The sequence below is a fragment of the Miscanthus floridulus genome, chromosome 19 (assembly GCF_019320115.1).
Source record: "Miscanthus floridulus cultivar M001 chromosome 19, ASM1932011v1, whole genome shotgun sequence".
Lineage (NCBI taxonomy): Eukaryota > Viridiplantae > Streptophyta > Magnoliopsida > Poales > Poaceae > Miscanthus > Miscanthus floridulus.
The window spans coordinates 1,651,030-1,771,501 of NC_089598.1; the positions used below are offsets into that span (position 1 = coordinate 1,651,030).

Sequence of the window (120,472 nt, forward strand, 5' to 3'; positions counted from 1 at the left end):
GGAGAGATGGAGATGAATCTAATTCGCACGTGGTGCTTGTAAGTCCTTGTCCTCCCGATATGATATGAATGTAATCTTTGAATTTTGTTGTAACTAACCAACGCCATGATTTATAGAATGCAAGTGCACATTATCAAACAAATACCAAGTCTGAAAGCCGGGTATGTAGACCCTCAAGCTATAGCCCAACCAAATTTTAATTACCCTAAACAGTGGACACTGGATGCTAAAGAGCTAGCTGTTGCAAAGACTCTTCGGGAGAAAGAGCGCATCCGTACGGCGAAACTAAAGAAGAGTCCCTTAAGGTTGCGGCATACATTGCTCTGGCTTTCAAAAATCTACAACAACACTCTACTATATGGCTACCATACAACTTCGAGTAAGTTCAACTATATACTTAAAGCTTTGTTCGATATATTTTATTCGATGCAAAAGAGCTTATCTAGTTCTATGATTAAATCCATGCAGCAACCACTGGATTTGTATAGCCGTCGATGTCGGGAGGAGCATGGCATGGGTCTTTGATTCAATAGATAAGGACCCAGCAACATACAAAGACTTCATATCGATTCTCAAGATGTATACATATCGACAATCCCCATTAGCTTATATGTTTGTATACATACTTGTAACGTTCACTTATGGATACTAACAAGTTGTATTTGCTAAAATAATTCGAACAGGGCATTTAGGTTCTATGTCACTCATCATCACGGAAGGCATGATCCAGCGAGGAAGGAAAAGCTGGCTATAAAAACACTATGTGCGGTAAGTGTAACTTACTTCTTCAGTACTCCGTTACATGGCTGTCAAAAGCATTACCTAACATTTTTATATGTAAAACACAGTGCCCCAAGCAGAGGCCTGGGAGTGTACATTGTGGATACTATATATGTTCTATGATTAGTAACACCAGTGCCTACAGGAGACACCCCTTAAGGGTAAGTTTGAACATCTTCATCAGTAGTATAAAAACTTTGTACATGGTATGAAATATTAAACCGAAACTTGTTCTCTTGTAGTGGAGAGAAGAGAAAGGAATGAAAAAAGACCCATACAAGGATGACCAACTCTTAGAGCTCGTCGGCGACCTTTGCAACTTCATATTGGACCAGATTGTACACGTCAAAGGCGCCTACCATGACCGAGAGTCTGACTTAGGTACAAATCCTCAGTACCAACACCTTCGGAGACTGAAAGGCTAGCTCTAGGACGTTGATAACAATGTTTATGGAATTTGTATATTAAATGATGGATTGTATATATCCTTATGAATTGGACTTGTAATTGTAGTTTATATAATACTATTGTGCCGGTAGTCGTGTTCGGAACGTTGGTCGCGGGGCGTTCGGCAACGCGAACGCTGTTCGGAACGTTGGTCGCGGAGCGTTCGGCAACGCGAACGCCGGATGGAATACGCGGAAACAAACAGTTCTAGTCGAATTTGAATTGTAAATTTGAATTTTTTTTTGCGGGAAAACGTACTGTAGGGGTGGTTCTAGATTGAACCGCCCCTACAAACAGGTATTATAGAGGCGGCTGGCACTACAGCCGCCCCTACAAATAGATTTGTAGGGGCGGTTGGTGATTGAGCCGCCCCTACAAATAGATTTGTAGGGACGGTTCGTCATGCCAGCCGCCCCTACAAATCGATTTGTAGGGGACGGCTCAATCACCAACCGCCCTTACAAATAGATTTGTAGAGACGGTTCGGTAGGGGCGGCTGGCCAAACCGCCCCTAAAAATGCTTTGTGTAGTAGTGTCATGATGGTGGCGGGTTATTTAAAGGGCGGCAAGTCAGGCGGCTATGGCACCGCCATGCGTGTGGTGGAGGACAATCGGTTGGCCGGAGTTGGCAACGGGAGCAAAGGAGTCACCGAAGATGTAACCCGAGAGGAAAGGGTCATCAGAAAGAGTAACAGCGGAGCTTGGGTGGAGGTCGCTGGTGGCCTAGGTGGCGGGTAAAGCGGGTGGGTGGGTGAGGAGGAGGAAGAAGAAACATCGTACATGTATAAACACGTAGGCGTCGGGAAATGAGCCTCGAGGCTCACAGGCTAACCCTTCGTAAATCTAAGGGTGCGGGTGTGGGCGCACTGGAGTTGAGTTTCTTTGGAGAATATTCCTCCCTAACAATGCACAACATTAAAACAGCCATGCCGCGCTCTCTAAGAGCCTCGTCCCTGCCTGTGTTGCGCAGGCCTGCACAAATCTGAATCGTTCCACACTGATCTCTCTATTTCATCTTTTATACATATATATTGGTCTTAATAACATACACACTTGAAGTACCTATAGGCAACTGCATAAATACACAATCACACTCGCACACACACAAGCACACCCCTATAAACATATATACGCACATGCAATTTGGATAACCTGTCATATATCAATCGTCAGTAATGGCTGGCCTGGGAGTGGGAAGAAGGAACAAGACATAGAAGCCCCCGACCACCATGGAACACCCTGTCAGCCACACGGCAGCCGCGAGGCGCGGCGGCATCAGCGCGGAGACCCTCCACGAGAACATGGCCGTCAGCAGCGTGGTCGTGAGCCAGACGCCGGCTCTGGCGCGGTCCCTGCCCGCCGAGCCTGGCGGTGCCGTCTCGAACCGGCGCAGGCAGTGCAGGAGGATGACGAGGGTGGCGTACGTCGCGACGACGAAGAGTATCGTGGCGGCGTGCCCGCTTGCCCTGTGGATTGCGATGGCCGAGTTGCATGTCAGCAGGACGAATCCTAGGAATGTTGGCCACCATGACGCCATGATCCTGTTTGCGTATGTGTTTACGTTGTGTTTCTGCAAGCAGTGACATGCCGCGGTCGATGTAGCTAGGAACATATATATATATGTCAATACTGTGTAGTAGTATATTACCAATATATATAGACGTGTTTCTTACGATCGAGTCAACGCCGCGGAGTCCCTGTGTCTTCGAACAGAAGGGACCGTATCGTAGGGAGCAAGGTATCCAACGAATGAACAGTCATTCAGTACGTGTACGTTGGGCCCAGTTTATATATATATATATATATATAATCATATTTTCTACGGAGTACCTTAGAGAGCAAGCTGTACCTGGCGACTCGCCTCGAGTTGGTGTGTTAGGCCCTGTTTGGATGTATGTGTATCCATCTCAATCCACATGTGTTAGAGTGGAATGTAATGAAATTTAGTTTAATTTCGCTCAAATCCACTTCAACAAACGTTGATTGAGACGAATGCATGCATATCCAAACAAAGCCTTAGTTGGAACGACGAGGATCGTCATGGCGCACTAACTTTTTTTTGCGAAACGTTGAGGAAAATTTCATGGCAATTTTCCTATCCGACTGCGACAGCAACAGGTTGACACCATCCGCGCTGTGTATCGGTGTAACGTAAGCCTAGCAGATTGCATGTCGTGTTGGCAAGCATTTCTGAACTTTGGTGACGAGCCTGAAGACCACCTGAAGATGGAGACTGCTTACGTCAGGTTGTTGATTTCGGTGGTTATCACGCAGGATTCTATTCGGATATATAGCACCACCATCCACGTCGTCATCGGGACCGCCCAAAATTTAGGGCGCGTTTAGATGGGAAAAAAATTAGGTTTTGGTTACTGTAGTACTTTCTTTTGTATTTGGCAATTAGTGTCTAGTTATGGACCAATTAGGTTTGAAAGTTTCGTCTCGCGATTTCTCACCCAATTGTGTAATTAGTTTTTTTTCGTCTACATTTAGTACTCCATGCATGTGCCGCAAAATTCGATGTGATGGGTACTGCGCAAAAATTTTTGGGAACTAAACAAGCCCTTCATAAGAAACAAAACATTCCGTAAACATGCGCCCTATTTGCTTAGTTTATAAGCCGTACTTTTTCAGCCAACGAACAATATTTTCCTCTCACAACAAATCAGCCGACAGTATTTTCAGTCATGACTTATCAGCCAAACGAACAGGACAATGGAGGCTAGATCGTAGAGGTCCAATGCAAGGGGACAACAATTTTCTTTATATTTTTTTTTCTCAAATAGGCATCTTGCCAGTATTTCATTGAGGAGAGGTGAAACAGAGTTTTACAGATAGTCACCATATTCGCTTGGCTTATAAGCTGTACTTTTTCAGTCAAACGAACAGTATTTTTCTCTCACAATAAGTTAGCAAACAGTACTTTCAGCCAGCCAAGCGAACAGGGTTTCCGCCCTTTTTTCATAGCAGCTACTGTAGCAATTAACTTCCATACACACGCGACGCGCATGCGCTACGTACACGTCACGCACCCTTGTGTCCCAGGTGGTATACGTTACGCACACTACGTCACGTCACGCGCACTACGTACACGTCACGCGCATGACTGCCGCAAATGAAGTGAACATGCTGACGACGTACACTACGTACACGTCACGCACACTACGCACACGTCACGCGCATGCACTACGTACACGTCACGCACCCTTGTAGCAATTAACTACTTCATTTGTTGTCTGAAGCAACAAATGAAGTGAACATGCTGACGACGTACTAGTGCGCATGACTGCCGCGATGATCGTTAGCGCTGCGTGACGTGCAGTGCCTGCTTAATTCCGAGGTGGGTATACGTTTATATCAGTGCTCTGTCAGATGTTTGGAGCTACGTGTACTCCTACATGTCAGGGATTGAGGTGAATAATCATCCAGGGACAGTTGTTTCCTCTACATAACAACTGGCCTTCGAGTTCGAGATTTATGTGCCTTGTTGGACCAGGACCGCCGACAGGCCGGGTGGGGTAGTCAGGTCACGAGACGTACGACAGCGACAGTCGTCTTCCAAGTCGTTGTCGACGTATATCTCGAACCCTAATCCTGCTTGCCGTTTTAACTCAAAGAAGAGATTCCAGAAAACAGCTCTACATACACTACCTGCCGGCAGGTAGTGTATCGAGTTCGCTGTGACCTGTGGATCGCGAGTATCGAGTTCGCTGTGAGGAGAAGGAACCCTAGAGCTGTGGCCATCAGGCGCCATGTCGACGCTACTATCCTAGGTACGATGAAGGAACAAATATGTTCCCGATGGAGGAGCAGGCTGCGTACGTGCTTATTATATAGGATAATAATGGGAGATATACGTTGCGCCTTAACAGGGAGTAAGCTAAGGTATATAGAGGAGATTACTACCTAAGAAGCAGGCCGGCCGGAGAACGGGTTATTAATTTTCCCTTTTTATATCTCTAGTCTAGTATATAAAAAGTTACTTTTGTTGATTCTTTTTAGTCGTTGTATTGGAAGAATGTTCCGAGGAGGAAATGATATGATGGAGGTGCTGGAGGTAGACAGGGCCACACGCCGCTCCTGGTAGGCAGGGCCGACAGCCGAGCGCCGCGGCTCGGAGGCAGCGGCGCGCCATGCCTGGCAAGTAGTGCCGGCAGTCCGGTGGCTGAGCGCCACTCCTCGGAGGCGACAGGCGAGCTGATAGGAGCACCGAGCTGATAAGAGCGACGAGCGGATAGATATGAGCGATGAGCGTATTATTTTATTAGAAATAGACGAGAGAATTTGAGAGAGTCGTTGGGCTGGTCCACTACTGGGAGACACGTCCGGATGGACGGGATCGTACGGACGTTCTGGCCCCGGCATTACCCAAAGCCAAACGGAAGAGAATGGCCTAGTAGCAATGTGACCTGCATCGGTGCATGGCAGCACGTGCCGGAAAATTTAACTTTCAGCAGTAAAAGTAATGACTCCTGATATATCCAATTATCCATGCATGTAGGAATAAGTTGCAGTCGTGCAAAAAGAAGGTGCCCACTCTGTTCTAAATTTCGGGTTCGGGCCCATAGCTGTCGAACACGTAGGCTGAATTAAAGCCCGGATAGAAATAAGCCCACTAAAATAAGTCCATTTACCTGTTAGAGGGGATTAATAATGTTGGCTTCCGGTGAATAATTTTATATAGAGTCTGTCTCTGTGACAGGTGACTCAAGGTTTATTTAACCATCAGTCACCAGACGTGCATGATATTATCAGCAAATTAACCAGCCGCGCCAGCGCGTCCCCGTCCCTGTCTCGGCGCTTAGGATGCCCAACCCCTAGGCCATCAGCTCCAGCAACCCTGCTCTCTTGCACGCACACCATCTGGGCGGCGACAGTGCCTGCAGCAAAGCCGCATGGAGCCCCGCCTCGCCTGCTCAGCGACCTCGGCAGTCGGCACCCTGCGCGGCGGCGGCAACAGTGTCCTGGCTGGTGGCGGTGCCTTCGGCACAGCCGCATGGAGCCCCGCTCGGCTGGCCGTGATCGGCCGTTGAGCTCCCATACCACTGCTTTTGGAAAGAGGCAGAGGCATGCTCAACGGGCGGACTTGGACGTCGCCGCGGCTCGTCTCGCTTGGATCTCGTGGTGCTCCATTCCTCACCTCATAGAAGAAAGGTGGGACAGAGGAATTGACGAATTCACGGACAGGACAACACAGAGACAGAGGAGTACGTATACATGAATCACCCAGAGGGGAAAGAGATGGACAGGACAACACACAGACAGAGAGGAGTATACATGAATCATCCAGATCCCTTCATCTCACATCTAACGCACCACAGAAGTTGACTGACAAAAAGGCAAACTCTCAGGCGACTGCGAACTATTAAATCTCTTTTAGATATCACTACAAGATTCAGAAAGATAATAAGAAAAGTTAACCATACATCCGCTGTGTCATGCCCAATGTCAACGCCTCTTTGCGCGCCGTCCACGGGGGCCTCCTCCTTCCTCTCGGTCGTCCTCCCGCCACCCGCTTTCGTCGCGCGCGCATTTCCATCACCCGCCGCGCGCCCAAACACCAGCACCACACGTCCATTTGCCCGTCCACACGACAGGGCCATTCCGACCAAGCGCGAGGCGAGAATCTACCGCGAGCAAGCGATCGACCTCCGCGAGGAGGACGACGACGGAAACGTACCATGGCGCCGAGCAAGCTGCGCCAAGCGCTGGGCGCGGTGAAGGACCAGACGTGCATCGGGCTCGCCAAGGTCGGCAGCGGCGGCGCCCTGGAGGCGGACCTGGACGTGGCCATCGTTCCCGGCCGACGAGCGCCACATCCGGGAGATCATCACGCTCACCTGCCTCTCCCGGGTGTACGTCGGCTCCTGCGTCTCCTCGCTGTCGCGCCGCCTCGGCCGGACCCGGAGCTGGGCGGTCGCGCTCAAGACGCTCGTCATCGTGCACCGCCTCCTCGCCGACGGGGACCCGGCGTTCGAGCAGGAGAGGTTCTTCGCCACGCGGCGCGGGACGCGGATGCTCAACATGTCCGACTTCTGCGACCGCTCCCGTGCCGACGCCTGGGACTTCTCCGCCTTCATCCGCACCTACGCCGCCAACCTTGACGACCGCCTCGAGTACCGGATGCAGGGCAGGCAGCAGGGCGGCGGCGGCGCAGCGCGCTGTGGCAGGCCGCTCCACGAGGAGATGTACGCCGCGTCCCCCGGGAACCGCTACACCTGCGCGTCGCCGCCCCCTGCTTCAACGGGAGACAGGAGGACGCGGTGGACGCCGAGGCTCACAGCAAGGCGGTGGCGCTCGTGCCCAGGGACCCGCCCACGAGCGAGATGACGGTGGATCAGCTGCTCGTCAAGGCCAACCAGCTGCATCATCTCCTCGACCGGTTCATCGCCTGCCGCCCTGTAGGTGAGCCCGTTCCTCATCCTCAGCGGCCATGCACGCAATTTGTCTTTTTGATGAAGTTGGATCGTTGCCATTGATTTGTTAAGAGCCAAAACCTTCGAATGACATTGTCGTCACAGGCGAACCGGGTGGTGGCGGTGTCTCTGTACCCGCTGGTTAAGGAGAGCGTGCAGCTCTACTGCGAGCTCACGGAGGTGATGGCCACGCTCATCGAGCAGTTCGCGGAGATGGAGACCGCGGACTGCGAGCGCGTGCACGCCCTCTTCTGCGGTCTCGCCAAGCAGCTGGAGGAGCTAGAGAATTTCTACGCGTGGTGCAAGGTCGTCTGTGTGTGCCGCCAGTCCGACGTCCCGGAGGTGGAGGTCGTCACGCAGAAGAAGCTGGAACTCATGGACGAGTTCATCCGCGACAGGCACGCCGCCGCGGACTCGCAGCAGAGGCTCCCGCCGCCGGAACCGGAGCCGATGGCAAGCCCAGAGCCAGCCCTCGTCGAAGAGGAAGAGGACGACGATATGAACGCAACCAAGGCACTTCCAGCGTCCGAGGAGCCGCCGGCTGCGGCGCAAGCGGACAGGGGGCCAGTCGAGCCAGAGGCCTCGCTCATCGTGGCCGACCCGGTGGAGGAGGAGGCCGACTTCCTCAACCTCAAGGAGGACGCCATGTCCGGTGAAGAGCACGGACAGCAGCCGGCGCTGGCGCTGGCGTTGTTCGACGGCGACATAGCCGGCTCAGCGCCGAAAGGCAACGTGTTCCAGGGCGCTTCGGCGGACTGGGAAACGGAGCTGGTCCAGTCCGCGAGCGCGCTTGCGAACCAGCGCGTCGAGCTCGGCGGCGGCCTCAGTATGATGGTGCTGGACGGGATGTACAACCATGCGGCGGTGGCCAACAACGCACAGACGTTCTCCGGCAGCGCCAGCAGTGTGGCGATGCGGCCACCCGGGGCGCCCATGTTCGCCCTGCCGGCGCCTCCAGGAGGCCGCAGCGCCGCAGTAGGTGCAGACCCTTTCGCGGCGTCGGCGTTGGTGCCTCCGCCGACGTATGTTCAGATGTCCGACATGCAGACGAAGCAGCAACTGCTGACGCAGGAGCAGCAGATGTGGCGACAGTACGGCAAGAACGGAATGAATCAGGGAGCCTTAGCAATGCTAGAGCAGCGGCCAAACCAGAATCGGCAGTTCCTACCTCACATGGGGCACAATTACGCAGGGTATCGGACTTCTTAAATTAAACATCTGCAAATGTGGTTTTACACGTTTCCTCCTACGAGGCTACGACCACATTTCCTACAGCGTTCGGGCAAAGAAATGATCGGAGTATCAGATAGTCAAATTCTCTCAATTTCTATTGGCAGTCCAATTTTGCTTACTGCCCGATTCCCAGAATATTCAAGCCTGTGCAAGGCCGCACTTTATTAAACAACAGAAATTCTCCGTACCGTACTCAGAAGAGCACGTAAGAGCAAAGAACGGGTTAACGATCCGAAAGCCAATGAGCCACACATAACGGGGACAACTGAAATCCGCAAAACACAGAAGAGAACGCAAGAGCCAAGAAAGCACCAACGATCCAAAAGCCAATGAACTACATAACGGTGACGGGGTAAACTAAAGTATTAATTAAGCATCCATATTACGACAACCATAATGGTTAGCATAGTCAATACTCAATACACACAAGACAAATTGCTTAAAATGATGGCAATCATGCAGGTTGCAATACACACAGGTAATAACACAATCAAAGATTTACACGCCAAGTCTTATTGATACTCAGCAGAGTGAGCTGGGATTGGCGGTCAGCTCAACCAGTTGGGAGCATGCAGTAGTCGATGCAGATTGATCCAAGCACCGTGCTTCCACGAAATACCAGCCAAGGTCGGCTTGGTTCAGAAGAGCAGCAGACGAATTCATGAGCCCTGGTCGGCTTGGTTCAGAAGAGCAGCAGACGATTTCATGAGCCCAGGCATGACATCGATGACGTCCACGACATCCAAGGTGGATAAAGAGTTGTAGTAGCAACAGAGAACTGCAAGTTGCAACACCGAAGCAGTCCAGACATGTTCAAGGACACATAAAAAGAAAGCAGGCATAACTAATAACTATCCGTACCTCCACGACAATTGGAGACCAATCATGAGAAAGGGAACTGCATGGTTGGGTCCAAGTAGTCAGCTGCCACATCTGTGGCGAGTACTCCATTATTGGAAGGAGGAAAAGCATCGAAAATGCTAGGCATTGTTGGTTCCAAAGGACCTGACAGAGTAGTGACATCATAATGTCCATCGTACTAAGCAAGAGGATAATGCATATATTGATTGTCCAGAGCAGGAAATTCACTGGGGAAGCTTGGATCAGGAGCAAGGAGATCATTTAGTTCCATGTAATCATCAGCGGACAGTTCTCTGTCAGGTGGCAGCATCGGGTAATCTGTAGTTTCCACATTGCTGGTGTTGAAGTTATTATCCACGCTTCCTAACCCAACAAGCCCTGATATTTCATTGTAGAGGCCAAAAGAGTTGACTTCAAAAGCATGAGCCTCAGCTTCAGACATCGGAGGAAGACCAGAGCACTGTGAAAGACATCAAAGCTAAATAGTGAGCATCTGAAAGGAATTTCTAATCTAGAGCAGAAACATAAAAATAATTTCTAATCTAGAGTAGAAGCATAAAATCGATGAGCTGTCAGTAAAACTAGTGAAAGAACAAGTACTGATTTATACCTCTCCAAAAGGAGTGTTACGCACAGGAGAATCGTTCAGAAATCTAGACAGCTCCTCCAATAGAAAACCATCACAGTCATGAGGACTGTACATATCATTGGCCTCATTGGATATGTTGTTCACAGAAACCACACCATCTCCTGACATCTGAGCAGGTATATCTTGGATAGCAGAGCTAGCAACAGCATAGCCAAAAGTTACGTCCTCAGCACAAGTATTTGCAGTGGCATGATCAAATGATGATTCCTCTCCAGCACAAGTAGTAGATGAATTATGTAGAGGTGGTTCCTGAAGAGCACCAGCAGGGGCAACAGGCTGGGCACGTGGTCCCTCTGTTGGTTTCACTACTTCTGAAGAGGTCATCAAAGGAAACATAGAAGATTCAGCTTCTGCATTATCCCATTCAGCTTCATTAAACGGAGCCCCATATTGCTCCCCGATCCTTGGACCAAGGCCACTTTTCTTGAAAATTTTGCAGAGTACATAAGCATCCTGGATGTTCAACAAGACAAAGGAGATTCAGCATGGTAACTTAAATGGCTCATGGAATACATATTGGCTAATCAAAAGGCACATTAACTCAGATATACTGCATATTAATTAATGCTTCTTTTCTGTGCCATTTCACTCTTCATTGCAGAATCATTCAACCCAAAAGACATTCACAAAACTTTAACACATAACAAAAAGTATATGAATTGGCACTGCTAGACTTGACCAAACATAACACTCATGAGACAGGAGCAATTACAGTGACACCATATTTCAATAAGAACCATTTGAGTAATTTTGTTAGTTATTAATCATCCATAGAACATAACATGGAATCATTTGACTGCTCGACTGTCCACACAATCCAACAATCCAGTACAACATCCAACATCTAGAACATCTAATAAACTGTTTGTAAAATATGAACTGGAAACATTAAGAGGCAGGTAGAATTACCTTTGAGAAACCAGCAGAAACTAAATCCTCATCTTCCATTTTGTACTCATACATCACCCAATCAGTTCTGTCACCCTTAGGGGCCTTGCCTTCATGAAATATCAATGTTTTCTTCATTCCAACAGTGCGAGAGTTAAGCGTAATTATTCTATCCTTTCCACTAGTCTTCCAGTAACCATTTGGCGTGGCACGGTTTGTCCTAGACCCATTAGGATACTTCTTGTCACGAGGACAAAAGAAGAACCATTCAAGATCTTTGCTTCTAAGGGAGGATTTGTCTGCACAACAAAAGAATATCAGTGTACAGGTATAAAAGCAAAAGTTCACATTAATCAGTTCAAAAACTATGTTTTAGTCTCACTGAATATTCTATTCATCTAAGCACCAGTTACACAACAAAGAAAGTTCGAAAGCTAATGTTCAAATGAATTACCAGGTAGATCCCAGGGAGGAAACTTGTACAGGTCAACCTCTGATATAGCATCGACGATAAGTTTCTTTCCCATGATCTTCCTCTTCAAGTAGTAGGAAACAAGCTCAACATCAGTTGGGTGGAAACGAAAACCAGGAGGCAGGCTAGTTTGCGCCATCACCCTAAAGCTTCTCTTGCCTTCAACACCAATAGAAAGACCTCTAGACAAAAGCTGAAATGCTTCGAGGAGATCACTAATTGCCCAGGAAGAGAGAAGCTTGAGTGTACAGACGAGAGAATCCAAGTGCACAACTCAATAAAGCAGAGCAGAAGAGAGCAGCTTTTCAAAAGTGTGAGCACAGAATGCAGCAAGGAAAGACTTCAGGAGGCTGCAGTGCCAGCAGAGAGCAGGGCAATCCAACCTCTAGACAAGCCTTTGGAGGGGAGTGAGATTGACAGGACCAAGAGAGAAGTTGGTCAAGTCACAGAAAGAGATCGTAGACCACAACTGATGATCAGAGAAAACTATGGTTGGCAAGACTCAAGGGAAGCAGGAGATCAAGCAATCAACCAACGGATGTTTTCTGAACTCAGATGAGAGAACTTGAGTCTTGCCAAATTCACCAGCTACAACTGATTCACATGGTAGGAAGTATTAGCACAAAACTCCTAGTATTCCACTTGTATCAAGTGAAATCTCGGAATTTTATGCAGTATATGAACCAGAAGTAGCACGAGAGGAAATAAAGGTGTCCTCCGGCAACTTCAGCTGACATGGGTGATGAGGATCATTATCCTGCATGAAAAGAAAACACAGGATATGTGAATACACAGAAGGAACATATATGGAATATTCAAAATACGCTGGCATGGTACTTAAAAGAACTATCTTGTATCATGACTAGATGCAATGACGTGATTAACACCTCCCGTCAAACCTATAGGGTACAAGTAAGCATATTCGAACTCAACAAAAAAGACATGCCAGTAGACAGCTGATTCTAAAGCTCAAACTACCCACATAAGTGTCACACACTCACACGAGTAAAGGCACATAAGTGTCACCATGACGCCATGATCCTGTTTGCTGTTACGTTGTGTTTCTGCAAGCAGTGACATGCCGCGGTCGATGTAGCTAGGAACATATATATGTCAATACTGTGTAGTAGTATATTACCAATATATATAGACGTGTTTCTTACGATCGAGTCAACGCCGCGGAGTCCCTGTGTCACTCCAATCTACTTCAACACACGTGGATTGAGATGAATACATGCACATCCAAACAAGGTCTTAGTTGGAACGACGAGGATCGTCATGGCGCACTAACTTTTTTTTGCGAAACGTTGAGGAAAATTTCATGACAATTTTCCTATCCGACTGCGACAGCAACAGGTTGCCACCATCCGCGCTGTGTATCGGTGTAACGTAAGCCTAGCAGATTGCATGTCGTGTTGGCAAGCATTTCTGAACTTTGGTGACGAGCCTGAAGACCACCTGAAGATGGAGACTGCTTACGTCAGGTTGTTGATTTCGGTGGTTATCAGACGCAGGATTCTATTCGGATATATAGCACCACCATCCACGTCGTCATCGGGACCGCCCAAAATTTAATAAGAAACAAAACATTCCGTAAACATGGAGGCTAGATCGTAGACGTCCAATGCAAGGGGACAACAGTTTCTTTATGTTTTTTTTTCTCAAACAGGCATCTTGCCAGTATTTCATTGAGTTTTACAGATAGTGAGCGAACTTCTCCAGCTAGCGAGACACAAGCAGGAACAGTCGCACACTAATCACGCCCAACATACTGTAAAGTACTGGATTTAAAAACTGCTATATATTTTTAAAATTGCTCCGTAAATCAGCTGACCGTCTTTAAAATTGCTATATATTTTTGGGGACAGGGACACTTTGTCGCCGACTCTGTTAATCAAGCCGCCTGTCTCGAAACTCGATTCTATAGTAGTGAATTACGTAATTGATGAATGATGATGAGGACGGCCACTGCTGTTCCGCAAGATTTGAAGTTTCGCATAAATCAAATGGAGAATATATATTTAATATCTTCAGCAAATTAAATATCATGGACTCATGGTATAAAAATAATATGTTCCTATGCATACATACAAGTACTGGATTTAAAAACGAAACTAATAATATATTTACATGTCAATTGGAAAAATACGGTCGACGAGATCAAACAATTTGTACATGACCATCTCGTATCCTTCTAGCGTGGTTACATCAATAATCTTCAGTCAAAGAAGGAATAAGGAACAGTGCGTAAAACCCGCCGGCAACGGTAGAAGCTCCCATGAAGCAGACGCCGGCCCCGACGACGGGCCACGGCACGAGCACGGCGACCCTCCACGAGAACATCGCCGTGAGCGACGTCGTCGTGAGCCAGACGCCGATCTTGGCGCGGCCCCTGGCCGCCGGCGAGCCAGGCGGAGCGGTCTCGAAGAGGCGGAGGAAGTAGAAGAGCAGGACGAGGCTGGCGTACGACGCGATGACGAAGACCATAGCGGCAGCGTCTCCCCATGACCTGTGGATCGCGAGTATCGAGTTCGCTGTGAGGAGAAGGAACCCTAGAGCTGTGGCCATCAGTGGCGCCATGTCGACGCTACTATCCTAGGTACGATGAAGGAACAAATATGTTCCCGATGGAGGAGCAGGCTGCGTACGTGCTTATTATATAGGATAATCATGGGAGATATACGTTGTGCCTTAACAGGGAGTAAGCTAAGGTATATAGACAACGCGCTCATGCAATTTCCGCCCGTTTTGCATAGCAACTACTGGAGCAATTAGCTTCCATACACACGCGACGCGCATGCACTACGTACACGGTACACGTCACGCACCCTTGTGTCCGTCTTCGATCGAGTTCAACTGTTGAAGCAACAAATGAAGTGAACATGCTGACGACGCATGACTGCCGCGATGATCGTTAGCGCTGCGTGCCGTGCCTGCTTCCGATGTGGTATACGTTTATATCAGTGCTCTGTCAGATGTTTGGAGCTACGTACTCCTACATGTCAGGGATTGAGGTGAATAATCATCCAAGGCCAGTTGTTTCCTCTACATAACAACTGGCTGGCCTTCGAGTTCGAGATTTATGTGCCTTGTTGGACCAGGACCGCCGACAGGCCGGGTGGGATAGTCAGGTCACGAGACGTACGACAGCGACAGTCGTCTTCCAAGTCGTTGTCGACGTATATCTCGAACCCTAATCCTGCTTGCCGTTTTAATTCAAAGAAGAGATTCCAGAAAACAGCTCTACATATACTACCTGCCGTCGCACCGCGTATATGTAGCTGCTGTAAGTACGTCTGGTTGACTCTCGGTGACTCGGTGTTCATATTGTTCGAAAAGCGCGTACGCAGGGTTAGGTTGCTTTGGGAATTTTCCATTCTCTTATTAGTGGAATCTGGAAGTACATCTCCTTACAACATGCATCGTCCCTGGAAATTGCGGATCCATCATACATGCATCTCGATTCTCGAATCACGTACGTGGGCGTGGGCCGGCATGCCTTCGTCACCTTGACTCGATCGATCTTATGGTCGAGACCTATGGGCGCCGAATTAATGACTCCGAGTGAATCCACTGATTAATAAGGTGATAACTTCGAAGCCAACATATTAAGTTTTTATGAAATCACATCCATTCTCTTATATTATACAGTACAGATTACTGTCATCTCCATCACTGAAACTCTCAATTACATCCCCACATAAATTATTTAATTAAGTACTCCAGCAAATTGATATCATCCTGAGTCTCCCAGGTCACCGCCACGCCACGCGCGGCGACACTAGCCGGTAGCCGCGCCTAATGTCAGGGCGTCAGAGATACGCATTTTAATTTGAAGCAATTGAACAATCAAACCAAGACCTGCCATTCTATCAAAGTACGATGTATAAGTATAGGTAGTCTATCACAGATGCATACGCCGCGCCAAGTTAAATCCATTTGGATTACGACATGGCTAGCCTCCGCATGCTAGTCCCCGTCCGCATGTTCATGCGACTGCAGCGCCTATACGCCCCGCCCCGCATGCCACAAGCAACAGCTGCGTTTGCACATCTGCCCCTACAGGCTGGTGCGCCTACGAATAGAGATGAAAACAATACGGATATTTTCCGACCGTATTCGAGACTGAATCCGTTTAAAGGGGTTCAGATCTGTCCGTATCCGAGTCCGGATATTCAACATCCAATACCATATCCGTATTCGAATACTTAAATCGCATATTTATGATGTCGACATCCAATCGTATCATATTCGGCATGGCTGACACTATCCGTATTCGAATATGAATCCGACTAGAAATATGAAAACAAATGTAATATTAGCGATATCCGTCCGTATCCGATCTGTTTTAATCCCTACCTACGAATGCAGTTATGCGCCTCATGCCTGGTGATGCCCGCCTCGTGCCGGTTGATGTGCATGCAAGTGGGGGCCACACACGCCCGCTTCGCTTTGCAGCGCACATGGGGACCGCCTCCGCATGCGCCCGCTTCCTGTGCCTACTAATGTTGCAACATGAAGCACTCCTGCAACATACGTCTGAAAATAGGTGAAACATTTGCAACATACGCCTGCAACATATATGTATAGCAACTGCAACATATGCAGCATCCAGATAAAACACTTGCAACATACGTCTGAAATAGATAAAACATTTTGAATAGTCGTTTGCAACATATGTATATAGCCACCGAAACATATGCAACATCCAAATAAAACACTTGCAATATACGTCGAAAACAGATGAAGCATACACTTGCAATATACGTGTATAGCTATTGCAACATATGCAACATCCAGATAAAACATAATCTAAACGCATGAAACATACGGAGCTCGGTGCCATAGAGTATGCAGGCCCCGCGATCCTACTCTCTCGGCTGGTCCCTCTCTCTCCCCCGAGCCCCACGCCGAACGACTGGTCGCACGAGCTCACATGCGCTGCCCCGCGCCGCATACACCCTGTGGGGGATATACCCCCGGGTACCACAAGATGGTACATGGGCCGCACCATCCGAGGTGGCCCGGCCCGTGAGATCAAGGCGTACATGGTAAGATTACAAGTTGTACTAGATATTGTAATAGTACCAAATAGGATACTTTACTTGTAACCCTCCTCCTCCAGAGTATATAAGGAGAGGCAGGGGTCCCCCTCAGGGACAGATCATACGGTATACATCTCAATACAATACACCAAAGGCACAGGACGTAGGGTATTACGTCGATCAGGCGGCCCGAACCTGTCTAAATCGCTGTCTCTGCGCCTTGTGTCACCATCCGGTTCCTGATTACACGCATCCTACCGATAATCTACCACCACGGGCACCCCCCTCGATGGACTACCGACCATATTTCGTCGACAGTGGCGCGCCAGGTAGGGGCCCCCTCTAGGGGTTGTGCGTGCTGATCCATGGCGAACCAGATGGCGTACCTCAAGATCAACATGCTTCATGACAGCTTGGCTGATCAAGTCGACATCCTTCAACGATCACGGTGCATGTCCGAACGTCACGCGTCATGCCTGGCACACTGGCGGCGGCATTCAGAGTGCATCGCGATGCTGCGCTATGCTGTCCACTACGAAACTGCATGGCGGCACTTTGTTGAGATCCCATCGGGCTCACAACGGGCACGCAAGGCTCGTAGTACAGACTCCCGGGCCACGGCGTCGGCTCCACATGACACGACACCGGATTTCCCGCGAGCACGCAACGGCGCCAGAGTCTACCGTGGAGGAGGCATGACCTACAGTGCCATGCAAGGCTGATTCACATCTTCGGGTGTATATACACATGCAGCGTGCATGGGCGGAGGATGCAAGTCCGAATGTGCCTTGATCGCAAGCTAAGTCATGTCTCATTCATTTTAATTCTACGGGATATATATGTATACATCTTCGGATATCTCCATGACTATTGCTGGCAGGCAAACTGCACCCCATGTACGCAGCTCGTCTCATTGGCTCGGGACTAAGTCGCCGACCCGCCGAGGACTCGGCGGCGTAACTACGTGGCGTTTGTACTCCGGGCCGCATCTGCACGGGAGTCCTACTCCAACTCGAATCAAACACAACGTGCAGCAGAGATCTCCATGGAAGCAAATCTAAATGCATGCGAGCAAATAAGGAAGGAGCCGAACGACAACAAGCCAAGCCAATTAATCTCCTGGAACACGTCCCACAAAAGAGTCCTACTCCGATTTGATCTGCATGATGATTAATTGCCATCATGTGCCCCAACGCACAGCAGCAAGAGCACATCGATCGAAGGACAATGCAAGATAAACGTGTGATCTACAGAGCCGTGCAAAGATAATTAAAGTAATCAAGAGCTGATCCGCATGCAAGCACGAACAATTACATGGCCAAGCAAGCAAACAAAGCAAGGCGTATCAAGCTACAACTCCATGCAAGATATGACGTCAAGTACTAGTTATGCACAACCATACAAGAGAACGAAGCCAGCATCCGTGCTGCCGGAGGGTGACCTCCCTATTCCAGACGAACAGAAGAAGCAAGCTTTTCAAGTTCGACCGAAATTCATCCACGAGAACTAAGCGCTCCGACGGCATCAACCCAAGCGAGCCGCTGAGCGAGCAGCTCCGCCGAGCTCCGACCACAACCACGACGACCACGTCCCGAGCAGCTCCGCCGAGCTCCGACCACGACCACGTCGACCACGTCCCGAGCGGCCCCGCCGAGCTCCGACCACGTCGACCACCAGACCACGACGACCACGTCCCGAGCGGCTCCGCCGAGCTCCGACCACCAGACCACGTCGCAAATGATGATCGCCACGAAGAACGGCGCTACGACAACCGCGACCACCGTGAGAACAGGCCGAAAAGCTCGAGGACCGGACGACTTCATCACCGCCGACCAGATTTCTATCAAAGATAAGTAAACTTCTAATATTTATATTTAACACAATTTTCATTACGACGTTTCTCCACAACGTCCTCATCATGATTATTCTTCAAATAACGCTTGTCCATGTACACCATCTTAAAGATAACATACATCTATACTTAATGCAAATCCTCGACCAGTCATGTTGACGCTCGATGCCTCCAGAGACGGCCCTGTCTCCGGCTCCTCCCTACACGTGCATGAGCGTCTGCCCTCTGCGTTATGGGTGGTCGGCAGCAGCTCCTTAGCGACGCTTTGTTCTTCCTACACGTGCACGGGCTCCGCGCCCCGCGTTATGGTTAACGGACTAGCTAGGGCTGGAGGCTCAGCTACATACTAACTGGTCGGACGATTTATATTAAGTATAAACACAAACTTCATATTAACACTGATGTTTACAAAGCACCAACTGCTTTATCACATCATGCTCATTTGCAAATGACTGCTGAGCGTCATACGCTATTTCTTCACTGCTGATTTTTTCTCCATAATTTATTATTTTATACATCATGTACTACTATTCTACATATTTATATTGCAGGAATTTCGAGCTATGCTCGGGGACTTCGTCGCTCGCTCCTCGACCTGTGCTCGGGGACTGCATCGACCACTCTCCGACCACGGCTCGGGGACTTCGTCGCTCGCTCCTCGACTTGTGCTCGGGGACTGCCTGCCTCGATCACTCTCCGACCACGGCTCGGGGACTTCGTCGCTCGCTCCTCGACCTATGCTCGGGGACTGCTTCGACCACTCTCCGACCACGGCTCGGGGACTTCGTCGCTCGCTCCTCGACCTGTGCTCGGGGACTGCCCCGACCACTCTCCGACCACGGCTCGGGGACTTTGCGTCTCGACTACATGTGACTAGCAACTCGCATACAGTTGGGATATTTTTTCTCACTTAGACCTTGCTACAAGGCTCGTACCTCGCCTTCCAGCAAGCTCGGGGACTACATCGGTACGATGCACCTGTCGGTGCATCTCGTATCGCCTGTACGACGATTGGGTTCTCAATTTAACTGGGAATTCTTTTTAGACCCTGGCACCACGTGCCTAAGTCACCTACTACCAGGCTCGGGGACTAAGTGGGCACACTTCACCTTGCGGTGAATGTGCTTGTTTTTCGACCACTACGCCTCTGATGATCAAAGATGCTACGCTTCAAGACGCACTTACATTTCTTTTCAGAAATACAAGTGGGCACACTTCCTGGGACGGAAATCTTTTTCTTTCTTCTTAAGAGCACCATACATTCTTCGGACAACCTACTTCTCCGGCGACAATGGTGGTCGGAGATGTCAAGAACTCAAGCCTCACTGTTTGGAGAAGGTTAAAATGGCGTGTCGCATCAGAATACATGGCGCTCGGGGACTAGCTATGGGGGATATACCCCCGGGTACCACAAGATGGTACATGGGCCGCACCATCCGAGGTGGCCCGGCCCGTGAGATCAAGGCGTACATGGCAAGATTACAAGTTGTACTAGATATTGTAATAGTACCAAATAGGATACTTTACTTGTAACCCTCCTCCTCCAGAGTATATAAGGAGAGGCAGGGGTCCCCCTCAGGGACAGATCATACGGTATACATCTCAATACAATACACCAAAGACACAGGACGTAGGGTATTACGTCGATCAGGCGGCCCGAACCTGTCTAAATCGCTGTCTCTGCGCCTTGTGTCACCATCCGGTTCCTGATTACACGCATCCTACCGATAATCTACCACCACGGGCACCCCCCTCGGTGGACTGCCGACCATATTTCGTCGACACACCCCACACCAAACGAGTGGCTGCACATGCTCCCATGCACTGTCCCGCGGAAAGGACCACTACAGGAAGACCGAGCATTAGTGATAAAATGTGGTGGCGAAATCTTAATTTGTCACTGATTCCCATGTTATTAGTGACCAAACTAATTTTCATCACTATTGCGTCGATTATTAGTGGCAAACTACTATATCGCCACAGGATGCACCTTCGGTGGCGAATTTAGTGATGAAACATTAATTTGTCACTAATAAATAGGTTAATTGTGACTAAATATTTATTTCCTCACAGTTTTGCCATCTACCGGTGACAAAATATTATATCACCACACGGTTCAAGGTCAGTGAGAAAATGTTGTGGCAAAATTGTATTTTGCCACTATTTACCATCTTAATTGTGACTAAACAATTTCCCCCCACTATTAGTACGTTAATCTGTGACAAAATTTTGCTTCGCCACATGGTAGCTGATGACTGAGAAATTTTTGTGGCAAAATATTCTTTTGTCACTTGTTACCAAGTTAATTGTGAGAAAATAAATTTTTCTTGTTATATAATATTTATATTAGTGATAAAAACATGTGTTCCGTATGATAAATAATTAGTGGTAAATATTGTATTATCATGGGTCCCACTTGTCAGTCAAACTCCACCTTATCTTTTTTTTTTGAAACAATATCTTCTCAAGTTTTCTGCAGCTCCAATTACTGGACGGAGCATCTCCCGCCGCCCCCAAGCTTAGAGCTCCGCCAAGCGCCGACGAGCTCGCCCATAGTCGTCGGCCGTCGATGCCCTTGCCCATGGCTGCACCAAAGCTCGCACGTGCAGCACTTAGCAAGCTCTCCCACGGCCGCAGCCGCCTATCTCGACGAGTGTCTCCGGCCGCCCCCAGCTCGATGCTTCTGCTCCACGCCGACGAGCTCGCCCATGGTCTCCGGCCATCCCTGCTCCCACCTGGATCCACCGAATCTCGCCTCGCACTCGACGAGCTCGCCCACGGTCGCCGCTGCCAATCTCGACGAGCTCACAAAAGGTCGGATTCGCTGCGTCCCTGGCCGCGGCCATCTGCGCCCGAGGAGGAAGACGCCGAGCCGCTTGCTCGCGCCGTACTGTGAGCCGGGTACGGTCATCTTGTGGGCGTCAACACGGGTAGGGATGCGGGCAGCCCGCTCAGGCATGTGGCGGGCGGCCGCGTTTGGCGGGCGGTCGTAGCTCGGGCGTGTCTGTAGTGGAGCACTCGAGCTTCAGGGCCGCCTGTGCAGCTAGCGGCTCGTGTGGCCAGGGGCCTAACATGGCGGCTCATCCGAGGTCATAGGATTGGATAGTAAGCACTGTTGCTCTCCAGTTTAGATTATTTGATCAATTCACCATATTTGCCTATTCGATTGTCTGGAGTTTGAATGTAGGCTAGACGCTCAATTGCCAAATGCCTTAGTGATGTTTCAGTGGCATTGATTGGGCACTTGAACCTTGGTCATTGCATACGGGAAATGCCTTAGTTATGTTTAGTTACATAATACTAGTATATTATGTTGTAATTCTGTAATTGAAGTAGAAATTAGACCTCTATTATCTTAGGTTTTAGTGACTTATGTACCAGTTAATTTGGTTGTGGAAACAAAAAGACACAAGTTTGTCTTGTAAGGATCCAGAACGGAAGTAAAATTAGTGAGAACGAACAAAAGCAAGCGCAAATCCGGATGGCCATAGTAATACGTGAATTGACAATTTGTGGATGAATAGCTTGTTTATAATGAATATATATCATATTACCAGGGCTTGGAAAACTGATAAGTATTAGGAAATAAAACATAGCTGAAAATGCCAGAGTGACCATGATATCCTAAATGCTTATTTGTTTGACACTACTGTGTAGTGTTTGTAAAGCAAGTGACCAAGGAGATGAAGCTGCATCTCATATATATATATTCCCTTTAGAAATTTCAGCTTGATTATCAGTTATTTGCTAGTCGTTATCTATTTCTTCTTCCGATTCACTGTCTTCGTCATCTGAATCCATGTACTCACCACCTTCGCTGTCATCACTTTTAGATTCTTGTTGCTCATCTTCATCCTGAACGTCACCCTCGTAATGGAGTATCGGATTACCTTCCACAGCCACAGGCATACCTTCAGCTTCCGCTTCAACTTGAGGTGTGTCCAATATACTTGTGTCATCATCTTCTATTGTATTTGGATTCGGCACAGTTATTACTTCATTTTCTTGGCAAGCTTCAGGACTGGATTTACTTGATTTAGTAGTGGCATCTTCTTCGTCAGTGGGAGGAGTGTCAAAATAATCATGAGGTTTAGTCTTTACCACGATATACCATTTTGGATCTTGAGTATCATTCACATAATATACTTGCTCTGCTTGCGAAGCCAAAACATATGGCTCATCTGTTGACAACCTGCGAGTAGTATTTATCATTATGAACCCATACTTATCTTCTTTAACTCCCTTTGTTGTATGTACATCCCACCATTCACATTTAAAAAGAACAACCTTATGAGTCCCAAATAAAAGCTCCACAATATCTATCAAGACACCAAAGTAATCTTTGTTTCTAGTTCCTTCATCGCCCTTGACAAATACTCCACTGTTTTGTGCTTGAAATAGGGCGTCTCTGTCCCTTGTGTTAAATCTCCATCCATTGACCATATAACTTGAGAAATGTGTCACTCTAGTATCGGGTCCTCTTGCTAGATCAAACAATTCATCAGAAACAGAAGGATCTCCTTTGGAATACATAGTTGATATCTACATGAAGCACAGTAGTTAATTAAGCTACCCAAAAGAAATAATGTAATAAATACATCCTTATACTTACATGATTCTTGAACCACTGAAAGAACTCTTTCTCATGCCGCTTGTCTACATTTTTGGTGCTCTGTGTCCTTAAATATTCCTTGTGAATGCTGTGACATAGGAGAATAGATGTTACAAAATTGGAGGTCCACAGTTCAATGAACATCTTAGGAGTGGCTTACCCTGTATATGGAGAAGCCTCTTCACAGTTCTTTAGAACGTAGGCTTGTGCTTTGTTCAATTCATTCATCTCCATCTCACAATATCTATTCCCAAAAAGCCGTCTTCCAATTTTGGCAAAAATCTGGAGCTGTGTGTTGCTATTGTTATCACCACTGTCATCATTACGGCTTGGCCTGTTGATTCTTGTCTCAATTCCATGCAAGTACATAGAACAAAGAGTCACACATTCCTGTAACACTACAGCCTCAGCAATTGCTCCCTCTGGATGAGCTTTGTTTTTTACAAATGACTTTAGTCTGCGCAAGAATCTCTCGATGGGATACATCCATCGATATTGCACAGGACCACCTACCATTGCTTGTTGAGCTAAATGGATTGGTAGATGCATCATTACATCAAACATGGATGGAGGAAATATCTTTTCTAATTTGCAAAGAGTAATAGCAATTGAAGAATCAAGCCTTTTAAGGATATCCACATCTAACACTTTTGAGCAAATTTCTCAAAAAAAGTTGCATAGCTCAATTATTGGAAGACAAATATCAGCCGGAAGCATGCCGCGAATAGATAGTGGAAGGTATCTATGCAGAAACACATGGTAATCATGGCACTTCATCCCCGATATTTTAACATTTATTGCGTCTACATAATTAGATACCTTTGCAGAATAACCATCTGGGACTTTGATTTTTGTCAAGAACTCGCAAAATGCTTTCCTTTTAGGTCCAAAAAAGTGTATAAGGTGCATTGTGAAATAAAAATTTTCCATCATTTGTGGGAGTCGCATGAAGTTTTGGTTGTATTCCCATGATTTCCATATCAAATCGAGAATTAATGTTATCCTTTGTCTTCCCCTCCTGTCCAAGCAAGGTACCCGCCAAACTTTCACCAACATTCTTTTCAATGTCCATGACATCTAGGTTATGTCTTAGTGTCAATTTGCTCCAATAAGGGAGTTGAAAAAATATACTCTTTTTCTTCCAAACACCATACACTGTGCTGGAACGTTTCCTTTTCTTGTCAGATTTCCCAAATATAACCTGAATGGCAGCATAATGATAGCAATGTTACACCTTTGAAATTACATCAAAATATCATAACTCATATCATATTTATTTACAAAAAGAAAGCTGCATAGACTTAAATCTTTTTGTATGTGTACCTGAGTAAACTTTTTGTATTGTGAAAGAACTTCAGCCCCTGATAATGGTTTTGGAGCACATCTCCTTTCCCTTTGGCCATTAAAAGAAGTAGTATTGTTCCTCCAACTTTGTCTTGATGGTAGGAATCTCCTGTGTCCCATGTAGCAACCTTTTCTTCCATTGGCTAGCCATTGGTAGCAAGTGTCGGTATGATAGGATGGACATGCATATTTTCCCTTTGTGGACATTCCTAATAAATTCCCTAAAGCAGGAAAATCATTAATTGTCCAGAGCAATGCAGCTTTTAGTGTGAATTTACGCTTCGTCGAAGCATCATAGGCCTCCACCCCACCCCACAACTCAATCAGCTCATCAATTAATGGCTGTAGATATACATCAATGTCGTTGCCAGGTGCTTTAGGGCCAGGAATGAGCATTGAAGTTATCATATAAGGATCTTTCATGCACATCCAAGGAGGTAGGTTATACATCACAATAACAACGGGCCATATGCTGTATGATGTGCTCATATGTCCAAAAGGATTGAATCCGTCACTAGCAAGCCCAAGCCTAACACTGCGCGCATCTGATCCAAATGATGGGAAATTTTTGTCAAAATCCTTCCATTCCTTTGAATCTGCCGGGTGTCTCAAATATCCATCATCAACTAGCTCCTCTTTGTGCCAACGCATAGTTGCAGTTTTGGAACACATATACATCCTTTTCAATCTTGGTATCAATGGGAAATAGCGCAGCACCTTCTGTGCAACCTTTCGAACTCTTCGCCTTCGTGATTTGGATGCATTGTTCTGGTCATCACTTTTCTACCTAGAAAGCTTGCACACTAGACATGACTCAGCTTTAGCATAATCACCTCTGTACAGAATGCAATCATTTGGGCATGCGTCTATACGCTTGTAATCCAATCCCAAATCTGACATGACTTTCTTAGCATCGTTGAATGACTTTGGAGCCTTATTCTTGGTAGGAAGTACCTTCCAAAACAGAGTAAATAGAGCATCCATTGCATTTCCACTCAAATCATATAGGCACTTGATGTTCATCATTTGCACAATGAACGATGGTGTAGAGTAGGTACTGCATTTTGGGTACAGCTCATTGTCTGCCTCTTCAAGAAGTCTATAAAATTTGCTAGCTTCTTCAGTAGGACCTGTAGATGCGGTCGTGTCATCCTGCAAGCAAGGTGATGAACCATCAAATGATCCCAAGTTGGCATTCACAGCATTTCCAAAATCATTCACCATCTCACGCAGACCATAGTCATCATGATCTTCCATGTTGTCGTCACTGTCTTCTGAATCTGACACACTCTCTCCATGATGATCCCATACTCTGTACTCTTTCCATATTCCATTCAGCATGAGATGCTCCATTATAGATATCTGATCAGCAAAGTAATTGTTTTTGCAGATTCTACAAGGACATCGAAGGAGCTTGTCCGCACTGCAGCCAGAAAAAGCAAACTCAATAAATTTTTTAGCTCCTTCTTCGTATCGGGGAAGCCTCCTATTGGATATGTCCATCCAACTTTTGTCCACAACCATCCTGTCATTGAGGAATGAATTGTTTACAAAACTACAGTTTGTCAAGTTATTGCATTAAGAAGAATCTTCCATTTTTTTTCTTGAATACGCGATATCATTGCATTAAGAAGAATCTTTCATTTTATAATTCCTGGATGTTAGTATCTAGATTATTTTGATATTGCATTTTCCTACCTACAGGTTTGTGAGTCTTATTACATCTCTTGTTTGATGTTTTTAATATTGTTGTTTATGAACCAGGTATCAGACAATGCACCATTATATGGTGTTTGTTTGCATGTTCAGGAAATAGTTCAAAAGGCACCTGGTATACTAGGTGCAGTTTCACCCTTAAACCCTAATTCCTATAAGCCAAGTCGTTTCTTGGTTTCTGCACCACGTTGTTACTGTCTACTTACAAAGGTACCTTTTTTGAGCTACACTATGAGATGCTAAACAGGTTCGTTTTTAGATCTAACATATATTTATATATTTTGATCCAAGATTTCATCAATTCAGTTCTAAGGATATGGTGGTGTGTCTATTCTATGAACAGAATTATTGCACATGAGAGGCTTGACAGGATAACGCAGTTTGCAAGTGAAATTGCTCTGCCTGAGCTAGTTCCTTGTCCTGTGAAAGAACAAGATGGAGTAGACGGTGATTTTGATTCCTCAAATGGGATTCCATACATTGACTGGACAGAATATGCTGTACCTGTCAACAGTATATCAGGTCTCATTTCTTCATCAAGTGTTCCATCAGAAAGGGACATGTCTTCATTTTTGTTCAGGAGCTGGGAGCCTAATTCTTCCCAGAGTATATTTGCTAGTGAGATTTCAGATTCTAGTTATGTAAGAGAAGTTGAGAAGGAGGCAAGGCATAGTTTCCAGCATTACGAAGACTGTATATCAGGGAACTTGGAACCACGTTGTGATAGCTTTGGGAGAGCAAGTTACATATATGACAATGGGAATACTTCCCCAGATCTTCTGTCCATGCATTCTCCTGCCTCTAGAAGATTAAAGCGCGCACAAAGCGTGGAGTGTTTATCTTTAGAAAGGTGAACCTTTGAATAATGATTTCCTGGTATTGTGAAGTAGTTGAATCTTTTCTTTCTCCGAAATTGTTACTGATCATGTTGGAATACATATCATTGTGAACTGTGACACATCTTGTATGACAGTTCAGTCAAAGGTGCCGCATCAGATGAAGAATATGAAGTAAATGTGAAGCATGAAGTGATTGTTGATGATGAAAAAGTTATAGGATGGGCTAAGGTTTGCCTGACATATTCATGCTTCACAAATACCATCAGACGGCTCTGATTCTTACTGATCAAAGACATGATGGTTTTTTAGGCACACAATAATGAACCTCTACAGATTGTTTGTGGTTACCATGCTCTTCCTCTGCCACCTCGTGGTGGTGAACTTGTATTCCTGCATCTGGCTGCTTCAAGAACAAACACGTGTACGGTCTTGAAAGGGGAGAGGCTTCAGATGGAAACAGGAATGATAGTGCGGACAACTTGTATTTTGATCAAAAGTATTACCTGACGGCAGAGGTGTTGGACATCAGCATCTCAGCTCTGCACCAGTGGATCGGTGATAAGAAGCAAATGGATCAACGGGCGGCGGCCATAGCAGTTTGGGGGCTGTTTAGGGTTTAAGCGGTAGCCATTGAGTATTGAGTTCAGATTCGTGGGCTACCTGATCTTGGTCCAAAAATATAGGAGGTTTTCGCTCTATTTTCTTTTTCTTTCTATTTTTGTGGTGAACATTAATGCCGATGAATATGGCAGGCAGCCTGGTTACTTGTTAAGGACTTGATTTTGTATTTTACAAAGATTTAATAATTAATAAAGCACCATAATTTGCTTTATTAGTCATCGAAATATGAGTTAGTTATTTGCAAACAAAATGTTTGCCAAAACAAGACTAATATGGTTCGAATGTTGATATTTGGCATGATATTATGAGTAGAAAACTATGATATTCTATATTATTTTTTATAAATATTTAATCTATGATCTAAATAATCATTTGTTTATGATTTTTATATATTTAATTATTAGTTTAACACTTTATTTGTTATATACTCATACTTTAATCCTAACTTGTTTAATGATATTTGTTATATACGCATACACGCACACTCGTCCAAATTAATCACCACACTGGAATAAATTCAGAAAAATAGGAGCAACTACATCGTGACTAACATGGCTGGCCAGGTTCCACCATAAGAACCTAAACAGATGAGTCTCAATTCAACTTGTTTGGTTTGGTCCCCAACTCTTATATATGCAAGCTCTAGTTAACAATTTTTGACATGTTTGGTCGCCCTGTTGGGCTCATTAGACAGGCTTCTTGAAGCCACCGACCACCTGTTAGTCAGGCCAGCCAGGAACGAGGTGGGCGGCCGTTTTCGTGAAGCTAGGCCCGAGCTAGCCCTTTTATCCGCTCGCCTCACCTCCCGCTACAAGATAAAGCAACCAACAAAAACGTATCATTTCTTATACAGACTAAGCTAGGTCATGCAACCAAACAAGTTCATCTTGTATTGTTGAAGCCAGGCTTGAGCTAACCAGACTTAATTGGCTAACCGAACGCACCCATATTGAATATCTTTGACTGACCCCCGCTATGTATAATTTCTAGCCACACATGTCTTTTTATTTGTTGAAATTTAGTTATATGGCATTCAAAGAACCTTATTTTCTTTGGAAAATACCATGGAAGGACCATTTAGAGAAAACTAATTGTCAAGTGATGCGTCTTATTCGAAGAGATTTGAAGTCGAATTTTATTCTATCTAAAAAATAACAAAAATATTTTTCCAATAAACACACAATAAAATAAATTTGGTATTAAAAATTATAATTTCTAGTAGAAATATTATGGACCTTCTTTATATTTTTTTCACATTATATCTCTAGTAGAAATATTATTGGCCTTGTTTATCGTTTTTTTTCAAATTGAGCGCACTCTTTTCCTCTTAATAATTATAATTGGTGAAAAATTGTTCCCTCCAAATATCCATTCACCTTTCCCTCCAATTAATCCGTGAATTTTTTTTTTACTCCCGCCATATTGCATTGGACATCAAGTATATATATATATACATACATGGAGTCCTTTCCATCATCTACGGATCTACCAAACAATCAAAGCCAGCTCACGGAGAGAAACAGGCGACCACAAAGGTGCACTACATACTACTACTAGTATTTCTTTTTTTTGCCAAGTCTTCCTCCATCCGGCCAGCATCGTCGTTATTAGCCCCCAATGATTACTCCTATCCTGTGTCAAAGCCAAGGCCATGTATCGCGCACGCCCAGATGCCTCCGGCCACCCCACGGATCCATGATGCCGATGCGGAAAATCCACCACCGTGATCCGTCGTTGCGGCCTCCGATCCAGTTCGTCGTGGCCGCCGCCGCCGCCGCCACCACGGCCGCCGTGGCCGCGGCCAGTGCCGCCATCGCCACGGCCACGGCAAGAAGATGCGATACCCCACGGATCCATGATGCCGATGCGGAAAATCCCCGGCCTCTGATCCAGTTCGTCATGGCCGCCGCCGCCGCCACCACGGCCGCCATGCCCGCGGCCAGTGCCGCCATCGCCACGGCCACGGCCACCGCCACGGCCGCCGCCACTGCGGCTTGCACAACTGCCATCGTCGCCGCCTCCGCCATCTCTACACCGCAATAAGATGCAATACCTCCAATTCTATACTGATATCTTGATTTCGATCTATGAATATGCATCACATCCATACCATATTTGTACTGGACACCAACCTACGACACCCATGCCTCCAGCCCGGTCCAACTTTATATTTCTCAAATTGTTTTTTGATAGATTGTTTCCATCCTTTGTATATGTCTCAAATTATTTTTTTCGTCAGATTGTTTCTTTTGGTAAAATATCCATTAATTTGATGGCTATATTTCTCCATCAATTCCATTGTTGTTTTGCAGGGAAAATGGCTCCACGGGTGCCGCCATGGGTGCCTCAACGAACAATTGCTGAAATGGATACATAATTTGATGAGCTTGCCTCTGCTTTATCCAAAGATCCAAGGGACCAATTGACCTCTGGTATAGGTTTGTTTATACATTCAGCACCACCAAATATTTCTTTGCGTAAAAATTTTGATGTATTGTAGCATGTTGCATGAAAGGAAATTAGGAAAGCTACAATTTTCTGCAGCCTCGTTTCTAATATAATGTTTCTATATTGCTTCTAGTGTATAAGAAAACTTACATGATCTTTTGTTAAGTTCATGTGATGTGTCTTCTAGTTATCAGCAACTCGACTTATTAGTACTGATAGCGATTCCATTAATAATCTCCATGAGAACATGCACGTTCTTGACTTCTTGTTTAATTGAATGCACCATTACTTGTTCATAGATCTGAACGAGAGCTACTATGAACAAACACATGGGGTTTGTGTTCATGCCGATGTCAAAAATCCTAGTTATATTACTTGCAACTGTGTTCACTTGCATTACTTCGTGTGCTAATGGTACAATAAAAGATAGCCATTTCTGTTGTATTTAGTTATGTAAAATTTACAAAATGCCTATTTTTGTTTCTACAGGTGAAATAACAACCAGGTTACGTTCACGTGGCTCTCGAACTGACAATGAACGTGATCAATTTGATTCAGATGTGGCAATGGATGAAAATAATCAAATAAATGCCGCAACACACAACACTGAAGGTGTTTCGCTAATCTGAAACCTGCTTCTTTACACCATTGTTTATTTCGCTGATTTAGCTAGGTACTGTTATATTGATCTACATTTATTTCTTTATATGACATAATAACAAGTGCTACATTTAGCATGTCACAACATGTTATACTAATCTAAAATTTGATTCTTGACACTATAGAGTACAAACATTACATTTAATTACCCTTGTTCTTTTCCATAAATTAACTAGGCCTTGCTAAGAGTGGAAGAAAACTTACAATTAACAATCAACTTCGCAAGAGAAGAGCAAAATGAAAGCATATTGATATAAAGTTCCCTAAAGAGATTGCAAAAGTGTGTGGAGAACATGCTAGTTTATTTAAAAGTGAGATAACAGTTCTTGTAAGAACTGTACCACTCCAAGTGAAGAAGTGGAGGGACATGGATAAGTTTCATCCTGGTACTACTACATCTATTTGGAGAAAACTAAAGGTGACCTACTTTTCATATGAAATGAATATATTTGGCATGCATAGGTTATCATTGCATTCAGTGGCCGGTTATTACAATATATCTTTGCTGTACAGCAAAAGTTTCCTGAGCTTTCAGAAGAAGATAAAGATTGTGCCATGAGACAAGTAGAGAGTCAATATAATAATCGGCGTTACCGTCTACTTCAAGCTTACCGAAACAACAAGCCAAGGCCACAACATGTCTCACCAGAAGGTTGGCAATGGTTGATAAGGAATTTGTGGACGGATGATGATTTTCAGGTACATATGACTCATGTCCTAAATTACAGTGCTGCATAATTGTTAATGATATATTTATGCAATTTGTAAACCAGAAAAGGAGCAACCAAAACTCTATCAACTGAGGAAAGCAAGAGATGGGGTCCAAAGTAGGAACTAGATCAATTGCTCAAATCGTTTACGATCTGGTGAGGAAAATAGTTACTAGGCAGATTTTTTTCTGTTACACATCGTTCTGAATTAGTGAATATATGCTTTTGTTATTCTAATGCAGCGAGACCCAGAAACTGGTGAATGGCCTACTACTATGCAAGTTTGGAAGGCTACATATCAAAAGGCTGGTGGGACATGGTCCATTCCAACGGGTGAAGAAATAATGGTATGACCATATTACTTCCCTTTCTGATGGCATCTTTGGGTTTCACATTTGTCAATCTGTATCCTACCTTTTGAACTAGGATTAGGTGGAAGTGGTGTGTTTTTTGTATGAAAAAGTATGGTAGTAGAATTATGTATGACTCTTTCATGGTTATTATCTCTGCAATGTAGTCTCTGTATTGTTCATTTAATGAGTTGAAAAGTCTAGGCACTACGAAAAGTTTGCAGTATCTCTAATCATGAACAATATCGTTTTATTAAGCTGTTTGTAAATTTCATATATTATTTAATTTGTCTGCAATTTTCAATTATTAGATAACATGTTTGTAGATTTTTTTGAACAGTAGCAACTCTGAGAACATTTGGATGTTACACTATCCTATAGCTAATTTGTGCTCATACCTATGATTCATTACATGAACGCTTTTGCCTGCTGTGTAGTATATGGGTTCTTAATTAGTTTGTTTTTTCATGCTTTGCAGACCAAACTACATGAAGCTGCTGGGATACATCAAGAAAAGATTTCTTCTGCGCCCGTGCCAATAGTGGAGCACTTCGCACTAGTTCTTGGTCGAAAGCCGAACCATTCACGTGGTGTTGGCATTCGTGCTGTAAACCGAGTGGCTGAGGAAAGAATCAGATTGCAGGTGCAAATTGAGGCTTCAGAACAGCGTGAAGCTGCAGCTCGAGCACGTGCAGATGCTACTGAGCAACGTGCTGAGGCTGCTGAGCAACGAGCACAAGCTTTGGAAGGCCAAGTTTCCACGGTGGTCGAAACAAATGCACAACTGCAAGAAGAGCAGCAATCCCAACGTGATGAGATGAGTTCTTTGCATCAAGCACAGAGTGAAGAAGTTGCTCGCCTAGTGAGAGAACAACTTGATCATCAAATAGCTGCATTAATTGCACGCATTGGTGCCTCACAGCCTCCAGCATCTTAGAGTTTAAACACTTTAGTTGAATAATTATTGTGAGACTTTAAAGTAGTGTCAAGAGAGTTATTTTGAGGTTTGAGTGTTCTTAGTTTTATGTAATGCTTGAATGCCAAATTTGAATTATTGAAATAAATATTATTGGTGCAGATTTGAAATAATCATATTGCTATAATGTACATTTGTTGAGCTATTTTTGTCACTACAACAAGTATAATAATGATAACTTGGTCGCCACAACATCTAATGTGTTTCACACAATTGAAACTTATTTTGTGACAAAACTTGTCCAGACTAATATTTTCCTACAAATGCTATGCTTTTTTGTGATGAAACTATTGATACATTTTGTCTTGTCAGTTCTCACAAAAAGATAATTTTTTGTGACAAAGGTTTGCCACCGTAGTTTACATGTGAGGATTAGTTTGCATCACAAATGAAAAGTATTTGTGTTAACAAGTTACCACTTTTTCCCATACATATTGTGGTAAACAATTAGACACAATTATAATTTAATAGTGAGAACAAGCATCGACACGACAAACTCAAGTAATGGCGAAACTTCTATCACTAATATGTAGTCTTTAGTGACCACAAAATTTGTCACTTTTACAATGGTAATTGTGACAATTATATTGCCATAGATTCTGTATAGTTGTGGCAACTATTATCACCACTAAAAACATGATGAGTGGCATCATTTTTTGCCACTAATGCATATGTTTTTGTGACAACAAATGAGCCACAAATGGTCCCGTTACTAGTGGCAGTACAATTTGTCACTAATGAGTATGGTCATTTGTGGGGAACAAAAATTCATCACTAGAGTATCTGTGAGGCGAGTATTTGTGGCGACTAGTGGCGATTTAAAAATTCGCCACAAAGTCTGGTTTGTGGTGAAAAAATAAGCTTTTGTGATGAAAATTTTCGCCACAAAAACCCTTTGCCTTGTGGTGGACCGGTGCGGGCTCCGCCTGACTGCACATCTCTCTTCTTTTTTTTTTCTTAGCCGTCACGCGCGGGGTCGGTTCGTACGGACGTTAGCACCAAATTCATTGCCAGGTCTACATACGCGTCAACCCAGCCAAAGCCCTGTTTAGTTCCCCTCCAAAACGCCAAATTTTTCAAGATTCCCCGTCACATCGAATCTTTGACGCATGCATGAAGCATTAAATATAAATAAAAAATAAAACTAATTACACAGTTTAGACGAAATCCACGAGACGAATCTTTTAAGCCTAATTAGACTATGATTGAACACTAATTACTAAATAACAACGAAAATGCTACAGTGGTGTTTTGCCAAATTTTTTTGCAACCAAACTGGCCCCAAGCAACATTCGCTGAACCTGCAGGAAGGTACCACGAGGCGAGCTCATCTCTATACAAAGAGCTGTCCTGCGCACTCACGTTTTTCTTATGATTTTTGGAGCCAGATGCGGCGATGCACAAAGACTAAAAGAAGGTGTGGAAGGTGAATCAGCTGCAGCCACATCGACTATCATCGACAGTTACGGGATGGGGATGACCTAGTGCCAACATATCCGTGACGTGCCTCAAATAAGGCCGGATACTGAGCTTATCCGATCCATAATCTACTAGTCCATTACGCGCGCCATCGCGCGCGTCGATAAATCACCTGGTTAAGGCGCAGATAAGAAACATGTTTAATCTTTGCATGAAAACAATATTAGGAGTTTAATGTAGATATGTTATGCACAAAAACCGAAAGACTGGAGGTTTTTTAATATGGTGCCGGACACAGATACTATTCATACTTTTGAAATCATGGCACTTTCTATGTGTGGTAATAAAGAATTCACAACGCAAAATTTAGAACGTCTTAAAACCTCAAGGCCACACAAAGCACTGTAAGCTAACACTGGTGATTAAGAACTTCCACACTACTAAAAACCTGACAGCCGTAACATACCTGAAATAATTTCAATGTTACGAAGTTGAGTTAAAACCCTCGTGGCATACTGAAACATGATGTTCAAAATGGACAATAAGAAGCAGAATGCACATGAGATACCAGTTGATCAGGTTCTCCATTTTCCTCAGCTGCATCTTCAAGTTCCTCATGCTCCATGACCTGCATCCTTTTGAAAGCTTCAACAAGAGTCATGTCTGACTTGTCAGCATGATTCAAGCACCGGTCAGCAGGAGGATAATGGCCCCTACACATAAAGATTTATGTTATTGCAAAATTTTTACTTAATCAAAAACTGTGAGGTGGTCAGGGCTCAAGACTCAGAGCAGATGCAATAATGGTGACATTACTCTTTGGAACAAATAAGCAGTTTCTGTGATTCAATGTTTTTTTTAACTTCTGATAAGCAATATGGTAGAACAGAACATAGTAGTTTGTGTGATAATGTGTACCTCTGAGAAGCAATGTTTTTTTTCTACAGTTAGAGCAACCTACCAGTCTTCAAATAAATTTGGATATTCAGAAGGATCTGGCAGAGACTCTGCAGCTTTTGGATTAATCTGCATACAATGTACAGTAAAAAGAATAAGATAATAGCATGTTTTTTCGAATGGCACGACACTTTTCAGTAAGAAGACTAAGATGGGAACATTAAGAAATTACTTTACTGAGGTCGTTTCTCCAAATTGCTACTATCTCTGGTACTTTGCTAGGAAGATATGATCGTGCCATTAATGCAGCTTCAGGTATACGGTTACTGCAGAATACACAAGATAATGTTTAGCTTTCAAAGAAAGAGCAGCAAAACAAGGATTTAATCACAGCAAACAAGATTTACCTGTCTATAAGCAACTGTATGCAATCTTCCACTTTACCAAGCATAAAAAGGCAGAGGAAAGCAACATTGTTTTTTTCCATGTTCTGTTGCCAAAGAAGCAAGCTTTTCAATTCCTTCAGCATCTCCAAGAGATGAGTACAGTAACAACAAGCCACTTAAATCCTTCGCTTGAAGAAGGCATTCCTCCGCCAACTCTAGCTGCAATGTAGAGTTGTGGCATACCCATGCCAATAAGCTATTATTCACGAGCTAATACAGATAGGATATGTTCAATTTAGGTCATGTCTCAATTGACATCATTCTGATTCGCATGAAGAGTTTTGGCAAGGAAAACATGTTCCATTGAAGTATTGAGAACATTAAAGGGCCGGACCCAAAACTATTTGATCACCAAAAAAACAAACGTCAAACTACAGAAGAGGCATTCCATTCTTGAAAACTTGTTTCTCAGCAATGTAGTTATTTAAATGTCAAATACAAACTTTCATAAGGTTTAAAAGCCAAGCTTGCCTGTGGACATGGCGAGTTCGCCTAGCTGCTTCCATTTATATTGACTTTTTTCTTCTTTGGCGATAGCCTGTACAGTAAATAGGCATGAGAGGTCTTATAATATATGTTAGTAATTTTGCAGCAATGCAGTATACAATACCTCAAATATAGTCTACGGTATTAGAAGAAAATTAGTGACAATATTATCAGTACCGTTGCAACTTCTAATTTTGCACGCTGCACAGCTAGGTCAACGCTCGGGCGATGGCACAAGGACACGCTCGTCGACGGGGGCGGCCACCGCCGGGGCCGGCGGCCGTGGCAGTGCCAGTTCTGCACCGGTGCACCACCCGCGCCGAGTTCCGAGGCCCGGCCGATCCGGGACGGCCATCGATGGAAACGCGAAACCCTAGGTCGGCGTGGCCGCTGCGGCGGGGCCGGCCGCCTAGGCCCGGTGCCGCGGGGCCGTGCGCCACCGGAGCCGAGGCCGGGTCTAGGGCCGGACCGGCGCCACCTGCGCCGTTGCGCCGCCCGAGCGGGGGCGGCGTCCGGCGATGCGTGCGGCGCCGCCAGCGCACAGGGGAGCGGCGGCTGTGTGGGGAGGGGAGGAGGAGGGCGGCCGCAGTTGCACCGCCCTGCCCGTGCGTTCCGTGCGCTTCGCCATGGCGTCATGGATCGAGAGAGGGAGAGAGCGAGAGAGAGCGGAGAGGAGGAGGGCGTCGGGGTCGGGGAGAGCCGGCGAGGGCTTCGTAGTGGGCGGGTACGCACTGCAGCGAACGGTGGAGGCAGTCTGGACCGTAGATCGCTGAATCGGACGTTCAGGATAATTTCGGGCGACGTGGCCACTCTGGCCGGCGGCCAAAGCTCACCGGCTTAATGATAGTAAATTCAGGACTTTGGGGAGCACACGTCTTCAGAAGTCAGAACCTCTCTGAACATACTCCTGTCCAGTAGTACGCCTTGCCTTGAGGACCTCTGTCGAGACGCCGACCAGCGCTTTCACACCTACTCCGTACCTCCCAGACCTCAGAAACGTCTGCAAGACACTGCCGCAGAAACGGTTGTTGAAGGAGGCCAAAATAGAATTTTCAGAGGCAAATGTCAATGTTAATCAACAACAAAATGTTCCCCTCCGAAAATCGGTAAAAGAAAAATAAAACGCGGAGCCCGCTATTGAGGGAGCCTGCCGTCGAGCACGCTGTCCTCTGCCCGCCACATCCCGCTTGCTCTAGATCTGCTAAGCCGGCTCCGCCGGGCACTGCCGTGCGCGCTATGGCACCTCGATCCGCTTTGGCCGTCGGCTTTGAGGGAGGGGCGGTGAGGGAGAGGCCGGGAGGCTGAAGAAGGGGCGGGTTCAAGCGCCATTGCCGGAGGGAGGCTGGCCACAAGCGCTCGCTCCTCGCAGTTCTGCAGCCGTGGTCCGTGGCGGCCGCCGGCGTCGAGGGTCCTCGGGCCGGGGCTTCTTCGACCCGGGGGGGAGCTGGGATGCGTCGTCACGCCTGCGTGTACATGATTTCAGGGATCTCTCTCTACCCCGTACCGAAGGAGCAATAATGGTCCGTCAATGGTGACTGACTATGCATAACTTTGTGTTCTCAGTGCGCAGTCGTGAATCGCGGTTCGTGTGGAAAGATGGAAAGATGCGCGCGTGTGATGTTCAGCAGAGAAAGCAAAGCAGAGCACGTGCTGACATGCATGACAAAGGAAAGGATCCATTCACAATTTCTTTTCGAAAAGGATGAATGATCAGTTCAGAGCTCACAATTTGGGACCCAATCAGAAATCACAGGCGCAGCTGATCGAGCAGGGCAAGTGCTGTTGTCTCCGTGCCGGCCGGATGCTGCTTCGTTCCTTCTCCGATCCCCGACGCTCGTCAGAAGCTCGGATGGCTGTCATCCTACGGCAGTGCCACCCCCACCGCAGGGCACGGCACGTCATTCTGAGTCAGATGCCCGATGGCAAGGCTCCGTGCGATGCGATCGCGAAATGGCGGCCACGTCGCGCGTGTCGGACACAACACAATTCACAGCGCGTGCGGTGCGAGCCAGGCCCAGCATGAACTGAGGGATAGGGAGGAGTTGAACAAAACTTGGCCTCGATCGTACGCACGCCGCGTCTTCAGTCGTCTGTCCAAACGACGACCCGGCCACTAGTACAAAAGGAAGAAGCCTTCGCCTTTCACCAGCAGCCGTATATCAACTCTTGTGCTCGCTTTGTCCCCCTCTCCGCGCGCGGAAGGCCGTTCGAATTCACTTGGCCGACCGACCAGCGACGATATTCCACGCTGACAAAGCTGGGCTTGGGCGCCCTGACCTTCAACTCGGCGCTCGCCGTCTACAACTCCTGGGGCGACGCCAGCTCCGTGGGATTCGTGCTGCTCGCGGACACCGCGCTCGGGCTCCTCTTCCTCTGCCTCTGCCTCCGTGACTTCGAGCAGACCGGCAGAGGCAGGGACACCAAGACCAAGGCCGCGGTGTGACTTCGACCATCCACGCCACCACCTAGCTATTCCCGTTGCCGCCCTGTCCAACTTGGCCATCCCATCCCGCCGCCTCCCTTGCTCACGTCCAGATATCCCTGCTGCCATCAGCTCACCACGGCACCACCCCTCAGCCCTCAGCCATCCCCGCAGCTTTTGGAGTCTAGGTCCACCCGTTTGGTTGGTTTTTTTTTTTACTTTTGGCAGCAGAAACACACTTTTTTAAAGCTGAACCAAAATGTAGAGACGCTCATAGGGGTAGGTACCTAATTTTTTACTATTTAACTTTTTTTTTTTAAATAAAATTTACATTTGGCCCTCTAAGTGACTTAAACTCATCTTTGGACTCTAAGGATCGGCGCCAGCGTTAGGTATCTAGCCGTGCACAGAAGCAAATCCTACGTGGCCGGTATCTCGGCGCCACAGATCTCGGCGCCGACCCACACACTGATGGCTCGGGGGATCAGTGCTACAGTGTTTCGCGTCTTTCCCTGTAGCGCGGTCAGTGCTACAGCGTTTTGCTACGGTGCTTCTCCCGGGATTGGGAATGGCAGCCTTGCTCGCCCACGCCCCTAAGCAGTAGCAGGCACAGTGACCGGACGTCTTGCTGATGATCTGACTCCTGCTACCAACAGCGGCGTGCGCGCAGACGCCAGCATTTACGTGCCAAAGCGAAACTTTGACCTTGGATAGCGCTGCTCTGCTCTGCTCCACGACCCCTGCTGCGCTGGGCGTACACGTACGAAGAAAGATTTTTTATTGTTAAGTACTATTAGGCTGTGTTTAGTTCACGAAATTTGGGAATTTGATTACTGTAGCACTTTTGTTTTTATTTGGCAATTAGTGTTCAATCATGGACTAATTAGGCTCAAAACGTTCGTCTCGCGATTTCCAACCAAACTGTGCAATTAGTTTTTTTCGTCTACATTTAATGCTCCATGCACGTATCGCAAGATTCGATGTGATGGCTACTGTAGCACTTTTTGGGAAACTTTTTAGGAACTAAACATGGCCTTATCTGTACTTACGAGAGATAAAGTGCCAGAGACTGTCCGTGCCGAGCAGCGATCGATGCTGTACAACTACAGTTCTAGTCAACCCACACATCCAACGCACACCGGCAGCCAAGCGGAAGCCGTTGTCTCGGTCGAGCTCGCCCAGCACACGACGCTGTAGCCGCGTCCGACCTTGGCCACTCGCTGCCGCCGCCTCGGCTCCTCATAGCGTGCTTCGGCCGCAACAGCCGCTAGACCTTGTGTAACACCTCGGTGTTATGCCTGCATTTAGTCACTGCAAATCATACATATCATGCATCATCAAGCATCCAAATCATACATGCCTAATCATGTAAATAACAATTGAAACACTGCTTCGAAACATTTGAAACATGTTGTGAAACCTGAATGTTGCATACCTTTGTTAGACTTGTTTTGCCCTGATTTTGCTTGCTAGGTTAGTAAAACATGGTTGGCTACTATTGTAAATCATCTAGGATTGTTTAGTTCAAATTTTTGGAGCAAGGTTGTATTCAAATTAATTCGAAATTTGGCTTCAAAAATAAATTCCCAAAAATTTAGATTTTTAGTTAAACTTGGACTTTGAATTTACAATTCAAAATCTAGAAAGAATTTGGCTTTGGTCATAAAAGCAAAGTTGTAGAGAATTAAATTCTAGCCAACTTTCATTTTTGGTATATTTTTAAAAGATGTCATTTTCTTGCTCAAAATAATATTTGAAAGATGGCATTTAAAAATTCCTTAAAAATACAAATGAAAAACGCTTTTCCCTCCTTCGCGGGCCGCCGCCTCACTTCTGGCCCACGACCGAAGTCGGCCCAGCCAGCCTCCTGCGCGCGCCTCGCCTCGCTCGGCCCAGCCCAGTGCCGCGCCGCGCCTGGCCTGCATCCGCGCGCCTGCCCGCTGTCGCGCCGCGCCGCGCGCCCGACCGCGGCAGAGCTTGCCCGCCGCGTGGCGGCCATGCGCCGTCGATGCCGCCGCGCGTCGCAGCCGGCCTGCGCCCGCGCCCACGCTCCCGCCTACACCTGCTGGTGCCGGTGCGCTCGCTGGCTCACTGCCGCGCTGCCTCGCCTCTCTGCAAGCACCGCACGCCCGCAGCTCTGCCTCTCGCCGCGCCACGCACCCGCCGACGAAATTCGCCGCGGCTCCTCCACCTCGGCCAGCAAGCACGCGCTCGCAGCTCCGCCTTGCCCTCCTTCAAGTTGTGCTCGCGTTTGCGCCGCCTGCCGAGCTCAGGTAGAGCCGTCTCAAGCCTCGCCACGCCGGCCATGGCGCCGCCGTGCTCGGCCGCCATGGAAGGCCTCTTCCTTCTCTTCTCCAGCCCCGCCTAGCTACCCTACCGCATTTGCCATCTTCTCGCACATCGCATGCGCCCGCCAGCTCGCCCTGCCATGGCCGGAGATGGCCGCCGGCCTCGTGGCCGAGCCGCGCCGCCGCGCCATCGCAAGCGCCGGCGTAGCCCCTGCCTCAGCCAGGCCAGGCCGAGCCAGGCCGTGGGCCGACGCTTGCCGGGCCGTCTTCCCTTCCTTGCGCTCGGGCCACGCAGGCCAAAAGCAGTCGTGGGCCGCCTAATCCGTTCGGGCTGGCCCAGTAGCGATTGAAGGAATTGTTTTCCATTTTTCTTTATTATTTGAAAATAGAAATGGTTTGCAAAATGTTTGGATACTCAAAGTTGCTCCAAATCTATTGAAATAAATTTGTCTAGATTCCTTATCATCAGATCTACTAGGAAAAATTATTACATGTCATTTTTGAAATACTTTTCTGTAGAACTTTATTTAATCATGAATATTGCTGATAACTTGAAAAATATGTAGAAAAATCTATAGGCTTCAGAAAAATATGATTTCCAAGTTTGCTAATCTTCTTATGTCATGTATTTCCTAGGAAAAATATGTTTCATGCATGTGTTGTGGGAAAATTTTTAGGTGTAGTTCAAGTACCTTTAATGGCTGATTTTTGTTATTTTAGCTAGAGAGCAAACTTTGTATAAAACATGCATGTGATAAATTTTGTACAGTCATTGTATGCTATGAAGAACATAGGAAAAATACTAACTCTGTTGTTTGACACTTTTCACAGTTCAAAGTATTTTTATGATCATAATCCTGCCATAGCTTGTTATTTTTGTGTAGGCTAATCCACTCATTCAAATATCATGAAAATCTGTTAGTAAACTACTTAGGGTAGTACTATGCTGTAGTAATTTTCTAAGATTTTTCTAAGCAAGAAAAATAGAGGTTGCTATTCAAACCTATTATTAATTAGGTTTTTATTAAGTGTTGCTTTTTGTGGGATTTAAGAAATTAGTAAAGCTTTGGTGTATCTTTGAAGCATTTAATAAAATGTGTTGAATTAACATATTAGTAGTAGAAGAGAATGCAGTAGATGACATGTGTTTGTAGTATATTTTCTTGGATGATGTTGACTACCTTGCATTCAAACATATCCATTGTATTCGTCTCATCCGATGCACCGATTGCATAAGCACTTACGCACATTGCATCATACAGGATCGCAAACCGAGAACCCAGTCGTCATACCCGAGGAGCCCGAGGTGCAGTTCGAGGTGCAGCCACAGGAAGTGCCAGAAGCCGACGAGGAGGACGTTGAGGAACTTCCGGAGTGCCCAGATCACTGTCCGAGCTCCTTCGAGAGAGGCAAGCCCCGGAGCATTTTTCTCCCGGTTTGCAATGATTTAATTAAATACTTTACTTTAATTGATGCATTACGTTCAGGAGTTATTTGCAACCGTTGCTGTATTATACCTTGTCTACCTTTGTTATACTATATCCTTGTTACCCGGGTATCCGCAGTCGAGTCAATGCTTAGCTGGCTTAGACCGGTAGAAGTCGGGTGATTCCCTATCACCTGCGAGCTATAGGTGGTTACCTGAATCTGCTTGGATGACTATGAAGTCATGGTATAACTAAGTGTTAAATGAAGTTGAGACCGGACAGAGACTTGCAGAGTTTTGGACTGTAGTGCTTTCCGTCTGTGTCAATTAAGGACCGACCGTTGTTGGGCCTCGAGTCATGTTGAACGCATGCCTTACATTTAGCTGGCCGGATAAAGTACCTTCCGACCGCGAAGCTGGGAGATTTTTCGGGCCAAGTAGATTACCCGCAACACACTGTGCCGGAGCAGGTGTGGTAGGACACGGGGGCGGGATGATAAGACCAAAGTGCAGTCGGTCGGCCCCCGGGTACATGTGGTTCCTGGCAAACTCGAGATACCTGGAAAGTTGACTCGGTGATCAATATCTCACTTTAGCGGATGAGTGAGGTTTGTGTAAGGAATAAATCACCAGCTGGTTAGGAATCGATTCGAATCGCCATCGCTCCTGGATAGTGAGCACTTGACTTGAGTTATTTCATCGTAGTAAATGTTTATGGAACACTTGGATAGTTATAATGAATATGACAGTTTGGAAGTTGTTTAATGATCATTGGTTATCATTATCTGCTTAATCACATGTTTACTCTAGTATAGGTGCAAATCTAGTTGACAGGTTAATAACAATTAACTCGACAATAATGCTTTTAGAAAGGTTTTTGAAATGCTAAAAATGCTTCTTTTGCAAATGAGTCAGCTACCCTACTATAAAGCCCTTCATAATCCTTGGTGTCATTTATTTTCGGTTATGTCAGGTAAGTCTAGCTGAGTACCTTCTCGTACTCAGGGTTTTATTCCTACTTGTTGTAGATGGGCAGATATATTACGGCTACTGTATCAACTGCCTGTATCCTGCGATGGGTGATGCTTAGGACCATGGGCATGGTCATTCCTTACGTCTCGTCTGATGCTTTTGTTGGAGATGATCATTCGCTGACACTATATTTGAACTCCGCGTGCGTGTGTGTGGTTTGAACAAATGACTTCCGCTACTTTTATTCGAACTGGTTTTGTAATAACTATGTTGAAACTCTGATGTATCCGTGATGCAAACTTTTATGTAATATGTGATGGTGACCACTAAACTTATTACGATCTTGGCTGGAATGGAAGTTGGTTTGAAATCCTTCGTGATTTCACGGACTACCGGGTTATACGGGCTTAAGTTTGCTAGATCGTCTGCTCTGGCGGATGATTTTCTTACTTAATTTCGTATAATTGGTCGGTTCTGTTACACCTTGCCTCCGTCTTCCACGCCGATGAGGACGAGCTCTTGCCGCCCGGGCACACCTGCGGCGTTGCTATGGCTCCCGTTGGCCGCTGTTGATGCCCTTGTCCATGTCGCCGGGTGTCCGAGCAATCGACGCCGCTGCCGCGGGTGCACGCCCACCGTGCGTGCTCGCCCACCACGTCAGTCTGTCACTGCTGCAGTCGCCCTCTGCACAAGTGGCTGCTGGAGACTCCTTGCGATGGCGGCATGGCGCATGCATGGGGATGGGATGGGAAGGGAAGGGGAAAGAGTGGCATGCACAGGTGCGTGCGGTGCTGAGGCATATGCATGAGTGGATAAGAAGCATCTCGAGAGCTTCGGGTAGATATCTCTGTTGGTTTTTTTCTTTTCTTTTGATATAGTCCAGGGATAAGTGTGTGGACGAGAGAGCATCTGTATACTGTAACCTTCCGTCGGTTTCCGACTGGTTCACACGCCTGCAAGTATACTGTGCTCTGCTGCCTGTTGCACTCCGTGAAAGTGTTCACTTATTATTTCGGGAATTTTTTTGAATCCTAAACGGCAAATATTTGTTGGACGGAGGGAGTACTATAGACAGAGTTCTGTAGTTGCACAGTTGTACTCCGAACTTGGCCGAACTGTAAAGCAGAAAGGGGTCCAGATGCTATCGTACCCAATACTTCGTTATCTGGACTAAAATGTGTGGACACGTCATTAAGCACTGACGCAAACACTGACAATGTGGTGCTACTGGCCAACTACATGTATCCTTGGGTAGAGCCTGTCTTGTTTATGTAAATACCTCTTTCATGCATAACCGGTCACGTCGTCACTGTGCCTGCTACTGCTCAGGGGCGTGGGCGAGCAAGGCTGCCATTCCCAATTCCGGGAGAAGCACTATAGCGAAACACTGCACAGGAAAAAGCAGTGAAACAATGTAGTACTGACCGCGCCAGGGCCATCAGTGTGTCCGAGGTCGGCGTCATAGATTTTGGCGTTGACCTCGGCGTCATGTATTATGGCGCCGAGCTATTGTTCATGTAGGATTTTCTTCTATGCAAGGCTAGGTATCTCGACGTCAAGATCTGTGGCGCATGTGGCGCCGAAACGTGTTACCTCGGCGCCAGAACTCATGGCGCCGACTCACAGGGTCCAAAGATGAGTTTAAGTCTCTCAGGGGTCAAATGTAAATTTTATTAAAAAAAGGTTAAATAGTAAAAAATTAGGGGTAGGTACTTATGGTGACTTCTTCGATCTCTAGATTTACTGTTCTGGCTCGGTATTTAATTTGGAGGTGCTTAAAGGATATGATATGATATTTACCGGTCCAACATAGTCTCTAGGACATTCTCATAAGGTTAGGTACATGTATGTGCTTGCTTTTGTAAGAATGAGTATGCATGCGTGTTTATAGCGTCTGTGCAGTTTCGAAAAAAGAGTCCTACGGAGTTTGGCACTTTTACCATGTTGGCCGATCACATTTTCCTCGAATTTGGATTCTATCGTTGCTGTATATGTTGACATGGAGTTTGGATTCTTGTAGATGGTGGACGGTAACGAAGTGAAATGAAATATTGGTGGTGTCTAAAGCCTTAATAGTTTTCAGGTTGGTTCATGCTTGCTTTTTTGCCTTCTTTGTTTTTTTAAAAAAGAAAAAGGAAAAACGAGCTGATGGCCTAGTCATCGTGAGCAAAGACAGAGCAAAGTCTCTCACGTGAATATGTTAAGTGAAATATATATATATATATATATATATATATATATATATATATATATATATATATATATATATATATATATATATATATATATATATATCCTGTAACTGGCTACAAAATATATAAACATATCTCCTCACAAAATGGTGAAAAATATCTGAATATGCACTTCTCTAGTGCAACACAAATTCGTGTTTTCCCTCTTTTTCTATTCTATTGAGATATGAACAGAAGCTTCGGTCAACAAGTTGTATATTCCCTCGTGTCAAAGGAACTGCAATTCTAGATGATGATAAGTCAAACTTGTTAAACTCTAACCATGTTACGTTTATATAAAAATCCACCAATATCAAATTAATTCCATTTATTCTTTTATTGAAACATGTTTTGAGAGTCCATTATTCAAACTTGTAGGTGTTACTATATGTGTCTAAAAACTTGACCAGAGTTAGATGAAAATCAATTTAGGATAAAATCAAAGTGAACTATAGCTTAGAATGAATTAGTGAGTAAATATGAATATTGATATTCACATCTATATCTGATATGGATACTAAATTAGTACTTAATTTGTTTAACAAATCTAGATTTAGATATGGATATCTCTAATGGCAACACGAGTCGTATGTTTTTGAGCAAGAAAACCGGGGGGACGACGAGTCCCCACCTGAATATATTACCACTGATTCCAGACAAGGTCTGGTGAGTGGAGTTACAAAATCGGCTTGGTGCAAGTTACAAAGTCAGGACTCGGGAGGGGATAGAGATATAGATTACATCCAAACAATTGACCTCCAGAAGCTAGAGAGGAGATGAGATTTCCTAGGGTGCGAAGTTGCGCCAGACAAAGGCAAAGGATGGAAGCTGTTGCTCCCCTCTGATTGACGCCCTGTAAATCAAGCCCGTTGTTAGCTTGTGGTCTTCTTTTTTTTCAAAAGCACAAACTCTCTCGTCTTGTGCCTCTATCAGGGTCACGTCCTGTAATAGCTGCTGCAACTGAAGTAGCTCACTTGTTGCTCTCGGGGTGAGTCGTGGTTGAAGTAGAGAACAGAATGAGCACTACTGGATTCAGGCGCTTTGCCGGGTGCCGAATGCACTCGGCAAAGGCTACTTTGCACTCGGCAAAGCCTTTGCCGGGTGCAGCACTCGGCAAAGAGCCTCCGGCAAAAAGTTAGTCGGCAAAGATTTCTTTGCCGGGTGCTTTTTATCGGGCACCCGGCAAAGACTTTGCCGAGTGCAAACCCGGCACCCGGCAAAGAAAAGTGGTCGTTACGGCGCCGGCTCCGTCATCCCTTGCTTTGCCGGGTGCCATGTCAGAGGCACCCGGCAAAGATTTTTTTAATTTTTTTTCAAATTTTCTTTGCCGGGTGCCGTGCCGGGGAGGCACCCGGCAAAGATTTTTTTATTTTATTTTTATAATTTCTTTGCCGGGTGTCGCACCGCGGGGGCACCCGGCAAAGAGTTTTTTGTTTTTTTTCGTAATTTCTTTGCCGGGTGCCAGGTCATAGGGCACCCGGCAAAGAATTTTTTTTTTTTTTTGAAAAAACTTTGCCGGGTGCCCTAGCCCTGGCACTCGGCAAAGCTGGGATGAATCTGCAGATGCGATTATGACCACTGAAGAATCCCCTGGGACAAACTGTTTAAGGAGCTATTATTCAGTTTAACAAACCAAAAATATCTTAACTCTGGTGCAGAATGATTCACATCACAACACAATGTTTAGTCAAAATAAGCACCTGAAATCCTGTTATTTTCTTCTGGCTAGATTTTCTTCTCTTGTTTTGCAGGTCGATCTGTGTTTTGTAGCAAAGCATGTCATCTAGCCAGGAGAAAGGAAAAATATAAGGTTAGGCTTCCAAGACACCGAACAGGAAATAAGGTCTTTGAATGAGAGTTGAGAACAGAACTAAAATGCAAGCCGATGTACCAGATGTATCGTACAGATGGCAACTGCCCTTGTGGGACCCAACCAGCGCGCCCTGAGACAACATCTTAAGGTATTAGGATGAACAACTAGCAGCTCCACTTGACCAAAATTAAGAAACTATGAAATAGATCAAATTCAAACCTTTCCATCTGGAGTATAGCAGGCAGCAGTAACCATTTCATGAAGATCGACCCAATCAACAATTTCACGCTTTGGAATACTCCAGATACGAACCTTTTCATCCAGGGAACCACTAATGAAGTATCTATCATCAACAGGATTGAACTGGATGCAAGTCACTGAATCAAAAAGAAATTATATTAGACGGACAATGTTGTTGCAGTGCTTAGACAGTGAGAGGGACGGGGTGGGGTGATTCTGAAGTGATGTTCGTACCATAGTCAGTGTGTGAGAAGGTTTTCAAACAATAAGTGCTTGACATGTGCCACAACCGTACTGTTTTATCCATTGATGATGAAAGCAAATACTGCAGGAACTAAAAGATGGATATAAGGGATGCTGAACTAGCAGGAAACTACAATGAATTCATAATAATTATACTTCAAATTCAACATGCTGTAGAAATGGATATGCCTTTACTAACAGCAGCAAGTATACCAAGAGACGAGCAAGACAAGTACCTAGCAAAAAAAAAACAAAAATGCTGTGCATGGTGTCTGGCTGTCTGCATATGCTTTCAGTGTATTTGAGTACAGAGTAGCTTGACTAGTTATGAGCACTGATTCCTAAATAAATACCAATGGAATAGTTAATTTGCACTTTTAAAACCAAGATTTATCCATTTAAAACAAGACAAATCTCATTTCATCTTAGAGATATAGAATACCTAATTCATGATTTTGTCAAAGTATTTGCTATCCATAAACTATTCAAAAAAGAGGTCTGACAGAGGCAAACCTACACTACATCAAAGTTAACTTATTCTATTTAACTTCTCTAACTTTGGCCAAGTTTATAGACAAATATATTAACATCTACAATGCCAAATAAAAGCATTGTCAAGACATATTTGATGTTGGATTTAATGAAACTAATATGATGCTGTAGATGTTGGATCATTTTTCTATGAACTTGGTCAAAATTAGAGAAGTTTGGTTTAGGTCAAAGCTAAAACAGTGTACATTTTGGAACAGAGGAAGTAAATTACAACTCTCTTGACAAGCTTAATACCTTCTTTGATCTGATGCAGAGAAAGAATGAATATCGATTAACAAAATCGGAATCTTACGGGTAAAAAACACAGGGGGAAAAAACTTTCAATTCCAGTTCAGTATCATGAAACTGGTTAGCTGACATTCAAATGTAGGACTCAAATATCTACATTTTGACAGCACACAAAAATATCATCCAGATCATAGACAATAGGTTCTCCAAATGCCAATAAGTTAAGAAAGAACTGTGTTGTAGGTCTCTGAACTTGTGCGGTAGCGGTAGTCACCTAGCCGGCTAGCCGGCTAGCCAGGCAAACTTGCAAATTACTTTCTCATCTCCTTCAACTGGCACAGTTGTCACACCTAGCCCCTAAACTTGCACAGTTGTCTGATTTAACCCCCTAAACTTTGCTTCTGTTCAGGGGTTTTGGTGAGACCCATGCAAGTTCAAGGGGCTCTAAAAGTTTGAGGGGTTAGTTGAGACGACCAGGCAAGTTTAGGAACCTGCAGTGTAATTCCTGCTTAGTTTTTACGTGCTGAACTTTCTAGATGCACTGAGACGGAAATTAAAACCATAGTAAAATGGCAATGTATAAGCGTGTAGAGACCATGTCTTAGTTACATGTAGAGAGCACCTGGGTCTTATGCACATGGTAAAAGCTTGGGTACACGTGGGAGCAATAAAGTCAATTTACCTATCGCAAAAACGAAAATGCATAAATGGCAGCTGGTCAAGTTTTCCTTTCCAGACAGTGCACCAGTTGCACTATGCCAGATCTGGATGCCAAGTTATGTACGCCCAAACCCAACAATAAATAAGTTGAGCTGGTGTGTGATCACGATGTTTCTAATATGACATATTGTTATTACACAGCTTTTGTGTTCTTAATGAGTTATGTTCGGATCTAATTTCCGTGACTGATATCCTACTTTCAGGTATTCCACATTCTATTGTAGCCTGAACTTTGCATTTACACTGAAAATTAATATTTACACATTAGAATTGAAGATAAATTAGAAATGTGTGTACATTACCTGAGATTTGGACCAGCTGAGATCAAGCACATCCTCTGAATGCCCTGCAAAGGTTATCACAGGCTTCTCGGACAGTGCAAACACATACTCAGGCACCATCAACCTGTCTGAGCTCACTGATCCCCCACTGTGCAGTACCTTTGATCGCAGCTTCTTCTCCCAATGGCTCCCACTTGGAGCAGCTGATGCCACCATCGTCTCTGATGACTCATTGCACACCATAGCAACAAGTGGATTGCACACCCCGTTCTCCTTCACCTCCCTCTCCTTCCCTGCCCTCTCGAACTCCAACACTTCCCAAACATGAATTATGCAATCCTCCCCGGCACTCACAAGGTAACGGCCATCAGGACTAAATTTGATGCTCCAGATGGAACCATTGTGTGCCTGTATCTGCTGCGTCATAAACAGGCCACTGAGCTCCTTATGTGACTTCCCGTACTGCCGCACCTTGACTCGGGCGGGGCCATGGCGTGGAACACTGTCCTGGCTGTCATCCGTCGCGGAGCTGGAGTGTTGGCCGCCTTTCTCTGAAGACGTGTCCTTCTCGTCTCTGCTGCGGCTGTCACGGGAGTGGGTGACCAAGGAGCCAGCTGCGCAGCGGATGCTGCGGAGCCCCGTGCCGACCTCGCGGAGACCGAATTCTTCCCTCACCACGTACTCTCTGCCGTCGTCAAGGTTCCTGATCAAGCACCTGGGGTCCTCGTCGGCAGCATCGGAGCCGTCGGACAAGGAGGACCGCAGACGGCCGCCCCCGAGTGGCGGCTTCCCGGCGGAGCCCAGGGCGGCCCCGCCTGATCTGGAACGCGAGACGGGGGAGGACGGGGGCGGGCCCGCGGCGTCTTCGGAGGCGGACCAGCCCGTCTCAAACCCGGCGAGCCCCATCAGCTGGACGGAGCGCGAGGGCAGCGGCGGCGGCGGCGGCGGCGGAGCGCAGGCGCGGGGTCGAACCGTCTGCTGGAATAGATTAGGGTTGGGACGTGGGCCGGCCTTTTTAGTCATGGGCCTTTGCCGGGTGTCAGATGACGACGGCACCCGGCAAAGAATTTTTTTTTTTTAATTTTTTTGTCGGGTGACCCATGACCTGGCACCCGGCAAAGGCTTCTTTGCCGGGTGCCCGGGGTGGCACCCGGCAAATTATTTTTGTTTTTTGTTTTTTTGACCCATTTTTTTGTAGGGACTTGCTACAGTAAATATATCCCTATTTTAAAATTTGGGACAATTATGAGCTTTTTAACTATATTTCCTTAATTTTTTTCGTTTCATTGAATTTTTCCGACTATTCCAAATTTGAATTGCAGGTACATGAAATAATGGAATTTGGTCATTCAAAAAATAGTATTCATGATATTTAGGCTATGTCGAGGCCGTATGCAGGAAGTGGCATGAAATGTCGCGCATCATGTTGTCGTAACATGACGATGTACTCGCGGGGGAAGTTTATTTAAATTATATAAAATCCAAACGATGTCCGAAAATCACGAAACTTGTCGATGTGTCTTGTTATCACATGTGGAGGCCCTGGTAAAAAATTAAGAAAGTTTCGAGCAAGTTGTGACGTCGGCTGCCTAAAACCCAGACATCTCCACTGTGACATGTGATCTACATGTGGAGATGTCTGGGTTTTAGGCAGCCGACGTCGCAACTTGCTCGAAACTTTCTCAATTTTTTACCAGGGCCTCCACATGTGATAACAAGACACATCGACAAGTTTCGTGATTTTCGGACATCGTTTGGATTTTATATAATTTAAATAAACTTCCCCCGCGAGTACATCGTCATGTTACGACAACATGATGCGCGATATTTCATGCCACTTCCTGCATACGGCCTCGACATAGCCTAAATATCATGAATACTATTTTTTTGAATGACCAAATTCCATTATTTCATGTACCTGCAGTTCAAATTTAGAATAGTCGGAAAAATTCAATGAAACGGAAAAAATTAAGGAAATATAGTTAAAAATTCATAATTGTCCCAAATTTTGAAATAGGGATATATTTACTGTAGCAAGTCCCCACAAAAAAAATGGGGTCAAAAAAACAAAAACAAAAAAATAATTTGTCGGGTGCCACCCCGGGCACCCGGCAAAGAAGCCTTTGCCGGGTGCCAGGTCACGGGGCACCCGGCAAAGAAATTTAAAAAAAATTAAAAAAATTCTTTGCCGGGTGCCTAACGGCGTGGCACCCGGCAAAGGCTGACGGCAGCTGGCCACCGTCAAGCCGGCCACTTTTGCCGGCGGCCATATTTTGCCGAGTGGCCGGCACCCGGCAAAAACCAATTTTTGCCGACGGCTGGAATTTGCCGAGTGCCCGCACCCGGCAAAGGCTGCTTTGCCGGAGGCCTTTATTTGCCGGGTGCCGCCAGGCCTGGCACCCGACAAATTTTTTTTGGCTCCCGGCAAATCAGCCGTTTCCTGTTGTGGAGGTTTCAGACCCATCTCCAACCTTGACATAGGAGATAGATACTGCGGTATGCCGGCAGCGGCAGCAGACTTCTCAAGGCCTCCAATGGTCACTGGCGATGCCCCACCTGGAGCCCCACTATTTGGACTTGCTGCCTTGCCCAAGCTGCCCATGAGGAGTCATTCGGATGGTGTAGACGGTGCGTTCTGGGTGTCCAGCCTCCCGATGGCAAGCCGACCACTAACCTTCGTTTGCGGTACCCGATGACATGGACAATAAGACTAGGTAGCGTCCGTATGAACTCTCTTTCTCTCTGACTTGTAATGCCATCCCCTTCAACCATAAAAGAGAATGTGCCCTCTTCTATCAAAAGGACACGAGCTTCGAACCCTCGAAGCCCTGAAGACTCGAGGACAACAGCACAACGGCTTTGGAGCTCGACAGCTACAGTCTATATGCTCTCAAGCTCGGATACACAGAGCATACGCTCCGATACTTAGCGCACGTTTGAGCATATGTCACTCTCTATCACTCGGCTCAGAGTCCGACCAGGCCTCTAATATCCCCTTCTCATTCCTTACTCGTTTGTAACCTTACAACAAACTTCGAACACCTGGGCTCAGGAATAAAGTCATCAACCGACCTCAACTGGACGTGAACCAGTATAAATCCTGTATTATTGAGTGTTAGGCCACCTCCGATCACAATACACGATAAAACTATAAATATTTATTTGTTGGCCATATTTCACACCGACACCACATATGGAGGACAGGAGAGCTTCCACAGTTTATGCCAGAAGACGCTTGCTTGATTTGCTTCATTGCCGCGCAGAAGCAAGCAAGCAGCCAGCCAGCCAGCCATGGCGATCACGCTTCGCGGCGAGGTTCGCAGCGACCACGGAGCGAGCACCCATGGCGAGGTCGTCGGTGACTACAGAGCATGCCCCGCGGCAAGGTCGACGGCGACCGTGGAGCAAGCCCCCACGGCGAGATTGACGGCGACCGCTGAGCGAGCCCGGCGGCGACCCGGAGCGAGCCCCCACGGCGAGATCGGCGGCGCTCCTGCTGTGATGCAAGTAGCACAGCCTTAGGAAGCTTTGCACGGAGTAGAGCTGCTCACTCCCAAGAGGCTCGCTGACCTGCACGCTATGCTCGTGAGCTCACGCTCGTCGCCGGTGGCCGTGTCACCCGCTGTGTTCGCACCGCTCGTTGGCGTGATGTGGACCCGCCACCACGCGCGACCTCGGGTGCGTGGCGTGGGAGACCGTGGTGGTGGCCATGGCGCCGAAGCCGCCCGATTGCTTCTCGGCGCTTGCGGAACTACGGAGCGTGAACTTGCTGGTTTCAATTTCTTGAATCGAAAGAATGGAGCATATTGAGCAGAGGGCAATTTCGGAGCATGCGGCGGCGGCGCCGACTGGTGACGGCAAAAAAAAAAAAGGAACAGATGGGTAAAACGGTTTGGACCGGATACAAACCAGCCGCGTACATGGCCTCTCAATACGGTTTGCTATGGGCTGGTTCCTAGCTTCGTCCGGGTTTAAACCGGACCATGTACAAGGCTCGTCTCTTAAAACAGTTCGAGTTCTGGCTTTAGTTTCTATCTCGTGGAGTAGCTTCTTAAGTGAAGCTAAAATTATTTTAGAAAATATTTGATAAAAACAGTTCCAATGATAATTTTATATAATTTATATCAAGTGTATGATAGGAGCTAAAAGAAACCGTATTGCTCTTATTCAGTGAAAAACGGTTCTAGCTTTTCGGAATTCTTAACAGTGTGGGCTGCTTTGATGTGTAGCATGGACCAATCGCCGACCGCAAACCGAACAAAAGGCTGGTTAACGTGTTATTCCAGCTTATAAATGGAGATGGGTACCCCCTCCTCGGATCGGCCGGCGTCAACAAATGCCGGGTATATAAGAAGGGCTGCCAGCCTGGCGCCTTCGATCGTCATGTGGGGACGGTTTGAACGACAACATGAGAAACTGAGAATGCAAGGTACTTTGAACGAAGAAGAAAAGTGTCGTTTGACTGTCAAATGGCCGGCGTGTACGCGTGGTGCCGACGTGTCTCCTGTCGGACTCGGGGATCAGAACCAAAGACTTCCGTTCCGTATCTCCTCCATCCGTCCCTTTCCTGAGTTACCGAATTCGCTTTCTCAACCCGACGCTCTGCTATATATACACTCCTACCGCTACGCCTGCCCTCGGCATCTTTAGCCAGCACAGCCCAGTCGGTAGTCGTGACCGGTGACCCGATGCTCGCTCGTCGGATCGTCGTCGCCGTCTCCGATCTCCGCACGCTCCCCACCACGTGTACACCAACATGGACCGGCAGTATGCCGGACTAACCAAGTTAGCCCTGGGCGTCCTCACCTTCAACTCGGTGCTCGCCATCTACAACTCCTGGGGCGACGCGAGCTCCGTCTCGTTCGTGCTCGCCGCGGACGCCATCCTCGTGCTGCTCTTCCTCTGCCTCCGTGCGTTGGAGCAGGAGCGGGGCGGCAGGGGCAGGGATATCAGGACCAGAGCAGCGGTGTGGACGCTGACGACGCTGCTCTCGGCCATGTTCGCGTCAAGGGTGGCGCCGCTGATGCCACCGGTCGTCGGCGCGATTGTCTGGGCGATGGCCGTCGCCACGGCCGCCGGCGGCTTTTGGGCGTTCTTCCTCAACTGAATCCTTGATGCATGCGTCCGTGGAGAGATGTTGTGGGTGCATGCGCAGGAGAATTTGTTCGAGTTTCTACTTTGCAGTTTGTATGTATACCATGTTGTATGCAGAAGATAGATTGTTTGAAAAGGCTGTATTAAGTGATTTATTATATATGCGCTGCTTTCCATTACGATGAAGTAATAAGGTGCCCGTCTGTCCATCCCATCCTTTAAACGGTAATTGCCGTAGTGCCTTCATTTTCCCGTCTCGTACGTACGGTACGTCTAAAGAACAGCGACACCCGCGCGTCAGCCACTGGTGCAAAGGTGCCACGATATGAAGCATCAAGGCCCAGCTGATTTTTCCAATGGAATCGTGTCTGCCTCGTGCATGTCGACGACGCTGTCGACACGCAGTTTACATCAGCGTGGTTGGCGGCGTCGGTGTTCACAGCTCTGTATCCGCACTTATAAATGTTCGTACCGACAGCCCGGCACAAAGCACGACATCTTGGCCTGGCATGGGCCCAGCCCAGCCCGGCACAACATTTAGACATAGGCCCGGTGGCAGCCCAGTCACCTCCGCACCCTGCTAAGAGCCCACCGCTCCCCAACCCTAAGTCCTAACTCATTTCCCCCTCCCTTTCCCACCCCGCCGCACTCTCCCTCTTGGCTCTCGCTCGCACTCATGAATCCCGCAAGTCTCCCTCTCAGCCCTCTCTGCTCGTGGCCCCGCACTCCCCATCCGCTCCGACTCATAGAGCGCCGCGCCGCTCTACCGCGTAACCTGCAGGCGCTCGCTACCTTCTTCTTTCCCTGCGGGCCGCGGCTGGCCGCGCCCTTCTTCCCTACCTGTATCAGCTCCGCCCTACAGCCTGATCCGTGGCGCCATGCCGTCATGCGTCACCGGCGTGCCACGCCGCCGCCCCTTCACCACCCACGCCCCACCTGGAGGTGACGCCGCCGCCTCCGTTCATCTCTCGTCGAGCTGCTGGGCAGACACGGCCTACTAAGACGCTTGGGCTTTTCAGGCCGGCCTGGCCTGAAAAATGGCTCCATAGGCCGTGCCGGTCCGGGCCGGCCCATTGGCCACATCTACTTCCGCAGTCCGCTCCACGGCTGGGACACATGGACGGTGTTGCCGTGGCGACTGGCGGAAGGCTGACCACGAAACCGCGGTGCTTCCGGCTTCCGCGACGCCGTGTCTGAAATCATGGTGCCGGGTTGTTGGCGCGACGCCTGTCTGCTGCATCGCGCGTGTAGTCGTCACGGGGAGCTTTCGTGGTCCACGTCCACGCGCTCACGAGCAGACCGAAATGGCTTTCGTGGCCCAGTGCTGTTGTAAATAATCTCGCTGGAGACTGGACCACTAACGTTCTTTACCATTTTCCCCTTTGTCCTTTTCTTTTACTAAAAAAAAGATGCCCCTTCTCTTCTTTTATTGGGAAAAAGCTACGACGTTCCTTAGCTTGCAAGTTTCAACCCCCCCCCCCCCCCCCCCCCCCCCCACCCCCCACCCCCACCCCCCACGAGAGCCCGCCGGCTCGACGACCTTGCTGCCCTAAAAGCTAAGCAAGCTCGCAGGTCGAAACCCTTTATTTTAATCAAATTACAATACACACAAATACTCACATAGTTGCATATACACTTATTATCTCTACATTTTCATACTCTACTCCTATAACCATCTCTAAAACACAAAGCCTGCAAATTTTGAGGCTGATGAAATCATCACAAACACTTCGCTGTCCACGGATAGCCACCTAAAGAATAGTGTCATCATCCTACTCCTATGAGCACATTAAAAAAAAGTCTGTATTCCCGTGTTACGTGGGGCAAGCAATAGTAGAGGCGCGATCACCGTGGCCAGATCAAGACCGTGAGTTTTAGTGGGGAGGCTTCAGTCAGGGCCACGTTTAGTTCGGTGTCCGATTCGGCGCCGCCAAATTCAGGGAGCTACAGTACTTTTCCGTTTTTATTTGGTAATAATTGTCCAAACATTGACTAATTAGGCTCAAAACGTTCGTCTCATAAAGTACAACCAAACTGTGCAATTAGTTTTTGATTTCATCAACATTTAGTACTCCATGTATGTACCACAAGTTTGATGTGACGGGGAATCTTCTTTTTGCATAGTATCAAAATTGGGAATTTGATGGAACTAAACAGGGCCCAGATCTAGCATGCAACAGAGTGCAACGAAGGCCCGGTGGTAGCTTGAAGTGCGTGCCCAAAGACACGGCACCAGCTTGTAGCAGCAGGGTCCGTGTCGCCGTCCGGCCGCACGTACTCCACTCCACTCCACCTATATATACTTCCGTGGGGGTTCCTCCAGCTAACCAGGCATATAAACTCAGTTATGAATGCGCTAGTTCATACTGGCCCTCCCTCTGCGCGCGGAAGATCGTTCGATTTCACATGGCCGATCGAGGATATTCCACCCTGACCAAGCTCGGCTTGGGCGCCCTGACCTTCAACTCGGCGCTCGCCATCTACAACTCCTGGGGTGACGCCGGCTCCGTGGCGTTCGTGCTCGGCGCGGACGCAGCGCTCGTGCTGCTCTTCCTCTGCCTCCGTGAGTTTGAGCGGGGCGGCGGCCGGGGCAGGGATGCCAAGGTGAAAGCCGCGGTGTGGGCGCTCACCACGCTGCTCACGGCCATGTTCGCCTCGAGGGTAGCACCGCTCATGCCGCCGGCCGTGGCCGCGGTGGTCTGGCTCTTGGCCGTCGCCACGGCCGTAGGAGGGTTCTGGGCGTTTTTCCTTAATTAAATAATTAATGCTTTGGAGACAGTCGATGTCAGTCTGCGTTTCGCTGCCGGGCGTGTTCATTTCCTTTTTTGCTTCCTGCACTTTCTTTGTATTGTTTCCCAGTTCGTCACTTTGAATAAAATCTGCCTTCGAGTTTGCGCTGCTGGCAGAGAGTGGCCATCTGCTTCTACCCCGTTGACCACCGCTCGTACTCGCCTCAGCGTGTGCTTGATTTGAGACATGGTAGGACGGAACGGTCTTGTCCCTGATTTTTTTGGCTGGACAAATCTGTTCTGCGTTTGGTTGAGATATTTTTTGTTTATTCGGTAGAATATGGCCATGGTTCACGCCGCCGAGCTTTAGTCACGTCAACGTTACGTCGACAGTCACATAATTTGTAGCCTCCAATCTCATGACGCCAAGACGTGTTACCTCGGTGATGTAGGGCACGACGTTGAGAAAAGGATCCAAAGCTAAATTTACATCGTCCAGTGGTGTAAACATGAATTTTGACAAAAAAAAAAAGGGCCAAATTTGCACACAAAAAAAATTGGGCCAAATAGGGGTATATTCCACTCGAAAATGGTTCCGTCCCTAATAGTCCTCAAACATCATAAAAATAGGATCAATTCATTCCATCATCCTCTATTCGTCCATCTCCAGAACCAAACACATACTAAGCGCCGTTCATAAAATGAACCAAATCATATCATATGGCCATATGATATGATCGCGGTCGGCTTGGTATTATTATCGAGGTCGGCTTGGTATTATCGCGGTCGGCTTGGTATGAATAGCTAGGCGGTTGGTGGACGGTGGCGGCGCCGCGGCGCCGCTTCGGTCAGTCGGCTGGCTGTGCCTTTGCACGCGTATGGGGCTTTGAATTTGAACACTGCTGAGTTATGATATAAACGTCTGCTAGCGCCAAGGCACACGTTGCAAGTGTGTGCGTCAACGCGAGGGAGACGTGGTGGATCGTTGTCCGTACCAGTGTCCTTTCGTCGCTTCCACACGTTCAGCATCCATATCCTGTTGAAATACGTGCCTAAAATACATTTTAGATTTTATTTAAAGAAAAAACTCATAGATAAAAAATGATGCAAGCATATAAAATATATAAATAGGTAACATACTGACTAAAACAGGATTGCGCAAGGAAATTACTCAATGATCCCGCGCAGAACGTAGTCGAACATGTTGAAGTAGATGTTGCAGATCACCAAGCGGTCGCGTGTAGACGCTGCCCAAAAACCTAATTACCGCCCCGTGCAGGAGTCTCGCGGTAATGGTTTCGGAGATCCCGTTATCTTCAAGTCCGGTGCACGCCGAACTCAAAGGTAGACGAGACGCAGCAGCGAGAAGCTCAGCACAACGAGTGGGGAGGTGAGCGTGTGATTGCGTACCCTTCAACCAGGACGTCTCCTGGTTTTATAGGCCTTCATAGTGCATCAATTCCCCTCATCAAGCAGTAGAAACTGCCCATATGAATGATAGAAAATGCTGCAATGAAATAGCAGAAACTGACACCTTATTACTGTTTAAAACAGCAGTTTCAATCACATTGAAGCGCCATTATGCTCGGCATAAAAAATAGAAACTACACAAATAATAACCTGCTATACACGTACGCGTTGCGCTCGTGGCAAGTCACGCGATTTTTCACGCGAAAAATGCGCGTGAGCTGCGCGTGCGTGTAGCAACAGTCTCCTTCTCTCTCATTTGCACCTATTTTGCATAGAGAGGAGACTCCCATATTTAAGCAAGACAACCTCTCATTGAATTAGCAATATGGGACTAAAGGTTGTGCATGCTTTGGAATTTTTCAAAATGGGCCAAACATAGGCCTAAATCCAACAATCCCCCCACTATTTCCAACGCTGTTGTACTAAACATTCTTTATATATATCGGATTTTTAGTATAAGTCCCGTACGGGTTGAACTTACACCTAGATCAACAAGGTCCATCTTTCAGCAGCTTGTGAATGGACTAAGCCTTGGATTCATAGCTTTTTGCTATCAGATTTCTCTCGAAGATCCAACTGGTACTAGCTGCAAGAACGCCAAGTCCAAATGAAGCTTTTAAAGGTCTTGCTTCTCGATCTTCTCATGAGCTATCCAAAGAGTATCTCACTCTCATGAACTGCGACCTAACAATTTAGCTCACATAGGTGTATTCATTTTAAGTATCATGTACAACGATACATTTTTCCTTAGTGGACACTAGAATACATTAAAGCATAATAGCCAGCCTTCTATACAGAAGAGAGTACATTCTATGAAACATGAGTAATTTTTTTAAAACAGTCTGTACGCCCCGTTAGAACAGTAACTTGTTTTTCTCGTGCCGTAGCTTTCGTGATAGTCAGCTACGGCGCTCTCCGGCCGCTGCTCCGCTTCCTTGGCGCCTACGAGGTGGCGCCGACGGAGGCGGCTGTCTGTAGGGAACGGCTGAGGAGCAGGGTCTGGGCGCTCTGCACGCTGCTCACTGCCATGTTCGCGTGGAAGGTTGCCGGCGTGATGACGTGGCCCGTCGCGGTGGGCGTCTGGGCCGCGGCTGCCGTGACGTCTGCTGGTGGTTTCGTTCTCCCCTTTCGTCAGCAGCGTCGACGCCTCTGAGCACTGCACCTGCACCTGAGTGATCGGCTGATGATCGCCCCTGTCTTGCTTCCATTCCATATGTATGAGCTTGCATACATGATCGGGTCTCTGTTTACTAAAGATTTGAGGTACGTACGGACTATATAATCTATATATGCAGTAATCATTTGAGCGCAAACATATAATTTTCTTGACGAAATAACATTGGATCTTTCTTTTCCCCCAAAAAAAGAAATAATATATACCAATGGGCATGGGCCTCAATCGTGTTTGAGTCGACTGATTGATGATGTTGCAGGGTATTTTTTGGGTGCGGCGCGCCATTGATGGATGTGTTCATGTGTAATGGGTGTTTGGTTTTCATGGACTAAAACATTTTGGACTAAAATCTGTATTTTAGTTGGACTAAACAGCCAAACACTTGACTAAAAGTGGACTAAAATCATTTAGTCCTTTAGTCCACAAAATTGAACTAAAATGGACTAAAAGGTGTTGGGGACACCCATACCTCTCATTTATTGTCCTCTCTCTCTCCACTTTAGTCTATTTTAGTTCAAGGAACCAAACACCCCTGTAACACCCGGTTTCAAGAACAAAACCAGATACACACCATATGTGAGCTCAGAAAGTCAAATCTCACATATAGCTACAAATAAGGGTAATATCAATAGACAATGCTTAAATACATAACGTATTAGTATAAAGAATATAACCTCAGAGTATAGACAGCGTAAAGACAACTTCGATCTTCAGGCGAAGACTCCAAATCCACAGGGACAACTGACTGGTTGATCACAAGCCTAATTCCTCCAAACTCTAGCAATCTGGTACCCATCCGGGATTTTTATCCAAATCATTAAAAACAAAGCAAGCGTAAGTACATATCGTACTCAACAAATATAACATGGGGTTCATTAGGCTCAAAAGGCTAACACTGGTTTAACTGCGATTAGCTTTTAATGAGTCATGATTTTAGCAATTGAGTAGCAACAAGTTCACCTCAAGCCCATAAACACATGATCAGGTAAACATGAATAATGAATAACATAAACAATTAACCATTAGTGAGCATCTTCATCATCCATATCATTAGTGTCCATCATCTATTCCGTAAATGTTCCAAGGCCGCTCGTGACCGTGAGCACGGTTGATATACCAGTTTTACACTCTGCAGAGGTTGTACACTTTCACTGTGAGTCGTGATTTACCCTTTCGTCCGAGGTGATCAGCCTCTTGACCCACTACCAAGGAAGGTCGGCAGGGTTCACTATGAAGCCTTTCAAAAGTTCATCTAACGAAGTTAGGGCCATTAGATTCACTCGGCAAACAGATGTAGAGCCCCCCTTCCCGATGGCACATTGATGCGCAGCCTATACACATGGGGACAGAGGCCGCGCTATACCCGATTCGGCAAGCCATTCTTATGCCAATAAAGGTAACCACTAACAAGCTAGAAAAGGTCCTCATACTGAGCTAAAGCCAGAGCCATGTAACCCTCACAGCTGTACTGTAAGTCCCGGATAAATCACTTACAGATAAGTCCTTAGGGAGAGGAATCTAGAGCACCATAAAAATAGCCCAATGCTCTAGTCCCCTTGTTCCATGTTGCTAAAAAGCATCTTTTAATGTTTATTGCATATTCCATTAGTCAAGTTATAAGATCATGGTTGTAGTTGAGCACTAGCATCATACTATCCAATGCAATAACCCAAAGGTATCAAGGTACATGGTAACAAAGCACTAGGAAATCCTTAGAGGCAGTCAAGGTAGACACATGCAGTATGAATTAAATGATTAAAGGTGTATAGGACAACAAGGAAGATCACATGCTATACTTGCCTTAAAACACCGATCCTTCGGTAAGCTTTAATCTTCAACGCTCTTCTTCTTCTTCTTCTTGATCACCACGTATATCTCACCGACTAGACGTAATCATAAAGCACCACACAAGCATCCATACAATCATACACAATGCAAACAATAGATCTATATTAGAACAATACACCAAACATAAAATCAAGAAGAAAAGTTTGTAAAACGAATCTACGTCTCGCTACGAACACACAGACGCGAAAAGCACGCTAATCGGAGCTACGGTTGAAAAGATACAACTACCGAAAGATCTACTCATAAAACTATTAGCTTCATATAAAAACATATATAAGATATTGTATAGATATTATAATTTAAGTCAAATTTAGATTTGATTTATAAAACTAAAGTGAAACAATTCATATTCTATTTATAAAATCCTGTTGTATAGTTATTATTCAAGATATGATTTAAACCATGAAATTCTAGTATTAGTGACATGATAAACACTGTTACTAACGCGTAGATCTCGTTGCAATGAATCTAGCACGACTTGAACGGGCTAAAACGGATCTAAGACGCAGAAGATATGATTTAAACAAGATTTCTTTTAATCGAATAATAGATTAAATCTAATCACAAATTTTAAAAGTTAAAAACATACTGAATAGTAGTATGAACACGTAGATTCTGAAATTACGAACCTAACGCAATTTGAATGGGTCAAATCGGAGTTAAAACGGAGAAGTTATGGCTAAAACAAAATCAGTGGCAATTCTGTAAATAGCTGAAAACATACTTTTGAAGTGAACCGACTAAAATACGCTTTTAAAATAAGAAGACGGATTCAATCTAACACGTAATGGATCGCGGGTTCAAAAACAGAAAAACTCAGGGGCTCTTTTATAAATCTAACAGCGAAGGGGTACCTTTCTATTTGGGACGTCGAATTAGATTTGGACGCCCGGGATTTAATCTGGCGGAAGAGAGAGAGTGAACCAGCCGGAACAGTGCCGACGGCAGGGTCTGTGGCGGCGGCGCCATTGCCGGCCAAAGGAAGCTTGCGGTACTCGGCCTCCAGCGCATGATTTGACGAAAGAAAAATACAGGTGGGTAGAGGAGGGAGTGGGGAACTCACCCAAACCGGAATAGGCGAGCGGGAAGCAACGACGGCGGTGTGGCGCTCGGGGGACGATGGTTGTCGCGACGGCGCTAGAGTGAGGTGCTGTTGCAGCTTGCTGGGGCGAAAAGAAAACATGCAACAGATGAGGAGGGGAGGCGGCGTGGGCGGCTATTTATGGGGTGACATCTCGGGAGGCGCGGCACAGAGGTCGTGGCGGAGCCGGACTCGGCGTTGATGCGGAGGAGGACTCCGGCTGGAATACGACGCGAGGGAGAAGACGCCTGACAGGCGGGCCAGCACTGTCAGCGGGCGGAGAGGAAGAGGGGCGCGGGTGGACGTCTGGCTGGCCAGCGGAGATGGGCCGCTGCGGCAATGTTGGGCCGCTGCGGGAAGGGAGACGCGGGGCGCGAGTGGGCCGGCACAGAGGAAAGGCCACAGGCGCAGGAGAGAATGAGCCGGTGCTGGCTTCGGCCCGAGCGGAGGAAAACCAAATGGCCAGCTGGGCCGACAGAGAAACAAGGCCACGCGAGAGAACAGAGAGGGGGAGATGGCGGCCGCTGGCTGCTAGGCTGCGCGGGACAGCGGTGGTGGGGCTTCGGCCGGGGCGGCCCAGAAGCAGGGAAGGAGGGAGAGCGGGAAGAAAAAGAGAAGGCCTTCGGGCATGGAAGGAGAGGGGGAGTTTTCCCAATTTCCATTTTTTTCTATTTTATTTTCAAAACCAATTTCGAATGTAAGCCAACTCAAGTTCAAATAGAGTTTTGAATATACTTTTCAATTCAAATAAAAAATGAGGAAATTTTAGTAAGTCTCCCCAAAAAATATTTTTACAACTTTTTAAACTCTTTTATTTTAAAATTTTCTTTTCTATTCTTTTCTTTTATGTCATAGTAAATTTTAATTTCATTTGCAAAAGCAAATTTAAACCCTTTTAAATTTTCAATCAAAGCCACTCAACCAATTACATCAAATGCAAGGGCATGTATGTACAAACATGTTGCTAAACCTTATGATGAATTTTATTTAATGAAAAATTTTATTTCCCTATGTTTTAATGAACACAAAATTCCAAATTTAATCATTTTAGCTCTATTTCCAAAAGAGGTAAATTTTAAGGTGTTACAACCACTTTAGTATACTTTTAATTCATGGACTAAAGTGGACTAAAACTTTTAGTCCATGGACTAGAGAACCAAGCAGGGCCTAACTTCTAAGCTCCAAGCGTCTCCAGTAATTACATGGGATGCTGCTATATATGCTGCCTAGTTGCTAGCTGTATGTATTCTCTCAAACTTTTTGATGGTGTGCTACTCTACAAATATTCAGTTCGATCAAGCGCCCGATCGACGAGTTTAAATTTACTTTTAATTTGGCAGGTTACCATGCACGATGTTGTGCATATATATTTGATTGAAGGTTTTCCCGTGTGACGGTGAAGAAGGAAATGCATGGATTGCTAGCTACTTCAAACAGTCCGGATACAGATGTACAAACATGTGGCGTATAGATAGTGCTTTCAATTATCTAAAAAGATATAGTGCCTTCGATGTACTGCGTTCTGATGAATTATTATGAATATGGCCTACCACAACCTGTACATATTCTACGGGTCGGGTTTGCTTATCAGAACGAAAACTGAAACACGTGACCGTCGCGCAGTGCCCGGATGACGTGACGCGGGTCGGCCCACCCTCTCCCTCTCCCACGTGCCCCACCGGAGAGGAAGAAGATAGCGACAGCGTTAGGGTTAGGGTTCCAACGAGGTTAGGGATCTATGCCCTGGCGGCTCTAGAAGGGGGTTTAGGGGGAGGCAACCGCGACAACTTCTCTTATAATCTGGCTTCTTTGGCTTCTTTTTTCAAGCGGAACAATGTTTTTCTCTCACAACAAATCAGCCGGAACAGTGTTTTGGCTTCTTTTTCCAGCGAAGCGAACGGGGCCATGGTGGTTGTGGCGAGAGAGACGGGGGCGGAGGCGTCGCTAGCCAGGGTGACGGGAGAAGGCAGTTGGGGGCATCATGGCGGAGCTCACCAGTGCCCTGCCCTGGGATTAGGGAGTGCGGTGTAACATTCCGTAATTATGTGTAATCGCAAATCCCAACTTTTTAATTTTTTTGCTTGGATGTGTGTTGCATATAAATGTTAGGCCGAACTTAGGTCAAATGTTTTCCTTTCCGCCCCAATTCAAAATCTGAGCTTTAAAACTTTTACAACGGACCACTTATCGTGAAGTTGGCCAGGCCAAGTCAACCACGTGACAAGGGGAGTTTTCAAATAAAATATTTTGGGGATAAATTAAAACTTGGGTTGAATTCGAGCCGCACTCGAATTCAACGTGCAATCCCTTCACTTGATTTATTAAATTCCTAAAGCAAAAACCCCAACTCTCTCTCATATCCTTCAAATTGAGTGTACAATAAATTGTGCATCATGTTTAGTCTAGACGCATGTGTCATTTGGATCTTCTTATTTGAGCTTGGAGGTAGCCCCTCTTCTCCAAAAATTCCTTGATCAAATAAGAAGACTTTTCATTATAATCTCCTGATCATCAGGCCAATCTGGCCCAACCGCCTCCGGCCCACTCCATCCCGTTGGCCCAATTATTTTTTTCTCTCGTAATAATTCAACTTTGATTTATTTTTTCGGTTAATTTTAGCCAAGCTAACAGGGCCGAGACACATCAGCACAATCCTATGTAGCGTTGAGAGAAAAGAGGAGAGAGAACAAAATCGGCGCTTGCAGCGTCGCCGATCGCAACACACCGTCCAAGACGCTGCCGGTCCCACATGCACTTTCTCTCTCTCCCTCTCTGTCTCGTGCTGCCATCCCTATCTCCTCTCTGTGATGGAACACGAGCGCAGCAGATCGGCGATGGAGGCCGAGCTCGCCGTCGTGTGGCGCATGGCCAAAGGGCAGACTCGCCGTCGCAGCCGCTGCCATGGCTGCTCCACCGCGCCTGCGGCCGCGCGCCCTCAGCTTCTCACAAGCGCTCGCGGCCCTAGTCCACTGCACCGGCGGCTGTACGCTCTCCACAGCTCCACTGCGCGCCTTCTCCTCGTCGTCTACAGCTCGGCTATGCACCTGTGGTCTTCGGCATGAGGCACCATAGGAGCAGTAGTTAAGTCAGAGAGAGAGGGAGGGGGGGCCTTCAAGCAACGATGGGGACAGAGGGGCGCTGGGCAGTGTGGTTTGGCTAGTGGTCACACCGGCGACATGGACGGCCATGCACTAGTGGTGCACGGCTGCTTGAGCTTGGGTGAGCAGGACGGCAGGAGCCTGTGGAGGAAGACGCACGGGAAAGAGATTGAAGAAAAGATGAAGATTAGGTGGGTCCTACGTAAATAAAAAAAATATTTTTACAACAGGAGAAGAGACTAGCTTATTGTGTACTTTGTCTATTAGACTTCGGCCCTTAGCCCTCGTGGTCGGAGCGCTAAAAGTACGAGCTAAACTTTAGCTCCTACTTTCGTGCCTGCGACTCTACTGCCGTGCGACTCCTTGCAACTCTGCGTGCGACTCTGCTGCTGTCGGAGGTGAGGTATGTGAGCACTAGCTGATGAGCCCGTCACGCTGCCTTAAGCAATTGGAATTGCATCTGGGGCCTTGTTTAGTTTACATCAAAATTCCAAGTTTTTTCACTCTCTCTCCATCACATCAATTTTTGGACGCTTGCATGGAGTATTAAATATAGATAAAAAAATAACTAATTACACAGTTTAGTTGGAAATCACGAGATGAATCTTTTGAGCTTAGTTGGTCCACGATTGGACAATATTTACCAAATAAGACGAAAGTGCTACTATTCATCGGGTTGAAAAAATCTTCAATCTAAACAAGGCCTGGGTAAGACCAATTCGTGGCTCGGATAGCGCGAGAATTAGGAACACGCTGCAGAGTCACACGAGATCACCCAGCAGCGTGACGCCGATGGTCGAGTTCGTGCTCGCCGTGCTCCGCCTGCCGTGCTCGCCGTGCTTGACTTGCTCGCCCTGCTTGTGCTGCTCGCCTTGCTGCTGTCATAGTGCCGTGCTCGCTGGGGTGGCCACCACTTGTTCAACGAAATGGCTCAAAGAGGGTAACCTTACCATTTTGGAGAAGTGATTGTATCGAAACAAACCAAATAACCAAACACACTCTGAGGCTAGCCAGGCTTAGACAGTACAGGCAACCAAAAAACTCGATCCGTGGGGGACAACGTCCCACCGGATATTTCATTAAGAAGATCTTCTTACGCAGATCGAGAACATCTTCGAACCCTGGCCCCACCCATATACAGCGGCACCGTATCCCCGTGAGACGGGACGGCCACAAACCTATACTTTGGCGTGGGACAGACGATAGTTTTTTTTACCCTCAGGCCTGAAATTCACCCCCGAGAGATTGGCTTGGTATGAACAGGGATTGGCCAACAGTACAGACAACCAAACAACTAGGGATTGACTTGGTGGAACAGGCTGAGAAGCTAGCCAGGCTAGGAATAAGCCACGAAACTAAACACATCCTATTACCCCCACCCATCGCCTTTTAGGCCTGTGCATAAGTATTAATTAGGGACAAATAAGTTACGGTAGGGTACATGATAAATAAGTTATGGTAGGATATATGACTAATTTTTAGCCTTGGTTTAAAGTTTAGCCCAATAGATCGAAACAGGGCCTTCATCGTTGCTTATGTGGTTTCACTGGTTTGGCTTAAAGCTATAAGCTTATTGGGCTTGCTCGAAGCACACCGAGGCTAGAAGCCCTGCAAACTGTGAACCCCGTGCTTGTTCGAAGTTCGAGAAATGGTCTTAAAATTGTCAAGCCAACTGCAAATGACGTCTATCGTCCTGTTCATTTTGGCTGGTTTGGCTTATAAGCCATGGCTGAAAATTAAGTTTGCCGGTTTGGTGTGAGAGAAAAATACTATTTATTGACTGATAAATCATGACTTATAAGTCAAATACGACCAAACGAACATGCTGTATATTTTTTTTGCCCTATAAATTCAAACTCAGCATCACGAGATAGCTGCGGTAGACGGGAGCTAATACAACTAGCCGCTGGTGGAGCGGATGACCTGTACTGGCTTACTGGGTGAGGTGTGAGTAGGTGACAGCCAATTATATATATTCCCGTTGTTTCTTTGGTACGTAAGTGATAACACCAACGTTCTCCCATTGCTAATCCTGTCCATATTATGCTTTTAGTTTGAGCTGCCATACTACGAACAACCTTGGTTCTTTTCCTGCCCCTGGCAAACCGAAATCAAGCAAATCGCATGGACCAACATTTCTTCGGCCTAATCAAGCTGGGCTTCGGCGTCTTGGCGTGCAACTCGGGGCTCGCCATCTACAACTCCTGGGGCGACGCGACCTCCATCTCCTTCGTGCTGCTCGCGGACGCCGCGCTCGTGCTCCTCTTCCTCTGCCTCCGTGAGTTTGAGCGGGGCGGCAGGGGCAGGGAGGACGCCAAGATGAAAGCCGCGGTGTGGGCACTCACGACACTGCTCACGGCCATGTTCGCGTCCAGGGTGACGCCGGTGATGCCGCCGGCCGTGGGCGCAGTGGTCTGGGTCATGGCGGTGGCCATGACTGCCGGTGGGTTCTGGGCGTTCTTCCTGAATCATCCGTGATGGTTTTGCGATCTTGTCCGCGAGGTTTGCCCATCCTGTTTGCGGTTTCTGTTCTGTTCTTTGCTTCATATGAGACGACGACAGCACAAGCTTTGCTTTGTTGTACACATGACTCATCTCAATGATTTGTTCAGGGCAGCATATTGGAATTTTATCATTGCCTACGTTCCCGGAATCGAATTGAATAACAGACCTAGTTCAACCTTATCCCTAACCCAACTTAAAATCAATCAAAACATGAAAACTTAGCCGCGAAAGAAATGGAATGTTTCGCATATGTTAGAGGATGCAGTGGCACATCTTGTATATTGTATCAAGAACAAACTAATTAGTTTATTGTAAACTAATGACGCTGTCCGAATAGTAGCAAATATTTAAAAACGGTTAGCTTCAGCGACTTCTGGGGAAAGGTACGGTAGTCAGTCGTTGTGGAGAAACTAAAATAAAAACTGAGTCAGCCATGACTAAGCTCGCTCCCAAGTTGCGGGCCGAAATGAGAGTGAAAATACACTCTGGTACAGGTAGGATCATTTCCGGAGCGGCAGGAGGTTGGAATGGATTGGTTGTGTGGTTTCTTCTCTACGGACAGCGACATGCCTGAGCGCGAGAGGACTACCATCGGCATGGGTCATGACTCATGAGCGTTATCGCTACGTTTGTTTAATTAATTATTACCACCGCTGTGTCCCAGGGGCATTCATTCATGCATGCACGTCTTGTGGATGCCAACTTATCTCAGATGTTGATCGTTCGAAAGACCAGACCGAGGAGGAAAGGGCAACCGAAAGCGGGACTTGTGGGTTCTTGAAGTCTTGAGAGATCGGAGGGGGCAGGGCGTTCAAATCCATCCATGTTGCCAGCAATTGTTCCACACAGACACAGACTGACTTGCGATGCAAACTGTCACCCGCTTGTTCAAAATTCACAGCATGAGTACTTTTCTTTTCTTTTATTATTCGAGGACGCAACATTGGAGTAACTCTCAACGCGCGGCGTTGCCGCGCGGTCTCGTCAGACGATGCCGGCGTCATGGAGCTAGTTGTGTAGAACAGTACAAGACCAATCCATGGATTTGAGTCAATGATCAACGTCGACTATGCTATGGCGAGTGTAGTCCTGGCGGCGATGGGCGGAGGCAGCGCGTAGACGAGATGGTCAATGCTTCGCCTCTGTAAGATAACTGTTCAGCTCGAAACTGAACAAAGGCATCCTTGGATCATTACCGTTGGTTTTGTTAGGTTTGATCTCGCACCACTTAGGCCCAACGGCCTTTTGGGTCTTGTTCTCGCGCCCTGATCGGGGGCGTCCAACCCTACATGGTTGGTGGCCCCCCGTCACACTGCGCTATAAATAAAGGTGGGGGCCGGCAGGCTCTCGATACGAGGTTCACCTGGGCCGCGACTCCCCACCGATATTCCCCATCCCGATCTGAGAGGGGTGCAGCCAGTGACGGGAAGCCGCCACCGTCTCCACTGCGCCACCACTTCACTGCACCGACTCCTCTCTCCACCGAACGTCGCTGCCGGCGCGCAGATGGCATCCGCGAACGAGATCCCGGCCGGCGCTTCCACCACTCCGACTGCTTCGACCACTACGGCCTTCGATGGTCTGCAACCTCTCACTCCCCTTCTCTCTGCCTCCTTGTAGATCGTGTACTAGGATTTTTAACTACTGGGATTCAAGAACATGTACACCTACTTCACTGTGTACATGTATTCCTATTACTATGCATTCCAATCTGATGAATATGAATAAGAGTGAATCTAACACCGGTACCGGAGCCGGTTTTATTGAAAAGAAAGATCGAACGATTGAACCAATTTCAGATCGGAAAGAACATGAACGAACCCTAACCCTAACCCTAACATGAATGGATGAATGGGGTCCTACCTGGGCCCTCATCCCGCCGGCGGCATCCCCACCGCGCGGGACAAAGACCGAGCCGTCGGCCCTCGCCGACGTGCCGGACTGGAACCCGAACCCTAGATCTAAATCCTTGTTCGGATAAGAGAAAAACAGACCCAAATCCGAAGAGTGAAAAGGGGATAATCTTGGAGAACTCGAATCAAACAAAAAAAACATGAATCAGGTTCAACCGAACCCTAACCCTAGATCCCCTTTTCGGGTGAACGAGTGAAAAGAAAAGAAAGAAGACAGAAATCGAATCCGGAGGGAGAAGAAAGTCTACCTCGCCGTGCGTCGGATGTCCCTTCGTCGGCGCGGGAGAAGAAGGGCCAAGCCGGGGGGCAGCTGCTCGCCGGGCTCGGCCAAGGGGGCGCCGCGGCCAGGCCGCTCGACGGCGGCGTGCTCACCCGTTGGGGAGCACGCGCGCCGGCGAGGGGGCCGGCGACGGCGCCATGGATCGCCCGCTCCACTGCCTTCGAGTCGCTCTCGGTTGCGCTCGCCTCGCTACTGCGGCTGAGGAGAGAAGAGAGAGAGCGGCGAAGAAGAGAGAGAAAGGAAACAGCCGAATGAGATTAGGGTTTGGGAGGACGCGGCCGGGAGCGTTTTTGTTTGCCCGAAGACGGCGCGCCGCCGTCCGATGAATCCAACGGCCACGGATGCTCGGGCCGTCGCCGGCCCAGGCGGGCGCGAGCGCGCGCGGCACTTTGCCGGCCCAGGCCCAGGTTGCGGCCTGGGTGCGGCCTCTGCGCGCGCGGACAGATGGGCAGTCTTGGGCCGCTGCAGCGCGCGCTGCTGGCCGGGCCACGCGTATGGGCGAGCTGGGCCGCGCTGGGCTGAAGTGAAAAGAAAAATTTTTGTTATTATTTTCCAGGAGCAATTTTAATGCATATTTTTTGATGAATTTGAATGATTTTGATACAATTTTTTTCTGTGCAAATATTATCCAACGATATTTTGCCAGAAAACAGTAAAGTACTCAATGCTTCTGGAAAATAATAATATGAAAGATTATTAAAGTTTCCGCTGTGCATGATAATTATTGTTCTCTTTGATTAAATTTGAACCAACGGGATAATTTAATTTTAAGAGAAGTGATGAATTTCTGATAATTTTGATGAGATTATGATGTTGTTATTTTCTGACCAACGTTGTTAATAACAATATTATAATTTTGATCCATGAGAAATTATGCATTAATTTTACTTCTGCCCAACGGTGATGTAAAATGTTTGCAGGGATGAATTATAAGTTTTAATTTGACCAACGTTGAGTTAAAGCATGAAATTTTATGTATAAATGTTTCTTACTTACTCTGGTGTGATTTCAGGAGGCAAATGCATTGTGAACATTGCCAACATCCCGACACTCAATGGGACCAATCACCGTGTGTGGCGGGAGAAGTATGAATTGGAACTTGCATTGAGAGAGGTTGATTTTGCCATCACCTCACCGTGTCCTACTGAGCCAGAGGACCCAGTGAGAGGTGAAAATGAATCTGATGCTGATTTCGCTGCTCAAAAGCGTGATCATGCTGAAATAAGAATGAAATATGACCTTAAACATAGGCAATGAACTCTCTCCAACCGCAAGTGTCTGTTGGTGGCCAAGGCCACCATAAAAGAACAGATAAGGGGCTCAATACCTGAATGTGCTACTGCCAAAGAATATCTTGAGAAAATCAAGAGTTAGTTTACTGGGTCTACCAAGGCCACAGCAAGTTCACTGATTAAGAAGCTTGTGAATGAGAAATTCACTGGTGGTAGCATAAGAGAGCACATTTTAAAGATGAGCACTACGACATCTAAGATAAAGGAAATGAATTTGAAGGAGGAGGATTTCCTGATTCATTTGATTTTTGCTTCTTTGCCAAAAGAATATGACTCCTTCATTGTGAATTACAATATGCAGCCTAAAAGATAGGGCATAGAAAGACTCATCTCAATGTGTGCTCAAGAAGAGGAGAGGATAAAGTCCTCACATGGTGAATCCGCTCATTTTGTGAAGGATAACAAAAGAAAGAACTTTAATGGCAAGAATTCTAAACCACAAGAGAAACCTAAGTGGGATAAGGCCTCTTCCTCCAATTCACAGGGAAAGAAACCCCAGGATTTTGAGAATCAGCAGTATGGAGGAGCTGAAAAAGATCAGTGCAAGCACTGCTTCAAGAAGGGACACTACAAGAGGGATTGTCCAGACTTCCTGAAATCTCTGCTAAAAAAGGTGATGAATTTATTACATTTGTAGATGAATCCCTGTATTTATGTTATGATAAATTCACTTGGTGGGTTGATTCAGGAGCAACTACTCATATTGCAAATTCCTTACAGAGGTTAAGTGGAACGAGAACCTTGCAAAGAGGAGAAAGAACGATTAAAGTTGCAAATGGAGTGCAAGCCAATGTTGAAGCCATTTGAGTTTTTTCCTTAGAATTGAATAATGGTTTTGTACTTAGACTTAAAGAAGTACTTTATGTTCCCTCTTTGCGTAGAAATTTGATAAGCGTTTTGAAACTTAATGATGATGGAATTGATTGCCACTTTGGTGGTGGCAAGTGTAAGATACTAGTTGATAATAAATGTGTTGGTCTTGCCTTCTAACAAGACAAGCTTTATTTATTATCTCTTGCTGAGAATGCGAACAATGTATACGATGAGAATGTGAATGATTCCCCATCTACGAATGTAACTAAGAAGCAGAAGAGAATTGATTATGTCTCTTCGAAATTATGGCATTGTCGCTTGGGCCATATTTCGAGGGGGAGAATAGAATGATTGGTTAAGGAATCAATTCTCCTGCACTTAGAATTTTCAGATTTAGAACAATGTGTTGATTGTATCAAATGAAAGTATGTCAAGAAAATTAAGAAAGATGCCAAACAAAGCACAGGAATTTTAGATATAATCCACACAGACATATGTGGTCCTTTTCCCATGAAAAGTGTGGATGGTTATGATTCGTTTATAACATTCACAGACGATTACTCTCGTTATGGCAATATTTATCCAATTAAAGAAAGATCGGAAGCGTTGGATAAATTCAAGATATTTAAAGTTGAGGTTGAAAATCAGCACAATAAGAAAATCAAGATAGTACGATCAGACCGAGGTGGAGAGTACTATGGGCGACATACCCCATATGGCCAAATTCCTGGACCGTTTGCAAAGTTCCTACAGGAAAATGGCATAGTTGCTCAGTACTCCACACCGGGGGAGCCTCAGCAGAATGGAGTGGCTGAAAGACGTAACCGTACCTTAATGGATATGGTAAGAAGCATGATAAGTTACTCCACATTACCGATTAGTTTATGGATGGAGGCACTAAAAACCGCCATTCACATACTTAATCGTGTACCAAACAAGTCGGTGCCTAAAACACCATATGAATTGTGGACAGGAAGGGAACCCTCACTCAACCATTTGCGTGTGTGGGGCTGTCCAGCCGAGGCAAAAGTTTTCAACCCGAACATAGGAAAGTTAGACTCCAAGACAGTCAGCTGCCATTTTATTGGCTATCCAGAAAGATCGAAAGGATATCGCTTCTATTGTCCTGACAGACATACGAAGATTGTAGAAACAAGACATGCTGTGTTCTTGAAGGATAACATGATCAGGGAGAGCATGGTAGCACGAGAAATAAGCCTACAGGAAAAGTGGGTACATGTACCCACTCTGATGGTTGAAGAACCATTCTTCACGCTACCTGCTGCTGTTGTACCGACAGTGCAGGACACTGTAGTGCCAACACCTGTTGCAAGTCCTCCCGTGGCGACAATGAATGAACATGAGGAACCTGTCCTTGAGGAACCTGTCCTTGAGGAACCTATAGAACCAAATGTTGCACATGAGGAAGAACAACAACAGCCCAATATGGAACAAGTGCCGAAGGCACCTAGAAGGTCTCAAAGAATAAGAAGATAAGCTATTACTGATGACTATGAAGTTTATGAAATAGAAGAATGTCAGATGGGGGATGATCCCACCTCATTTAAAGAAACCATGAGAAGCGACCACTCATCAAAGTGGCTTAAGGCCATGGAAGATGAATTAAAATCAATGAGTACCAATAAAGTTTGGGACTTAGAAAATATTCCTAAAGGAGCCAAAATAGTAGGCTGTAAATGGATCTACAAAACGAAATATAACTCCAAAGGAAATATAGAAAGATTTAAAGCGCGACTTGTGGCGAAAGGCTTCACGCAAAGAGAAGGGATTGATTACAATGAGACGTTTTCTCCAGTCTCATGTAAAGATTCCTTCAGAATTATAATGGCACTTGTAGCCCACTATGATTTGGAGTTACATCAAATGGATGTAAAGACGGCTTTCCTAAACGGGGATTTGAAAGAAAATGTTTATATGGCACAACCGAAAGGTTTTATCGTAAAAGGAAAGGAAAATATGGGATGCCGCCTAAAGAAATCAATCTACGGATTGAAGCAAGCTTCAAGACAGTAGTATTTGAAGTTTGATAGAACGATAAAAGGTTTTGGGTTTAAGAAAAATATTGAGGACAATTGCGTTTACGCAAAGTTCAAGAATGGAAAGTACATATTCCTAATTTTGTATGTGGATGATATCTTACTTGCTAGTAGTGATATCAATCTACTAATAGAAACGAAGAAATTCTTGTCCTCAAACTTTGATATGAAAGATCTCGGTGAGGCCTCATTCGTTTTAGGAGTAGAGATTCACCGAGACAGGAGAAAGGGGGTTCTAGGATTATTGCAAAAGGCATACATAGAAAAGGTCCTGAAGAAATTTAGTATGCATGCGTGCAGTCCTTCACCTGCTCCTATAGTCAAGGGCGATAGATTTGGGGAACATCAGTGTCCCAAGAACCAATATGAAATTGACCGAATGAAAGCGGTACCATATGCTTCAGCTGTTGGAAGTTTACAATATGCCCAAGTGTGTACACGCCCTGACCTAGCTTTTGTTATCGGGTTACTTGGCAGATATCAAAAGAATCCAGGAATTAAACACTGGAATTTAGTGAAGAAAGTCCTGCGTTATTTGCAGGGTACGAAAGGCCTCATGCTTACGTATAGAAGATCTGATTTCCTGCAGATAGAGGGGTATTCAGATTCTGATTATGCGGGAGAAGAAAGAAAATCCACGTCAGGATATATATTTACCCTCGCAGGAGGGGCTATATCGTGGAAAAGCTCCAAACAAACCGTAACTGCATCCTCGACAATGTATGCCGAGTTTGTAGCATGCTATGAGGCAACAGGGCAGGTGAATTGGCTGAAGAAATTTATACCCGGATTGAAAGTGATTGATAATATAAATGAACCACTGAGATTGTATTGTGATAACAATCCAGCGGTACAGTACGCTCACAACAATAGGTCAAGTGGTGCTGCCAAACACATTGACATAAAGTACTATGTTGTGAAAGATAAAGTTCGGGATCATATAATAAATCTTGAGCATATAAGTACAGAGAAAATGCTCGCGGATCTGCTCACAAAGGGCTTACCACCCAACGTGTTCAGAGAACACGTAGCCGGCATGGGTTTAAGGGAAAGCCTATGATTCCCGAACATACGAAGGGCCCAAAGAAAGTTTACATTTCAAAACGGAGAAGTGTATTGTGGCTGTTAGTCTAACGACACTGATTGCTGTGACGATGAGACAGTTTTATACACTAATCTGTGATGAAATAGGATGGAAGCAAGAAAAATATGAATCGAAAGTTTGAGTATGAAATTAAAGAACGAAGAATAGATGAGAGATCAAGGGGGAGAATATTAGGTTTGATCTCCCAGCAGTTAGGCCCAACGACCTTTTGGGCCTTGTTCTCGCGCCCTGATCGGGGGCGCCCAACCCTACATGGTTGGTGGGCCCCCGTCACACTGCGCTATAAATAAAGGTGGGGGCCGGTAGGCTCTCGATACGAGGTTCACCTGAGCCGCGACTCCCCACCGATATTCCCCATCCCGATCCGAGAAGGGCGCAGCCAGTGACGGGAAGCCGCCACCGTCTCCACTGCGCCACCACTTCACTACACCGACTCCTCTCTCCACCGAACGTCGCTGCCGGCGCGCAGATGGCATCCGCGAACGAGATCCCGGCCGACGCTTCCACCACTTCGACTGCTTCGACCACTATGGCCTTCGATGGTCTGCAACCTCTCACTCCCCTTCTCTCTGCCTCCTTGTAGATCGTGTACTAGGATTTTTAACTACTGGGATTCAAGAACATGTACACCTACTTCACTGTGTACATGTATTCCTATTACTATGCATTCCGATCTGATGAATATGAATAAGAGTGAATCTAACAGGTTTAACATGTACTAAAATTTCTACTTCCTCTTAATGAAATACATGTCGCAAGAACACAGTGAAGGACTGCCTCTCGGCGACTACGATCTTACCATCCCGTACTTGCTGCAGGGAGGTCAAGGCTGCTGACGACCGCCTCTGCTCTATAGCTCGTCGCCCTGTTCGTTTGGACTTGTTTGGCTGATAAGCCATGGCTGGAAGTACTGTTGACTGATTTGATGTGTGAGAAAAATAATGTTCGTTGGCTGAAAAAGTACGGTTTATAAGACAAACAAGCCCAAACGAACAGGGAGCGTGCTCCCCTTGCCAATTGCCCAATGCTACCTTCAGCGAGTGTCACAGTGAGCACTGCCCGCGTCTTTCCTCCTCCAAGCTCTTGAGAGCATTGTCAACATGGCGATCGGAGCCTTGCAATGCGTTGATATCGTCGACCTCTTTGCAGCATCTATGCAAGTGGTCATGGGCGTGGCCCCGCCTGCCTCTCCTCGCCTGCAAAATCGAACATTCAGATAAACATACACAACAGAAGTAAAAATATATGATAAAATATACATGCTCATGGGCTGAAATAGGAACTCCAATATTATCAGGGAGTCCTTTGGATAAGTATAAATCAGAATAGGGAGTCATAGTAGCTGATAATAATTTGACGAAAACTTTGGAACTAATGACAGTAGATATACTAAAATTAACTACTAATGTAATTAGGGGAAGCACACGGTGTATATCTAATCTGTCCATACATGGCAGTTAACTTAATTTGGGGGGTTCTTTGTCATGTCAGGAACAATCCTTTGATCATGCAGTAGGTAAGCTGGAGAAGCTATTAGCAAGTTTAGAGATGTTGGGATGGTGAGCTACCACGACAAAGAAGAAATGGGGCAGATTTTTGTCTTCGATTAATTCTAAGTACGAATTCCTTCTCAGGTGCAGATGCTTAGGACACAAATATTATGAACTGTAATGCCACACAATTTAGATGTGGGCACCAAGAAGAGCATCGACCGAAATCTTTCCTAGCCTATCTGTGGTTAACAGGAAACAGGTGGACATGTACAGTAAGATCAGGCCATACCACAGTACCACACCAAGCAGTCAAGCACTGAGGAATAGGTGACTTATTGGGGATCAGCATCATGGTGCAAAGTAATCAGAGGCAAAGTAGAGGAAACCAGGGGAACCTTCAGGCGTCGTTGCCACCCGCTGCTCGAGAAGACCCCGGAGTGCGCCGAGAGCCACGGCTGCGCAAAATCTCACGACCTTGTCACTGAGCTCAGCGAGCAGTGCACAGATGCACGCGGCGGCGGCGATGACATCACTGTTACTCTGTAACGATAGAGATGTGTATGTACAAATCATCTAGAAAATTTGAGAGGAAGCGATACAGAAAAAAAAAAGATACCTTGTTTCCATTTCATCAAACACATTGGCTTCACTATCTATGGAAGCGGCGATGCCGGCATTGAGTTCATTGGTCGCTGACAACGGCGACCACACGGGGACAGGAGGCAGCCGGCGCTGTCCAGCCGTTGTCTTCACCATCGTCGGGCCCGGATCGCTGCAGACTGGTGCTGGCTCGCCGCGGCCTCCGGCCTGGCGCATGCGGGCTGCGCCGCCGCCGGCCAGGGCGTGCGGGAGCTGTCACCGCCGCGGCAGACGCGCGAGCATGGCAGGGCGAGGCGTGGTGGCCCCGGCGTGGGCGTGGCTGGCTCTCCGGTGTGGGATGCGGCCGGCGGCGACTTGCAGCCTGCGTTGCGCAGGTAGGGGCCGCCGCCGGTCAGGCTCGCGCGGGCTCCTGCACGGCGATGGCAGCTCCCGCACGCGCTTGGCATGTGCTGCGAAGAAGAGCTTGAGGAGGAGGAGGAGGAGGAGGAGGCGGAAGTAGCAAGCGCCGACCAACGCGGGGGCATGGCGTTGGAGCCGCCGGAGCCAGATGCTCATGGCCTCGGCGATGTGGTCATACAGCGTCACGGTACCACGTGCTGCAACTTGAGGCGGCGGGCGCCGCTGGCCCACGGCAGGCCGATGGGGAGGGCGGCGCCGGTGCGTGTGGAGGCGGGACGAAGACTCTAGAATGCACCTCATGTGCCAATGTATGAACCGTCCGATCAAGATCCATCGCCCTAGAATATCCTAATGACGTGGCCCAATAAAATTGCAGAGCTTGGCTCTGATTCAGAGAGACAGAGATAGTACAAATACAAATGCTTGTAATAAATTATTTGGCCCAAAAATTCAAACTCAGTAGCGCCGACATTGGGAGGGAGATCATCAGGGGAAGTAAAGAAATTGTGAAAGCAAGATTCGAATTATTACCGGACTTCTCCCTCCGTTTGGCTTACTGAATTTTGGTTGAAATTGGCTAAAAATCACTGTTTTGGCTGAATTGTTATGAGAGAAAAATACTATTTCGTCTAAAAAAAAAAGAAACCGAACAAACCGGCTTCTGGATAAGGCGAACGGGGCCATCGAGTAAGTTCATTGCAGGTTTGTCACTTTCTCTCAGGACAATCATCCCGGGGGGAAGCACGCGTTTTGCCGACGCCGTGATCAAAATGAGGCTTGTCGGCCATTCATATAGTATTTTACATTTTTTATTATTAAATACAACTAAAAAAGGCACACGTCGATCGGTACCCGCTTCTTTTTTTTTTTTTTTGAGGGTGGGCACTGATGATTGGCTCCGCTGCAGTACGGCGCCCTATATATAACGTTGTCTGGAAACCGAAAGGGTCCTTGGCAGCTTTCCTCGATCAACCATCCTAGCGTAGACTCTATTTGTGTCTGAGCTTTGTAGCCTCCAAACTCTCCACACATACAGACATACAGACGGGGGAAAAAAATAGCTCACACCGCGCGAGTTGGCATGGACAGGCAACGGTCGTGTCTAACCAGCCTGGGCTTCGGCGTCCTGGCATTCACCTCGGTGCTCGCCTTCTACAGCTCCTGGGGCGACGCGAGCTCCGTGGGATTCGTGCTGCTCGCGGACGCCGCTCTCCTGCTCCTCTTCCTCTGCCTCCGTGAGCTCGAGCAGGGCGGCGGCAGGGGCAGGGATGCCAGGATCAAGACCGCGGTGTGGTGCTTGACGACATTGTTGACGGCCATGTTCGCGTCCAGGGTTGCGCCGCTGATGCCGCCGCTCGTGGGCGCCCTTGTCTGGACGATGGCCGTCGCCACGGCCGCCGGCGGCCTCTGGGCGTTCTTCCTGAATCCATGAGGCGTTGCAGACAGAGTATGTGTGTGTGTTTCCTGGTTGCAGCAGCTTGTGCTGGGACTTTTATCATTATTTTTCTATACGTACAATATGTATTTATTGGATGATATAAAACTCTGTTGATTTCTACTCCTTCCGGTCCTCAATATGTGGCGCACGCCCTTTTTTTTTATTTGGCCAGATTATCTGGCGGCCTGAGGATACCGAGGGCTAATTAATTACGGCGTCGGTTAAACGAAGCGTTGCATGCGTGCGTCCCAGCCTTGCAGCTCGGTTGCCTTTTTCACCTATACGGCTATACGAGTGATGAGATACGAAGTGTTTTCTCTCCCGCTCCTTCCCGGACGGCGCGGCTGTTAGCCTGTTACTCGGAGTTAATACTCGTCTTGGTCTCTGGAATCAGCCTGCCCACGCATTGGATCTATGGCAGCTCCTTCCACTGTCACGAATTGGATCTAGAAAGTAGCCGTATGTATTCAGATTGTCATTTCGCGGTACCACGCCACATTGTGATTGTCGTATGTATTCAGCAACGAGTAGTTCGATGGTCGTCGCCGTCGCGGCGGCGTTATCGGCACAGAACGTCGATCACATCGGTGACAAGGCACGGATCGGAGGAAGGGGACTGTATGTCGATGGATAGGTGTTTCTATCTCAGCAACTAGTGCTTGCCCATGTCGCTTGTTGCTTGCGAGTGCCAGACTGCCAGTTTGACATACACTACACGACGCAGTACCATTTGCTGAACGATAACGCTTCTTCTACGTCCGGCCCGTCGGTCGCACCTCCTCCACTCGTTCGCGCTCGTACTCATCCGCTCGCTCGTTTCTCTCCTCCAACACTCATCCGCTGGCACGCTCGCTCACTACCACCGCGCCGTGCGCCACTCGCTGCCGCCTCGCCCGCCCGCCGGAGCTCCCTTCCTCCCCTCTGCGTGACCTCCATGCCACCCCGCGCTTCCCAGCGACGTTTGGTCGCTAGAATCACCGTTTGCGGAATCAATACTTGTGTTGGCCCAGTACCATTTGCGGGCCTCTAACGCGTAGGATTCTATCCGACAACATTTAGTTCCACACATACAAATAGCCTGTTCGGCTGGTGCTGATACGATCGTGGATTATTATTACTAGTTGGTTTAGTGTGAGAGAAAAATACTGTTCTGGCTTAGGCCAGTCTCAATGGAGTTTCATGGGGGGTTTCATGCACAATTAATAAGGTGCCACGTCAGTTTTTGCATGAAACTGGGAGGAGAGAGAAGAGATTCGTTTCATGGCCATGAAACTTATCCGCACTGTTTCCAAAACTTTGGAAACGCCGTGAAACCTGCACTGAGGCCCTTCCTTCGTTTCATCGCGACTTTTCTTCTCCGGGACCACGCGGGGAAGAGAGGGATGATAGGGATAGGTGGGACCCGTGAATAGTAAAATAAGGGATGAAACCGTGCCATGAAACTTTGCACTGTGGGAGAGACCCGTTTCATATCAAAGTTTCACGTGTTGGAAACTGGGAGGTGAAACTCTCCATTGAGACTGGCCTTATAATACACGATTACGACCAAGCGGCGTGTGCCTCTGCGTCACACCGTAACCCCTCAACTCATCCTGTAATATAAGCTACGCCACCTCACGAGGCACAAGCTAGGCACAAGCTCGACCATGGTCACGCGTTCACGCTCCAAGCAAAATAAATCACTGCTCCCGTCATTCACATACTCCGATAGTCAGAGAGCTAGGCCCTTCCTAACCATGACAGCGCGGCCATCTTCAGGGCCGCCACGCAGGCGACGTCGGTTCCGTAGCTTTCGCCATCCGCTGGTCGAGAAAAAAGAAATCCGCCCTTTGATCCTACGAGCTTGCCCGGCCGGAGGCGCGGCTGCCGATCGAGAAAAAAACGACTCAACGGCTCAGGCTGCTCATCTGTTCGCGTGGAGGGTTGCAGGTGTCGTTCCGCCCGTGCGTCCGCAAGCTGAGGACAAGACATCAGTCGTATCTAGCAGCGGGGCGGTAAGCATTTTCACTCGCCGTTTCATTTGCCTCTGAAAACACAAGCCTTTGACGAATTGAACCTGGTGATGACACGCATGCATGGTAAATCTGCACCTCCCTAACCAGAATGAGATCCGGACGTACACTATGGGGCGATGCTAATGCTAATTTTAGTTCACACAGAGGCATGCCAACATTTGATTTGAAAGGCCACTGTTCTGTTCATCAATTTGTCAACTGAATCTGGAAGTTAACATGTCAGCTTAAGCAGAGAATCTTTTTCTGGTTATTACCCAAAGACAGATTAAGCACCGGAGAAATTTCGAGGAGAGATAGGTTCCTCGAGATCCATAAACCTGCATGTACAGGAATTCCTTTTACCATTTTACAGTCTAGAAACTTTTCAAGGCAGTGCTGAGCTGGAGTTGCATTTTTCACGGGGATTTTAATTATAATGAACTGGAGCATCGGAACTACTCAGAAGGAATATATCTTCACTCTTCAGGCGACAGAGAGTTTCAATTGATGCTTGTGAAAATATCTTCAAGCTACAGCTTAACACTGTTATCCATAGGGCAAAGGGGGAAAAAAGAGAGTACTCCCTGCTTATCGTACAGTAATGGCTAGATTCAGTTGCAGTATATGTTTCTGTTTTTTGCTTTCTTTTGTCTTTTCTGCTGTAATAACTTTTTATGTTATTTTAATTTTCAGCAAGGGTAAAACCCCTCCCGTTTTCCAGTTGCAGGTGTCGTTCTATCTAGGTGACATTAAGTTGTTTTAGCCTCTCATGTCAACTAAATTTTTTACATGCAATTACACTGTCTTCTACTATATTTACACTCTTTATTTACAATAATTTCATCAGTATATTTTATTGGACAGAGTGGTGTAATTTGGGGATAATACAACTGTATGTCAAATTATTCAGAAAAAATTATAAATTATTTTATGGATCGTAGATAATAGAGAAATATATATTAGATTGTTCATAAATTTTAGAAAAAAAAAATACAAATTGTTCTGGCGTCCGGGCTTGGTGGTGCACGTCGCCTTCCTCCACGATGGCCATGTGCCCTACGGCGCCGTCCAGCGGCCACCTCCTGAAGCGAGGCGGCACCTGGACGAGACGGAGACCTGGGGCTCGCGGCTGTGCAGGGCCTCGCCGACGGCCCCTGCTGGGCCTCTGGAATGTTCATACTACTTTTTTTTTTATTATTTACGAGCACAAGTTGAAGTTGGTGTCTAAGTAAAGTACGGCACCTATAGCGTCCCACGCGCTGGTCTCGCTGCTCACAAGTTCGTCAGTTCGTGCGTGGGGACGCGGGCACGACGACCTGCCGACCAAATAATTTCCTCCCTCGCTAAAATGGACCAAATTCAATTGTCTTTTCAGGTCATACAGATCAGACAGCAGCCAACGAAGGCCCGAACGTCCGAGGCCCAGTTGAGCCAAGTGAACCAGGCCAAACGCCAAGGCTAGGGTCAGCCATGACCCCTCTCTTCTGCCTTAGCCACACGACACACAAGAGACTCACGACCTCTCCATCGTCCTGACCCTCGGGAGGAAAGGGAAGAGGTCAAGCCCAGCCAAGCGTGCCTGCTCTGACAAGAGTAAGCATGGCGCACTAATCCCGCAAGGACCGAGGGAACAACGGTCATCTCGGTCCGATCAGACGCTATCCCTATGCCACCTAGCACAGACAAGACAACAACGCACGGCAGTGACTGCCAGTACGACGACCCACCGTCCAAATACGGTCCAACAAAACACATGTTCGATTCTACCCACTACAGGATGGAATCCACGACGTAGGCCTTGACTTAGAGGCTATCCAAACTAACGGGAGCCACGACCCCGGAGCCTGGGATCGTGGCCTCCTACTCCACAAGCTAACCATACGCTCGACGACCTGGGGACGGCCACCAACTCCTGTACGGTGCCCCCAGAACATCGGGAGACGATGACGAAGACCACGACAGAGGCCACGTCGCATAGGACGACTAGCGAATCACAACCATGCCAACAGTGCCACTACGGCTGACATAGTAGCACCACACCGCACCTTTACCACGACATGGGCACAATACCATGACGACAACCACGCCCGGCCGTGCACCACAAGACGGCGTAACTTGCAAGCCAAGATAGTTAGGCCCCTCCCTCGGGCTCATGACCCATCGGTTAGGAGAACCTTCTTATTTGTACGTACCCTGGCCTCGAACTCTATATAAGGGCAGCCAGGGCATCCTGGAGCTTCATCTTCAACACATTCGCACCATAGTAGGGCTCCCGAGGCTTCCCTTCGGGCAGTCCATCACCTAGCTCTAGCTCTCCTACCTATTCCACCATTCTTGCACCCTCATTGTAAGAATTTTAGAGCATTCAAGCGAGGAACATGCACTCGATCATCTCTGAGACTGGACGTAGGGCTCTGGCCTAAACCAATATAAATCCACATGTCTTTTGGATTCTACCATCGTCTTTTTAGAGCAGCGCATCAATCGTATAAGTTTACAAGTCCAATTTACAAAACACCGACAGTTGGCGCACCAGGTAGTGGACAGTCACGCACTGTCGTTGCTGAGAAGAAAGTGATGCCTCCCTGCACCTACGTCGGACGTGCTCTTGGTGCGGCCCCCGGTGGCCGCATCTGCTTCGAAAGCCTTGAGTTCGCCGATATCGTCGGGCCAACTCTTGTTAACGGTCTTCTCCCCGGCCAAGCTCTGCGCTTTGGAGACTTGGACTTCGTAGCCAACCACCTGGGTCAGCTACGGCTTAGTGAAGAGAATGCGGCTTCGCCGGACATCTCGACGCTCGATCACAGACCGGCCCACACCAGTCCCACGATCATCGATTCTGATGCGCTAGCATGCAGGATCGACACCTGCCTCACGGCGAATCCTGAGCCAGAGCTAAGCCAACGCGCTTTCCACGTGTTGGCGAACGCTTTCGCCCACCTCTCCGAGAGCGGGCCCCTACCGCCAGAGGCTGAATTCTAGAACCGCAGCACCACGCCGCCCTCCAAAATAAGGGATGCAATTACCCTCTTCGAGCGAGAGCTAGCCAGGCGCAATGGCCACACAATGATGCCTGTTTCCTCTGGATGTGTGGGGATGATGGAGCGGGATCCAGAGTTCGTCTACGATCTCCTGCTGACGACCCCTGAGAACACGGACTCCGAGTCTGATTCTAAAGGGAGCTGCCATCCGCTAAGGGAATGCAACATGTTGCACCTCTCAGAGGATGGGGTGGCGCCGGTGGAGGACGCAGAGGACGATGCCTATCCCATTCTATGTCCAGGAGCGCCTGGAACAAGCCCAGGCCTGTGAAGCTGATCAGGCCAATGAACGCCGCGACGATGGATGCCTTAGCCCGTAGCACCTCGACGCTGAGGGCGCACGGGCGCGGGCACGCCGAGTATATGATCAAATCCAACAAGGCAAGATGGAGACACCCGTCTTCCCTCGAGCCAGCCAGAATGTCACGGCGACCACCATGATCATACGGATGGCCCCTGAACCCTCGACCGATGAGGGAAAGCGCGTTCATCAGGAGCTAAGTGATTTGCTGGAAACTGCAGCGATACAACAAGCTCAAAGCTCTATAGAGAGGCGGCATCCCGAGGCCAGCCTCGTGCATATCTCTTCAGCGCATGGCGCCCCCGAGGGGTACCACGCACCGAGCATACTTCGTCCCGTCAACGACGGCACGGCGCGCAGGCGGGAGCTTTCCCCAGCGCGTCGCCGCTATGTTGGGAACCACAATGCCCGTCTGACTCAAGGCCCTAGACGCCCTAGGCTGGACCTGGTTGGCAAAGATCAGCTGCACTACAGCGACAGCGACCCGGACCACCATGGCCGACACCCCAGGATCCGGGATGCTCGACGCAGCCTAAGCCCGGACGCTTGCGGCCCGCAGGCGTTCGCAAAAAGGATCCGACAGATGTTGTTCCCGGTGCGCTTCCGCTCGCCACCGAACATCGTCAAGTACTCCGGGGACACCAACCCCACCCTATGGCTGGCAGACTTCCACCGATAGCGAACTTATAGCTGTGCATGGTGCCGGATCTTGAACAGTGGCTCACTGATAGGGAGTTTTTGTCACAATTGGTGAAGCAGCAGTTACTTCGAGCACTAGAAAGAATGAAATCCCAGGCAGATAAGAATCATTCTGAGCGTGAGTTTGCAATTGGTGATTTTGTCTATTTGAGATTACAACCATATGTTCAGTCTTCTGTTGCTAACAGGACTAGTCAGAAGCTATCTTTTCGATACTTTGGCCCCTTCAAGATTCTGCAGAGGTTTGGTCAAGTTGTTTACAAGCTGAACTTACCTGACGATGCTAAAATACACCCGGGGGTGCATGTGTCCGAGTTGAAGCAACATGTTCCGGCTATGACTTCTGTAAGTTCAGATTTATCTTCTTTGTGCTCTGATCCTGCCCAGATTATGAAGCCACATCAAGTTTTCAGGTGCCGTTCGATTCTGAGAGGAGCCACGGTGGTTCCACAGTTGCTGATCCATTGGAGTGAGATGCCACCAGATTTGGCTACTTGGGAAGATGACAACAAGATACCAAAAGCTCTGCGGCTGGGCGAGTAGCCATCTGTAGATAAAGCTTGAGGACAAGCTTTTGCTAAGAAAGGGGGAGTGTTACGCAAGTGGGTCGTGGGCCGTCATTTGTAGCGGGCCCAGATGTGAGTCAGCGCCGTGTCAGCACCGTGTGAGCTGGATGCGCTGCCAACATCTGTTATAAGCTGAGCCCCGCCTTTGTAACCGTGAACGAAGAACGTACTCCCTTCGTCTAGAATATCTGTCGTTCTCGCTTCTCGAGAAACAACTTTAACAAAATATATATTAAAAAATATTAATATTTATGATACATAATTGGTATTATCGGAAAAATCTTTGAATCTAGTTTTTTAATAAATTTATTTAGAGATATAAATGTTGCTAATATTTTCTATAAATCGAGTTAAACTTGTGACACGAAAACCGAAAATGACAAATAAACTGGGACAGAGGAAGTAACTCTAAATCCCCCGTCTAATGAACTCCTCTCGGGATTCAGCCGAGCTCCATCTCTGTTCTTCCTAAATTCTTGCTACGTTTTCCTTCCAAACTCCATTCAGTTATCTAGGATCGTTACACCAGTGCACTCATCTGAACGTAGCTATAATATTAACAACGGACTAGAGATGTGCTTAGGGAAAGACAATTTTCAATTTCTAAAGTTGCACGATACACCTAGCTGCTTCGTGAGATGGACGAAATCTTTCAGTGCTCCCAAATCAATCCGTGACTGAAGTCCTTGTTCTTCAAGCTGCAGGGTCTAATGAGTGTTCTGGAGAGCATCACATGGTTATATTACCTCGTTTTGGAAGGCTTTGGACAGCCTGTGTACCCATATCAATCTCAGCACCCTCGGTCCGTCACTACTACAGAATTGTACATCACTGTCGGCCTCATCACTGTCGGATTTTAAGAAACCGACAGTGATGGCCCATCACTATCGATTTTTTTGTTAAAACCAGCAGTGATAGGACCAACCGACACTGATATTTGGGTCTTCATTGTCGGTTCATATCACTGTCGGTTTTAGCCAAGAACCGACAGTGATATTGGATCATCACTATAGGTTTTAGCCAAGAACCGACACTGATACTATCACTGTCGGTTCGTGGCTTGAACCGACAGTGATATGCTATAAGAAAACTTCATAAGTTTCTCATATGATGTTCGATGAAGATGAACTTTATATCAAAGTTGTAGTATTCGATGAGATCTACAACTTTGTGTTTCAAACTTTTTTAATTTGAAATCGTTTGAATGTCCAAATATTTTCATTTGAAATCTTCTGTCTAACGAAAATTACGTTTAATTTCTAAAATTTGAAATTTAAATTTTTTTAAATGACCTCAGATGGAGAAACGCCCAAAATAAAAGTTGTAGATCTCAAAAAGCTATGCAACTTTGTAGTTGATAACTTTTTCATTTGAAATCATTTACTACTTTAAAGTGCTATTTTAAATTAAATTTTAAAATTATTGAAGAACTCTGATTTCTCTTTTAATCTCTGGTTAAAACTTGTAACTAGTCTTTCTCCCTCGTACTAACTTCAAATTCGATGATTTTTCCTAAAAATTTCTAAAATCATGCTATATCAATTTATTTTGTTCTTATAGCTACTATTTTATCCATCTTTTCATGTGACTGTGTTTTATCTATTTGAATTTTGAATTTCAAAAAATGATAACTTCAATCGTCATTTTGGAGCACTAAATGATTTCAGTTGAAAAAGTCATGAACATAGAAGTTATAGAATTTATCAATATCTATTATTTTAGTCATTCTTCATCCGATAAAATAATAGTAACATTGTTCACAAAATTTACATATCTCTCTTATAGTTTCATAAACTATAAGAGGGGTACGTAACATTTGTGAGCAATGTTACTACCACTATGTCGGATGAATAAATGATCAAATGACCAAAGTAAAATTTGTAGATCTCATAAAGTTATGAAACTCTATAGTTGACAACTTTTTGATTTGAAATCATCTCGTCAAGAAAAACTACGTTTGAATTTCTAAAATTTAAAATTCAAATTTTGTAAATTACCTCAGATAGAGAAACTACCAAAATGAAAGTCGTAGATCCCAAAAAGTTATAAAACATTGTAGTTGAGAACTTTTTGATTTAAAATCTTCTTATCAAGGAAAACTATGTTTGAATTTACAAAAATTTGAAATTTAAACTTTTTAAACGATCTCGGATGGACAAACAGCAAAAACGAAAGTTCTAGATCTCAAAAAGCTACAAAATTTTGTGGTTGATAACTTTTTGATTTGAAATCATCTTATCATGAAAAACTATGTTTGAATTTCTCAAATTTAAATTTTAAATTTTGTAAACGACTTCGGATGGAGAAACCACCAAAATAAAAGTTGTAGATCTCAAAAGGTTATAAAACTTTGTAGTTAACAACTTTTTTATTTGAATTCGTTTAGGGTCCTAAATATTCATTTTAAAATCAGATGAACATTAAATGGCTAGGACGAAAATCTCATTTGGACACAAATAGCTTGCAGGTGGAGTGGTTAGGGGCTGAAGATGCGAAGCACGAGGTTAAAGGTTCGAGCGCAATCACGTGACTTGTGACTTGCGATGCGCGACCATGTGACTGTCCAGTGAGGCCTCTCCTAGAATTAAAAAAAATCTCTATTTTTTCAGCCTGTTTTTTTTATTTCCTGAAAACCACATCGTTGTTGGTTTTTTATAATAGGTAGTGATGATTCCCTTTTATCACCGTCGGTATACCACTGTCGGTTTAAAATCTAGCTGTGAAGGGGGTTTTTGAAAGTTTTTGAACTGACGATGTGAAGATATGGGACAACTACCGTACCTCAGTGTTTACGGTTCTATGTGGCAGGAATGTGATGAGGTGAAACTTTCATTCGAAACTAACAAATCCTCGCAGATGTTCCTCTTCACTGACTATCCATGAAGTACGCCATAAAATATGAGCAGCTTTGATCCAGTGGATCCTTTGCTATACATGATACAAAACCAAATGGAATTTGATGTCTAGGCTGTACAGGCTCAAAACCAAATGGAGTTTGATGTCGCTCCGCCCATGCCCAACGGCAGAAGCCTACGCAAGTACCAAAGGCACCCGCAGCGATCTTTCCGAAAAAGACGCTCATCTTGCCTGTTATTCAAAGCAAAGATTGATTCCTATTTTTCCCTGAAGAAAGCGAGGCACAATCGTACCAGGTACTTGTTCCATGCAGCACTGCTGGGCGTATATCTATCTTCCCCAACTGTTTAAGTGCATACGACCGACCTCGAATATTTTCTTCCCTTGTCGGCTGAACTAAAACCATCTAATACTAAGGGCAGTCCCAATGAAAGAAACTAGTAGTTTCTATAATATAGGATACCGCACAAAAAAGTACTGATTTCCAACCCATGGTTTCTATGAGTAATAACTATTTTTTCTTTCTCTCTTCCAACTCTATTTTTTCCTCCAATGGGAGTGCGACACGAGCTCCCTAGAAACTGGTGGTTTCTTCCCAATGGCGATTTCATGGTTTCTTGGTGCATTGGGTCAAGAGTAGACCTGGTTTCTTCATGAAGAAACCATTTCTATGATTTTTGCTCTCTTTCTTCATTAATTACGTTGCCATGTCAGCATTTTGCCTACGTGGCAAGTCATTTAATGAGGATAGAAACCATCATCAATGCACCGTTGGGACTGCCCTAACAAAACAATGATACACAAAATCCAATGCTGATATTTATTAGAAAGAATATTATTATTTTCCAAAAAAAAAACACGCGACAAAAGCCAGCCGGCAGAAGCCAACATCACCGATTCACAGTGTCAGCATGATCGCTACAATTGTTATTGGTATTACAACGGAACTTCATATCAACAAATAGTATCAACAATAATTCTTAATTGAGGGATATGAGGACACAGAATTAAGAAAATACAAAACAAAAAGCGCGCGAGAATAGGATGTGCACATCACATGCTGTACACGGGTACAAAATTATATATCTATATATTGTGTGATAGCTTTGTAGAAGGATCCATCATCAAACTTGTACTAAACTCGAACCTGGCTAAGCAGTCCTCTGATCTTGTCCCCAAATCCTCTACCTATCCCAAATTCCAGTTCAATTCCATCGATAGCTAACATATATTATTGCCGGAAATACTTTGTTTAATGGAGCCTTTTCCGAACAGGCCCTAGATTCCTTTTCTTGGTGCTCCAATCAGCACACATCGTTGTGTGTGTTTTGTTTGTTGCTATATATGGCCGGGCGCCGGGCACTTCATTCCCGACCTCTGCACTTCATTCCTGTACATATATGAACTCGAAGAGAGAGGAACGTTGAGTGCAAATACACCGAGACCATACAAAACATGATTAACTTTATTCCAAAAAAGGAAAAGGCAAAGGAAATTTGCATTGCACGTCATTGATGCACTATCTCATGTACAATCACAAGGAAAAACAAAGAAACATCAAGCAAATAAAGGCTTCTCGTTGATGTATATTCAACGGGCCGGGCGATGCCAGTGATCTTGTTGCCGACCCCTGGGCTGCATGTAACGAAGGAACGTGCGCAGATGATGATGATTTAGATACATATTACCGCTGCCCCTGCCCCTGCTCGGCAGCATGACCGCGGGCGAATGCACGGACGAAAAGGACCGTCAGGATTCCGAGGAGGGTGTACGACACGAAAAGGAGCGCCGCCGAGTCCGAGTCGCGCCGGGTGTCGTAGGCGTCCAGCGCCGTGCTGCACGTCAGCACGGCGAAACCCACCTTAGCAAGCACGCAATACTGCCCGTCCATGTTGACTCTGCCGCCGCCGCCGCCTTCTTCTCTGGCGCGGTGGTGATCGGCGTCGCGGAGGCAGAGCAAGACCAGGGCGCCGACGGCTAGCGGCATGATCGTCGGCGCTACCCCGGACGCGAACATGGCCGTGAGCAGCGCTGTGAGCGCCCACACGGCGGCCTTGGTCTTGGCATCCCTGCCATTGCCGCCACGCTCGAACTCACGGAGGCAGAGGAAGACCAGTACGAGCGCGGCATCCACGGCGAGCACGGACGTGACTGAGGCGGCGTCGCCCCAGGAGTTGTAGATGGCGAGCACCGAATTCAAGGTCAGGGCGCCCAAGCGTAGCTTGGTCAGGGTAGAATATTGCCGGTCGGCCATGTGAAATGCGGAGTAAATCGCACTGATTCTAGCACTAGAAGTGTCCTTGAGCTGAGCGAGTTTGTTTCGAGAAGGGCGATCTCTGCGACAATTTATAGGGACGAAGTGCTCCGGTTGGCACCATCGTGACGCCCAAAACAAAAGGACGACGGCGACCATTCTATATTGCCGGAAATACTTGTCAAGTGGGGGCTTTTTCAGAAACGATGGTCCATGGCCATCCAGAAAAAGAGAGGGCACGAGTTCGAGCCGTAGCTCAGTTGGCTTGCTCGCTGTGATAGGAGCGGCCGGTCCTGGGTTCGATTCCTGGCCAGGAGTCTCACGTCTGTTTCGCGTAGATGTACCACAATGGTTAAGTGACGTGCCCGTTACGCTTATCTCTCAACCTGCGTTCGTTGTCAGGTATAGTTATAGGTTTATTTGTATACTGTGTGTGAGGTGCACGTGTGTATGATGGTGTGTGTCTGTATTTGAATAGATATCTTTATTTATTTCTACTAGCAAGGTAGATACCGGTGGAAGGAGCTACTCCCTACCCGCCATCTATTATATTGAAAAGCTTCTTGATCTGTTTTCGTCCTGATCCGAAGCACCCCTTTTCCATTCATAGAGAGCACCACTTCATTGTATACAACACGATGAACCGATCAAGAAAGACGAAGGTAGCTAGCGCTAGAGCTATTCCTACGAAAAGGGGAGCGAAGCTACAAGTGCGGAATTCATACCCTTCCAATTTGGATTTGGGCACAAGGTTGACACTAAACAATATCTAGAGGGAACACGCATAGAAAGGGAATGGCATGTTCACAAACTGGTACTTTTCTCCCGGTAGGTATGACATACAGTCATACTCAATTCGATGGAATTTTTTGATCTTAATACTTGTTGTTTTGCCGATATTTGCAGGATCACATGCAGAAGAGAAATGCTATCCCCACTCCGACCAAGACAGAACTTTTACCAAAAGTTCGCTACCTTAGGACAGTTAGAGTTACTGCCGCTGTTTACCGGGGCTTCCATTCAAAGCTTATCACACTTCTCCTTCTGACCTTCCAGCACCGGACAGGGAGCCTCTAGGTGTGGAGGACTCTACAAGGTATCGAAGTATTGTAGGCACTCCACTACGGGTACGGAGGCCAGATAGAAGGATTGAAGAATCCTGATGTTCCGGGGAAGTACGAGAAAAGGCATGAGAGAAATATTGGCTAGTAATTATGAAGCCCCAATTCTTAACTGGAAGGGACACCAAAGGACTCCCCTCCCTTTCTGATTATTCTATTTAATGCAAGAGTAAGGGTACTTGAGGTATCTTGCACAGTCTTGGACAGTAGACAAAGAAAAAACTATAATTTGGTAATAAAATCTCTTCAGAACTTGAGTTTGATTCCATTTTTCTATTCGCATAATTGAATTCCAATAAAAAAATACTTAGTCTCTTAAACAAGACATTCTAAAACTCTATCTGCATACAGAGTTTGACCCACGGTACGATGCAGCTGAAAAAGGTAAGCCGGTTAAGTGCTTTGTTCGCTTACAAAGGTATAACCTTTTGCTCCCTGGGGCGTAAAAATTGTTTTCTATCACCTTGACCTAAAGAAAAAAGCTTTTCTAAGCAGATACAGAATGAAACGACCTTATTTATCTAAACCCTTCTAGAAACTGATGCCTGTGAGGTTGGAATGGGTGTTGGCTGTACTTAGATGAGAGGCCTAAAAATAGAAAAAGGGAGGGCACTCCGATTCCAAATGCCAACTGTCTACCTAGTGCCACTCATCTGAACGTAGCTATAATACAAAGGACTAGAGATGTCCTTGTCGACACACTGTATTCCTAGAGTAGCATGATACACCTACTTCCTGAGATTGACGAGATCTTTCAGTGCTCCCAAATCGATTGGTGATGGATGTTGAGGTCCTTTTTCTTCAAGTTGCAGCCTTTGCAGGGGCTAATGAGCTGAGTGTTCTGTAGGGCACCACATGGCTACCTTACCTCGTTTGGGAAAGCTATAGACGGTCTTGTTAGATGATCTTCACTAATTAGCTGGTTCGCGCCATGATCAGAGCGTCCAACCGTTCCATAATTAGTGGACCTTCGCCGCACAGCGCTATAAAAAGGGAAGTAGGGATCGAGGCACAAGGTATGAGGTTCACCTGAGCCACCAGACGCCTCACCTACAGTCCCTAAACCCTAACCGATCTAGACAGGGGGTGCTGCCAGCGACAGGAAGACCGTCACCGGCCACCGCCGCCTCTACACCATCACCACAGCGACAACGTTTTCGCCGTCGGGCTTCCCCGCGCCACCATCAGCAACCCCATGGTCAGCTCGTCTTCTACGAAGGCGGCCTATGGTTTGCACCTCCTCCACCCCCTTCCTCCACCATCTCTCTCACTCTATCTGTTAATCCCGTACTGGTAGATGTTTTAGGACTCGCTGTTTATTTCAAATTCAAGTACACATGCTAGATCTATGACCAGTGATCCAGTTTTATTTCTATCGATGGCTAGTGATCTAGGTCTGTACCCATACCAATCCCATCCCAGCACCCTTGCCTCTTGGTTGCTGCAACGGCCCGCGATCTGATCACAACTATACATCAGTGTTCGCGTCCGGGGTAGCGCCGACGATCATGCCGCTGGCCCTCGGCGCCCAGGTCTTGCTCTGTCTCCGCGACGCCGATTACGAGAAGAAAAACTGTTCGTGAAGGACAAAGCGAGATTAATGTACAATGCCTCCGCTACCGTATGTAGCTTCGGCTTCGTTATTCATGGCGTACTACCGCGCTCGCCGTATGGGCTACCCCTTCGACGACCACCACATCGATCAGGGCGTCACTGCTGCACTCACTGCGGAATCTCCTTGGAGATAACCGTGGTGCCAGGATGCACGTCGGGGTCGCCGGACTCGTCGTCGACGCACGGGGCCTGCTGCGGAGGTAATGCCGCCACCGCCGGTGATTGGAGTACCTGATGGAGGCAGGGTTCCCGATCTGTTATTCATCTTGTAATCCTGCTTTTGGTATATATAGGATCAGAAAGAATGGTTGCGGGCCTGGAGCCCTGGAGGCAGCGCGTGTTAGAGATTTTGAGCTTCCATTGTGGGCCACTGTGGCCCCGTAATAAGCATGTACAAATCTCAGCCCAATGGTATTTAGATCCAGGCCCAAATGCGAAGCTGCTACGAAATGAAGGCACCCATCATTTGATCCGTTGTGCGCAAGATACTGTACGTATTAATGGCATCGCATCATTGTGACAATCTACTTTTGTGTAAAAAATGGTTATCATTTGTATTTATACAGTATCATCTATATATCAGTGTCCAATGCAACCAAATTATTAAGACATCTTAGACGCGTGCCTGAGTGAATGAATGTGCGTCGTCATGAGATACAGCGTGGGTAGAATACAACACCACGTCACAGAAGCTTCTGCTGGACGTTATAACAGTGTCAATTGTTATGAATCACTTTATTAGTGATCAACAGTTCGATTAGAGGACACCTCTTCTGAAATTGTCCCTTCACATGTATATGGCCTCGTTCGGCTTGCTGAATCTTGACTGAAATTGACTAAAAAAACACTGTTCTGGCTGAAATGTTGTGAGAAAAAAACATTGTTCCTTCACATGTATATATATTTACAATTATAGATCCATGAATGAACAAGAGTTTTTCACTCTCATTTATCTCTTGAGTCTCTTGCTTTACATCAAAGACACCCTACCCTAAACACGTTATCAGCACGCATAGCCTTCTCTGCTTTCTCTCGAAAGGGAAGAAGTAGAGGCCGTTCCAGCGAAGAACAAGAAGAGCATCGCTGAGTTCGCCAACTCTTTTGCCCTTCGCTCTCAGCATTCACCGGAAGGAAGAAGCAGATGCCGTTCCAGAAGAGAAGAATGGAGAATGAATGAGAGACCTTTTTTATCTTCAACGGTGTCTCATCTTTTTGCAACAATCAAAAACTACAGTAAGCCATCTAGTCATGTTAGTCTTACCTTGATTGTTGTAGCGACATCTTCATCCTTCATCAAATCCACGGCAACAAAGCCGCGGACACCGTGTTCTCCTCGGCCATGGTCACTGTGGTCCGTTCGGACCCGTGCAACAGCGCCGTGAGAACAGCACCGTTCTTTGCCGTGACTGTGTGACCGAGAGGGGGGCAGGGGTCAATGAGCTCAGAGGCAAAATGGTCAGTTCAGGCTAAAATTTTGGGTAAAAAATATTAAAAGTGGATTTAAATCTTAAAATGGCATTATAACGTGTTGGACTCATTTTATAAGGGCACTTCAACGAAGCCCACAAACTTGATCGCATTTGGGCGAAGCCCACCTGCTATGAGGGCAAAATTCCAATTTTCTCGTTTGGATAAGGTTCTGTACTTTTGCAGAAAAGACCTTGCATTTTCTGTAAAATAAATAATTATCCTTCTAGATAATTATGTACTATACCTTTTTAATGTTTTAGCCCACAGGTTAAAACGTTAATCGCATATCTTATTATCTATACTTTACAATGTAGTCTTCCGGCTACAATATATTTCACTATGCTTTATTTGCCGCATGCAAATATATATTCTGGATCCTCAGATCTTTAGGAAATTGCATAAGTGATATATTTATGTGCTTTTAAGCCCTCGGTTCAATGTAAATTTTAAATTTACAAGCAAATAAAATTACTGTTCTAGATTGAAAATTATTCCAGACTAGAATTGGCAGTGTTCAAAGAGTTTGTCCAATGGCATTCCCAATAACACATAGCACCATAGTTACATTGTTCAAAGTGTTTACCCATGGCAATTCCCAATAACATGTAACCGATGTGTTGAATATATTGTTCAAAGTGTTGTCATATAACATTCTCAATAACAATATATTCCAATTTATTTTTCTATGCAATTTATTTTTGCACTTTTAATTAAGCCCATTAGCTTATATCCTAATCTCTAAGTGCTTAATTCATTTTCATGCAAATATTTTATGTAATTACCTCATCATTTGTGTATAATGTTCGAAAACTTTATTGGCCATACACAAGGTACTATCATAGTACTACTGTGGGATCTACACTATGTTATATACAGTGATTATCCTCAACGTGTGTACCCAATATCAAGTTTTAGAACAAATGAACTTAACCTTCACGGTAACAACTTTTGTTCGTTTTTCAAAATTGGTCATACACAAGGTGTACCACGTACTACCATGGGATTTCATCCTCAATGTGTGTACCCAATTTTGAATATGTACTACAAAAGGGTCTATACCTACAGATGATTGCCATGATCCATATTTTAGATTGGCCATACACAAGCTAGTATCCCAATACTACCGCAGGATCTACACTATGTCCATCACATAGTGACTATCTTCATGTGCTTATCCAATCTAAATATGAATTACATAAGGTTTACACTGTTTAAGTGTTTACTTTCAAAGCAACAGTCTCATAATTTGAGATCTACATCATGTTTCTATAAACATAGTGACTACCTCCAAGTTGAATCACCCAATAAAGTCTATGTCCTGTTTCTAACATATGACTACCTTCAAAGTGTGATCAACCCATGTTATTAGCATAAACACAAGGTAGTGGGATAACATCTACTGCACATATTTGCATATTATGCACCCCTACTACAAGGTCACCAATTTGGTTTGCACCTATGTGTGTTAACTTGCTAATACATAATGATTGAGACTATTTCTTGGCAATAAATACTATTCATAGTGATAGTAGTGATTTTCTATCACCTATCCAATATGAGGTAAACGCTACATGTGATTCAAAATTCATCTTGATTTCACAATATTTTGCATATGCCAATTCAAGACTCATCTTGAATTTGAAGATATTTAAGTAATCATTTGCTTAAATAAATAGCAATCTATAGTGCATAATTTTGGGACTCCTTTCTATCATATACAAAGCCTATGTTTTGACAATGATTTTACATCATCTCATCTATTCCCACAGGAATGGATTCCAAAACATTAGTAGCGACTTTTGTCGCCTATTCTTTATAGAGTGGTCAGTCTATAATCAAGTATTACCTTGAACACAATTTTTTCCTTTCTTGCTATATAATTTACTGTCCAAGTAAATTCATACATGACCAACTTATATAGGACATGGATAATATTTTCAATTTTGACTTTTCCATACTCTCATTTGAATGGAATTTATTTTCCTACCATGAGCGTTAAGATATCAATAATATCATTGGGGGCATATGGCATCACTGCTATTGTTGCTCAACCCTAACAAAATGCTCAGTCCATTCTGGATATTGGTACACTTGTTTTTGCATTTTTAATGCAACTCCAATGCTTGGATTTCTACAAATCCGTGTATTCAAAGGAGTGAGATCCATCTACCTTTTGTAAGTCCCTCATTGGGATTTCTACGAAGGATGCAAGATTGCCCAAATTATAAACAAGTCTTTCACTCATTTGTTTATCAAGGATCTTTGATCCATGGTAATTTACAACATAATGGATTCTCATGAACGCAAGTGTCATTTTTTATTTAGAAAAGTGACCATGTGTGACAAATCTCACATTTTTTCACAAAAATGTGATTGTACAGTTCATGTACACAGAAATGCCAAATCAAATATTTGGCTCAACTATAGCTCCAACTCATTGGAGGCAAGCGAGTTCTTTGAAACAGTTTGAAGTTCACTTCAACATGCAAACACTTGCAAAAGTCTTCATATTTCCATTGGAAATATTATTAGCCTAATGTCGTATTACCACATGTAGTATGCTGTCCATTACCAAAAATATCGTGTACCTCATACATGGTATATATATTCTATATGAGTGCAAAGTCTTTTGGATTCTGCCTCGGTCTATATAGAATCAATTGGGATTCTACTAGATGGAAAGGAATCTTGTTTAGTGGGCCATCGTACCGCTAACACAATTATGAGAGATTACAATATCTATGGGTATTCATTTTTAATCTTGGATGCACCCATGTATCCTGATTTTATTGATACTCCATGATGTTTTCATGTATTCAGTTGCATGGTTTCCAAACTGGAACTCAATACTAAAGAGTGATGATGAAAATCTACACTCTACTTAGTGCAACATATATGAAAACCATATGATTGTGCAAATTCCTTCCATATCATCTTGGGTGTATTATACATACATCAATCCCATAATATATGTTACGTACAAAATAATTTTCTCTCTTGATCCCATCAAGATTAGGCACATTTGGCTTGATCATTCTACATTTAGAATGATGAGAAAATTATTATCAATTCTATTGGTCACAACATCAATGTGAGCCACCAAATTTCTGAAGAACTTCAAGAACATACATGTGACTCCATTTCCATTTTATGGATCATAATGATACTATGTAATGCACATTTATGCATCTACAATGTTGTCCTAAGTGTGTGCCTTACTCATAAGGTACCACAAATTTGCCAAACTCATCGCTCAAATTCTTCAATTTAGAGCAAATGACCCGAGACGCGGGATCTAATCCATTTATATGAAAATGTTTGGTTTCTATGGACTAAATCATTAAGTATCTTATATTCATACACATAATGGTCAAACTAAATCTCTCATTGAGAGAATTAAGTTTGTTGTTTGATGACCCAAAATAGAATTGCAAATTACCAACATCTAGTTGGTAGCATACGAATTTACACCGCATCATAAATCCAAATTTATCAACTGCAATTATATGACTCCCTCCGTTGCAGTTAGTACGAGGAAATTTGGTCCTATAGCCAAAACATTTCTCATCTGTGAATCGGTAATGTTTTGCGCGTACCGATATCACCACCGCGGCATACATCAATGGGCATTGAAGGTCTACACAAGGTGTCGATGCAGAAAGTGACCAACTAGTAAATATTTATAGTTTTGCTGTACGTTGTGATCGGAGGTGGCCTAGCACTCAATGACACAGGATTTATACTGGTTTAGGCAACATGCCCTACGTCCAGTCGGGTTCGGTCGGCGACTTTATTCCTGAGCCTAGGTGCTCGAAATCTGTAGTGGGGTTACAAACGAGAAGGAGAAAGGAGGGGGTATACAAGAGGTTCAGAAGGCTCCGACCGGAAGGGTTGTGGTCGGAACTCGGTGGTACCGCGGTTGTAAGGGGTTGGTGTCGATCTAGTGAGTCTGAGCTTGAAGAAGTCGATCTCCTCTGGTTGGAGGGAGCGCATCCCCTTTTATAGATGAAGGGGATGGCTCTTTACAGGTGAGAGGGAGAGAGTATAGATATTTCTAAGTCTTGCTGCCTACGGTGATGAAAACAGGATAATGGTTGAAGCCTCCCAATACTGTCGATGTCGCTGTAGGATGTCAGATGTGCACGGGGGGTCGAGATATCTTCTTCAGGAAGGATGGACGCCGGTACCTGCAAATACTTCTTGATGTCTAGTGGCATGTGAGGAGCTGCGCTATGTTCACTCGGTATGGCAAATCCTGGAGCCCATGCTGTGATCGATGTCCAGAGACACGTGGGGGGCTTACCGTATGGGAGTTTCTAGCGGCCCCTACAATACTTTGTGTCAGGGTGCTGCAGAGCACTGTTTTACGCAGGGTATGGTCCCTGGTACAGTGGTTTTGGCTTGTGAGTCATGCCTTGCCTTTCTCCGCACGTCTTCTAGTTCCTTCTGAACGGGGAGCCCCCGGTCGGATGGCTCTAGTCGGCCCTTAGTGCGCCGGTCGGAGAAGAGCGGTGAGCAGGCTTCCCGCGAGCCCCAGTCGCAGGGTCAGAGTCACGGGGTCGGAGCAGGAAGCAGCGTTTTGGGCCAAGCCTTCCGATTGGAGAGACTGCTTGGAGATGGCTGGTGCCTGAAGCGAGTGCTCCGATCAGAGAGGTGGGCCGAAGAAGCTGACTGAAAGGATCAAGATGCCCAAGAGGGGGGTGAATTGGGCTAATTCTAAATTTTCTTGCAATAATCAAATCCTACGGATAGCCCAATTAACCCCTTGTGCCTAGAAAAGTGTTTCTATCAAACTAACGCACAAAGGACTTGCAACCTATGTTCCAAAACTTACTCTAGCATGGCAATTCTATGAATGTAAAGACAAGTATTGAATTGCTCAAAGTAAATACTCAAAGTAAATGCTCAAAGTAAATAGAGAGAGAGGAACGCGGCGATGTTTTGCCGAGGTATCCGGAGAGTCACCACTCCCCACTAGTCCTCGTTGGAGCACCCGCGCAAGGGTGTAGATCCCCCTTGATCCGTGCAAGGATCAAGTGCTCTCTACGGGTTGATTCTTCAACACTCCGTCGCGGCGAATCACCCAAAGCCGCTCACAGCTTGAGTTGGGTCACCCACAAGCTCCGTCGGGTGATCACCAAACTCCCAATCACCACCAAGCTGTCTAGGTGATGGCGATCACCAAGAGTAACAAGCACAAACTCTCACTTGACCACACGAAGCCTAATGAGAAGATGGATGCACACTTGTCTACTCTTGATTCACTAATGAGGCTACTCTCTTGGATTCTCAAATCTCAATCACCTCACTAGGACCTTGCTCTTATTGGCACTCATAAACGTGTTTCTCAGCTGTTGGAATGAGCAAAAGCGACTCCACACATGAGTGGAGCTTCTATTTATAAGGCAGCCTGAAAAACGAACCGTTATGAGCTTCTGCGGGGTGACCGGACGCTCCGGTCAGTTCAACCCGCGAACCAGTAAAAATGTATTGACCGGACGCTGGCAGGGTCCGGTCAGCACTGACCAGACTCGTCCGGTTGCATAAAACCCTTACTGGAACCTTACTGGACTCGACCGGACGCTGAACCCTCAGGGTCCGGTCAGTACTGACCAGACGCGTCCGGTCACAGATTCACTTCTCTGGAACCTTACTGGAGTCGACCGGACGCTGCCTTTCAGCGTCCGGTCACTTGACCTCTCCAGCGTCCAGGTGCACCGAACGCAGACAGCTGATCAAATGAACTGACCGGACCCTGCGGCCAGCGTCCGGTCGCACCGGGGCCAGCGTTCGGTCAGCATTTGACCCTCCATTCACTTCCAACTCTCGATCATATGTGAATGAAGTTTGCTTCAAAGGATCTTAGGCATTCATAGGAGCTACCTAGAGCTAGTTTAAACAAGTGTGCACCACACCTAACTCACTAGACTCAACTAGGTCAAGCTACCCGTCCATACCCCCATAATAGTACGGCCAAAGGAAAAACAAAGTCCTAAACTACTCTAAGTGTCTCTCCAACTCCAATCGACACTTAGAACTAGTCATCCTTAACTTATCGTCCATCCTTTGAAAACCGAAACGATTTCCATCGTAGGGGCATGACAACTTTGATTGCCCAATCGATCTCCATTACCATGACCTAACTTAATTGCCTCTGCAGAACACACGTTAGTCATAGTAATCTTGTATTGTCATTAATCACCGAAACCCAACTAGGGGCCTAGATGCTTTGAATCTCCCCCTTTTTGGTGATTGATGACAATACCACCTCGAGTATGTGAAAGAGTGAGATTTTTGATGGGCTTGGTTCATATAAGCTTTTGTCGATAAGAACAAAAGTGTTAGTCAAGCTTATATGACCCAAGCCAACACAATGTACTCAAAGGATATGAATTAAGCATGAGTATGAGTAACAAAGCTCATTTGCATCGGAGTATAAACGCGGAAGCAAAGGCAAATGAGCATAACACAAGTGATATGACATATACATAATGTAAAGTAGAGAGCACACATGTCATATATCACAATCATGTAGATAGCACTATCACATAGATATAATAATATGCATGAAAGTAATCACACGAATGCATAAGTAATAGTGTATCACACAAATAAAACTCCAAATATATATAATAAGCTAATACTAGACAACTAGCTCCCCCTGAAACTCGCCCCCCCTGAGTCTACATACTCGAACCCTCTCCCCCTTTGGCGTCAAACACCAAAACCTAAGGGTCGGTCGGCGGAGCTGCAGCGGATGAGTCGGGCGCTGAAGTATGTGGGGCAAGCTGGAACTGGGTACCATCATCATCTGACCCTGAGCTCTGTACTGACTGACCCTCTGTGGCAGGAAGTGTCGCTGAAGCGGTCTGGGTCTGAGCTGGGGCTGGTGCTACCTGTGAAGCTGCTAGTACGTCTGTCGTAGGATCTAAAGAGGCGATAGACGAGGGGAGCCTCTGAGTAGTCACTGCGACTGGAGCTGCTATAGAAGGACCGGCGGTATGCATATGAGGCGGTGTAGGCATGCCGGTCAGCTCGCTAAAGGATGCTCCAAGACTCCTGGAGACTGACGTGTTAGGCACAAAAAGCGAGGGTGACTGCTCTGGTGAAAAGCCTGTGTGATATGGAGTGAACTGCGGGGCAACCACCGGTGAGGACAACCACTGGGACACCTGAACTGTAGGTGAAGCAAACTGAGCTGGAGCCTGTCCCTGACTCTGAAACCCACTAGGCTATATAGCTAGAGTCGTCGAAGTGGTGGCAGGCTGCGCAAGCTGGGGCGAAGGCTGTGGTAGTGGAGCCCCAAGTGCTATCACTACATGCTGCATAAAGCCCATAAGCTACTGCTGCATGAGTATCTGCTGGTGATGCATCTGTTGCTGCTGCTGCTGGAGAAGCTACTGCTGCCTCTGGAACTCGTCCTGATGAGCCTGGAACTGTGCGAAGTTGGCAGCAGTCTCCTGTGCCTGTCGTGCCTGATCCTACTGCATCCGCTCAAGAATGGCAATCAATGCGGGGTCCGTCTGCGGTGCTGGTGGAGCTGAGCTGGAACTGCTGGCCTCTGCATCATGTCTGCGTGGAGGCATCTGAGGAATCGGCAGATAGTCATCATCCGAGCTATCACTGGACTTGGTTATCCCCTGTTGTGCCTCAAGCTGCTCCTCCTCTGTGGCGGCAATGCCTCTGATGATCTCGTCCTGCTGAGCTGCTGACTCTGGAATATCTGGACGACGACTAGGACAAGCTGGTGCCTGTGGAGTGATGTGCCTGATCCTCTAGGCCATGTTATATGCGGGAAACTCTATGGTGGCAGCCCTGTACTCTGCAACCAACTCAGGGGTCCTGACGTGCACACACTGTAGCATCAAGAATGTGACCCAATGTGCATAAGGAAGCTGTCGGCGACCCTTGAAGCCCTCAGCAATAGTATCCTCCATCTCTGATAGAAAGAGGTCCCAAATGTCGAACATGGTCTGCTACATCAGGGCATTAAGGAGCCAGAGCCGTAGGCGAGTCAGACCCTCTCTGTAACCCAACCTGGGAAGTAGTGTCCTCCTGATGATCGCCTCTAGCACACGAGCTGTAGGAGTCAGGTCACTGGGGTTCCTGCTCGACCCCTCACCAAAGGGCTCCTTGAAACAATGTCGCACCAGATCTGTAGGTGGCACCAACCCTCCATGAGGACGCCTGGGAGGCTCCTGCTATCCATAGCATACCTCATGCAACTTGACAGGCTGATCCTGTAACCTCAGTATCTCCTAGGCCCTTAAGCTCATCACTCTGTAATCTCTGCCGTTGAATGCAAAGTGAATGAAGTTGTGATGCGGATCAACGTAGAGTGAAGCATAAAACTGTCGGACCCAAGATGGTACATATACTCCTGTCCGGCCAATTAGATCTGCGAGCCCCGGCAAATATGACAAGTAGGGGTGGATGTGCTCTCCAACTGCTGCCACAATAGACTCCAAACTGCAGACTCTCTGTGATCTGAACACTGCCCCACTGTTGATATAGGCATTATAGAAATCCTCCTAGAGCGGCGTGTAGAACCCCTCGGCTGCTCTCTCATCCCTCCTCGGAGGGAACCACACATCGAACTCAACAAATCTCAACTGGCGAACCTGTCTGGCTGTGGCGGCCCTCAAGTCGAGGTGTACCACTAGAGGCGAACCCTATGGTCTGGGCGGTGGGCGTGAGCCCCTGCGCTATGTAGCTGGCCTCGGTGGTACTGTGGCACTGGTCCGACTAGAGCGGCGTAGCTAGGGTGCCGGTATGGTCTCCTCGGCCTGCTGACCCACCTGAGTCTCCTGAGCTGGCTGAGGCTCTACTGGTGGGGGCTGCTGCTGTGCCTCCTGCTGGGACTCCCCCTGAGGTCGAGCCTCCTCAATAGCCAGTCGACGTCCTGCCATCATGATAGTCCTAGGTGGACCACCATGAAGACGCTCAGCCTCCTCAACTGCTGCCCTCTGTGCTGGTGTGAGCTGTGGATCTGCTATGACAACACCACTGCGAGCGCCTCCTCTCTCGGCACGCTCTGCGGCCTCTGCAATAGCTGCTGCTCTCGCTGTCTCTGCATCAGGGTACTTGCGCTTCTTGGATGTCACCTGCTTCGTTGCCTTGCCTTTCGATCCTGTAGGCCGGCGAGGCGGGGGCCTCCGATCGTCATCTCCTAGACCACCACCAACGTTCTTGGTGCGAGCCATCTGATCTGACAAGAGGATGAACTATCGCGGATGAAGATCAACTGACCAACTGACACTCCCGAGGCTTGGCCTCGATCCTTACTCGTGAGCTTGGCTCCGAGTTGACTGCCAACTGCCACGAGAACCTCAGCGACACTGACTCGCTGCACGATAGAATAGATGGATATACGAATAAATATAATATATCTAATAGATGTGAAAGACCTAGGAAGCAAGCAATGTAGGTGCGAAATTGAGACGATGGACAAGCTACCTCACGATCAGCGATACGGAGAAAGGAAAAGACGTCGCGCGGGGAACCTCGGAACCGACTAGGGTTATGGTTTTCGAAGAACAACGATGAACTGGTGGCCCTAGATTATTTGAAATCAGTGCATTGTATTGCAATTTGATCTAAGCAAATCGAAATTGGAACAAGGTTCTAGCCTTACCAAAGAGGAGGTAGGCCTGGGGCACTGGAATCGGCCTGGAGTGACGCTCGGTGCCTGGGAGCCGACGACGGCGCTGGCACGGAGAGCCGCGCGGTGGCTTGGGCACACAGCGAGGCTCGGTAGCGGGCTCCTCAGCGGCGGCGCGGTGGCGAGCGAGGCAGGGGCGAGCGCGGGTAGGGGAGGCGCAGTGGCGTGCGTGGCTGGCACAAGGAGCTTGGCACGAGGCTACGGCGGCGCGGCGGCTTGGGCGCAGGAGAGCCGGTGATGGCGGCTAGGGCAATTAGGGTAAAGAAAAACGAAGTTGGCCTTCGGTTAAATGAGGTCCCCAAGCGCAATAGATAAGGAAACGGAGAAGAGTCCTAAAGCCGCGCGAGATCCACTGACCGGACGCTCCGGTGGTAGCGACCGGACGCTACCACCCATCGTCCGGTCGATTCCAGAGAGGTCCAATACCTCTGGAATCGGGACCGGACGTGTCCGGTGGTCCATGACCAGACGCAGGCAGGATCCGGTCAGTACAGCTTGTCCTTCCTTCGATCGACCGGACGCTGGATCCCCTCCTGACTGGACGCACAAACGCAGTGTTCGGTCACTCCTTCAGCAGTAGTTCACCTCCTGTGAACTGACCGGACGCTGGACAGCAGCGTCCGGTGCACCTTTTCCAGCAAATCTTTAAAGTTCCTTCGCGCTGCCTGTTCCCAATCAAGTCCCAACTTGAATAAGATCCAAATAAACACCAATTGGGACTGATATGAGTGACCTCTCTCAAACCCTCATATTTTTCAAAATATTTTGCCTTAGGCTATTATCCTTTTTAAGAAAATAGGCAATAAAAGGGCAAATGGAACAAAACGACAAAACAACATTCATGCATATGCAATACTTGTGAGTAAATCTAGTTGCTTGTCAAGTTTGATCCAAGGTTAAGCTTCTTCACACGCTTTTCGGCGGTTATCTTAACCATGTTAGACAAACCCTATATGCATTGCCACAAATTAAACATGTTGTATATTACAATGAATGCAAGGGACAACACAAGCTCAATTTTTAGTGAAGTTGCTAAAGTCAAGTACATTGAGCTCATTCCGCAATCTACAAAATGTAGCCTCATCTAGTGTTTTAGTGAAGATATCCACTAATTGATCTTCGTTTCTTACACCTTCTAGTGATATATCATTTTTAGCAACATGATCTCTTAGAAAGTGATGGCGGATATCTATGTGTTTGGTGCGAGAGTGTTGAACCGGATTATTTGCAAGTTTTACCGCACTTTCATTGTCGCACAAAAGAGGTACCTTTTCTAGAACTACACCATAGTCTAGCAAAGTTTGTTTCATGTATAATATTTGTGCACAACAAGCACCCATGGCAATGTATTCCGCTTCAGCGGTGGACAAAGCCACACTATTTTGTTTCTTGGAGGACCAAGACACAAGTGATCTAACAAGCAAATGGCACCCTCCGGATGTGCTTTTTCTATCCACTTTGCATCTGGCGTAATCCGAATCAGAATAGCCAACTAACTCAAAGATAGCTCCTTTGGGATACCAAAGGCCAATGCTTGGTGTGTGCTTAAGATACCTAAGGATTCTTTTTACAGCAATTAAATGTGTTTCCTTAGGACTAGCTTGAAATCTAGCACACATACACACACTAAACATGATGTCGGACCTAGATGCGGTTAAATATAACAAGCTACCAATCATAGAACGGTAGAGAGTTTGATCAACTGGGTTACCTCTCTCATCTAGGTCGAGATGTCCATTGGTAGGCATTGGTGTCTTGATTGGCTTACATTCATCCATCTTGAATCTCTTGAGAAGATCTTTTGTGTATTTCTCTTGAGAGATGAAGATGCCTTCTTTCATTTGCTTGACTTGAAAATCGAGAAAGAATGTAAGCTCACCAATCATGGACATCTCGAACTCCTTCGACATCAATTCACCAAATTCTTTGCATGAGTCTTCATTTGATGATCCAAAGATGATATCATCAACATATACTTGACAAATAAAGATATGCCCATCAAGCTTCTTGGTGAATAGTGTAGTGTCGACCTTCCTAATGGTGAAGCCCTTCCCAATGAGGAAGTCCCAAAGGCGCTCATACCAAGCTCTTGGGGCTTGCTTAAGCCCATATAGTGCCTTGGACAACCTATAAACATGATTAGGATATCTAGGGTCTTCAAACCCGGGAGGTTGATCAACATAGACTAGTTCATTAATAAAGCCATTTAAAAAAACACTTTTCACATCCATTTGATATAGTTTCATTTCATGATGTGATGCATATGCAAGAAGGATACGGATGGCTTCTAATCTTGCAACCGGTGCAAAGGTCTCTCTGAAATCCAAACCTTCAACTTGAGAGAACCCCTTTGCAACTAGTCTTGCCTTGTTCCTCACAACAACACCTTGATCATCTTGCTTGTTGCGGAACACCCACTTCATTCCAATGACTCTTGCACCTTTTGGTCGCTCTTCAAGAGTCCAAACTTCATTACGAGTGAAGTTGTTCAACTCTTCATGCATGGCATTGATCCAATCCAGATCTTTAAGAGCTTCTTCTACCTTGGTAGTCTCATAGCAAGAGACAAAAGAGTGATGAGCAATAAATGAAGTAAATTTTTGAGATCGAGTCATTACTCCCTTTGATGGACTCCCTATGATAAGATCTTGTGGATGATCTTGTAGGAGAGGTGTATTTCTTCTATGGACCACTTGGGGAGAAGGTTGTGGAGCATCAACATCTTGTGCTTGTACCACCATTTGCTCATGGGAGATATGAGTATCTTCATTTTCTACTCTCCCATCTTTTTCACCATCTTGTGGCACACTTGATGAAGAAGGTTGGTTAATGACTTGTACATCATCTTCATCATCTTTTGGCTTGATGTCACCCACCGGAATATTCTTCATAGCCTCTCTCAATGGTTCATCACCTACATCATCAAGATTCTCATGTGCTCCTTGGGAGCCGTTAGATTCATCAAATTCCACATCATATGTTTCTTCAACCAAGCCAGTGGCATGATTAAATACTCTATATGCTTTGGACTTCGATGAGTAACCAACAAGAAAACCAATATCACAATGTCTTTGGAACTTCCCTAGGTGTTGCCGCTTCTTGTAGATGTAGCATTTGCAACCAAACACCCCAAAGAAGGAGACGTCCGGCTTCTTTCCATTAAGCAACTCATAAGGTGTCTTGCCAAGGAACTTTTGAAGGAATAGGCGGTTTGATGCATAGCATGCGGTGTTGATTGCTTCCGCCCATAGAGCTTCGGGGGTGTTGTACTCATCTAGCATTGTCCTTGCAAGAGTGATCAAAGTCCGGTTCTTCCTCTCAACTACACCATTTTGTTGAGGAGTATAGGTTGCGGATACTTTATGCTTGATCTCAACTTCATCACAATAGGCTTCAATGTTTGTGTTGTCAAATTCTTTCCCATTGTCACTTCTAATCTTCTTGAGCTTCACTTCAAATTCATTTTGAGCTCTCTTGGCAAACTTCTTGAAGCAAGATGCAACTTTGGATTTGTCATGAAGGAAGAACACCCATGTATACCTTGAATAGTCATCCACAATTACAAGACAATAGAGATTCCCTTCCAAACTCTTGTATGTTGTTGGTCCAAATAAATCCATGTGTAGGAGTTCTAGCACTCTTGTGGTTGACATGAAAGCTTTGGTTGGATGAGTGTTTGCAACTTGTTTGCCGGCTTGACATGCACTACAAAGCTTGTCCTTCTCAAACTTCACATCCTTCAACCCTCTCACCAAATCATTCTTCATAAGCTTCTTGAGTGAGCTCATCCCAACATGAGCAAGTCTTCTATGCCATAGCCACCCAAGTGTTGTTTTGGTGAATAGGCAAGTCTTCAAATTTGTATCTTCGGAGGTGAAGTCCACTAGATATAAGTTGTTGTATCTAAATCCATTGAATATCACTTGATTGTCATCTACCTTGGATACAACAACCTTGGTGAACAAGCATTGGAAACCAAGATCACACAATTGTCCAACGGATAGCAAGTTGAAGCTCAATGAAGCAACATATAGCACATTGGAGATGGAATGATCATTTGATATTGCCACTTTGCCCAATCCTTTAACCTTGCCCTTTGATATATCTCCAAATGTTATTTTCTCTTGTCCATCTACCTCTTCATCTAGTGAGGTGAACATACGAGGATCACCGGTCATATGTTGAGTGCAACCACTATCAATAACCCAATGACTTCCACCGGTCTTGTAGTTCACTTACACACATGAGATTCAAGCTTTAGGAATCCAAACTTGTTGAGGGCCCTTCACCTTCTCAACAAGTGACTTAGCCACCCAAATCTTCTTAGGCCTACTCTTGTTGGGGGGTCCTAAGAACATGACTTTTATCTTTCCACTAGAATCTTTTCTAAGCATGTAGTGAGCATTGAAAGCAAAGGGTCTAGCATGCTTGGGCAAGGGTTGTGGCGGTGGAGTTTGACACTCATGAGCAAAATGGCCTTCTTGTCCACACTCAAAACATCTCTTTGGCTTTGGCTTTGGCTTTGATTGTTGTTGTTGAGCTTGAGCCTTCTTCTTTTCTACACTTGCCACATATCCAATGCCACTTCTATCCATCTTCATGACGGTGTTCATGAGTAGCTCACTTTGGAGATGCTTGCCTCTAGCAAACTTGCTCAATCCAATCTTGAGATGCTCTTTCTCTAGCTTGAGCTTCTTATTTTCTTCTTTTAGAGCATCATCTTTCTTTTCTTCCTTGAGCTTCTTGTTTTCTTCTTTGAGCTTCTCATTCTCAAGGATCAACTCTTTGTCATGATCAAGAGTTTCTAGCACAATGATATTGTGGCTTTTCATTTCTTCAAGATCTTTCATGAGCTTCTCATTATCATTCTTGAGCTTGACATACTCATCATAGTCATTGCACTCAACCACTTGCTTGCCTTTGCTACTAGATCCATGCTCAATGCTCTCATCAATTAAATCATCACATGAAGTAGCTATATCAATCTTGACAACATGGTTAGTAGCATCATGTGGCTCATTTGGTAAAAATTCTTGAGCAATAACAAGAGTATCATGATTAATCTTAAGAGTAGTGTATTCATCTTTTAGCTTGTTGTGGCTAGTGATGAGTTCATTGTGCACCCACTCAAGTTTATCATGTTTATCTTTAAGCTCTTTCTTGGAAGATTTGAGCTCCTTGAGTTTGGATGATATAGCATCATTAGTTTCTCTAAGCTCATCATTAGTCTTTTCCAATGTATCACACTTAGCTAAGAGTGAATCATTTTTAGCATCAAGCTTTTCATTTGTAGCTCTACTCTTTCTAATGATCTTAGTGTATTTTCTTAGTATTTTGACAAGATCATCATATGTAGGTGAATCATCATCATCGCTATCGCTATCATCATCACTAGCATGCTCATCATCACTACTATCATCACTCTTAGTTACCTTGCGTTCACCCTTGGCCATAAGGCATAGGTATGTAGAGGATGATGGCGATGGTGGCGGTGAAGATGCAAGATCAATAGCAATGGCGGCCACCTTCTTATTGTCACTATCATCATCGAATGATCCACTTGATGAATCAATGTCCGTGAGCCAATCACCGACGATGTAGGCCTTAACACTCTTCTTCTTCTTGTGGATGTCTCTCTTTTTGCCATCTCTCTTCTTGTATGGCTTGTTCTTTTTCTTCTCATCTTCATCTTCATTGCTTGAGTCATCTTTCTTGCCCTTGTTCTTGTTCTTGAACTTGTCTTTCTTGGGCTTTGTGCATTGATGAGCAAGATGGCCAAGTTCGCCACAATTGTAGCAATCCATCTCGGAGATTGGCTTTCTTCTTGAGCTAGTGAAGAACTTCTTCTTCTTGCCATCAAACTTGATGCCACTCTTGTTTAGCTTCTTTAGCATCTTGGCGGTCTTCTTCACCATGAGAGCAAGACTTTCTTCATCATCTTCTTCATCACTTGAGCTCTCATACTCAAGTCTTGCTTTGCCCTTATCTTGACTCGCTTTGAATGCTAAGTCCTTCTCTTTCTTCATTGTAGAGGATGAGCCATCTTGTGGGGTGATGTGCATGTACATCTCATGAGCATTGATCTTTCCCAAGATTTGTGTCGGTGTAGCGGTGGAAAGATCACCTTGGTGTAGCACGGTCACAATATGGCCATATTTGTCAATGGAGAGGACACTCAAGATCTTTCTCACAACGTCGGATGGTGACATTTGAGTAAGTCCAAGCCCATTGACTTCCTCTACAAGAACATTCAAACGTGAATACATCTCATTAGCACATTCTTTGGGAAGCATCTCAAATGAATTTAGCTTTTTAATCACAAGATGATAGCGTTCCTCACGCTCACTCTTAGTTCCCTCATGGAGCGCACAAACGTCCGACCATAGTGCATGTGCGTCTTTGTGGTTCCTTACGTGGTTGAACACATCTTTGCAAAGGCCTCTAAAGATGGTGTTGTGAGCCTTTGCATTCCATTTTTCATAGTTCACTTCATCGCCTTGAAGTTGTGCGGGATTCTTAGGTGTTGGGAACCCTTTAGAGGCGGCTCTAAGTATTCCAACGTCTAGAGCTTCTAGGTATGCCTCCATGCGAATTTTCCAATATGAAAAATCACCCCCCTCGAAGATAGGAGGAGGTCCATCCCCGTGAGACATCTTGCTCTAAGCGGCTAAGCTTAAAAATGTGAGCACGAGGCTCTAATACCAATTGAAAGGATCAAGATGCCCAAGAGGGGGGGGGGGTGAATTGGGCTAATTCTAAATTTTCTTGCAATAATCAAATCCTACAGATAGCCCAATTAACCCCTTGTGCCTAGAAAAGTGTTTCTATCAAACTAACGCACAAAGGACTTGCAACCTATGTTCCAAAACTTACTCTAGGATGGCAATTCTATGAATATAAAGACAAGTATTGAATTACTCAAAGTAAATACTCAAAGTAAATGCTCAAAGTAAATAGAGAGAGAGGAACACGGCGATGTTTTGCCGAGGTATCGGAGAGTCGCCACTCCCCACTAGTCCTCGTTGGAGCACCCGCACAAGGGTATAGCTCCCCCTTGATCTACGCAAGGATCAAGTGCTCTCTACGGGTTGATTCTTCGACACTCCGTCGCGGCGAATCACCCAAAGCCGCTCATAGCTTGAGTTGGGTCACCCACAAGCTCCGCCGGGTGATCACCAAGCTTCCAATCACCACCAAGCCGTCTAGGTGATGGCGATCACCAAGAGTAACAAGCACGAACTCTCACTTGACCACGCGAAGCCTAATGAGAAGATGGATGCACACTTGTCTACTCTTGATTCACTAATGAGGCTACTCTCTTGGATTCTCAAATCTCAATCACCTCACTAGGACCTTGCTCTTCTTGGTACTCACAAACGTATTTCTCAGCTGTTGGAATGAGCAAAAGTGACTCCACACATGAGTGGAGCTTCTATTTATAAGGCAGCCTGAAAAACGAACCGTTATGAGCTTCTACGGGGTGACCGGACGCTCCGGTCGTGTTGACCGGACGCTCCGGCCAGTTCAACCCACAAACCAGTAAAAATGTATTGACCGGACGCTGGCATGGTCCGGTCAGCACTGACCAGACTCGTCCGGTCGCATAAAACCCTTACTGGAACCTTACTAGACTCGACCGGACGCTGAACCCTCAGGGTCCGATCAGTACTGACCGGACGCGTCCGGTCACAGATTCACTTCTCTGGAACCTTACTGGAGTCAACCGGACACTGCCTTTCAGCCTCCAGTCACTTGACCTCTCCAGCGTCCGGTCACACCGAACGTAGACAGCTGATCACATGAACTGACCGGACCCTGCGGCCAGCGTCTGGTCGCACCGGGGCCAGCGTCCGGTCAGCATTTGAGCCTCCATTCACTTCCAACTCTCGATCATATGTGAATGAAGTTTGCTCCAAAGGATCTTAGGCATTCATAGGAGCTACCTAGAGCTAGTTTAAACAAGTGTGCACCACACCTAACTCACTAGACTCAACTAGGTCAAGCTACCCATCCATACCCCCTTAATAGTACGGCCAAAGGAAAAACAAAGTCCTAAACTACTCTAAGTGTCTCTCCAACTCCAATCGACACTTAGAACTAGTCATCCTTAACTTGTCGTCCATCCTTTGAAAACCGAAACGATTTCCATCGTAGGGGCATGACAACTTTGATTGCCCAATCGATCTCCATTACCATGACCTAACTTAATTGCCTCTGCAGAACACACGTTAGTCATAGTAATCTTGTATTGTCATTAATCACCGAAACCCAACTAGGGGCCTAGATGCTTTCACTGACGAGCAGGCGCCTGTTCTTACGGGTAGACCTTCTGGTCGATGACTGGACTACCCTTCCGGCCTGCTGTGTTTTAGTTTTTTGGGCCGTCCTATGGAATATATGATGTTTTCCTAGGCCGAGCCCGGGCGTGGAAGCCGGTCCTCGAGGGACCCCGGGTTTATGAACCCGACAGGAGCCCCCGAGCCCCCGAGCGATTTGAGCTGAATCGTCCGGGGGATTTTTGCCTTGCTGGCGTGTGCGCGCGAGCGCACCCGCGGGTGTAGCCCCCGAGCCCCCGGGTGTTTCGGGTGGAACCGGCTGGGGGGTTCTTTGTGTTGTGTCTGTGGGTGCGCGTGTTTTGAGTTTTAAGACGTGATTTTGTTTAACCATGGCGTCATTGTGCAGCCGAGGTGTTTTTAAGCGCGGGGATTGGATTGAGATAGAACTTAATGATCCCGGCATCGGTGTGCGCCGGGGATTGGACGAGGAAGTTTTTAGTTTTTGAAACAAGCCCTGGCGTCGGTGCGCACCGTGAACGGAAATAACTTAGTTTTGGATGCAACAAAGTTCGATCTTTGGCGTCGGTGCGCGCCGTGGGATCGGGTAAGGTGGAGTCGCGAGTAGACCCAGGCGTCGGTGCTCGCCGTGGATCGAAAGAGTTAGTTTTAGTTAGTGAAGCCGTCTGAAGCCGTTACATGAGTTAAGGAGTCACGGTCCCTAGCCGTAGCCGGATGTCGCCTATCCCGTCGACGCAAGTTAAGGAGTCGCGGTCCCAAGCCATAGTCGGATGTCGCCTATCCCATCGACACGAGTTAAGGAGTCATGGTCCCAAGCCATAGCCAGATGTCGCCTATCCCATCGACGCGAATTCAGAGTCGTGGTCCCATGGCGTTTAAACCCCCGAGCCCTGTCAGGCCTTCGTGGGGGCTGGGAGTCATTTTTGCACTACCCCATCTGGTTCCTCACAACCAGAGGGGCTGAGTTTCATCGCCTGTCCTGATCGCTCGGGCTCGAAGACTAGCTCGGTGAGCTCGCTAACGGGTGTGATCGAGTGGAATCCGGGTCTGTCATTCGTGACGGGGTCGGCATAGCCCTCTTGTGGCATTCCACTACTCCTTTACCTGTAGCCCGACAGATGCCTAGGTCATTCCATAGACCGACCCAGGTGGCCTGACGGCCTCCCCTCGATGGAGATTCTGTGGGCTTGGCGAGAGGTTCAGGATCGAACGAGAAGGTTGAGATGACCCGGTTTGCCAGACCGGGCGAAGGCCGCACGGTGCTCATCTATGGTTTTCTCCCCTGGCTCTATTTGGTTGCTCATGTCGAATGAGGCAAGCCACCGCTTTGTGGCGCAACACGGAGCGTTTTGGTACATTTCGCTGCACGTGCGATGCTTAGTTCCCGAGCCCCCGGGCGGTTCATGCCCTAACCGTCCGGGGGGTTCAGGCGTATGAGATGAATGCGCGTATGGATATATGAATGATTTGTAATGAAATAGAGAGGCTTTGATGGTGTTTTACCTTGAAGACTGGAGCGACGGGGTTCGAAGAGCTCCAGTCGGAAACGCCCGTCCGAGACCTGCGCTTGTCAATCATAGGTTAGCTCTCATGTGAACAGTTTTGTATTTAATGAACACATGCTTACCTTGATGACCTAAGAGACGGGGTTCAGAGAGCTTTAGTCGGAAATGTCTAACCAGGACCCGTGCTCATCATTAGAGATGGAGTCGCCATGGCCCGCTTGGGGCGCCCCTTCGCTTCCTACCTGTATCTCAGGTGCTTATCCTGAGTGAATCGATCGACTTAGGAGGCCGGTTGATCTCTCCTGGGTGACTCGATCGACTCAGGGAGGTTTGGTGGTCTCTTCTGGCGGAGATTCCTCGCTCTTCCTTCCTTCTTCTTTCTCACCGAGAGTGCCTGTTCACTGCGGCGGTTCCTAAGTGAGAGGAAGAGTGAGCGAGGGGGAGGACTTACGGATCCTTTTGCAAACCCAGAGCGTGATGTCAGATTGAAGGTGAATGTCGCCCCGGTCTTGGCCGAGCCGGATGCCGCGTCGTCAGGAAGTGAGCAGCTCGAGCCTTCGTCGGTTGCACCGTCGTCGGATGTCGTCGGGTCGGCCCAGTCCCTTCGCTTCCTTCCTGTATCTCAGGTGCTTATCCTAAGTGAATTGATCGACTCAGGAGGCCGGTTGATCTCTCCTGGGTGACTCGATTGACTCAGGGAGGTCTGGTGGTCTCTTCTGGCGGAGATTCCTCACTCTTCCTTCCTTCTTCTTTCTCACCGAGAGTGCCTGTACGCTGCGGCGGTTCCTAAGTGAGAGGAAGAGTGAGCGAGGGGGAGGACTTATGGATCCTTTTGCAAACCCGGAGCGTGATGTCAGATTGGAGGTGAATGTCACCCCGGTCTTGGCCGAGCCGGATGCCGCGTCGTCAGGAAGTGAGCAGCTCGAGCCTTCGTCGGTTGCACCGTCGTCGGATGTCGCCGGGTCGGCCCAGTAGCATGTAAAAATATAATAGTAGTTAGCAAATGTAGGAAGTTTTAAGTTCGTGGGGAAGCCCCCGTGTAAGACATTTCGTGGTGTGTTTTAATGACTATAATTGGTTTTTGTTCTTGTGATGGAGTCGCTCCGTTCGGGGAAGCTTGTTCTCCTTTGTTCCTTAGTTTTCCCTTAGCATAATTTTGTTTTAAATTTCTTTCTATCTTGTACCTGCCCGTTTGTTCCGTAGGTCACAACTTTGCGAGCCCGGGGCGTGGCCTGCGAGGCTCGGTCGGTCGTAGTCGTAGGAAAAGGCGGGGTGCGATCAGTCAGAATGTTCTAAAGCAAAGTTACGTAAGGTAAAACAAATGAACGAACGGGGAGTGGCAGCCGGATCGGAGTTGGGATGCCAGGCGGCGTCTCATGCGAATGTGGTGGTGGAGATCCTGTTTGACGACGAGGCGGATATCTTGGCGGATCCGCCGGTGTCGCCGCAAGAGCTGGCGGTGGTCCGGTTGGAGGCTGGGCCCTCCGGCAGTTTATCGGTGGGTGACCTGGAGTGGCCCTTCCCCGAGGACCCTTCGAAGGCGAGGTTCATCCTCCGGGATTTCCGGGAGCACCAGCTCTAGGAAATTTTTGGCGGACAAGGGCATGCCGTGGTGTCCGAGCTCACCGAGCTGTCCGCGAAGCTAGAGAGCGCTCGGAAGCAGGCTCAGTTTGCCCGGCAGCTGGTTGAGGTCGACCTGCAGCTTGCCGCGGAGGTGAGTCTTTGGTACTTCTCCTTGCCCTTTGAATCTTTTGTTGGTTGTTTTTATAACGCCTGTTTTCGACAGAAAATAAGGAAGGTGTCGTCCCGCAAGTCTCACTTCCTCCGGGCGGAACACGCCCGGATGGCTGAGCTTGAGCGTCGGGTGGAGTTTGCTTGCCGTGAGTCCTAGATCCGAGCGGCCGAGGCGACTGCGGCGCGGGTGGAGGAGCAGCATGCGGCAGAGCGGGCGACTGCTGCCGAGCAAGGGCTCGAGGCGGCAAAGGTCCGTCAGGCGGAGACTGAGGCGGGGCTGTGCACGTCCCTGGCGAGCACTGAGGTGACACTCCAAGAGGCCTTGGCAGCCCTTGAGCCGGAGCGAGCCGCCCTGGAGTCAGCACAGAAGGCCCTGGAGGCAGAGCAGAGGGCCCGGTCGGAGGCGGATCGGGAGGTGCTCACGCTTCAGGACCAGGTGATGGGGATGGAGGACGCGAGTGCCTGGCTACACGAGCAGGCAGCTCGGTAGGCAGAGGATCTCTCCACCCTTGAGGCCTCTCGCATCGGTGAGTACCTTTTTGTTTTCTCGTGGTGTTGATTCCTTTTCCCCTAGCCTGTTTCTAAGCTTGTTGCCCTCCTCGCAGAGCTGGGAGAAAAGGTGAAGGCGCTAGAGCGAGACCTGGAGACGACCAAGGTGAACTTCAGCCGGAATGTCGAGGAGCTAGCCAAGTCCCATGAAGAGCGACGTGCTCTTGAGGGGGAGCTTGGTTAGATTCGCAATGCTGCCTAGCTTGTCGTCTCGGAAGTCTTTGGGTCGGCGCCAAGTACCAGCGCGTCCGCGGTTCAGCTGGCGGAGGTCCCGGACGCGGTCAAGGACATCGTCAGGAGCGGGCTGTTTTATGGAGCGTCAGGGGTGCTGACCTCGGTGGCGACGTACCACCCGAACTTGGACTTCGCCACTATCTGTGGTGGGTATGCTGAAGGCCTGAGCATGGAGGACATCCAGTCAATCGGGGTGAGCCTGCTGCCGCACGCGCGGTTGGTGTCAGAGCAGGTCTCCGCCAAGTGGGTGATGGATGTTCGCTGTCAGGACATGGCCCGAAGCATGCGTGGAGAGGATGCCTCCGAGCCTGCAGATAGCACGGAGCCTAGTTCGGGGGGTAACGTCGCCTTGGCCCTGATCGAGCCAAACGTCGTGCTGCTGGAGAGCGAGCAGCCTACGCCTTCGTCGGTCGCGCTGTCAGCAGATGCCGCCGGGTCGGTTTAATACCATTTTTTTAAATACAAGTAGTTAGTAAATGTAAAAAGTTTAAGTTCGTGGGGGGAACCCCTGTGTAAAACGTTCGTGTGTGTTTTAATGACTGCAATCGGTTTTTGTTTTTGTGATGGAGTTGCTCCGTTCGGGGAAGCTTGTTCCCTTTCGTTCCTTAGTTCTCCCTTAGCATAATTTTGTTTTAAATTTCTTTCTATCTCGTACCTACCCGTTTGTTTCGTAGGTCGCAACTTTGCGAGCCCGGGGCGTGGCCCGCGAGGCTCGGCCGGTCGTAGCCGTAGGAAAAGGCGGGGTGTGATCAGTCGGAATGTTCTAAAGCAAAGTTACATAAGGTAAAACAAAGGAACGAACTACCCTTTTGTTCAGGTAGGAAGGAGTTTCTTCATACAAAACCAAAAGAGTACTTAGGGTAAAAACAAAAACAAAGAGGTAGTAGAGCCCCCTAGTGGAGCCCCCGAGCGCCCCGAGCCGAAAAGTGTTCGGGTCGGGGTGCTCTTACAGGAGCGTTCGCTAAGTAAAGGTAAGACTGAAACTTAGGAAGAGAAGAAAAGACATAGCTGTTCCAAGGTCGTCGGAGAGAGCGTCGTTGTTGTTGTCCTTCAGTCGGTAGGCTTCCGGTTGGATCCCTTCGTGCTCCAGTCATCTGGATCCTTGTCCGCTGTGCCCCCTTCTTCGGTCGTTGTCTCCTCGCCTTTTTCTTCCTTTGGCCTACCGGCCTACCTCAGCAGGCGCCTGAGGAGCTAGCAGTCCTTGTAGAGATGGTTGACGGGATAGTTGTGGTTGGTGCACGGGCTCTCCATGAGATCGTGGAAGTGGCCCGGAGGGTCTTGCTGGGGCTAAGTGCCCACGTAATCTACCGCGACGGCCAACGCGGAGTTGGCCGATCGGCGGCGATCCTTTCTGTTCTTCTTTCCCCTATGTGTGGAGGGGCCTTCGTCTCAATCCTAGTGCTTGGCCTTGCCTTTGTCGTGGCCCCCCGTTGAAGCACGGCAGAAAAGGCGCTTGCTGGGGGTGTTCGACAAGGGTCCGTGGTTCCAGGGTATTAGGGCTAGGACTCCGACCGACACTGCGCGCGTCTTGGTTCGGCCCAAGCCGCGCATAGATAGGCGGTCGGCACAGGGTGGCTGTCAAGTCAAGACGAGGTGCGGTTGTGGCTTCTTGTGCCACAATCGGTGGTTGTGGCGATGATAGGGTGTAGTGCCCCATCTGCTGCGTCCTTGTTCCCCGGACAGGGAGCGAGGTCACGAGTCGGCGTCATGATACAGAGCACTCCGCTTGTTGAACGGCGGCGGTCTCCAACAGTGCCGGAGGTTCTGGTGGATTGCTCGTCCACGAGGGTCATTCGGCTTGGGCAGGTCACGCAGGAGCATTGTCGCGGCGGCAACGTTCTGGCTGGCCTGAGCGAACTGTGGGGGGTTGGTCCCCCGAATCAGAGTGTTGCGCTGGGGCTGACGGGCGCGACCCCGATCGCCGCCCGCCGGTCCATGCACACAGGGCGCAGCATGGTGCGCCGGGCGTGTTGGTGCAGTTGGCGGCTGATGCGGCCATTGACGTCGTAGATCCTCCCCGTGCTCACGTGTGAGCTCGGGGGTCTCCGCGCGAGGACCCAGCGGGGCGTGGGTCCAGAAGGACTCCGTTACCCCTAGCGACCGTTTCGGGGCGTTCGCCGCAGCGTACTCCTAGGACCGACGGTGGCTAGGCACCACGTCGCCGATGCTGGAGCCATCACTCCCGATGTTGTCATCCATGATGTCGAGGAAACAGGTGGGAGCATAGCTCGCCATCCCCACGAACTCAGACGTGAGAGGGTGCGGTGCCAGCACCTTTTGGAGTCCCCGGGCGTATGCGCCCGCGGAAGACGCAAGGCCATAAGGGAACCGGCCGTATGGCGGAGTGGGGTTTGAGCAGAGAGTTTGCTCGGAATGAAGCACAGATGCCGCGTCGTTGAAGTCGCGCGTCCCGGAGTCGATGGAGGACGTCCCTCCGACAGGTGCCGGGTCGTGAGCCTCCTCACGGAGGTGAAGTACGCCGAGCCTGTTGGCGACGAAGTCCAGGCTCCCGAAGCGGAAGGCCTAGGACGGCTCAAAGATGGGTGGAACCTGCATCCCGATAGGCGAGAGTGCAGGGAACTCCAGCGAGCCAAAGCGAATCGTATC

At 46.9% G+C, this 120,472-nt stretch overlaps 10 protein-coding genes, 1 long non-coding RNA gene and 3 pseudogenes across 11 annotated transcripts; 8 read left to right on the forward strand and 6 right to left on the reverse strand.

The window, feature by feature from the left end:
• The first annotated feature begins 6,664 nt into the window (after nucleotides 1–6,664).
• LOC136529008 (putative clathrin assembly protein At1g03050) lies at nucleotides 6,665–9,194 on the forward strand (annotated as a pseudogene).
• A 180-nt stretch (nucleotides 9,195–9,374) lies between these two features.
• Nucleotides 9,375–11,960, reverse strand: LOC136529007 (NAC domain-containing protein 82-like). The gene is made up of 5 exons (XM_066522028.1): nucleotides 11,729–11,960; nucleotides 11,296–11,573; nucleotides 10,348–10,839; nucleotides 9,738–10,197; nucleotides 9,375–9,654 (listed from the first exon to the last, which is right to left on the reverse strand). The coding sequence occupies exons 1-4, from the start codon at nucleotides 11,883–11,885 to the stop codon at nucleotides 9,916–9,918; spliced, it is 1,209 nt and encodes a 402-aa protein (XP_066378125.1). The 5' UTR covers nucleotides 11,886–11,960; the 3' UTR covers nucleotides 9,375–9,654; nucleotides 9,738–9,915.
• Nucleotides 11,961–13,907: 1,947 nt separating this feature from the next.
• On the reverse strand, nucleotides 13,908–14,354 carry LOC136526851 (uncharacterized). Its single transcript, XM_066519423.1, has one exon. It carries the CDS (start codon nucleotides 14,324–14,326, stop codon nucleotides 13,955–13,957), a length of 372 nt encoding a protein of 123 aa, XP_066375520.1. The 5' UTR covers nucleotides 14,327–14,354; the 3' UTR covers nucleotides 13,908–13,954.
• Nucleotides 14,355–22,390: 8,036 nt separating this feature from the next.
• Nucleotides 22,391–26,142, reverse strand: LOC136528739 (uncharacterized; annotated as a pseudogene).
• A 508-nt stretch (nucleotides 26,143–26,650) lies between these two features.
• Nucleotides 26,651–27,774, forward strand: LOC136528741 (uncharacterized). Its single transcript, XM_066521717.1, has 4 exons — nucleotides 26,651–27,165; nucleotides 27,289–27,382; nucleotides 27,464–27,538; nucleotides 27,652–27,774. The coding sequence occupies exons 1-4, from the start codon at nucleotides 26,651–26,653 to the stop codon at nucleotides 27,772–27,774; spliced, it is 807 nt and encodes a 268-aa protein (XP_066377814.1).
• Nucleotides 27,775–29,479: 1,705 nt separating this feature from the next.
• Nucleotides 29,480–32,880, forward strand: LOC136528742 (uncharacterized; annotated as a pseudogene).
• Nucleotides 32,881–35,254: 2,374 nt separating this feature from the next.
• On the reverse strand, nucleotides 35,255–35,834 carry LOC136527151 (coatomer subunit beta'-1-like). Its single transcript, XM_066519769.1, has 3 exons — nucleotides 35,643–35,834; nucleotides 35,468–35,561; nucleotides 35,255–35,364 (listed from the first exon to the last, which is right to left on the reverse strand). Exons 1-3 carry the CDS (start codon nucleotides 35,762–35,764, stop codon nucleotides 35,296–35,298), a joined length of 285 nt encoding a protein of 94 aa, XP_066375866.1. The 5' UTR covers nucleotides 35,765–35,834; the 3' UTR covers nucleotides 35,255–35,295.
• Nucleotides 35,835–37,044: 1,210 nt separating this feature from the next.
• LOC136528745 (uncharacterized) lies at nucleotides 37,045–50,606 on the reverse strand. Its single transcript, XM_066521720.1, has 7 exons — nucleotides 49,605–50,606; nucleotides 47,794–47,893; nucleotides 47,539–47,696; nucleotides 47,398–47,449; nucleotides 47,207–47,289; nucleotides 47,018–47,106; nucleotides 37,045–37,177 (listed from the first exon to the last, which is right to left on the reverse strand). Exons 1-7 carry the CDS (start codon nucleotides 50,604–50,606, stop codon nucleotides 37,045–37,047), a joined length of 1,617 nt encoding a protein of 538 aa, XP_066377817.1.
• A 3,602-nt stretch (nucleotides 50,607–54,208) lies between these two features.
• On the forward strand, nucleotides 54,209–54,856 carry LOC136529163 (uncharacterized). Its single transcript, XM_066522237.1, has one exon. The coding sequence runs from the start codon at nucleotides 54,340–54,342 to the stop codon at nucleotides 54,688–54,690; it is 351 nt and encodes a 116-aa protein (XP_066378334.1). The 5' UTR covers nucleotides 54,209–54,339; the 3' UTR covers nucleotides 54,691–54,856.
• A 2,048-nt stretch (nucleotides 54,857–56,904) lies between these two features.
• Nucleotides 56,905–57,596, forward strand: LOC136529247 (uncharacterized). Its single transcript, XM_066522336.1, has one exon. The coding sequence runs from the start codon at nucleotides 57,084–57,086 to the stop codon at nucleotides 57,432–57,434; it is 351 nt and encodes a 116-aa protein (XP_066378433.1). The 5' UTR covers nucleotides 56,905–57,083; the 3' UTR covers nucleotides 57,435–57,596.
• Nucleotides 57,597–67,989: 10,393 nt separating this feature from the next.
• Nucleotides 67,990–68,650, forward strand: LOC136529246 (uncharacterized). Its single transcript, XM_066522335.1, has 2 exons — nucleotides 67,990–68,032; nucleotides 68,131–68,650. Exon 2 carries the CDS (start codon nucleotides 68,202–68,204, stop codon nucleotides 68,553–68,555), a length of 354 nt encoding a protein of 117 aa, XP_066378432.1. The 5' UTR covers nucleotides 67,990–68,032; nucleotides 68,131–68,201; the 3' UTR covers nucleotides 68,556–68,650.
• Nucleotides 68,651–76,678: 8,028 nt separating this feature from the next.
• LOC136529692 (uncharacterized) lies at nucleotides 76,679–78,798 on the reverse strand. The gene is made up of 3 exons (XR_010777390.1): nucleotides 78,152–78,798; nucleotides 77,931–78,075; nucleotides 76,679–77,238 (listed from the first exon to the last, which is right to left on the reverse strand). It is a non-coding gene; the product is annotated as an uncharacterized lncRNA (long non-coding RNA).
• A 704-nt stretch (nucleotides 78,799–79,502) lies between these two features.
• Nucleotides 79,503–80,087, forward strand: LOC136525225 (uncharacterized). Its single transcript, XM_066518215.1, has one exon. The coding sequence runs from the start codon at nucleotides 79,616–79,618 to the stop codon at nucleotides 79,964–79,966; it is 351 nt and encodes a 116-aa protein (XP_066374312.1). The 5' UTR covers nucleotides 79,503–79,615; the 3' UTR covers nucleotides 79,967–80,087.
• Nucleotides 80,088–86,004: 5,917 nt separating this feature from the next.
• Nucleotides 86,005–86,550, forward strand: LOC136528747 (uncharacterized). The gene has a single exon (XM_066521722.1). It carries the CDS (start codon nucleotides 86,005–86,007, stop codon nucleotides 86,548–86,550), a length of 546 nt encoding a protein of 181 aa, XP_066377819.1.
• The last annotated feature ends 33,922 nt before the right edge of the window (nucleotides 86,551–120,472 follow it).

Coding starts and splice junctions, on each gene's coding strand:
- LOC136529007 (XM_066522028.1), bottom strand. CDS start 11,885: ATGGCGCAAACTAGCCTGCCTCCTGGTTTTCGTTTCCACCCAACTGAT. Junction 10,840..11,295: donor TTTCTGCTGGTTTCTCAAAG/GTAATTCTACCT, acceptor TTGAACATCCAG/GATGCTTATGTACTCTGCAA. Junction 10,198..10,347: donor GTAACACTCCTTTTGGAGAG/GTATAAATCAGT, acceptor TGTCTTTCACAG/TGCTCTGGTCTTCCTCCGAT.
- LOC136526851 (XM_066519423.1), bottom strand. CDS start 14,326: ATGGCGCCACTGATGGCCACAGCTCTAGGGTTCCTTCTCCTCACAGCG.
- LOC136528741 (XM_066521717.1), top strand. CDS start 26,651: ATGAACAGAATTATTGCACATGAGAGGCTTGACAGGATAACGCAGTTT. Junction 27,383..27,463: donor AAGTTATAGGATGGGCTAAG/GTTTGCCTGACA, acceptor ATGGTTTTTTAG/GCACACAATAATGAACCTCT. Junction 27,539..27,651: donor CACCTCGTGGTGGTGAACTT/GTATTCCTGCAT, acceptor TTTGATCAAAAG/TATTACCTGACGGCAGAGGT.
- LOC136527151 (XM_066519769.1), bottom strand. CDS start 35,764: ATGCTGAAGGAATTGAAAAGCTTGCTTCTTTGGCAACAGAACATGGAA. Junction 35,562..35,642: donor ATACAGTTGCTTATAGACAG/GTAAATCTTGTT, acceptor TGTATTCTGCAG/TAACCGTATACCTGAAGCTG. Junction 35,365..35,467: donor GGAGAAACGACCTCAGTAAA/GTAATTTCTTAA, acceptor CATTGTATGCAG/ATTAATCCAAAAGCTGCAGA.
- LOC136528745 (XM_066521720.1), bottom strand. CDS start 50,606: ATGACTAAAAAGGCCGGCCCACGTCCCAACCCTAATCTATTCCAGCAG. Junction 47,697..47,793: donor CTTCTCACACACTGACTATG/GTACGAACATCA, acceptor TTTTTGATTCAG/TGACTTGCATCCAGTTCAAT. Junction 47,107..47,206: donor AGAAAATAACAGGATTTCAG/GTGCTTATTTTG, acceptor CTCCTTAAACAG/TTTGTCCCAGGGGATTCTTC.
- LOC136529163 (XM_066522237.1), top strand. CDS start 54,340: ATGGACCGGCAGTATGCCGGACTAACCAAGTTAGCCCTGGGCGTCCTC.
- LOC136529247 (XM_066522336.1), top strand. CDS start 57,084: ATGGCCGATCGAGGATATTCCACCCTGACCAAGCTCGGCTTGGGCGCC.
- LOC136529246 (XM_066522335.1), top strand. CDS start 68,202: ATGGACCAACATTTCTTCGGCCTAATCAAGCTGGGCTTCGGCGTCTTG.
- LOC136525225 (XM_066518215.1), top strand. CDS start 79,616: ATGGACAGGCAACGGTCGTGTCTAACCAGCCTGGGCTTCGGCGTCCTG.
- LOC136528747 (XM_066521722.1), top strand. CDS start 86,005: ATGGTGCCGGATCTTGAACAGTGGCTCACTGATAGGGAGTTTTTGTCA.